This window comes from Amphibalanus amphitrite, unplaced genomic scaffold (genome assembly GCF_019059575.1).
Source record: "Amphibalanus amphitrite isolate SeventyFive unplaced genomic scaffold, NRLGWU_Aamphi_draft 000294F_arrow, whole genome shotgun sequence".
Taxonomy (NCBI): Eukaryota; Metazoa; Arthropoda; class Thecostraca; order Balanomorpha; family Balanidae; genus Amphibalanus; species Amphibalanus amphitrite.
Window position 1 is genome coordinate 134,999 of NW_024881789.1, and position 108,112 is coordinate 243,110.

The following is a 108,112-nucleotide window of genomic DNA, read 5'->3' on the forward strand; positions in this document are numbered from 1 at the left end:
AACACAAACAGTGAAGAGACGTTTGACAATGTGTTGTACCTGTTAACACGTTCAGAATTACAGTTTTTATGTAACGAGAAATAGTTAGCTACATTCCATAGCGTAAATGTAACCTCCATAATGTTCGTTTAGAAACAACCTCATCACCATATCATAAGATGCTCCGCATCTTTCGACGCCGGTAGGCGCCCCAGACACCAGTGGATTTACTGCCGCCTTAACCCTCGCCCTGGCAGGGGGGGTCGATGCGACCCCCCCCCCCCTAAGGTTTTTCGAAGATAGCGTAAAAACGGCGGCGCGCAGCGCCGCCAAATTTGGCACAGCCTATGGGGCAGCCTTTTTACATATGACCTGAAAATTTCAGGTCCGGGTGACCTTGGGTCAGGTCACCAGGTCAGAAAAACCGGTACAAGGTCATGGTCAAATTTCAATTTTCTTTTTGCACCTGTCCAACTCACAGTTTTGGACTGATTTCCTTCAAACTTTCAGGATGTGCTAGGTTCACCGAGTTGTATAACATACAGGGTGTCCCATAAGTTCGTTCTCACCTTTTGTTTGCATGTAAAACATAGTACATTGCGTTTTGATATGTTTATAACCCCTCAATGTGCTCCCCATTTCATGAGCAAACACATGAATACATGCTGCGACATGCCAACCGGCATGTTTGGCAGCATAGCAGGCTTGAAGTTAGCCCAGACTGACTTGGCATGCGCCGTGAGCTCCTCAATGCTGGAACACCGCTTCGCTTCGACGAGCCTCGATTTCAATATTCCCAACACATTTTTATGAAATTTGGATCCGATGAGTTGCCTGGGATGTGATCTTGCCACACACGCCTATCACAGTCTCCTGGCACTGCTTTTATGCTTTGCTTGACCCCTGCACTGATGCACTGTCTTGCTTGAAGATGGGCCTACGACCTCCCGGATGCCATTTTCTACTAAAAAAAATGTGGTCATAGTGTCATACTTGCGGTTCAAGTTAAGCTAGAAAGCTGAAACTCCTCCTAGATCTTCTTGGAGAAGCATTCTGCGTCCCAAGACTGTTTCTAGAGCATCATTCGCAACGTGATCAGTGTCTGGAGTCTGGACGCATATTACCCCACATTACCGTGACCCTGGCCTTTTGCATAGGAATAAAGCTGGATGACACAAAGGCCTTTTCCGTCGCCCATATGGGACCGTTTTGGGGTTCGGACGGGTGTTTTATCTCGAGCACGGACTAGGTAGTCCAGATGACCACATTGATGTCATAGATCCTCCAGTTTTTTAGCCTCAGGCATAACGAAACACATGTTTGGCCATTTTAAGACGTTTTTGACTGTTTTGAGCCCTCCGGTAAGTAGAGCTTAAGTCACCTTGAGTTAGGTACCCCGAAATGATACTCTTAGACAGCTGGTAATACATCCTGAAAAGCCTGTTTACCAACTTTCTAACGCTAAGACCTTTTTGACGGCCATTTTGGCGCCACACAGTTTTGGCCACATGGCTCACTCGTGAAAGCTGACAAAAAAAGAGCATAAACTTGCAGCGATTGACTCCCGACAAATCATCGGCGTCACTTGTTGACTGTGCGTCCAGTTAGCGACAGACATTGGCTACATACTGGATGGCCTCAATCACCCTCAACCGTCGTAAATGGCCCAGTGCGGTCTAAATACCGAGACGTTCCCGTATCAGAGACCTCTATGTTGCGGCGTAAGCCGTCTCCAAAGGAAGTGAACTCTCTGGCAAAAAATATTTTGTCTAGACGAATTAGTTACCGTGGAGCACATTCACAGTTGCCATGGCAAACCCAAAAGCTCAGTTACAAAATAAATTAAGCGTGGCTTTAAATAAGAGAGCCTCTTAAAGAAAAATTTAGGTGAGAAGGAACTTATGGGACACCCTGTATAGTTCGGGTTTTTTGAGGTCACTGACCTGAGGTCAGTTAGAGGTCATTACGTCGTAATGTTAAGCCTATGGGAAAATACTAAATTCGGAAAATACTGGAGATGTCCGCTTCGTTCTATCACTTTTGTGCTTTGAAACCATAGTACTTAACAGCAGGTCACTTGGTGCTTCTTTGTTTGGCGTACTTATCCATGGGTCAGGTCAAATGAGGTCAACTGAGGTCAAATGACGTTTTTGCCAATAACTTGGCACATAATGACGCTAGAGCTTAAAAAATGGTATCATTGTGTTCCTGGTGAACCGCCGAATCGAATGATATGCAATATGATGCAATTTGGTTAACTTGAACTTAATTTATTAATTTAAGTTGACTTAAGAAAAACTTTAAGTACACTTAAGCAAGCTTAAAAGTATATCATTCGATGCGCCTTGACGTGCTGAGTTCACCGGTGCTTTTCGTTTTGCTCTATCTTAATTAGATCAAAAGTTATAAGTGAAAAACTGTTGACCTGTTTTAGCGAAATTTTTACATTTATACCCCCCAAAACCCCCCCTACATATTGACCTAGAGCAACCAAACTTACACAGGGGCGAGAACTCCAAGGGGCCCAACTACCTACCAAATTTGGTGTTTCTAGGTGCCATAGGAGCCAATCGCGAGGGGGGTCGCATCGACCCCCCCCCCCCCCTGCCAGGCCGTGTTATGAAAAATGCCCTGCCAGGGCGAGGGTTAAACACCGATAGGTACCTCAGTGAACCGAATGCCGGCCTATACCACCGATAAGCGCCCCGGATGAATAAATACCACCCGTCAACGCCGATAGGCGCCTCAGTGAAATTAATGCCGCCCCAATCTCCGATAGGCGCCCCAGGTGATACATGTCGCCCATCAACACCAACGGGCGCCCCATTGAAATGAATACCGCCCTTCAACACTGGCAGACGCCCCAGTGGAATGAATGCCGCCCCACAATGCCGATGGCCGTCCCTGCACTGGAAAATCAGTTTCGCCCCTATACAGGCGCCCATAGAAGTTTGCAGAGTGCTATTCCTGGTCATAATCATCTCCCTAGTAAAAAAAAAAAAAAATAGCAAAATACGCCCTAGCACTAGGGGTGTAACCGCCCATACGGACAGTGCAATTTTACAGGCCCCAATCTCGGACCTCCCTTAACATTCATATGTTGTAAACGGCAAACCGCCCCCGATAAATGTTACACAAACTAATTTCCTCTCGCATATCGGCCATCAGGCGCTCCTTTTTGTCGCATGGAGCCTGCAACGCTATAAGCCCTCATATGTTCGTGTTGGTGTTCGGAGGCTATCGCCTTCAAAGACGTCTCCATAAATGTTTCTTTTTCGTCCCACACACAGGCGCCCCTCTTTCGCATGCAGGCGCCCCTCTTCCGCATGGCGCGCTTCTCGAGTGGTTGCGCCCTCCTAGCCTTTATCGCCTGGCAAGATTATATTCGACAGGGTCGGCAACATCTGCTTTTGTTTCAGATAAGGATGCCCTCCACTCTTCAGCATATCAAAAGATACTTTTCCCACGTCATTGCCACCCTCTTCGTGTCACAAGTGCCTTTATCAGTTGCGGTGTCGCACTGCTCAGCTTTATGGCTGCCGCACCTCTTAACTTCCTGCCTCCTCTACAGATTTTCGAGGCGCCCCTTTCCATAGCTTTAGGGTGCAGCTGCCCCCCTTGCCCCCCTGCTTCCGCCGCCACTGGTTGTGGGGGCCTTCAACCATTGGTTTAGGGGGTCATCACAGGCGTGTGTGGAACCCTTAGAGCTGCTGGTCCCTGATAGGCCGGTAAGGGCCCTCAGAGGCCGGCAAGTAGCCCTCAGAGGTCGCCAATGGGCCCTGAGAGGCCGGCAAGGGGCCCTCAAATGCCGACAAGGAACAATAAAAAGCCGGTGTGTGGCTCTTATGGAGAGAAGTGTGGCTATTCGGAGCACATAAGGTATTCTTTAGAGCCCTGTGGGGCCCTTCTGAGTCGAAAATGCCAGCGTGGACCCTCAGCCGCCAATTGGCGTCGCATGCGACGCCAAGGGGCCCTGCAGGGCCCCTCGGGCCCGAGAGGCCCCCTGATCCGATGGGGGCACGTGCCCCCTGCCCCCCCTCCGGGTACAGATAGAGAATGCAATCGGCGGTGCGGGACACAACAATTGCCAATCGTTCCTTCTCCCGTCGCGAGGTCGCCCATCCGACCCATATCCCAAGATTGTCAACCGTGGGGCTCGGGTCGGCAATGTATCGGCAAGGAAATCAGCTTTAGGTGGGTAAAAAAGTTATTAAGGGTCATAAGTTGTCGTTACGTTCAGTAATAACAACGATGAAGTGCCAAATGTACCCGACGTACGGCTTGGAGCCGGGCGCCGCGCGGTCTCCACCAGTGACGTCACGCTAATGCTTAGCGACCGGTCCATTGGAAATTGCGGGATGATTCTACCTCTCTTATACGGCCTTGGATGGATCAAGACTTTTGATTATTGTATGAAATCACGACGCCTGTCAATTCAGCAGCAAGGAATATCAGCCTCACAGCAGCATATTTCGGGGTGTTTCATTTTGGCTCAAAATTGCTATATAGGGCCTTCTCGATGCGCTGATTCCGAAAATGTACCTCTTTGGTGTGATATTTTGCACTGCTAACGAGTTAACGGCCAATCAACATTTTAACGGGAAACGGCGGGTCTTTCGATTTGGCTGAAAATCGGTATACAGGGCCTCCTCGATGCGATGATTCCGAAAATGTACCACTTTGGGGTGGTATTTTGCACCTTTAACGAGTTAACGCCTAACGGCCAATTAACATTTTAACGGGAAACGGCGGGGTCTTTCGATTTGGCTGAAAATCGGTAAACAAGGCCTCCTCGATGCGCTGATTCCGAAAATGTACCTCTTTGGGGTGGTATTTTGCACCTTTAACGAGTTAACGCCTAACGGCCAATTAACATTTCAACGGGAAACGGCGGGGTCTTTCGATTTGGCTGAAAATCGGTTAACAAGGCCTCCTCGATGCGCTGATTCCGAAAATGTACCTCTTTGGGGTGATATTTTGCACCGTTAACGAGTTAACGCCCAATTAACATTTTAACGGAAAACGGCGGGGTCTTTCGATTTGGCTGAAAATCGGTATTCAGGGCCTCCTCGATGCGCTGATTCCGAAAATGTACCTCTTTGGGGTGGTATTTTGCACCGTTAACGAGTTAACGGCCAATTAACATTTTAACGGGAAACGGCGGGGTCTTTCGATTTGGCTGAAAAACGATATACAGGGCCTCCTCGATGCGCTGATTCCGAAAATGTACCACTTTGGGGTGGTATTTTGCACCTTTGTTAACGCCTAACGGCTAATTAACATTTTAACGGGAAACGGCGGGGTCTTTCGATTTGGCTGAAAATCGGTAAACAAGGCCTCCTCGATGCGCTGATTTTGAAAATGTACCTCTTTGGGGTGGTATTTTGCACCTTTAACGAGTTAACGCCTAACGGCCAATTAACATTTTAACGGGAAACGGCTTACGGCGGGGTCTTTCGATTTGGCTGAAAATCGGTTAACAAGGCCTCCTCGATGCGCTGATTCCGAAAATGTACCTCTTTGGGGTGGTATTTTGCACCGTTAACGAGTTAACGGCCAATTAACATTTTAACGTAAAACGGCGGGGTCTTTCGATTTGGCTGAAAATCGGTATTCAGGGCCTCCTTGATGCGCTGATTCCGAAAATGTGCCTCTTTGGGGTGGTATTTTGCACCGTTAACGAGTTAACGGCTAATTACCATTTTAACGGGAAACGGCGGGGTCTTTCGATTTAGCTCAAAATCGGTGTACAGGGCCTGCTCGATGCGCTAATTCCGAAAATGCACCTCTTTGGGGTTGTATTTTGCACCGTTAACAACTAATAAACATTTTAACGGAAAACGGCGGAGTCTTTTGATTTAGCTGAAAATCGGTGTACAGGGCCTGCTCGATGCGCTGATTGACCCCGCTCGACCCCGCATCGGTATCCAGTGCCTCCTCAATGCGCTCATTCCGAAAATGTACCTCTTTGGGGTGGTATTTTGCACCATTAACGAGTTAACGGCCAATTAACAATTTAACGGGAAACGGCGGGGTCTTTCGATTTGGCTGAAAATCGGTATACAGTGCCTCCTTGATGCGCTGATTCCGAAAATGTACCTCTTTGCGGTTGTATTTTGCACCGTTAACGAGTTAACAACTAATAAACATTTTGACGGGAAACGGCGGAGTCTTTTGATTTAGCTGAAAATCGGTGTACAAGGCCTGCTCGATGCGCTGATTGACCCCGCTCGACCCCGCTCGATGCGGGGTCTTTCGATTTGACTGAAAATCGGAAAATCGAAAATCCCGTTAAAATGTTTATTGGTCGTTAACTCGTTAACGGTGCAAAACGCCACCCCAAAGAGGTACATTTTCGGAATCAGCGCATTGAGGAGGCCCTGTATACCGGTTTTCAACCAAACCGAAAGACCTCGCCGTTTCCCGTTAAAATGTTAATTGGTCGTTAACTCGTTAACGGTGCAAAATACCATCCCAAAGAGGTACATTTTCGGAATCAGCGCATCGAGAGGGGCTTGTACACCGATTTTAAGCCAAATCGAAAGACCCCAAAAATTTGCTGCTGAAATCGATATATGCTGCTGAAATGTTAACGGATCGTTAACTCGTTAACGGAGCAAAATACCACCCCAAAACGGTACCTTTTCGGAATCAGCGCATGGTGGAAGCCCTGTATACCAATTTTCAGCCAAATCGAAAGACCCCGCCGTATCCCGCTAAAATGTTAATTGGTCGTTAACTCGTTAACGGTGCAAAATACCACCCCAAAGAGGTACATTTTCGGAATCAGCGCATCAAGCAGGCCCTGTACACCGATTTTCAGCCAAATCGAAAGACCCAAAAAATTTGCTGCTGAAATCGATATATGCTGCTGAAATTTTAACGGATCGTTAACTCGTTAACGATGCAAAATACCACCCCATAGCGGTACCTTTTCGGAATCAGCGCATTGGTGAAGCCCTGTATACCGATTTTCAGCCAAATCGAAAGACCCCGCCGTTTCCCGTTAAAATGTTAATTGGTCGTTAACTCGTTAACGGTGCAAAATACCACCCCAAAGAAGTACATTTTCGGAATCAGTGCATCAAGGAGGCCCTGTATACTGATTTTCAGCCAAATCGAAAGACCCCGCCGTTTCCCGTTAAGATGTTAATTGGCCGTTAACTCGTTAGCGGTGCAAAATACCAAATCGAAAGACTCCGCCGTTTCCCGTTAAGATGTTAATTGGCCGTTAACTCGTTAGCGGTGCAAAATACCACCTCAAAGAGGTACATTTTCGGAATCAGCGCATCGAGGAGGCCCGCATCCTTGCCCGCATCGAGGTTTCCCATGGATATCCGTAAAGCAGCATTCGCCTCAAGGCTATAGAACTCCCTCAGCATTCGCCATTCTGAGTTATCTGTAAGAATCTTGATTCTGAGTAATCTGCGTGGGGAATTTTGCTTCATACTTTGATCCAGCTTTGATCTAAGGCCCTTTGATCGTCTCAGTTGCAGTCTTCGGCTCAGTCCGCGTGCTGGAAAGGACAGGAGCTTAGAACATCTGGGACTTGGGAGCGGCCTCCTCAGTCCTCAAAGCCTTCAGCGCATACTTCAGCGGACCTGCAGGCTATACGAATACGGGCCGGGGACAGCTATACAGGTGGAGTGGCCAATACTTCGGAACGACGAATGATGGTTCGGGGCTCGGACCAAGGCAGTATATTCGGACCGTTCGGACTGCCTTGGTTCGGACACTTCGTGACCGGGGTGACTTTCGGCTGGGGGTTTGCTCTGAGTGAGTGGTCGGAATAATGTCTTGATTGTCTTGCCTTATAGCTTCCGACGTTCGCCATCATGAGTCGATGGGCTGTGGCTTTTCTCATAGTGCTCATGAATTCATGCAATCGCTACTGTTGTGCCTATAATTAGCTCATCTCATGATTTATGCGCTGCATATTGCATGGATGCCTAAATGTCAAAGATTTGTAAAGATTTGTCAAAGTTTTTTTTTTTTTACCAGGCAACATCGTTTAGGTAGGTATTTATTTATGTTTGTGTTTGCACTTCCCTTCATTATTTGCAGAGGCATGTTGAATCAGGCGTTTAGACTCCATTGCAATCAATCGCAAATCGCAATACACGCAGCTCATGTGTCAGTTTCAATTTGCACAATACAGAGTTCCACCAGGACATGGCCGCACATTCTTCTTAGCTACAGGACTGAGAAGTAGCCTTGAGTTTGGTATATGCATTGCAAACTTAACACCCCCACGATGCACGCGTATTTTTCATTAATTTTTTTTTCTGGCTTCGCACCTAAGCGTCCAGGAGCCAAGACCGTTGGCCTAGGCGCTTGAGAAAGGACATTAAAGGGACCCTCCCACCTTAACATTAGATTTGAGTTGAGATAGCCAAAATGGGGTCCCTGGCTCACAATTACCGGTTTCGGCACTCACAACATGATCGAGAAATGCCTTAAATCGGAAATATTGAATTTCAAAATTGCAGCATTTTGATTCAGAGGGGCTAATGCTTAGGAATACCCCTCTGAATGTGTGACGTCAGCGCAGATATCTAACGATTTTTAAATGTTTGACTAAAACGTTTTGTAGCACGCGGTGGTATATGCTATTTGCGCGCAACATCTGCCGCAAACGCCGCACTTCTAAAATAAAGTCGCTAGAAACATCGGAGATCCCAAAAAAGTAAACAAAAGTAAAAGTCTAATACCTTGAAAACCGGTGAATATTTTTCGGTGAAATTTGGTAGATATTTGTTTTCGCTCTTTCTGAACCGAGCGACATCACTTTCATGCCAATTCATAAACTTTTTTGAATGTGGGAGGGTCCCTTTAAAGCTCCTTGCGTTGATCTGACGAGCCTCGTGACGCCAGGAGGCTCTCGTTTGACCTCGACCTTGTTTGTGACCCTGCGCCAGCGCCGCAGCAGGAGCGCGATGGTGGCGGCTCATCATCCGGGTCTGTAAGGTGCACGGAGCTGTCGACGCCAGGCGGACCTGCTCGCGACAGCACGACCCGCAGCAGGTACCTGCGGCCGCGGGACAGGGGCGTCTAAGGTCTGGAAGGGTTGAAGGGAAGTCTTCCACTACTATCACACGGTAAATAGGACTACAAGTCACAGTGATGCGATGAGTTAGCCATTCGTCATGGTTCTCACCCGATGGCTTCAGTCACCATGAAGTTGTACTTGGCCGAGACCTCGATCCAAGTGAGGAAATCGGCCTGTTTGACCACGTCCTCCACCTCCCACTGGGTGACGTCACGGCCTCCAGTGACGTCACACTGGAAGAAACAGTCGTGAAGGTGCTATCATAAAGACTGTCGTTATGTATGATAATCATGAACAATGCGCAATACTCATGAGCAGGCATCAGCATATGATCACGACACGCTCTAGTCACCTTGTTAGCGAGCAAGAGGCTCGGGAAACGTTGCTCGTCCGGCAGGCTGCACAGACGGTCGATGTGACGCTTCCAGCGGAGAGCGCCGCGCAGCGAGCGTCGCTGCCCCAGGTCAAACACCACCACACAGCCGTGAGCATCCTTGTAAAACGCATCCGCCAGCCCCTGGAACGATCTCTCGGCTAAAGGGAGCCGGGGCCGGGAGTTTGGGAAAACGGTCAGCCGCATGTAACATGAGTCGCCCAGTCTCGCTGAGTTGCTACTTGCTACCAGAACGGTGTCCCGACAGTTAGTCATGCGACTTGGTAGCTTCGATGCTATATGCCCGTTTTTCATGCAGCCGATAATATCACCCTTCATTGCCAGCTACATTTTCGGGACGCCTATTCGCTAGTTTTCGTCTGCTAACGTCTAATTCGTTAGTTTAAAACGTTAGCAGTTAGTTTTAATTGACGATGTGCACTATCACACTTGCACCTTTGAACGAATCTCTCCTCACCCCACCTAACCGTTTTCGCTCACCGCTAAGCTCTGTGATCTGGACATTGAAGGCACCTTCCTCCAGCTGCACCCCGGTCTTGGTCGATGTTCGCACTCCGACCGTGGCCTCGCGGTCCGGCTGGTATTTGTCAGCAACGTACCGGGTCACGATAGCAGACTTTCCCACGCCCGCGTCCCCCAGCACGAGCAGTTTGTACGGGGCGCTGCTCAGTCCTCTCGGACGGGGATATTCACCTGCAGAACCACAGTACGGCACGTTACTGGTGCAATGCAGCATCCCTCCCCTTAGTAACAATGGATGCAATGCAATTAGTGGTTACCGTTACTGGTTGGTACTGTTTCTTATAGAATGACTGAATGGGAATCTGATGCAAAAAATGTCGTTCTTCGAAACATGGAAATAGGTTCTATGTTAAATTCCCCGATGACCTGCGCTTGAACGGTTGCTTAATACAATACTAAGCTCATCACGCTCCTCCCAATTCTCCTTTACCGTTCTTATAGCTTTCCAAGTCACGATCAGGCCCTGTTCTTACCTGAACCATTCCAGGGTGCCGTGGTCTCCTTGGGCGTGGTGGGTGTGGCGGGCTCCAGCGACCCGGAGAGCTCCTCTCTCCAGCCGGCGCTGAGGTGGCGCTCCTGGGGACTAGCCGTAGCACGTTCGCCGGCACCATCGCGAGCCACGGACGGCAAAAACACCAGTCGCAATCGTGTCCGCTCTCCCATCCTGGAGCAAGCGACTTCTGGAAGATACCGTCTGGCTTTCTCCGGTGCTGATGGACCCGCTTGAGCTGTGCTCCGACGCCGGTCCCTGACCCGTGCACTGCCCGCCGGTGCGGAGCTGATCTGTTGTGACAGCCCGGCGCGTCGGTCGGCCTCCTATGGCTTCTTCGGTGACCGGCGCCTGGGACGTGGGTGTGCGGTTCTGCGGTCGCCCGCTGCCTCAGGCAGGTATGGTTATCAAACATTGCCCCTCCCCCACTCCAGGCTGCTCACATTGTGCCCGGATGATGTGCAGCCGGCTATACAGCAGCGAACAGTTTATTGTCTTGTGTGTGTGTCTGTGCGTCTGTCAACCCAGGTGATTAGGGTTGTCAATCCTATTCCTATAGTTCGGTCGGGTAGGTTCCTTGCTTTTATAATCAAACGATCAGTGTCATCGATTACTGGACAATGTACGTGGCCTTGTATCGGATAAGAACTCCGGCTGTCTTCTAGTCCAAAGCGGAATTGTTTTTAGGGGTAAAAGATGTGAAAATGGCTAACATGAAGATAGGTGATAAGCATGAGTCATGACCCAAAATATAATCAGGTGTGTAAAAAATATGGTGTATAATTATGCAGTGCCCAGTAAATATATCGACGAATGCATGTTGTTTTGCGTTAAAGTAATGGTTATTTGGAAGCGATTGGCAACATCCAGATGGAGACGTCGGGGATTCGCATTGACGTCGTCCCCAAGGGTGGACCTTTTCGTTAATAATGTCCAGGGGCGCCGCCACGGATTTTTGACTGGGGGGGACGGACTGACCGACTGAAAACCCAAAAGTAGGCATTCTTACCGTGGCTTTTTCGGCCCGATGCATTCAAAGTTTAAAGCAAATATGCCACTTTTAACATTGGGTTTTGAACTGAAGTAACAGTTTTGTAGCCTGAGCTGAGACAAGAACAAATCAGGAGCTTTTATGGCCCAACGATCACCCTAGCCAAAGATATCGGTATCGATTTTAGGTTTAAAGACTTAGGTTTTGAAGACCCTTGCCGAGGAATCCATTCCCTTACGGAAAAATACCAGCCAATCAGCATTTAGCTGGTTTGAACTACGTTATATGATTGGCCAACGCGTAATCAGCTTCCGCTGCAATATCAGGCCTCTGCGGAAGACGGTAATTGGTTCCTAACTTCTTATGTAAGAATAAAAATAAAATCCTTTTGCAAATATTCATTATGTTATTTCCTGACCATTTTAAGCATAAAGACTCATAAACCTGTGGCAAAACAACTGGTTTGAGGAAAGTAGTTTAGGTATTTCCTTTAATAGACCCGAGACCGAATTCCCACCGAGTACCTACCTATATAGTATATACACATCTGATGTCCGATTCAATTTTGACACGGCAAAGCCTCTAGTGTTCTATCAGGGTATAATTGCTGATGTATGCCACTAATCTGATCGGTAATGCATATTGCATAGGATGCATACCCGCGTGGGGGAGGAGGCGTTGTATAGTTACAATCTCTCTTTCTGGCTTGTGCATGAATCGGCGCGAAGCGCCGCGAAAATTGGCAAAAAAACATCAGGCAAAACTGCTCCAAAATACGAATTTTGCGGCCCGTTTAACAAGTTTGATACCAGAAAACTTTAGGTCAGGTCACCAAGTCAAGTAGTCAAGTCGCCTCAAAGTTTTGTGGTCCTGTCAACGGTAGGTATAGCTTATTTCTTAGAAGCTGAAAATTTAGTGTAGTGTGACTGCAGAACTGTGGGGTCGGAGCCGGAATTAGTCGGAGTGAAAGTTTTGGCCAGAGTCGGAGTTGAAGTCTTCGAAATTGTTCGGATTTTGACTCCGAGGTCGGATTGGTTTAAAATCATGCTCTTGGCTAGTTAGACGAAATATATTATGCCCGTTTTCTGCCAGTCGTGTTATGCGACACACGTTGATCACGATATCAAAAAACGGCAGTTCCGCGATGACGGGTCGGATAAGAGCTGGAGATTTTGTTGGCCGAGGTGGCAGGGGTCAGACCAATGCATGTCGGCCCATACCCCATATACTGAGTATCTAAACCTCCTGGACCCTCTCAGATTCGGCAACGTTCCATCTCTTCCATCCTCAGGACAGTCAAATCCTTCTCCTCCACGCCGCGATCCCCTGCTCCGGGCTGGACGGGCAACTTTATCCCATGCGGGAATGGCTCCACTGGAGCTATAGTCCTTTGTCGGGTGCAGTGAGTGCCAGTGGGCTGGGCTGCCTGTTCAATTGGTCGGGTTCAGCCCAAGTGGCTCACTGGCGTGGCTGCCCAGACCAATGTCTCCCACTGATTCTTTCATCCTCCCGCTCTGAAATGGTCTCATTGGACCGAAGGGCCTAATCAAATTTCGAGTAGGAAAACAACCAGTAAAACGCCTTTTGGGGCGACCAACGGAGCGAGCGAGGGGTGGGCCTTGCACGTACGAAATTGCGAGGGGGTACCTCCAACCAACTTGTGCACTGCACCCTACTAACCGGTCCCTACTCCCTAACCATGTGTCAACTTTCAGCATAATCGGTTCAGCCGTTCTCGAGATCGGGAATCGACCCCTGCATGTGCGCACGTGCAGCAGCAACCCCCAACTGTGGCACATGGTCAAGGATTGCATTGCCTAGTGGGTGCCTACCTACATGCCAACTTTCAGCGCAATCGGCCCAGTATGTTACCGAGATATTATAATTGTTACAAAACTGACCTCTTCGTTTTTCACGTGGCAGGTGCATAATGGGTCACCCACATGCATCGAGAATAGTTCAATGCTTGTTAGAAGGAATGAAGCTACCCTACAAAAATTACCGCATGTAAATCAGTCAAGTGGTTCCTGAGATATAAGTCTCGCAAAAGCATGACCACGGCCGGCCGCTCATACTCAGAATTCAGAAATTTCCCGAAAGACTACGCTCGCTTCGCTCGCTCCGTAATGAGTTTGGGGGGGACGTCCCCCTTCCATTCTGAGAGTGGGGGGGGGACGCGTCCCCCCCGTCCCCCCCGGTGGCGGCGCCCATGATAATGTCTGCAAATTAACGGCACAAATAAGTAATCCTTGAAATGGCGCTGAATGCTGCGTACTTGGCGCACCACCGGTTCTGTAATTTCTGTTCAAAAGCCGAAGCAGTGGTATCTCTTGCCCAGTCGCCAGGCAATCGAGAACTTTTATTGACTTTTCAGAGGACGTTGCCAGGCAACTTGCTCTTCTCAGCGTTCGTTTGTCACATATTGAACAGTGGGACAGAAACGTTCTTTACCTTCGTGGCTCGTGTGTGTACACGCGTGGTGGAGGCTGGATGCTGAATAGTTTTTATTAATTGCGCCTGATAAGGATATAACAAAATGGCTGTAAGTATGATAAACTTTTTCTCTCTTCTATAGTCATGGTGTATTTGAAATTAAGATGTTTGGATCTTTAATTTATGCATTGAACCTGTCTGTTTGAAGTTTGATGTGGACTCCAGCTCTCCGGCCTGCGTCTGTGGCATAATTTTCATTGGCTGATGATAGGGCGTGTGCTTGGCATCCGCAAAACGTTACCCTTTAGATATTAATCATTCAGAAAATTATTCATGTCAACCTTAGTTTGGTATGTCTGGTTCAGGTGAGAATCCTCCATGTGTTATTATCCCTCATTTCAGCGTTAGGCATCACAGATGCTATCCCTGGACAGTCACAGTAATTTGACTTACCGTAAACCGGGGTGACTTTTTATCACTTTTGACCAGTTTGGTACAATATCTTGTATATCACTTGAGATTTCACTCTGGAAACTGTTTCATCATACCAATTGGACAATTCTCTATCTAACTGAGTACAATAAATGCCTTGAAATTATCATAAATATTTTATTTTTTTACCAAAAAATTGATCATTCTCACCCAGACGTCAGGGTGACTGATCACTACATTAAAATCACCTTATGTGTGCCATAGGAGCCTTCAGAAGGGGCTTGTGTGATAAAATTACATGTTTTGAATAAAATCAAAGGCTTTGCTTGACAAAAACTCACACATTTTACAGTAAAACTATGAATCATTGAGGTATTAAAATTAAGTTGCATGCTCTGGGTCTAAACTGACATTACAGAGCTATAAGCAGCAAAATTAGCTACTTTAACCTCTGACTTCAAGATTAAGTAACAGTCACAGATGTCCTAAGCCACAGGCTACCTGTTCTACATCACACTTTGTCTGCTGGTGACTGTGGGACCACTTGCCACACTGTTCATGCCCCTCCCAGCTGATTGTCTTTTTCACTTCCCATTGACGCTCCAATTACCACTGAGATAGAGCAGCTCAATGCTCATCCTCCATCATCAGTATCTAAGCCTTTCCTTTCTCTTTCTTTATCTGGGTCTTTCTCATCTTTACCATTATTTTTGCTGGAGATGCTAGCGAATTTATACTTCATGCCAATGACAACAAAAAAACAAGCTGTGACATGAACATGATTATTCTAACTGGGACCCAAAGTGTCTGATATAATGCTTCATTGCTTTATTTAACTATTGGCATAGAAAATACAGTTCACAGCAGCTAATTGCTCATTTGAGGCCCAAAATTGGTCTATGATCAAAGTCACCCCGGGTATCATTGTCACCCCGGTTTACGGTACTTTTGATTTTCTAGCTTGCAAACACTAAGTTACTTATGACATTACATCACACACAATATGTCATCACATCTCACAGTTTATCTTTAAAAAATCAAAAGTAAAAACCATTTAATCACCACTATCAAAAATACCTCCCACCCCTAACGCGGAAAACATCCGACCACCCGAGGTCCGCAGATTCTCCCCTGCAGGGAATTAGTATCAGGGATAATTTTACGCACACTACCTACATGTTTTTTTTTCTCTGGTTCTATTGCTTATATTTTCATTTACTTTGTAGTTTGTAGCTTATTATGCATTATAATTGAATCATCTGAGAAAATAAATGCAGCAATGGTCTTTTCATGCCTAGTGATATTCTAGATTCAACATTGGTTGGTAGGTAATAAGTGATTGAATGGCAAACAATTTACTGCTTGGTACCTAACATTTGTATAACAGTTCTTAGAGTGCATAACTTTAAAAAGGTAATTGTTGCATCAAATTTCTCAATCTGTCCAATTTCACCAGCACATCAATTCATCTGGTAACTTGTACGAGTCACCTGCCTCCTGATATGCTGAAGCTTTTTCATAAGCTGCCTGATCCATAGAATATTATTTTTCTAAACTAAACTTTTCTGTATTTTTCTGATTTGTATAGACATTGATTTGAATATTGTTCCATTTCAGGCCCCTATGCCTATCAACCCCAAGCCTTTTTTGAACAACCTTACTGGCAAGTCTGTGTTGGTGAAGCTGAAGTGGGGACAGGAGTACAAGGGATTCCTGGTGTCAGTGGATGGTTACATGAACCTGCAGGTTAGTATCACTTCAAGCGAAACTTTAAATGTAACAAACAGATAGAAAGTTATTTGGTATTAATTTATTCCAATTTTTACTTTTGAAAAACTTTATGGCTCAGTATGCTTCTTTTATGTAACTCTTATCAGCAAAACTTTGGTACCTACCTAGCATAAAAGTATTTAATAGCTGTTAAAGATTCATGCCTAGTATTGTAGTGCCCTGTATAATCAGGTCATGTACAATATCATGGTGCTAGCACCTTGTTGTATTGCTCTTGTATTTTGCTTTCTATGGTCACTTCACCATATCCAGCATAGTACCATTTTATATTTTCAATAGATTGTAATCACCCCATTTATCTGAGACACATCAGCATCATGAACATCATATGACATCAGCTTGTAAAATACACCTTTCTGCTAACAGTACTATGCACACTAGGTATGTTTACTGATAATTTTGTGTTCTTTCTGTTTTAGCTGGCCAACACCGAGGAGTTCATTGATGGCAACTGCACGGGCAGCCTGGGTGAGGTTCTGATCCGCTGTAACAACGTACTATACGTCAAAGGCGGCGAGGACGACGACGAAGATGGCGAGATGCGAGAGTGATCTCACGGGACCATTATTTGTCCACACATACATTTTCACATTGTATCATCATACTCTGTCCCACTCTCATGTGAATACAGTATAACATTGTAATGAAGTCTGAGAAATGTAACGTTTCAGGTTTTCCGAAATTTTTCTCACTAACGGGTCTTGTGTCGCTGACACTTCGATTATTGGTGGAGTTGCGGTACTAAGCGAGGTGAGGGACTGAATCGCTACTATTCTGAACAAGTAACTCTGGTCAGCCATTGCGGTTCAACTGCCTTAACGCAACGATTGATTATGCGATCGAAGAATGGGTTGGATACTGTTACAGTCTTCGGGAGCATTTCTTACACAAGCCATAGCGATATTTTACAGACATGTATTTCGCACGATTTCACGCACGCTCGCCAAAAGTTGACGCAGCGTACCACTAACAGCACACAGCTGGTGGTGATGGTCGCTCGACGTCCTCTAAACATGGAATGTTGTGTATGGACGGATGCACGCAATGTACGTAACACTTTGCCTCAAAGTACGGGTACAGTGGGATAAAGAGTACAAAATATTTGTCGGCTGATTATCACATTTGCGTTATGAATCGCTTACGGGTCCCGAAAATGCAGTTGAAAATACCAATAGCAGTTCAATAGGCGTTTACTGTAAACGTTCGCATAAGAACAATCGCTTTTTGTGAGAGCTGAAAGCCATTTTTACTTTATCCCGCTTGACAATACAGCAATACACTCATCCTTATCAACTACACTAAACTATGCGTTTCATGTGCAACTCGCGGACGGAACGTTCAGCAAAATGCTGGGAATGGAAGCCTGTACACTCCTGATCGGACCATGGAACCATTCGTCCATGCCACTGGGACGGGCAGTATAGCATCAAAGATTCATCGTTCAAAGCTACAGAGTAATAGCTGGCTACAGTCTGTTCCACTGATGGTGTACACAGTCTCTCGTGTTAAGTGGTCAGATCTTCAAACGGTACACAGATCGAAGGAGATTCTAATTTTCAATGCGGCGCACGTTGGCTATGTTGGCTCAGCTGACCATTGTGGTCTCTACTTCGAGCTTCACTCTGTGCTCACCAATGAGCGTTACACTCGCCGGCCTACTCCTCCCGCCTCAGACGGCGGCCTCCACCGAGCCGGTGGCGTACTGCGGAGTCGGCTCGATAATGTCCAGGTCGCTGGCCGGGTAGCGGGTGTCAATGATGCGCCGCGGCTCGTCATCATACTGACCCAGCATCTCGCGCGAGCCGTACGTGACTGGCACCAGGCCGCCGGCGTCCAGCGGCTGCTTGGACTGGGTCGGCTGCTGCAGCGACGTGTCCAGCACCTCCATCTGGTACTGGTAGCGCGACGGGCGCCGCTCCCACTCCTGGGGCAGCGTCGTCACGCGCGAGCCGAAACACTTGTGGCCGAACTTGAGGATGAGAATGATGACCACGACGACGAACAGGGTTAGACAGGCCAGCGGCGGCCACGCGGGGAACACCATGGCTGGGGCTCGTCAGAGGCGGCCTCTGTGTCCGTTGATAGTACGCTACTTTGAGCTTGTTACCAAGTTTGGGTTACCACTGCGGCACCGAACGTTCCTCCTGACACTACACCGACACTCCTCTACAAGTTCCCTCACTCGAGGTCCTCTCTAAACGTCTGTGCTAGTCTCTGACCACACCACTCGGCGATCAGCTCAGTAGTCCAGCGGCTGGGCGTGCTTCGGCGACATTATAAATAACGGTAATGCCCAGCGGTTCCCGGTTCTCGGATCGCGAATGTACTCCTTGTACCTGGCGAAACGCACAGACAAGCGTGTCAGCATAAACAAACAAATATAAAACAAGACGACTTGGGGAATTTAAACAATCGGAAACAATTAAGACAACGAAAATACGTCAGGACTAACACAAATTACGCGACATATTCTTAATTCTTGTCATTCGGTTGCCAAGCGTAATTCCATACCACCTCCCCTCTTGATTGACCCCATGCGTCCCGTGTCCCTCTCACTCCTCTGTTCCCTTCCTTTCGCCCAGACCCGGCCGCGCAGCCTACCTGGGGCAGCAGCAGCAGCAGACGAAGTTTGTGAAGGCGAGCAGCAGCAGCAGCGACAGGCTGATGCCCAGGCCGATGTAGAAGCCGCTGAAGTCGTCCCAGGCCGGCGGCGAGTAGGCGGGGTGGCCCGGCGGGTAGATGGTGATGTTGTTCGTCTGGACGCTCATCCTGACATCACGTCAGACGGCCGGCCAGATCACCACCGGCCACCTGCCCGGCAGACATCGCAACGTGGGTAATCGTCTGGGTCATATCACTGGAGCCTGGGTAGTGCGTGCTGTCTCGTTACAAACGATTGACTTTTGCACAATAGCTAGGTTTAATACCACTGCAGAATAATAATCGTTTTAATATTCATCAAAATTTTAAGTTTTAGTTGCGTTTGATGCCAGAGAGCTTATGTAATTGCCCGAGTAATACGAAAAGCGTATTTAAGCACATTAAAAGGCGTATTTACACATTTACAAACACATAAATTAAGCGAATGCATGAGAGCCAGTGGAGTAGGTGGATTTTACATCCTCATACCCCCCCCCCCCCCCACACACACACACATACAACGCTCACATCCTAGTAGAATGTGTAACGAACTTTGACTTTTTATGTAGGTATATCGATATGCATTTTGAAAACTAGGCGACTTTTGTGAGAATCACAAGAACTTCGCCAACTTTGATACATTCTCCAAAGCATGAAAGTTGAATTTGCTTGGCATTTGCAGGCAGTAAGCATTTGAATCTGAACGTTAACGGGTGACGTGTTTGTATGAATGTCCGGGGCAACGCCCTTTCCTTGCAAACGATTGCCCGCCTTTCCTTCCTATGTGTGCGGATCACGGTACGACACCTATCGATTCCCAGCAGTCCCCCACAATGAGATATCACCAATAAGTCCATCATATCTCTTACCTTTCTTACAGGAGCAGCAGCGACCCGGTAGTCGTTCGTGGCGCACAATGACTCCTCACTCCCCACCGTGCCGCCGCCCGCCGTCGCACGCGCGCTCACCTGAGGCCAGTCGCGGCGGACGTGTGACGTCACGCCGGGCAGGTATGGCGGACGGCCGTACACTGGGTGCGCCTCGCCCGACCGACAGGTGAGCGCCGCACACTGGGTGCGCCTTGTCCGGCCGGCAGGTGAGCGCCGTACACCGGGTTCGCCGTCTCCGACCGGTAGGGGAGCGCTCGGAGACACCGAGAGGGGACATAAACGAGCGCACGTCTGCACTAAATTATCTGCACTATATGCAATTGTGCAGGATAGTGGCGACTGGCGGCAGCGAGAACAATGGTGTAGCCAGTAATTGCCACCACCCATACCAATGCTACTTGTGCTTCCTGTCAGTTGCTTTGTTTTCCGATAGTCAATAAGGAAAAGTGGAAGATTGCTCTCGCGAACGCTCAAGTGCAAGGTGAACGCTCAACACAAAACCTTGAACCCGAGAGTGAATTAACCTGCGATAGCGACAATGCCTCATTTCGTTCGCCACGGCAACGGTCAAGTCTGTGGGTGCAATACGCCCATAGCCCCAGGATCAAACTTTCAAGAATGTTACCTAATGAACCTGAAGAGGGCCATCGTCTTCCACACGAGTCACATACCGGTGACGAAAGAAGGTCCCAAAAATTAAAATGCGCACATCTATTATGCACATTCCACAGCATGCGTACAAGCACGTGTAAACCTTTTCGAACCAAACAAATTGTAAGCAGGCATATCGTCTCGCAGCTACCAACAGCACGTCTATTTTGCGATTAAGATGCAGCACAACTCTGGATTAACTACTATCAAGTAGGTATATTTATCGTTTTTCTATATCAAATACATGATTGAGGCGTACTATTGCATCTGAACTGGCTTCATCTACAGCACAAACAAACGATATGATAGATTCAGTCCGCGCCACAAGTCGATACACCACCAGCCACCACGGCTCGTCACACTCACAACCGGCAACGAAAACCTGAACAGACGAACAAGCGTCGTACCACGAGCACATACGACAACTAAATAATGTAGGTAACTGAGTGAACGCTGATACGTTATTATGCTACAGCAGGCAAAAGAAACAAGTTACAGCAGGCAAAAGAAACAGTGAAACCAAACTGGCGCAAGGGAATCAACGGCACCGGCTTTTGCCCGCCCGTTGTCAAGGCAACTTCCCATCGGGCTGGCTACAGAACAGGCTCCTCGCCGATCTGATGTTTCCTCCAGCCGTGCCGTTTCAGATGTTTCTTTTCCTTGAAGGTGGCGCCGCACGCCTCGCAGATAAACTTACGCTCATTGGAATGTACTGTTTGCTCGTGGACTCGCTTGGAGCTCGACGCAGCGAAACCCTTTTGGCAAAACTGGCAGCGGAAGGGGCGTGCACCGCTGTGGCCCCGTTTGTGTACCTTCAGGTGGCTCTGGTACATGAACATCTTACCGCACTCGTCACACTGGAACGGCCGCTCCCCGGTGTGAATGCGCGCGTGCACCACCAGGTTACCCTGGATGCTGAACCGCTTGCCGCACTCGTCGCACTGATAGGGTTTCTCTCCGGTGTGCGTGCGGTAGTGCATCTCCAGACTGGCGTACGAGAGCATCGCCTTGCTGCAGACGGGACAGACGTGGTCTCGGCGGCGGCCGCGCGCGTCCAGCTGCGGCGGCGGCGCGTGGCGGCCGCGCGGGGGCGGCACGGGCAGCGCCGGCCGGCTCTCCAGCACCGCCTCCACCTCCACCTCTGCAGCGGCCGACGACATGGTCGGCGACGGGGCGCTGCCCTCCGTCGGCGGCCCGCCGTCCGCGCGCAGCTTGCACTGGTGCATGCCGAGCCGCCACGTGTTGACGAAGGTGATGCAGCACGTGTCGCAGCGGTACGGCCGCTCCTTGAAGTGGCCGGCCTCGTGTTTGCGCATGTTGCCGCTGTCGTTGCAGGTTTTGTCGCAGAAGCGGCACAGGTACGGTCGGACGCCGGCGTGCAGCCGCCGGTGGCGCTGCCAGCCGGAGACGGAGCGCAGCTGGCGGCCGCACACGTCACAGTCCACAGGTACCACCGGCGCCTGGCCAGAGTTGGCGTTCGGCTCGCGCTTCGGTGACGGCTCGCGGGGCGGCCGTGCCGCCGCCAGCTCAGCGGCGGCAGCCAGTGCTGGCAGGCCCGATCCGCTCAGCTCCATCGGAACATTTTCACTGTCCAGTATCATCGTCTCCTTGGACTCATCAGGAATCTCAGTGCTCGTGCTCTGCCCGGCCTCAGTCATGTCCATACTATCGCCAGCCTCGTCCGAGTTCTCCTGGGACCGCGCCAGTTTACAGCGGTGCGCGCGCTGTCGAATCGCCGTCCAAAAGGTGATGGTGCACGTGTCACAGCGGAACGGCCGCTCCTTGAAGTGCAGCTGCTCGTGCTTGCGCAGATTGCCGAGGTCGTTGCAGCGTTTCGGGCAGTAGGTGCAGATGTGCGGCCGCTCGCCGGAGTGCATCCTCTGGTGGACGGCCAGTTTGGTGGCGCTGGAGAGCACCTTCCCGCACAGGTCGCACTTGAGTGACGTCGCCCCGGACGTGGAGGGGCCGCGGCTCGGGCGGGTGCGCCGCGCTCCCTCCGCCATGTCCTCCACGTCCATCACCGGGTATTCCTCGGGAGAGTCCTCATCCTCCGTCGCCGCCGTCGTGACGAACCGGGTCCGCCGGCGGCGGCGCCGGCCGACGGTGACCTCGGCCGGCGGCGGCGGACTCGCCCGGGGCTCCGGAGGCGGTCCGTGCTCCCGCCCGTGGTGGGAGCGCAGCCGACCGGCCGAGGTGAACGCCTCCGAGCACACGGCGCAGGCGAACACCAGCCGCTCGCCCGAGACCAGCACGGTGCCGATGGCCAGCAGCTCCGACTCAGATCCGTCCGGCGGCGGGACGGTGACGGCGCCCTCTCCGCCGCTCCGAGCTGCGCCCGCTGAAACGAGCACAAAGGGCTGATCAGACGGGAACTCAACGACATCCGGTGAATGACCATAAGAACCGCTTTGCAATATTAAATGGTATCCAAAACACAATGAATCAGCGTACGAGAACAAGTCAAAAACGAACAAAAGTAAATGGACAATAACATAAAGTGTAAACTTGAAGTCAAAAACAAGACGTGAAGTTCGTTGATCAGAAATTAAAACGGGCACCCAAAAACGGAAAAAACAAACAAAAACAACACATTGGTGTCAGGATTCTGCAGCATATTTCAAAGCTAAGAACAAAGAGAACATAAACGAAAAACACCACAACTGTGCCTTAGAGTGAGTCGATTTCAACGGGTCGTCACGCTTGACGCTGGTTTCATCAATTGAATAATGTGGGTTATGTCCAGCGGCCACATCCACAAACACGCCATTTCCTTACCACTGTTGGCTGAAGGTGCAGCGCCGTTCCCCTCTGCCGATGGCGTGTCCGTGCCGGGAGCGGCTGCGGAGCTGAGGCTGCACGCTGCCGGGTCACAGGTGACAGTCAGGCCCTCCGACCCCTCGCTAATCTCTGCCGCCGACTGCCCGGTCCCTCTCAGGTCCTCCGAGCCCTCCGTTCTCTCTGCCGAAGATTGTCCGATCGCTCTCAGGCCTTCCGATTCCTCGGTCCTCTCTGCCACGGGTTGTCCGGTCCCTCCCGGAGCGACTGTGACGCCCACTGTCGCCGATGGATCGGACGGGGGTCCGACCGCGGATGGGGAGCGCTCTTTGACCGGATCGGATGCTGCCGCGCGTCCACAACTACCGTCAGCGCTAGTCAGCCCGGGTCCCGCGCAGGACGGAGCGGCATCCGACTGCTCCCTGGCAGTTGAGACAGCCAAAGGAGCCGAATCGGCCTCAGGGGCCGTTGGCTGCTGTTCAGCATCCACAGGCTGTGTCAGTGTGGCCACCGTAGTCGGGGAGGGACCAGCTTCAGTCGGCGGACCGCCATCTTCCGCCATCTTCAGTTTAGCAGGAACCCAAGCTGTCTGTGCCACAACATCAGAGACAGCTGCCTCCTTCACTGATGACTTGTTGCCATGCTCAGTTGTCACTGCTAAAGCTAAAGTCCCTGAGTGATTAGAACCTTCCACCAGCCCTTCTACAATTGCTACATCAGAGCCATTATTGCGCATCTTGAGTTGTTGCTGCACTCCCACAGGATGAAACTGAGCACACAGTCCATTTTCCAACACTTCTGAGGCAGTGATACTGGTAGCATCCATGCATTCTTGACCATCCACCATCTTCAGTGTAGGTGGGTCTGGACCTTCTACTCCCAGTGCACATGTTGTTACAGAGGAGACAGTTGAGTCTCCTGGTGAAAATGGTGCTGGATCACCACTTGACATGGCAGTTTTCACACTGAAATAAAGTAAAAGGGGAGGACTTTCAACACGAAGTTGCTACAATCGATAAGTTACTCCTCGTTCCATAAGTCACACTTCAACCAACAGCATCAATAGGTACACAATGATGCTGTTGGCAATTGGCATCAATACACATCAATCACATTGCAACAAGATGGTTTACTGACTATCTTGGATGATACAAAAATAGCCTAGACTTAGTGTTAAAACTCAAAAACGTCATTTTTGGACATGAAATCCACCCTTTTTACTAGTGCTAGGTAACCGAATTTTTATTTTTTGGTAGAAAGGTATTCTCACTCTCAGCACAGCTCACTGGCACTAGCCAGACCTCACTGCTGGCATATCCCGGTCCTGTAACTGAGGATCAGATCTGAATAAGATTACATTAGGATCTGCACAGCACAGCTGCTGCCTAGCACCAGTATCCTAAGATTTTTGGAGTGATTTGCTAACATAGCAGTAGAAATTTAAAAGGAGTGATTTACTGAGTTTACACAAGGAATGCAGTGACACTATGTTTTGGATGACTTTCTAGTAACTACCATTGGTAAATAACTGGGGCTCTTTTTAGATAAGCAACAAAATTCAGGAATCTGGCAGTGCCTTAAAAGTAAAATACCAAGCTCATTTTGTTATTTCAGAATTCAGCCTTTCTAATTATTCAAAAATATATTTGTGCTTTCTTATAAATCAACTTGTTACCAGCTTTATATGCAATAATCCAACACATTTGCTTAGTATACTCCCTTGACCGCTGCTGTGACAAAATGATGGGTCCTTTTTGCCACACTGTAATATCCTCAAAATGTAGGATCCTAATCTGGATAAAATGTCCATGCCAAAAAGCTCTGACTGTAGACTGTAGTCAAGACTTTAGCAGTGAATGAACGGCAACTCTTTGTGCAATGTCTGCATTATTGATGCCATAGTCTGTACCTATTTAATCAAAGTAGTGGAGTCTGTATACTAACATTTAACACACTGCTACAAAAATAATTAAATTTCTGAGTTCAACTCTAGAGACTGAAGGCCCTCCAGCAGTGATCAGCTTCTCTAAACTATCATTACATATCATTCATCAAACTATCATATCATTACAAGTACCTCAGAGCTATGGGCTATGGCCTCTGGCACTGATCCACTTAGCTTAGCTCCAGGGTTGGCTGATTTCAGCCAGGGCCTGGTTTAAACCATGGTTCAAACTGGCTGGCATAAATTAATTCATACCACACTGGTTATCACCACTTTTCCATGCAATAAAAATGTAATAAAGGCCACTTACGGCCTTTAGTTGTTAAGTGATTTAGAAAGCTGTCACAGGATGTTTACTTTTTACCATGTAGAGAGAATTTTGCATTAATTTTCTTGAAAATTCATCAGACTAAAAACTGACTGAATGTTTTGCTTTGCATGGGAAAAATAAAATACACCATGACAATGCAGAATGGCCGGTAGGATGACAGTTTTACCAGTCATATTTTTTAGAACAAACTTTGCATTTAGCATAGCACTGCGCAAATCCACAAAAGACTATACATTCAAATTGAGTGAGAATCATTCAACCAAACATGTAGGGTGGAGGACTTACGTCACCAACTTGTATTTATATCGACAAACGTTAGTTTCTGCCTTCTGGCAGCTTGTTATTCGGAAACAAGAGGGCTCTTTTTATATTAAAAAGTAACGCCATGATGCTTGGCAAGCATTTCCTAAGCTCGTAAGTTTTTTTTTACTACTGATGTTGGTTACACATTTGGCTTTTATAAATTTCTACTGGTTTTAACTGGCTAAAATCAGTTGGGCAAACTAGACCTTTGGAATCAAAATATGGAGGCATCAAAAGATTGATTCCTTTTGGGCATAAATGCAGACCATTTCTAACTTACCAATCACATAAAAATAAGAGAGTGTTTCAAGAAGGAGCATGCCTGATCTTGAACAGAAATGCTTGAACTATCTCCTAAGCAAAATAATATTGCTCTTATCATAACAATTTAAATTCTATAGGTAGTGAAAGGCAATCAAGGAATTGATTCACTTTTAACAGATAATCATAATATTGATTCCCCATCAGCTGGCTAATCATTATTTTGATTCACAGGTAATGTTAACAGATAGGCAACAATGACTTGCAAGAATACAGCATTTATCTTGCTATTATTCTCATTTAGTGGTATCCTCAGCACCACAACTGATACCTATAGCATTGTTGTACTTTACCTTCACTACATTTGATAACAACTCAAAATTTTTAAATGTCAAGAATACAAAAACTGAAGCAACAGGTAAAAACCATATAAGTAATATAAAAGCACTACAACAATGATAATTAGGGGTTTAAAAATTTCATTTTGCCATTTTACACAAATACTGATTGGTTAGTAAGTGATTCATGATACAGAAATAACACGACCTCTTCTGGGTGTGCGAAACATGCAGAATGAAATTCAAGGTCTCGGTTTCACTGCAACAAGTGATCTCTAGAGTAGAGCAGGTAGAAAAGAATGTCATAGAAGCAATTGGCAAAGACAAGGATGAGAAAACTGTAGAGAAAGGGATCGAGAAAAAAATAAATGAAATGGAGAAGAAAGTAGTAGAAAAACTAAGCGAACAGAAAAAGGTTATCCTACAGAGCTCGGACACGATAAAGAAAGCTGTTCAAACGAGCAACGAGAAAAGGGACATGAACCTGATCATTCACAACCTGCCAGAGTCAGAGTCAAGCGAGACAGAGGTAAGGAAGGAATATGACAAGGAAAGGATCCAAGAGATGTCTAGGGCCCTGCGAGGCAACGACACTCATATAGATTTGCTAGACGTGGTCCGTCTTGGCAGAAGAGACACTTCATCCGACAAACCGAGATTGCTTTTGGTGAAACTTAAAGACAAAGAGCAACTAGAGGACCTGTACAAAAAGAGGTTCAGACTAACAGATGTAGGGTTCAAGAACAGGTACATCACCAAGGATCTGTCGCCAGAAGAAAGATCAAAGCAAAAAGAACTGAGGGACGAACTCAAAAGAAAAGGCAAGGAGACACACAGGATCTTTCAGAACAAGGTGGTCCCAAGAGAACAGTAGTGTGACTCTCAACAAAGTTTTGTCATGCTTCTACTCTAATGTCAATAGCTTAGGAAACAAGATGGAAGAGTTTGTGAACAGGGTGGACATTCATAAGCCAGACATTATAGGACTGACAGAAGTGTGGCAGAAGGATGAGATTCACATTCAAGGCTATCAAGTAGCAGCCAGTAAGTCCCGACCTGATGGTTGTAAAGGTGGAGGTGTTCTACTTCTTGTGGCAGATCATTTAAGGGTCAGCGAGTGTGATATTTTGAACAATTCAAACTTTGAAGAAGCAGCATGGTGTAGAATTCACACAAGGCCTGGGAACACAATAGTGGTGGGCATCTGCTACAGACCACCAAACAGTGATCGGGAAAATAATCAAGAACTGCTGAAGTTGCTAGAGAAAATGAAAACAATTAGTGCTACAGACTACCTGGTTATGGGAGACTTTAATTACAGAGAAATTGATTGGGACACTGGTGCAATTTCAGGACCACCAAACTCTGATGCCACTCAGTTTTACAACATAGTACAAGACTGTTACTTAACCCAGCATGTGAAATCCAGCACCAGGCACAGAGCAGGTACAGCCCCCTCTACCCTGGACCTCATCCTCACTAATCAGGAAAACAATGTTGAGGAAGTCAAATATGAAGCTCCAATAGGAAAAAGTGATCACTGTGTGATAATATGGGACTATAGAATACACTCTGAAAACAGGGAGGCCAAGGAACAACTCAGATACAATTACAGAGCTGGTAACTATGATTCTATCCGTCATGAGCTAGCACAGGTGCAGTGGGATGTGATAGAAAACATGGATGTTGAAGCAGCATGGACATTCTTTGTTGATAAGTTACACGATTGCAGAAAGAAGTATGTTCCTCTATTCAAAGGCAGAAGAAAAACAAAACTGTCACCACCGTGGTGGAATAAAGCACTAGATAAGCAAGTGAAGCGTAAATATAAAGCCTACAAGCAGTACAGAAAAGAACAAACAGCAGAGAATCTGAAGAAGTTTACCAGGATCAGAAACGAGACCACGAGTCACATCCGGCAGACAAGAAGGTTGTATGAGGAAGAGCTGGCAAGGTCAGCTAAGATAATGCCAAAGAAGATAGCCAAATATGTAAGACTGCAAAGCAAAACAAGAGACAAAGTGATGGAACTAGTCAAACCTGATGGCACTGTGATAGCAACAAAGAAAGAGATTGCAGATGAACTACAAACATTCTTTTGCTCAGTTTTTGTAAAAGAACAAGGCGGTGTTTTGCCAGCTTTTGAAAGTCAGGTGGAAGAAGGAGAATCACTCGAGGATATTAACATTACTTTTCAGGAAGTACTCCATGAACTTCAAACGTTGACTGAAGACAAGGCATCAGGACCGGATGATGTTTCCCCCTTTCTCTTGAAAAACTGTGCACCTGAGCTAGCATACCCACTCATGCAGATATTCCAAAAGTCCATGACAAGCGGACAGCTACCAACAGCTTGGAAGAGAGCAGCAGTGGTACCACTCTTCAAGGGAGGCTCCAAAAAACTGGCAAGTAACTACAGGCCTGTGAGTCTGACTAGTCATGCATGTAAGGTCATGGAAAGAATTATCAAAAGGCACCTGCTCAACCATCTATTAGAGAAAGATCTCATCTGCAAAGAACAGCATGGCTTTGTACCCAGAAAATCATGTTTGACCAATCTTCTAGAGGCTCTGGAGGATTGGACACACATACTGGACAGCAGCAGTGGACTGGACATCATCTATTGTGACTTTAAAAAGGCCTTTGATTCTGTGCCCCACCGAAGACTTGTTAAGAAGCTGGCTGCCTATGGTGTCAAAGCAGGAGTGCTTCAATGGATCACAAACTTTCTTCAGGACAGGACTCAGAAGGTAGTAGTTCATGACCAAGAATCTAGAGAAGAGGCTGTGACCAGCGGAGTTCCGCAGGGCTCAGTATTGGGACCCATCCTGTTTGTGATATATGTCAACGAATTGCCCACATTGGTCCAGTGCGACGCAAAACTGTTTGCAGATGACATGAAGATTTATCGCAAGGTCAGAAATTCAGAGGACTCAGAACAACTTCAGGCAGACCTAGATAGACTCTCGCAATGGACTGAACAATGGCTTCTTGAATTCAACCCCCAAAAGTGTAAAGTGATGCACTGTGGACCACATAACCCAAAAAGATCTTACAGTATTAGAGGAGTCAAACTAGAAGTCACAGATAAGGAGCGAGACCTGGGGGTGACTATAACAAACGACCTTCGACCTACTAGTCACTGTCAAAGAGCTGCGAGCAAAGCAATGGTAGCTCTCCGAATGATAAAGAGGTCCTTTGACCAAATCACAGCAACAAACTTCACCAGCCTCTTCAACTCATATGTGAGACCACACCTGGACTACTGTATACAAGCTGTGGGTCCCCAAGCTGTTCAAGATATCAGTCTCCTCGAAAACATCCAGCGCAGAGCTACAAGATTGGTGAGGGGGTTAAAGCACAGGCCATACCAAGAAAGACTAAAAGTCCTGAAGACCGTATCTATTAAAGACAGGATAAAAAGAGGCGACTTGATTGAGACGTATAAAATCATGTCAGGGAAGCTCAATGTGAGGAGAGAGAAGTTTTTCAAACTGAGGACGACAAACACAAGAGGTCACCATATGAAATTACACAAGGAGCAGTCAGTCCATCAAGCCAGACAAAGGTTCTTCTCACAGAGGGTGGCTAATGACTGGAACAAGCTACCAGATGATGTTGTGTCTGCTGACACCACTGCTACATTTAAAGCTAAGCTAGATAAGCACCTCCAGCTCAAAGCCAACTGTGACCTGTGACCTCCAACCTCAATGAGTACCCTGACATGTTTCCTTGCCAACAATGACATGGACAACAAATAGCATACTGCTACCCCAAGTCCATTATCTATATACCTATACCTATACCTAACATACAGTGTGATTTCCTCAAAACAGCTTTTACGTGATGGACAGTGGCTCTGTCTTTTTCCCATTCACAAGGCCAAGGGGACAATTTCTTAGCTTTGAGGTAACACTTTTTGCAAACCTACCACATTTTTCTACCTTTTAAAAGAAAAATCTCACCGTCATGGGCCTTTTTTCAACCGTAACGATTCATTTGAAGTCAAAAGTGTACCCAAATGAATCAAAAAATTGATTCCATGCCCATATTTGGTCATGGCTCCTCCCACCATAATCAAATTATTGATGCCTCCATATTTTGATTCCAAAAGTCTAGTTTGCCCAACTGAAAATCAACAAGAAAATCAATAGAAGTCACTGACTGGCATAAATTCAATTTCAGCCGGCTGAAACCCAACCCTGCTTAGCTCACACTGTCATAGCTTCAGCCCTACCAGCCGCTTATTGTAATAATCAGGTTATGGTAATTACGTTTTATCATCTCTTTCAATTAAAATAGTTATCTAACCATAACTACCGGGCCCGAAATGAATTTTTGGCTGCTTACCTTCGGACAACTTCGGCGAGTTTTGGCGCACTAATTTTGTCGACAAGTTTGTTATCTGCCAGCAAGGTTTAGTAATTATTTCACTCAGTAACATTTTGTCAAAAATTTTACGTCATAGCATCCATTATGTTTTTTTTATTTATTTATGTTTTAGGCGCGTCTGCTCAGTGGTCTGCTCAAAACAAGAATATAAATGAGATGCATTCACAATATTTACGATTTATTGGATAACAGGCGTTTCATCGTATGAAAAGATACGAAGCAAATGCAAGAACAGTCCAAGTCCAAGAATTACCTTTAGGCTTTAACATCAAATGTAGAATGAAGTCGGAAGTCCGGACTGGCGAATACAGTTTACATACCTACCTACCTACCTACCTACCTACATGGTGACCTCAGACCTCAGGTGATTTCGGTGACCTCGGAAGGTCACTTTAACCCGGCAGGCGGTGGGCCTACCAGCCACCTTCCGCGCGGTGGGGGGGGGGGCACTTTTTTGCCCCCCCCGTAATATCTCCGAAACTACTGGACGGATCCGGAAAATTCAAACGGCGTTCGATAGCCCTGTCAAATTTGTCAAGGGAAACCAAATTTCATTGACCTCGGGGTCACCGATGACGTCACAGGTCAGGTCAAAGATAAAATGTTTCACCGTTCACGGGGCTTCTAGGGAAAGCGCTATAACACCGAGTAAAACGCATTTTGTCGAAAATCAGCGATAAGACGTCAGTTGTCTAGTACATATGTTGCTATTAGAGGTCACTGGTCATACCAGGTCAGGTCACAGGTCAGGTCACCAAAGGTCACCAAGGGTCACCACATGAGCCCAACTTTACCAAGGTTATGCGATGCATGTTTTATGGCCAGTTTTTCATTTCCAACTCAATGGTGTTGGTTATAAGACCATCAGATACGGTTTAGGTCACTTTCTGGTGGAGGTCAGGTCAAGGTCAGGTCAAAAAAGGTCAAATTTCAAAGTTGATATTTTTGCATAAAATGGGTATCGATTCGATGCAGCTCGTCACGGGGTCTAATGGTGGTCTTTGTTTTGCGCTACGAGGTCTAGAATTGCTAACAATTGAGTTTGAAAATTTGACGTCATCAATTTTGAACAGTTTTTTTCGCTATAACTTGGCCAAAAAAAGAGGTATCGATCTCAAATTTGGTATGTAGGTAGAAGGTGGTAGGGGCTATCACATATATTCCGGTTTTTTCGAAATTCAAAAAACTTTTTGGATTTTTTGGCTATTATATCCAAAAAATCTATTTTTTATTTTTGGGGGTCCAAATCCAAAAAATTCGAAAAACCGAAATAGCAGTTTTATAGCCCTTTTAATTCCACACCTTTTATGTCTGAAACATTTTTCTGTATCTCTAAAGCTGTAGGCCTGACAGCTCTTCCCGCGAAAACTTTTTTTGGGTCGAAAATGGCAAAAATGACGTCACTCTGACGTCATTAGCGGCCAACCTATCAAAGCCTTTGGAAAAATTTTTGGTCACCATGTGCGCTAGCTGCTCCCGGGAGGTACCGAAAGTTTGGTGACGATCCGCGCAGCGGTTCTCGAGATATATCGAAAAAACTAAAGGGGGGGGGGCAAAAAATGCCCCCCCCACCGCCTGGAAGGTTAACGTTTTTGACTACGGTAGCTATCTGTTACTCAGCTGGACTTATCACGACAAAAATGACACTACTTTAATCGCAATTGAATAATAGTTTATCAGCAGTTTCGAATATGGTGACCCCTCGAGTGACCTTGTTGACCTTCAGAGGTCAGTTAACATTTTTGCCAATGGCAGCCATCTTATAGCTTAGCAACTACCGGACCAGACCACCAGTCGATTCGCCGTATGGGAACTCCACGGCCGTTTTGAACTTATTGACCTCAAGTGAGCTTGATGACCTCGAAGGGTCAGCTATAATACCTACCCATGTTGATGTTTCGCGGGATAGCTGCAGTAGGCGAAAACACTGACTTCTACGGTCACCAAGGTCACCTAAGGTCACCATATTCAAAATGGCTGATAAGATCGCCTGCGAACGGGAGAGTCGACTTGTGACATTTCCGTCTCGATCGGCTGGGTAGCTGAGTTATTGGATGGCTGCCTGCATAGGCAAAAACGGCCACCGAATGGTCAACAGACATCCTCACCGTAGACCTCCCAAGGTCGCCGAGGTCATATGAGGTCTCAGGTTACCGTATTTGAAAAGGTAATGAAATTGTATGCAGGACGTCGACGTCGAGTGCGGGATATCTATCTGGCGGATCGGGCGGGGGGGGGGGGGGGGGGGGGGCGGCAACCGGGCCAAAGTCAGGACTAGGGGTGGCAAAATTGTGAGAGCTGCCCTTTCAAACCGAACTTTTCCCCTTAAAATCTCCTCTGGACCGCACTTCACAATAGATGACATGACAGACATGCATCTGAAATAAAAATTACACTTCATTCCTAAAAACCAACCACTCGAAGAAGGTATGTACAAAATTCGAAAAAGTCGACCTTTGATGACCTTTCAGAGACCACCCCGAAGAACGTATTTTTATCATGACTTTTCCCCCTTCGAACGCCTCTTACCGCGTGTCACTATAGGTCCAGATGCGAATTTAGAGGGGGAGAGAGTCGCCCTGGCGTGGATTTAGCTTACGACGGGGGGTTCTTTTCAGAGGAGATGCTCGATGTCGATACAGCTCGGAAACCATTATGGGGGGCCAAAGAAGTGGCCGGTTTGGGCCCCCTGATTACCCTGCTTATATGGCCTTGGACTACCCCAGGATAGTCCCATAGAGATAGTCCCTCCCTCTTCCCCTCCCCTGAGCCTCACCCCCGCAGCAATAATCGTTTCTGCTTCTTGACGGGAGACGTTTCCAGGCAACCCGAGGACATGAATGTAACTAAGGTTGGATTTAAAGGAAACGAACTACTGAAGGTTGATAGCAGTGCTACGATGGCAATATTTAAATAGCTTGTTTATCCTAGCATAAAATTATTTCATTGCGATGCACGGTTCATCTCTTCCTCGCCAAAGGCTGTCGCCCTAGCGGTAAATTTATGAACTAAGCATCAGTGGACTGTGGGCGGGAAATATGGCCCCCGAGATGTCAGGGGCAAGTCAGGGAATGTTCCGTGCGGTAGGTCGCTGTCCGGTCGAGTCATGTTAAACTGAACTGGTGAATTTCTACGGGTGGTGATTTCGGCGATGTGTTTTTGTGAGTTGAAGTGAATTGTGATTAGTGCGGACTGCGGTGTTGGTGCCAAGAGGCTCGCGACAGTGCAGTGGACACTGGACAGGGACGTAGCCAAGGGGGGGGGGGGACACGGGGGCCGCCCATGACCCCCGCCCCCTCCTGAAGGCGAAGAATAAAATAAGATTTAATGAAAAATAAAAATAAATAACGATAGCTGCACCACACCCCGAAAAATAGTGGGCCAAATCCGAGTAATTTTCTTTTTTGAGGGGGTACGACACTTGGCCGCGACCTGTGGCCCCTCCCTGAGCAAAACCCTGGCTACGTGCCTGACACTGGACGTGATAAGCCAAAGTGACCTTTTTGAAGTGAACTTTTGCGAACCTGAAACGTGCGAACCTGAAGATCGCGATCGTTGAGCTAGTTCGACTGACCGGGTGAGTAAGGTACTGAGCTATTTGTGAGTGAGATGAGTGGAGTGAGCTTTATAACTTGTAAGTCTTTGCACGGTTCGTCGGAAGGTCATCTCAGGCTCAAAAGAAACGGTATATACCATTCGAAAGCTGACGGTGAGCTGAATCCAAAAATGTAATTTTTATCAAAATCGATCGATGGCCTTTTTTGAAAATTGCGTTTTTGTGAAACCTTTATAATCTTTTATTCAACGGGCTGTCCCGGACATTCTTGAAAACATAAACATGTATTTTTTAGTTCCAATGAAAGCTGAACGCCAAAAGAACAATATTTAGCGAAGCAATATTTCCAAACATTAATATGCGTCTCCCACAGCCGACAATAAGGCGTAATCACACAGCCCAGTGTCACGATGGACCAAAGTCAGCCACACAGAAGCGTGAAATGACCCTTATCGACTCGCAGACCCGGCGCTCTCGGCCCGCCTGACCAGCCACGGAAAGAACGTTCGGCTCTCGTTCTACTAACCAAATGTCGTATTTGTCAGTTTAACTGTCCACATCGCTAGTAAAGTTATTCAGGATACCTGTAAAGAAAATTCATTGTTCTGTCATCTTCACATCATACATTAATTTGCATTTGTTCGTGTCTACTTTGCTCAATTGAGCTTGGTATCATGCCCATATAAGGAAAATTGGCCGCGCTGAAATGTCAGAGGTTGCACCGGCCTCAGTTCGGGTGGAGTGGGGGTAGCGCACGGTGGGGCAGGGTAACCTTTGACCGGTCGCACGGCCGAGCAGCCGTCACCAGTACAGCCTCTGACAGTGAAACCCCGCTCACTTCCCCTGCGCGGGCACTGAGCGTAGCTGGATGGAACAAAACATGTAAAAGAAATATGTAAATTAAAGCATGTTGTAAACCAGGCAGAACAATGAATTTTCTTCACATGTATCCTGAATAACTTTAATAGCGATATGGACAGTTAAACTGACAAATATGACATTTGTTTAGTAGAACGAGAGCCAAACGTTCTTTCCGTGGCCGGTCAGGCGGGCCGAGAGCGCCGGGTCTGCGAGTCGATAAGTGTCATTTCAAGCTTCTGTGTGGCTGACTTTGGTCCATCGTGACACTGGGCTGTGTGATTATGCCTTATTGTCGGCTGTGGGAGACGCATATTAATGTTTGGAAATATTGCTTCGCTAAATACTGTTCTTTTGGTGTTCAGCTTTCATTGGAACTATAAAATAAATGTTTATGTTTTCAAGAATGTCCGGGACAGCCCGTTGAATAAAAGATTATAAAGGTTTCACAAAAACGCAATTTTCAAAAAAGGCCATCGATCGATTTTGATAAAAATTACATTTTTGGATTCAGCTCACCGTCAGCTTTCGAATGGTATATACCGTTTCTTTTGAGCCTGAGATGACCTTCCGACGAACCGTGTTTGGTGAGGATCATCCGCTGGGAGGGATAAACTTTAAAAGACACCACTGCTTCTCGTTTCAGAATCTTCTACGAGGGAGCTGGAGCGCTTCGGATCCCGAATGGTCAGTCAGTCCGTTCCGCCCATGTCGTTAGCTCTATTTTTGTGCATGTGTTTAAAGGCAGATCAGATGACAGATGGACATTGTTCAGTGTTTCGAACTTGATAAAGCTTATAAATTGAGCAGGACAAGCCTTCGTCGCAGACCTTTATTCAATGGATTTTAAGTTGTTTTAGGTATTTGATAGACTGGATTAGATGACCCAGCTATTAGATATTTTTGGTAATGCCCAAGATTCTTACAGAGTAAAGTAATGCCTTTTGCTCTGCTATGTGTAGTGTAAAGTAAATTGTTGATTGCCTACCTCCTAGGGTCGGCTAAAGGTTTATGGTTTTCCCTATTTCTATTACATTCTTTCTAATGTTAAATTAGAGTTAATGAAACCTGACCAATGATCTGAGCCACCTGGATCCGCCTCTTATTTGTCTGTGCTGTTGTAGCCGTGTTCTGTTTATCATGGCGAGGCATTTACCATTCTGAACGGCTGCCAAGCCGTGCTCCCGGCTCCCGGCGCCGACTGACCGCTGCCGGCGTCACTCCCCCGAGTCGGGTCAGCCAGCTGACCGCTGACCGGGCCGGCAGAGGTCAACGAAACGTCAGCGAACTGCGCACACATGCTTTCAGTGGTACAAAATGTTTATGGAATGGGCAAAAACTTGTCTTAGGGATGCATTTATGGAATTATTTCTTATGGGCAGAAAGTTGGATACTGACTGAATAGCTGTAAATGTAGGTATTCTTACTAGATTATTGCTTTGGATAGGTATGAATCTTCTCGTTTTCATGCCTTTGATCACTGATATACGAGTAAGATAGTACCGATATAAAGGTATTTTGATGAATAGGAAGTGACATTATAGGGCGCAAAATGACCATTTAGTCGACGCGCCCTAAAGCCCCAATAAATAATCAAAGTGGTAGGTTATTGGCTGAGTGCTCTCATCATTTTTCGATATAGCATGATAAGGATTTGTTTCACCGCTAAATACTTTTATGCTGCCATCTGAGATGACAGTAGTCGATCGTACTTTCGAAGCTCGGATTGTAATCGGTTTTTTATAAACAAACATATTCGGCGTGCATTCCGAGCTCCGCCATCGGGACTCATAACCACAACAATACAAGCCAACTGATAAAAGCAAATTGAGCCGGGAAGTGGGACAACCGGGCGACTCTGATGTGCGGACCTGTGGCCGTACAGCAATCTTGGCCGAATACCATATAGGATCGGAAGATTATAGACTTGGGTATGATTGCTTGTTCCTTCACTCGATACGAGTTTTATAATGCGTTATAAACGAAGGGCAGGTCGAATTCGGTAAATCGCGCTCGTCCATATCGAATGAATGCCTCAATGTATTGATTCGATAACGGACGGACAACTGAGCTGCGTAGCAGACGACACGCCGTCCGCCCAGCACCAAGGTCACCAATGGCGAGCTATCGTGTCTCACGCGCCGTCCGTCTTGTTGCCAAGGTCACCCATGGCAAGCTGTCGTGTCTCACACCGTCCGTCTCAGCACCGAGGTCACCCATAGCGAGTGGGGGCTGTGCGCGCTGCCACTCACTAGGGCTGTTAAGTGATGACGTCACGGTTCCAACAGCTGACTGCGCTAATGTTGTAGAGATAGGCCAAACGATTCATAACTAAAATGCAAGAATTTGGGGACGTTTACCGATGTTATGTCATGTTTCAATAATGGAAATGGTATTAAGCTGTCATTTTGGTCGACTTAAATGCATTTATATTCATTGATTTGCACAAAAAACATGATTTTTTTTGCACGGCTGCTAAATTAAAAAAACTTGTGCGATTTTGGCGCAGAATAGACATTGCGCCATTACCTTTATAACACGGGCACCAATGGGCAAATGTACTAGCTGTGAATAGGTAGTGAATTGGAGTGGGTTATTAATTAGATATACTGTGTTTCTCAGACCTCAGGTCAGCTATCACAAGACGCACGCTTGTTTTAAGCTTTGAACATCGAGATGGTGAATTGCTGTGTCCCAGGCTGTACGAACCGGTCAGGGGACAAAAACAAATATGCGTTCTACAGGTTTCCCAGCAACAAACTGATCCGTCAACGCTACATTCGTGCGATAAGGTTAGTAAGAATTTTGAGAATCAGCATATTTTACACGTCAAGCTTTCATAAATCCCATCATAAATCTTTTCCATAAATCATGCAAGGGAAATATGGCATCTTACCTTTTAATAAAAACATCAAATTATTGTTAGCTATTTCTATAAAAGCTATAAAAGTGTATATAATATCAGATAATAATAAATATTTATTTTTGGGCATCATTACGGAATGATTCACAAGGTTAACTCGGAGCCTTGATCGTCAATCACTTGTGCATGGTGCATAGGTACTCAATAAATAGCAGTAACAGTAGTCATAGCACAAATATATTTACCAAGTCTGTTGTATGTTTTGGATATGAACATTGAAATTTGAAACATTTACATTTTGTAACATTCAAATTGAAAATTATTAATAAACTGACAAGCTTCATTTCAGAAACAATCGCACGAACCTGTTTTTGTGGATATTTTCTACTTGAAGGGCTTGTAACTTGCGTCATCCTAATCATGCATGCCTAATCTAAATCATCATGTAATCCCTTTTTTCTGTTGCAGGAGGGAGAACTTCACCCCTACTGAACACACAAGGATCTGTTCGTGGCACTTCCCTAATGGCAAAAAAGCAGGTCCAGTGAGGTTTCCATGGAATGAAGGGAAGCGGATCAACTTGCCTGATGATACCAGACCCCATCACTCTTCTCCTGGAAACAGAAGACAAGATGCAGCTGTGGAAATGGAAGATGCTGTCCTTGGACCACCTGTGCATAGTGAGGCCATGTTGTCTGCCGAGAACGACCTTCTCAAACAGCATATCAAACGACTTGAAACTGCAGCAGCTTATCAGCAGCAGAGGTTCTGCTACAACCAGATTAGCCATAGCGAACAGCTAGTAACTTACTATACTAGTTTGAGCAGAGCAATGTTTGAAACCCTAGTCACATATGTGAGCATGTGTGATTTTACATACCACACCTTCAAGGTCACAACGATGACATTAGAGGACCAAATTCTCCTGGTGTTGATGAAACTGCGACACAACTTTGGGCACACAGATCTAAGCGTGAGATTTAACAAGAGTGTAGCCACCGTTACAAATGTCTTCAGGACATTTGTGTCCATCTTCGCTGAGGCTCTGTTCAAGCCTATTTTTGGGAAGGGTATGCCTAGTAGAGAAAAGAATTCTCAATCTATGCCAGCATCGTTCAGGAAGTTCAGGCACTGCAGGACGACACTTGATTGCACAGAAATTAGGATTCAGCGACCTGATAGCTGTGAGGGCCGCTCAAGCACCTACAGTGCTTACAAAGCTGCCAACACCTTCAAGGTCATGGTTGGGGTGGCACCCAATGGCACTGTGAACTTTGTCAGTGACGTTTACGGCGGCAATGCCTCTGACAAGCACATCGTGGAGACTAGCGGCCTGTTGGAGCAGCTAACCACAGGCGACCTCATCCTGGCTGACAAAGGTTTTCCTATCAAGGACATTGTACCTGATGGCGTCACCGTCAACACACATGCGTATCTATTTCAGCCTCAGTTCACCAAGCAAGAGGTGATGCACAACAGGGAAGTTGCCGAAGCCCGCGTGCACGTTGAGCGCGCGATTCAGCGGCTGAAGTATTACACCATTTTAGATGGCATACCCCACCAGTATAGGAATATGATAGACAATATAGTTCGTGTCTGTGCCTTCCTCACCACCGCCCAGAGCCCTATCATAAGCCACGAGAAACTTAGCAACATGTCCTCTTAAGCCGGGTAGCAAACTGCGCGTTATTAGTGGTGTCACCCTGTTAGATGCAACGTTTGCGTAGTTATCAATTGAAGTAAGTCAATAGCATTGTCTGTGTTTTTCTCACCAACGTCCGGAGTACTATCGCGGGAAACTGTGCATTTTGTCCTAAACTGGTTTGCGAACTGTTTGATATGTTAATGTCTTCACTGTCTGATGAAACACTTCTTGAGTTATAGCTGTCATGGAAGTATGATAATCTGGAAATTGTTTCAGCTGTGCGCTGTGGTACGCGACATTTACTTGTCAATAAAACTGTCCACAAACATGTATGTTTATTATTTGCATTATTTACACACAGTTTGACGTTTGAAAGTGAAACACGACAACCAGCCTGGCGCGCACCTGTACAGTGACACACATTTACTTACGCACCTGAACATTACACACAGTTTGACGTTTGAAAGTGAAACACGACAACCAGCCTGGTGCGCACCTGTACAGTGACACACATTACATCACAGTGGCAAATCTCATATCGCCCAGCAGGCATGAGCCCTGCAGGTTAAGCGGACCCGATGATGCTCGGCACCATGTGGACCCTATAGAACTGTTTTAGGAGTTCTAGGTTTACAGTCCATGAATCGCTTCTGGCGATGGTAACGATGTGTAAGTCACGAGTCGTCCAGACAACAAAGTCACACTTGGTGAAGCCACTTAACCACATCTGGCCCTGTACCTGGTGGAAGTAATCGTGATCTTCTTTAAGATTCAGGTTTTCGTCCAAGAAAAACTTTCCATCTGCTTGCACAGCTTCCTGGATCGTTCGACACCTGTGTGTCCACGGACACTTCACCTCTAGGAGTGTATCCCCCACTACACCATCTGGAGAGGCCCCAAGCATACCATCTTCAGAGAGAAAAATCCCATTCTCTTCCACCTTTTTTCCAGTGCGATTTTCATACGCTCGCTTTGCAGCTGCTTCGTGGGTTCGTCCCCATTTTACAGCTGCACTGCCGGATGGGTCATAGCCACCAAGGAGCCTTTTGAATAGTGACTTTGGGTATCTTCCTCTGGCAATTGCCTTCAAGACGAGGCCGAAGTTGCTCGATGTCAGCCTTCCCTTTCTAGCAACAAACCACTTGGGGTTTTTGACCTGACCACTGGTCACCCTCTGCACCTCTGCAATCTCTTCCTTTGAAAGAGACAGCATTGCTAAAAGGAAGTGGGACTTGTCAGCTGATGCATGAAACTCAGCACTAGTTAGGATGCTGTCGATGTTTGGTACCTTCTCTTCTGGGGAAGGCTGAGACTCTGGAGCCAACAGCCATGCCAGCCCACATGGCTGCTCCCTCACCTGGTCATACAGCCATGCCAGTTGGTCCTCTTTGACAGAGCTCACCAGCAAAGAACTGTCTTCCTGGGGGAACATCTCCTTTGCTTTCAACATTGTCGCGTTGCTGGATCCTCGGTTCCATTGACACTGCCGATCAGTCTGCGACCAGTTCTTCTGTGCATACAGAAGGATGGCAGCCATGTGGGAGCACCGATGCTGACCATTTGGGCATGTGCAGCTTCCATCCACTGGCTTCTTGTTCTCGACAGTGACCTGAAACACAGATTAACAACAATTTACACCTTTGCAGCAGGTAATCAGCAAGCCTTATTCAGATTTTTATTAAATAACTGCATGATATTTTTCTAACACATTAGTTCAAACCATATTCAATTAATATCAAAGTGGACGTTTCACTCAAGTGAAATGTTGATCATGAAAATAAGTTCACAAAAATGAGCACAATTGATTGCAGCTGTTTATATTCATAGAGCCTCATAGAATGCTTTGATAAAAGTAAACACAAATAACTGAAATTTGAAAGCAAATTTCTTTGAGTGATCTTGAATGAAGTGAGACTGAAGATTAGATACATCGCCTAAACCAAATTGCCATTTCCATTTCAACTTATAAAACCCTCCTATCCATTTAATTCCACTAAATGTACATGGTTGCACAGGATGCCACACAAGTCTGCCGCACACTTGCTAAGTAGATCAATTGATCTATCATTTTACTATACACTTAAATTTAAAACCAAGCTAACATCAACTACACTCCGGGCTGGAGGAGGTCAGGTCCTCCACAAACTGAAGGTGGTAGGTTCAAGGTTGTGGGTTGTAGGAAGTAGATTGTAGGTCAACTTACGTATCTTTGGTTAGGTGTTTTGATTTGGTTAGCAAAATGCATTCTGGGGCATATGGCAGCTCGTGCTACGTCTGCTACCGTGGCATCTCAATTTTCCTATTCAGCTTTTGCTAAGGTAAGATAATGCAAGATGCCTGTCACATGGGGATAATATAAAGAACTATGGAGTATGTAGACTCGAATGAAAATATATAATGAAATGTTTCTGTAATTATTACCTCTGGTCATGTTCACTCGGTACTTTTGCCACATTCACCTCATTCTCAATTGCAATTGCAATTTTGTTCCCACATTCATGCCACGATTTCATGAAGGCAGATTTCATAAAGTACCTACTTGAAATGCCTATCACAAGCATGAAGAAATACTCACTTGAACATCATAGGTCCTTTTCTTCATGCTGGCCTCAACAGAAGCCACAATGTATTTGCCATCCTGCAGGGCAATGGATCGGATTTTGCCACCATCCAATGCTCTTTCACCCTTCTCAATCACACTGGACATAGTTTGAAAAAAATCACCTATGGCTGCAACACTAACGAAGGCCATGATAGCTCATACCATGCCCAAACACGTCAAACACAGCCTGCAGCCCAGAAACGTGCAAATGTCCGTAACGTAATATTGTTTTCACGTGGTTTTCACCAAATGTCACATATGCGCCACAAATGCTGACACCATTGTGAATTTAGTAGCCTCACACTTCTTTGGGCTTTTTCAGCCAAATTTCGATGAAACTTGAAGCAAATCAATTTCAGAAATGTTACTCATCCATCTAAGTTTCCAAAGAAATTCCAAATCAGGGTCGGACAATTTTTGAATCGCCACAATACACCTTTCTAGATAATCCCCTATCTCTACAGCATTAGCGCAGTCAGCTGTTGGAACCGTGACGTCACACTTAACAGCCCAAGACACTTGATGTCAACGACACGCCCGGCCCCGCCCCCAGCTAGGAGAGCGGAGGAGGGGGGGGGGGAGTGCTGACTCGGCAACTCTGATCAGTGGTGACGCAGCGGCGCCGCCGGTCGCCGCAGCCGAGCGGGTCGCTGCGGGTGGGTTGTACTGGTAACATTCGGTGTGTGAGTATCCGTGGAGCGATGTCGGTGTCGCTGCTCGGATGGCTGTGGTGGCCGGTGGCCGTGCTGGTCACCGTCCTCGGCGGAGCGGCGGCGCTCCTCTACTGGTGGATGACGCGCAACTACGACTTCTGGTCCTCCCGCGGCGTGTCCGGTCCGCCGCCCAAGTTCCCCAATGGACACGGGATCCCGAACCCACGCGACTTTCACTCTGTCGAGCGTGCCCTCTACGAGGATTACGGCGGAAAGCGCTACTGCGGCCTGTTTGAGTTTCGCCAGCCGGCGCTCTACGTCGGAGACCCCGAGCTGATTTGCGCAATCACCATCAAGGACTTTGAGCACTTCACTGATCGGCGAGACCTGGTGCTCAGCAAGTGCATGGAGGAGATGCTAGTTTCTTTGAGTGGGCGCCGCTGGAAAGCGCTGCGTGTTGCCATGTCACCTGCCTTCTCATCCAGCAAACTGCGAGCGATGCATCAGCTCTGCCTGGAGACGGCCAACAATCTCAGCGACTATGTGCGCGAAACAATGGCCCAGGATGGAAAGGTAGAATTGAAGGACGCATTTGGCCGCTTCACCATGGACAACATCGCTGCCTGTGGCTTCGGAGTCGACTGCAACTCGTTTGGTGACCCGAACAGCGAGTTCACCAGGTACGCGTCGCAGTTCTTCAAACCGCTGAGCGGCTACGACATGTTCCGGCTGCTGGTGCTCTCCATTTTTCCGCGTCGTATCGGGAACCTGTTGCCGGACCGGGCCGAGCCGGCGGGCGCCTTCTTCCAGCGCGTGGTGATGCGCACAATCGCGCACCGGGCGGAGCACGGCTCCGGCCGGCGCGACTACCTCCAGTTGCTGCTCGAGATCAAGAGCGGCACGGGCGAGCGGGCTATCAGCGACTCGCTGATTGCTACCCAGGCGGTCATGTTTCTGGTCGGCGGCTACGACACCACCGCCAGTCTGCTGACCTGCGCCGGCTACGCGCTGGCCACTAACGCCGAGGTGCAGCAGCGCGCACAGCACGAGATCGACCAGGTGCTGGCTCGTCACGGCGGCCACCTCACGTTCGACGCGCTCTCTGAGATGCATTACATGGACCAGGTGGTCAGCGAGACGCTGCGTCTGTACCCGCCCTTTATGCGGATTGAGCGGCAGTGCGTGCGTGAGTATACGTTGCCGGGCACTGAGCTGACCATTCCGCCTGGCACGCTGGTCATCATGCCGGTGCTTTCGCTGCACCGCGATCCGGAGTACTACCCGGAGCCGCTGCGGTTCGACCCGGACCGCTTTCTGCCGGAGGAGAGGGAGCGCCGCCGTGCCGGCGTCTACCTGCCGTTCGGCAGCGGGCCGCGCGGCTGTCTGGCGCAGCGGTTCGCGCTGTTCGAGGCCAAGCTGGCGCTGGTGGCCGTTCTGCGCGGCAGCACGCTGACGCCGGCCGCCGGCACGCCGCCGCCGCCGCTGCCGCTCGACCCCGGCGCCGTGGTCGCCACGCCCAGAGAGCCCACCTTTGTACAGGTGCTGCCACGTCACAGCGGGTGAACGGGTCGGACTATCGGACCGTGGCACCCAGCGATACGGTCCGAAAGTGCGAGATTATATTGGTGCATTGACGCTATTCTTAGCAATCGTACAACGTGATGCAGAGCGCGATTCGGTCGTGCATGCGATCACAACACGGCCGTGCATGCTGCCCCGCGGCTTTTGTTTCTCCATCGACTATGCATCCAGATTGGTTCTAGACTTCCCGGTGCCTGCAGTCGCACATACACTGATGAATTACTTACCTGTGTGCTCCCCCGTCAAGTTTCCTGAACTAAAATGTAGTTTTTCTTGGACATGATATACATGTCAGAGCAATATTTTGATATCGGTTGAATATAAGTTTGTATACGCTGCTAAGTTTGGCGCGCATAATAGCTTTTTAACATTTCCCAATCACGGCTCACACTGCCCAAGTAAAACGATGGGGACGCGAGACCTAACCCGCGCCCCGCTGGGCTATTCAGTATTCAGCCATACGCGCTCTGCTGGGGATGGGGGCAGATTCTGCACCCCCCCCCCGTCTAACTTCCGAACCGATGGTCGTAGAAAGACGAGGAAAACGGCAATCGAAAGCTCTCAACAAGGCGGATCTTAAGAGCCCAAATTGTTTTGCTTAAGTAGGTCAGAGGTCAGGTTAAGGTCAGGTCAAGGGTACAAAATGCAAGTTTCTACAGTATCGGCCTTGCACCGTAGTTTCCGAAGAATGTATTGAGACTGATTGCCCAAAACGTGTTCTAAGGCTGCCAAGACAATATTCGTTGCATACAATATCATGCGAAGTCAAGGTCAAGGTCAGGTCAGGTCACCAAAAAACGAAATATAGAAAAGGGCATGTGCGACACATGCTTTATGGGTCATTTCATTCATAGAATTCAATAGGCACACGCAATAAGTGATATGGACCACATCTGGATGAATTTCAGGTAGAGGTCAGGTCAAGGTCAGGTCAAATAAGGTCAAATTTTGAAGTTGGTTGTTAAGGCCTAAAAAGGTGTCAATCTGATGCAGTTTTTCAAGGCGAATCGAATGGTGCTATTTTTGGTTCCGTACGATGTCTAGAACTTCCAAAAAAAAACATTTTTCAAAAATAGTGTGTGTCTTGACGTCATAAAATTTTGAATAACTCCCACATTTTTTTTAACCGATTCTTCTAAAAATTGGTATGTAGGTGCACATAGACGACTTCTCTAACAAATATTACGTTTTTTTTTCGATACACTCAAAATTTTGGATTTTATAATTATTTTCCCCAAAAAGTCAGTTAAAAAAAATTGGGCCAAAATCCAAAATTGTCAAAAAAAAACAGAGATAGCCATCTGATAGATAAAGTAGCATCACGTATAACCTTTTTTGTTACGTCTTGATTCCTTTAAAAATGAAGATGTTAGCGGCGTTTGAAATTTTGCCGTTTTTTAGGCGAAAATGGCGGACATGACGTCACTAAAGCGTCATTTTCTCATTTTTCCGACGGATTTCGCTCGAATTTTTAGGAAATGTCTTAAATTGATGTATGATGAGGTACTGAAAATTTGACGTCGCTGGCGTAACGCGTTTAGTCGTTATTGGCGAAAAACAGGGGGGGGGGTGCAGATTCTACCCCCCCCCCCAGCGGGCGCGGGATAACACATGCCTATCTACATTCAGTAGGTATACCAATTGCATAGTGCACACTGCACACAAATGGTACCTATACATAAACAGACCCATATACCTATGTATGTCACACGTAAATACTCTCATGAATCTCTTCAGCATGTGCTGTCAAAATTTCAGACCCAGGTCGCTCAAGGTCAGGTCATCAGGTCACATCAAGTAACCTCACCTCAGAAAAAAGTTCGTATTCCCGCAATGGCTACACCGACTGAACGATCGTCTTGAAACTTTCAGCAGTTGATAAGAGTAGCAGTAGGTATGCATAACTATGTGCCCCTATATCTCGGAATTAAGTCGATGGGAGAAAATCAAAAGACGCCTCTTTTTTACGAACGTCATGCTCCAAACACTCGCAAACATCAGGGTACATGTTAACATGACACACTGCCCTGAATCGGAAAATAGCCCCCGTGACCCGTTATGTCCCCCTCAGCTCATTTCAGGTCATGAAAGGTCTTCAGCAGTTCTTCGGCAATAACTTTTGATAGAGACACGATAGAGTGATGAAATCACCTTCGATATGTTCAGGTCGACGCTACAGATCGGCTGATATGCAACATGACCTTTTCCGGTCAGCTCATGACATTGACCTGGAATCAAATTTTCTAAATAACCTTATATGTACATGGGTAACACCTAATTCATTTTATCTATGCCTTTTAATGTAGAATTCTTGTCCATTCAACGCGGCTCGACGATAGGAACATACCTACTGCTAGTAAAATAAATGTCGTGACTCTCTTGAGTCAAAAGTCTTCACTGAAAAACATCTTTCGTAAAATTGTCATTAAAAAAATGTCGATCTTAGGTCAAATCCGGGAGCTTATCGCAGAATGAGCGTTAAAAGAGCTATCGAAGGCACCATTCCGCGGCGCTGTAGCTCTATTGGCTCCCGAGTAATGCGCCAGTTTCTCTAAAAATGTTGAACTAAACAAAACTTGACCTTTGATGAGCTCTGGTGACCTGACCTTTGTCCTAAATTTAAAAATGACTGAATCATTTTTGTCATGCTTTTTGATGCTCTTTCTAATACCACTTATTGCGTGCCCCTATACATACATGGCCCAGGAGTCAATTAAGAGGGAGGATTTTTACACCCCCAGGCACGGCGCGGGTGGCGCCGAGCACCGGCCCGGTGCGGGTTAAGGTCAGCTGTAGGGCAGTTTATTTATGACAGCAAACGACTACGAACTGCTGTGTTTATCTGAACGGGGGATGGATGGTAAATCTTCAACCCATCCCGGGGCCGGCATATATGGTACATATATGTTTAGTTGTATATCGAGTTTTTCTAGGAGCCGAAACGCGCTACTTATGCTTTGATGGACAGAAACGGCTTACATATATGCAACGTGCATGCATGCATTTATTCATTTTGCATGTAAAACGTTAATCGGTCTGTGTGTGTGATAAGTATGTAGTTTGTTATGCATCTATGCATTTTCGCGTTCATTTATGTAGGTAGGTACTACTGGCGGAACTAGTCATACGCTTTCGTTGGTGTAGGGAGGCTAGGGAGCGGTAACGCACAACCAATAACTGTTGACCGGTAGCAGGAAATATTGAGCACGGGATGGAGGGAGGGGCAATCGGATAGTCTGCCGACAGTTAATTGCTGATCTGAGGATGGGGTGACAACGTTGGACATAATACAGTATAAAGTTGGCGGGTAGAGGTCGAGGTGGAATAAACACGCCAGTCCAGACTCCAGACTTCGGGGAGGGGAACGGGGGGGGGGGGGTCAACTCATGGCCATCAATGGTCTATGGATTGATCAGAATATCTATGTAGAATAAATTCATTTCTTTAGTTGTATTAACAAATTCTGCATCAGTGATCAAACCATTCAGATGACACAGCAAAGCATGCACGTCATTATATTGCATGAAATCTAGTTGACCTTTGAAATTTCAACGAAAGTCATGTATATTATAGGTACTTTTATTTATGCGGAGTCAAAAATTGGTTTTCAGCGTTTTACGATGTAAACGTGAGCTTCTTCATCATCAAAGGCTAAGGCCTTGGTAACGAATGTACTGCATGCTCATTGCTCATGGAGTACCTACCGTACCACCACCAAAGGCCCACGTTCCGAAGATCACTTGTCATCAGCTGAAGTAAACTAACGTTTAGACGCCTCAAGTGTCTTACAAAAAGTGTGGCTTCGCATGGCTGACGGCACAGGCCAGGCAGTGACACCAAGGGCGTTGGTAACCGGCGCGTCTGTCTCTTTGAGACGGACATTGGCCGCTCCGACCGGACAGTGAACACGGGCGGAGGGTGGGCGTTTTTGTGCTCCAGTGTGCGGCGTTGTATACCTACACAGCGGTGGATATAAGCCGGTTGGTCGTCACCCGGTTGTGTGTGTTTGACCGACGGTCCGGTCATGAAGGCCACTGCCGCCCTGCTGCTGCTCGCTGGTAAGTGACGCTGTTTCTACCTCTGTTTCTTCTACTCCTCTCTCTCTCTCTCTCTCTCTCTCTCTCTCTCTCTCTCTCTCTCTCTCTCTCTCTCTCTCTCTCTCTCTCTCTCTCTCTCTCTCTCTCTCTCTCTCTCTCTCTCTCTCTCTCTCTCTCTCTCTCTCTCTCTCTCTCTCTCTCTCTCTCTCTTTCTCTCTTTCTTTCTCTCTCTCTTTCTCTCTTTCTCTCTTTCTCTCTCTATCTCTTTCTTTCTGTCTGTCTTTCTTTCTTTCTTTCTTCTTTCTTTTTTCTTTCTTTCTTTCTTTCTTTCTTTCTTTCTTTCTTTCTTTCTTTCTTTCTTTCTAATTCTTTCTTTCTTTCTTTCTTTCTTTCTTTCTTTCTTTCTTTCTTTCTTTCTTTCTCTCTCCCTCTGTCTCTCCCCCTTGTTCCTTGTTTCCTTGCGGGAAACTTCCTTGTTTGTGGGAAGTTTTCCTAAATATCTGTACCTTATTTCATGTGTTTCTGTTGAATTTGGGTAGTTCACCTATAAGTGTCAATGTTTTATAACAGTTGATGTTTTATTGAATTCGTTGGATATTCATGGACATCGAGTAAAACAAATCATTATTCCTGATCACTGAATCTGATGTTCCTAGTGATTGAATCAACAGCAATATTGTAGGCCGTTTATTTTCAGTCATTGCGTACTTGTCAACCATTCGCACATTAAGATTCCCGTAATGAAGAAAAATGTTTCTATATTTCGATGAATGTTGCTTGCAATTACTGTCTGCCTTTTCATTTATGACTTTCCCATTATGATATTCAACGTTATCGGTGTAAAATCATTGTCTTTCGCTTCATTTTTGTGAATGGCTTATTTGAAAAGGCTTTTATCATCTTTTATACCTATTTTGTATGTGAATATGCTATGTTAGTATAGGCGAAATAATTATTATTATTACGCTTTGTTGTGAACTCATGTTGAATAATTCAGCGAAGCTTATCTGAAAGGGTGACGACCCATGACCTTTCTTTTTCCACAGCGGCGGCAGCCTCGGCCAACAACTATGGCTTCAAGCCGGGCACCCAGTACCAGTACCGGTTCGTGGCGAAGGTGCTGACGGGCATCCCGGAGATCTCCGCACAGTACTCGGCCATGGGCCTGCGCGGCTCGCTGCTCGTGCAGGCGACCACCCCGAACGAGCTGCAGTTCAAGCTGCAGGACACCGACGTGGGCGAGCTGCGAAACAAACAGGTGGAGCTGCCCTGGCACCAGACCATCCCGCTCAGCTGGCAGCCGGTCACCGAGCTGAGGCAGCTCCTGGAGCTGCCCTTCATCGTCCAAATCGAGAAAGGTATGATCACTGAGCTGGTTGTAAGTGGCGAAGAGCCGGAGAACATTGTTAACATGAAGAAGGCGATCGTGCAGCGCTGGCAGATGAACATGAACAAAGAGGTCATCGCAGAGTTTCCGTCTGGCAAATTCTTTGAGGACACCAAGCAGCCGCTGTACTTCGAGGCCGAGGAGCAGTCGATCGGCGGCCTCTGCCTCACTGGCTACACGGTGACGCCCATCCTGGAGCCGCAGATCCAGCTGGAGACCATCAAAACATTTGATGTCAGCGTGTACGGCGATTGGCTCTGGACGGAGCAGAGCGTCCCAAAAGAGCTAAAGAAGCCGCGCTTTGTCATCACCAAGAACGTCTTCCATGACAAGTGCAAGCGTCGCCCCATCTTCCAGCACATGAGCCCGGCACCTGCCTCCTGCCGCGAGAACGTCACCGACTGCTTCAACACTCAGGCCAATACCACCACGACGGTCCGCTACCTGGTTCGCGGCGACCGCAAGGCGTTCGAGATTGAGGCAGTAGATGCATCCGGCATTCATATGGTGTATCCGTTCCAGTGGGTGGCCGAGCAGTTGATGGCCAACACCTATCAGAAGATGCTCCTAGAAGACAGCAGGCCAATTACATCGCCGTTCCCCGAGCCTCCGCAGCCGCGCAGCCTGAAACTTATCAGCTGGAGTGTGACGACTCGCGAGAGCACCACACCAGAAAGCCAGTTCATGGCCAAGCCGACTTTGACCGATGCCCCGGCGTTCAACATGGCCAGGCCGATCGTGCCTCTGCATGAGATTCTGAAGAAGATGCCTGCTGAAGATCTGAAGCAACAAGTGCTGGAGGTTTTGGTCGCCCTTGACTCCAGCTTTGATAAGGTCCCGGATCCGAACGTGCGAGACATGCCTGGTATGTTGAATGCTCTGACGTCGCTCCTAAACGTCATGTCACTGTCAGACATGGAGGAGATCTATGGACAAATTTCGACCATTCAGAACCGTAACATCGATGTGATGAAGAAGCTGTTTCGTGAGGCAGTTGCCATGACAGGCACTAATCCCAGCATAATGATGGTGAAGAAATGGGTTGAAAGCAAAGAAGTGGTTGGTGCTGAAGCTGCAACTCTCGTAATGTTCGTTCCAATGCACATTAAGACGCCTACGGTTGAAATCGTACAAGAGCTGTTCAATATGCTTCAAAACGGCATCTCAGAAAACGACGAACATCTTCGACAGAACACCATGCTGGCGCTCGCCACTGTCATTAATGTCGCCTGCATTCGACCATCCACCGCTAGCAACGCCTTCCCCGTCACCATGTTCAAAGAGTTCTGCAACCCTGAGACGCCGCAACTTGTGCAGAAATGGATTCCGTTTTTTACTAGTCGTCTGGAACAAGATGTAGGTGTTCGAGAGAAGATGGTCGCACTAAAAGCCTTGTCAATTTTACAGCATCCCACTGTACTGATGACATTGGCGGAGGTCGCTAGCAAGACGGCTGAGGACGTTCACGTGCGCGATGCTGCCATATACGCTATGATGAAGTTCCGTGAGATCAATCCTGTCCTTGTAGAGGACGTTGTCAAGCCGATCGTGTTCAGTCGCAACGACTTCCATGAGGTCCGCATTGCAGCTACTACCGTTTTGATGGCACTCAATGCGCCACTGGCTACTTATCAGACCTTGGCCATGCACACCTGGGTGGAAAGTGATAAGCAGATCTCCAACTTTATCTCAAGTTTCTTGGAGGAGGCTGCTAACATGACTGACCTCAACGTTCCCTGGCTGTTCGAGATTCGCGAAAAGGCCCGGGTGGTGTATCGTCTGACTCGGCCGATGATTCTCAGTGACTTCTACAGTCGTAACACGTTTGTTCGCAGCCAAATTGATCTGATGATGACTACCGCCGAGCTGTTCACTGTTGTCAACAGCTCTCCTTTTGAAATTTCGTCCTTCACGTATCGCGGTACCGTGAGAAGCTACAACAGCATGATTTTCTACCCGCTCCAGATGAGCACCGAATTTATCGGACTTCAAAACGTAATCGACTTCTTAATGAATCCTGATAGCCAAACGAGCATCACTCGTTTCAACAAAGGATCTGAACCTTTGCAGGCTGCCCTCAGCGAAGTGGCAGACATAAAGAAACTGTTGAAGCTTGTAAAGCGGGAAAGCGAATCATTGCTTGTTTGGCTCCATGCGAATGTTATGGGATCTTTGGAACGAGTCCTGACTTTTGACCAAGGAGCTATACAACATCATCTCAAGAAGCTACGTGACGATGAAACTCTCACCAAATACGAGTTTAGAAACTTTCAAAAGATCATGAATCTGTTGGATCACGTGATTGGGCTTCCTACTGATATCGGAGTGCCGATGATGATCATGCGAAGTGCGCCAGCCGTTCTGTCCATTCGTGGTGATATTGACTTGGAGACCATGAAGTTCGCCGACGGTAATCGATTGTTTACTCTCAACGCCAAACAGCTGCAGCCATTCATCAACGTGAAAATGATGTCACTGGTTGGAGCTTTGAATCCCTTCTCGATGAGAATGATGTCTGCTGGTGTCAGCCACAACATCATGATGAGCTTCCCGATCACCGCGAGCACTCGATGGGAGTCCCAAAGCAAACGTGTTGAGATATTGGGAACGCTGATCAACGCTCCTAACGATATCAATCTCGTCCGGATGGAGACCAAACCGTTCACATCCGCTTGGGCTCTGACTCAGACGACTGATACCATGCTCCAGCACCCCGACACGAAGCCGATGCATGCCCGCACGCCGACGACCCTGGAAAGTCGGTTCGGAAAGGAGCTGTTTGGCATCGACATGGCTGTAACGTACAAGAGCGAAGACGACTTCAGCAGTATGTACGACCTGTTCCGCAAGATAAGCGCCACCAGCAAGCTAGGAAACATGTTCACGCTTCTGCCAACGATTCGTTACAACCTAATCAGCTTACATCTAAACACAGCCGAAGCTTCTACCCAGCAAATGATCATCTCATTTGCCAAGGATACCTTTGGTCGTCACCACACCCTGAAGACGATAAATGACCCAGATGCCGAGCCAGAAGAGCGCATCGAGTGGCTGGGGGACAAGATGCAGTACCGCGGTCAGGAGCACGCCGCTGCTGAGAAGGAGGCTCGCCGTGAGGTGATGGAGCGCTCGCGGCGTGTGCTGCGAGACATTCAAACGGGAGACGCTGTTGGCTATACTGCTGTTATCAGTACGATGGGTCTCAAGGAACGTCGTATGATCATGAAGTTGCTAATGGTTGAAGACGCTAGTCGCTTGAACAAGAAGATGGACGCCCGGCTGATCATGACCCCAACCTCAGAGATGCCCACGAGTCTTGAGCTGATTGTTAACGGACACGTTGCTTGGCCGCGTGTGCACCAGAATCTCAATGAAATGTTGGCTTCCAATATGCACGCTCCTTTCGAGCTAACAGCAAGCATCGGTGTCAATGACACAAAGACTCGCCTTGCTACGATTGAAGGGTTCCTGCGCCAGTCGGATATCTACAAGACCTGGGCTACCACAAATCGTGTCATTCGCGAGTGCACGGACATGCGAAACAAGGGATTCGAGAATGCTCCAATCTGTGAGATGGCCAAGATCAAGGCATCTCGCCTTAATCGAGTTCGTGTGAATCTTGACATGAACACAAACATAGACAAGCTGCAGTCTTCCACTGCCCTTCTCGGTGGTCAGGCTGTTAAAAAGATCAATGACTTGAAGAATGGTATCTCGTCATGGGCTGATGCTCTCTCCGGTTTCCTGATGAACTCGATCCGGCTGTCTCATCTCTCCAGTGCGACGAAGCCATCGAAGCTGAGTAACAACAACCAGCGGCGAGTAGAACTCGAATTCGAGCCGTACAGTAAGAGCTGGGCGTTGCTTGTTGATACTTCTGACAAGGAGTTCCTTGTCAAGGGAATTCGTCCCAAGGAAACGTTGAACTGGAAAACCAATGGTGTTTACAACAACCGCAATAACTTTGGACTTTCTCTCCCATTGATGTCGTTCCTGAATATCCACGAAGGCATCAATGCATACGAAGACAGCTGGCAGACTCGCAATCGTAAAATGATGGGCAACAATATGCACAAGTGCGTGGTTGACGAGCGTTTCATCAAGACATTTGACAACGTTGTCCTACCAGTCAAGATGAGCAGCTCATGCTGGCATCTTACATGTCTGATCGTTCGCTGCCGGTGTTGCCGCCAGCACGGCACCAGTCGCCGTGTTTTTATGGAGCTGAGGCTGAGGTATGCCGCGACGGATGTTCGCTGTTATGACGTGGCATGTGCTCACTGTGCACATCGCATGATATCGGCTGCACGGTGAGCGCCGGAGCTCGTGGTTAGCCGGCTTATCCTCACCAGCAGCGGGTACCGGGCTTGTTTGGCTGTCCATTTTTATCACCATTATTCCACCATGTGCATTTGGCGGTGATAGACGTCCGATACAAGTCAGCAGATTGTGTTTGACGTGTCGTTATTTGTTTATCGTTTTCTCTCCCGCTGACGTCACGTTTGCCGGTGGGTGGGCTGTGCTGTCGGCTGCCGCGTGAGCCGCTGGATGCCTTGTGCTCTGCCGTCTCCTCTCGCAGGCTCCACAAGTCGGCTCCCTCCTAGCCGCGGCCCGTGTCCTTGAGCGCGTTCCACCGCTCCGCTCAGGTGTCATGCGTCTCCTACATATATGCTCGCAGCGCGCCGCGGGCGAGTCGCGTGTGTGAGGGTGACTGAGGCGGTACAGGTGGACGGACACCCGCGACAGTAGGTGATGACGCACGCATCACAGCTGTGATGGAACGGGCGTCACAGGGCCACCGTACGTCGCATCTCACCACAAAATGCAGAGAATCACGAAGGACTCTCTGGGTGCCTCTTCCTGCACTGCATTGTACACTGTTATCACACGGTGCATCCTATGAATGCTTCCTGTGAGAATGACGGCTTCCTCCTCCTGTCTCCTTCTTTCATCGCCATCTCTTTTTCCACCGCGTGCCGCCGTCCCGTGTTTCCCCATTGCGCGTTCCGCCGCCCGCGTGTTGGTGCACCAGCTCTTCCGTCGTTTATTTCTTCCGCCAACCGACCGTCGCCGTCCGCCCGGCTGCCTATTTATAGCTTCCTGTGCCGGTACACGCGAGGCTCCCTCGCTGCTCCCTCCTCTCCGTGGCGTCGGTAACGGCTCACTGTCTCGGCTCGTCGGCACGGCCCTGGAAATCCGCACGCCGCGTATCGTCGAGATGCAGACCGCTGCGAACAGGATATACTCACCTGAATCACTGGGTGGTGACAATAACAACGGCGGTAACAGCGACGGTAACGGTGGTGCCGCGGGAGAACTGGGATACAGATGGTGCGGATAGTGACACCGACCGATCACCGTTATTGATATGTGCAACTCGCGGTCGCCCTGTGAATTTTGTCGCCACGTAGCCCAAGTTGTGGTCAGTCACGACTCTGTCATGCCAGTCAGGAGGCTGGAACGGTTTGTCGCAGGCTGTCAGCCGCTCGCGTTGTGAGCTGGCGTTTCTGGGTGGAACAGTCATGATCTCATGCCTGTTACCCGGATGACGATGGTAAGGTTCGCTGTGACAGGGTTCCATCCGTCACTCAATCAGCTATTCGGGGTGGTTTGGTCCGAACGGCGACGTTAGGTCACCGCTCCTGAGCAATATCATGCATCGATCGGTGGGTTTAAATGCTGTGCGGCTGCTGTCCGCGGCATCTACATAGTGCAGCATTCATGCGTGCACGCGGCATCTGCACATTCTGCAGGATTCATGCGTGCAACCACGTGGCCCCGTTGCGTCTGGCCTGAGCGGGGAAGTTGATGCTTCATGGAGCTCTCAGTTGTAGTGTCTGCGACTGGTGTTCATATTCAGACATTGGCGACACCCGACCTGCTGTGCCTCAAAGCAAGCTGTGGGTTCTTGTCGGAAACCACCGAGTCGCGGTGCCAACTCATGTGCCACTGCCGCCCCTCTCCGTGCCAGCCACGTGTGCCTGTGGGATGCCCTGTGGCCGCCCGAGGCCAGGTCGGGTTGACGAGGAGGGGTATTTCCGCCCCACCCTGCATCTCCCGTCTGTCGCTCACATCGGCCGCCGGCCGGCGGGGTATGCAGCACAAACGGCCGACGGTTCTTGGCAGCCGGCGTGGCGCGCAGGCTGGAGCCAGACGGGTCGGAGCTCGCCGCCCTCTGAGCGGCGCGGCGCCACCGGTCTCGGCGTGCCCACGTCAGATCGGAGGGAGACAGTATCGCCGGCATCGCAGACCTGTTATGCCTAATACGGGACCGGACTCACTTCCTTATCCCCAGAGCAGTTTGGTGGGGCATTCCGACCGGACCGGCTGGCTGCTATCCGGTGGGTATTTCGTCTGGTTGTGTGATGGTGGCTGGGGGAACATACTGTCGAGTGTCGATGTAGGTAATTGGGATGGTGATTTCCACTGACTTGATCGAATAGTTTAATCTGCATCTGCGACCTTTGTGGATCGACCTGCTTACGAGCATGTAGTATTTTATTGCCGTGTCCATAGGACTTAACTACTCTAAATATCGGCGCTCATCGCGCTCCTCTGAAGCACTGCCACTCACTACTCATTAAGCGTGAACTAGGGGCGCTGAATTATTTAGTCACGTGCACCTTGTATTGAGCGGCCCTGCACGCCGGTGCATGCCAGTTACGTTGTCACGCCGTGCGCGGCCTGAAGGTCGTGTGTCGCAAACGTTTGTAACCGGCCCCGCCGCCTGCGGTGACCACACGTGACCCGAATAGGTAACCCCACCCGGCACCGGCGCGGCGCGAATAATGACATCGCACGGCACAACACGGCAACGACTGGGGGTCCAGGAACGCGCCACACCGCGGCAGTGCAGTCAATCGTTGGTCCAAACCAAAACACCTTTCCTGAACAGTGAGAACTTATTGTGCAGAACCGAGCGGCGCTGTATATTGTTAAAGTTACGGAGCTCACCTCTCAGCGCCGATTGCACGCTGGTCGTTTACAACCGGATAACTTCAGGCGCGCCCCGGACCCCGTCCCGAACCGGGCCGTGACGTCACGTGCCACGATGCACTTTAGTGACGTCACGGGCGATCGATAGCTCGCCACCCTTCCATACCTGGCGCCGGTGGGCCGGCGTGCCGTGCTGCCGCCGCTCAATGAACACCCGGTTCGTGCCGAGGGGACCAGGAAAGACGGCGGGCAAACTGTCAATATGAAACGGCGGCCGCGACTTTCTGGAAGGAAAAAAGTCGCGAGGTTATTCCGATAGTTTTGTGGCATTTCGTTCATAAAGTCTGGTGGAGGTTTGCTGCGGAGCTGGCTGGGTGTTTACAGCCGTGCCGGCGGCAGCGGGCGAGTCGGCCGGTCTGCGAATCAACAAACCGCTGCTCTGACGACTACCAACCGTTTCGGGCGGACAGTGGCCCCCGGGCGTCTGCCGGGCCTCAAAGGGGCGCCCGGCCGAGCCCGCTGGCGCTGACGTTATGTCTCGTCATCATCAGGCGATACTCCGACTGGTCTTAGGAATGACGTAATGGATTTGTAAGTTTCGGTCGTCTGGCGACCCCGCTGTCTCGGTCTCTGACTCTGGACTCAACCTGTCACCTTTCCTTGACCTCGAGAGTGACCTGTTGTTTTTTCGGGAGGTCAGTCTTCATCCTCTATTATCTCCTGGCGACTGATGCTGTCTCTCCCCCACCGTCACCATGATATAAACCCACTGTCTGTTGCCAATAACTCTAACCTGTTGACCTCAAACGAGCCGGTGCTGTCGCGTGCGGGACCGCTCAGAGCCGGTGGGTGACACATGGCGGCCATCACTGACCGTCTGCCGTGACGGGACGACCCGCCCTGGCCCGGACGGTCGCTGGACCCGCCCAGCTTGCCGACCTCTCGACCTCCCGACCGCCGACCGCCGACCGTCCGACCGCCGACCTTCCGACCGCCTAACCACCGCTAGCCGGCCGGCCGCAGGCGCTCTGGCGGGTCGCCCGAGCGTTTGTTTGCCTGTCTGGGTCCCGACGGCCGGTGGCGTTGCCCCACAGGGCAGGGAGGGGCGCTGGGGGCTGTCGGCACACCTCTCCGGGCGCCCGGGGCTGTCGGGCGTCGGCACACCTCTGCCGGGCGCCCCAGAGACGCGGCTGTCGGCGGCTGTCGGTGTTGACGCGATGCGCACTGGGCGTGTGGTGACATGCGGCGCTTGTATGTTGATGTCTGCAGGCATAATGAAGGGATGTGTGTGCTGGACGAACTGGTGCGTCATCCTGCTCTTTTGGCGACGTCGACGAGGCAAAGGCCTGGGCTCTTGTTCTACTATGGTCTTCGTTCCAGTGCCTTGCAGAGACGCATCAGTGATGCTCGTTTGGTGGTTTACAGCCGCCCATCATTCGCGGGATGTTGGGCATGCTGTTTGCGTGCAGCAGTTATGCCGATGAGATGCTGCTCAGCACATGCTGCGCCCAGCGATGACTCACGTGGACCACTCAGACGATATCCGCCCGCCCCCTCTGTCGTGATGTATCCTCTTCCCATATCGCTCCCCTGCTCTTCCATCGCCACTCCCGCGGTGACCCAACCCCCTCCCGCCGCTCCCGTGATGATGTGTGTCTCAGAGGGCGGTGGATGACGTCATTCTCAGCTCCCATCCTCTCTCTGCTCCCGCCTCTCCTCTGTGAGACCCGGACGTTCCATCATCTGTGTGTGCCGAGGCGCCGAGGAGGCGGCGGGCGCAGGGAAGCCGCATGAGGCGCGAGGCGCTCATTCAATCACGTCTCTGAGAGGTGCATCGCGCCGGGCCGGCCCGGGAGGTAGACCGTCTGCTGCTCGATGCTCGCACAGACGGGAGAGGTGGGGGAGTGGGAAGGTGACACAACGATGTGAAATGCTGACAAAATGTTCAGCTGTTGCTGATAAGATGCATACGTCTCTTGAGTTTCGTTCATTGTTAGACTAGTCGGCCTGACAGACCGTGGGTGATTTGAGGGCTTTTAGTTGAAATGTTGAAGAAGCCCGACCCCTTTGACTCCAGGCGAATTCGAACGCATTTTTAGCGATCTAACAGCACCTATCGAGACAGGACTGAATCATCAGTGCACTTATCTCATTGGCAAAACGATGTGTTGTATACCACTGTACTACGTGCCTTTTCTCTCGGGAAAGTGGCGTAGTGGTGGAGGCTAGACTGGCTGGATATCCATTTACGTCTCAACCCTTCCATTTACACCTCACCTGGCTTGGATTAGAATATCACCCGTCATAGATAGCCGTAAACCCCTGTTGCCACCCGTTTCTATTGCGCATTGCCGCGACACTGGCTGAGATACTCACCTCCCCGAAACCTATATCCCTCGATATCCCTGATGTGGTGCTCCATGATACTCTGCACCATGATACATGATCCGCATTGACCAGCTGCTGGTATTTGTATGGCCTGTTCTCGTCTGACGGTGCGTTGTTGTTTTGTTTCAGCACCACATCCCAGCAGCAGTCGGGCTTCCCCGGATCGAGTCTGGCGCCGCGCTCCGACCCGTCCACCTGGCTGGACAACCTGAACTCGCCCCTCATACAGGACGTACGTATTACAACCTGAACTTGCCCCGCATAGCAACCTGAACTCGCCCCTCATACAGGACGTACGTATCACAACCTGAACTTGCCCCGCATAGCAACCTGAACTCGCCCCTCATACAGGACGTACGTATTGTTATTGTAACCTGAACTTGCCCCTCATACAGCACGTACGCATCACGCAACCTGAACTCGCCCCTCATACAGGAAGTACGTATTGTAACCTGAACTTGCTCCACATACAGGACGTACGTATCACAACCTGAACTCGCCCCTCATACAGGACGTACGTATTGTAACCTGAACTCGCCCGACATACAGGACGTACGTAATACAGTCTGGACTCATCCTTGTAGCGGCCTGAACTCGCCCCTTGTAACAACCTGAACTCGCCCCTCATACAGGACGTACGCATTACAACCTGAGCTTGTCCTTCAGCCCCTCATACAGGACGTATGTACAGGTCTCGCGGGTTTTAACGGTAGGTTTTGCACCTAGAAAATTTAGTGTACTTCAGGCTACATCTTCGTCGTCTTAAGCTTTTAAGACGCCGTCTTAAGTGTTGAAGATGCGATCGGCTTGTTGGCTCACAAGCCGGCCATGATCGTGTAAAATGGCTTCATCGTAGATCGATTAGTTTCTGAGATATAACCGGACATGTAAAAGTGCAAAACCTACCGCTTAATCTCTCGAGAGCCGTACGCATGTATTACAGCCTAAACTCGCCATCAACTTCTCAGATGACGGACCTACGTCCTATCGTATTTACCTATGTCAGTTCGCGAGTGTGAAACTACGTGATCTCACGCCATGCTATCGGCTCGTGATTTATTTGATTTATTGAGACATCGGCTCATTAAGGCCCGATATTCAAATGTCATTTTAGTGATAAACCGTAAATTAATGCCTGGCCCCTGGTGGTGATCACTGAATGTTAATTAATCCCCCAAATGGCCCCTGGAGGGGATCCATTAATCAGTTTTGTCGGGAGATGGTGATCGCTCAGATCACTCACAGGTTGTTCTCGACGCTAGCTAAGAATGAGGAGAATGGGCCTCTGGGCTCTTGTAGTTTTCCCGAGCATTGCTAGCCTCTGCTCCCTGTTCCTGACCCATCAAATGGAAACAAATGTCAAAAAAAAATTCGAAAACCTCTGCAGCAATTCCCTTCTAGCTAGCGCGGCGTGAGCCGATGACCGATGTCTAATGTCCATTGACTCCCCGCTCTTTCCACCGATCTGAGAGCCGAAATTCAGTGACCCAACCTGCCCTAGGTATCGACTGCGCCGCAGTTGGCTCTGTGAGCACACCAAAGGAAGGTCGCGTACTGTATTGAAGCCGGCGAGGTGCCTCTGATTAGGCCCGTAATCGTTCCATCTTCTTCAGACCTGGGAAGATTCACCAATATGCATATCCACTCAGTCACTGATGCAAATTTCTAAGGTGTTCACTGCTCAGTCTCCGCGCGGCATTGTTTCGCGTGCTCGTTTTTGTGACGTTCCCGCATCGTCGTTTCAGGAGGGCGATCAGAAGCAGCTGAAACTGCGTTTCGATGTTAGCCAGTACAAGCCCGAGGAGATTGTCGTCAAAACCGTCGACAACAAGCTCCTGGTGAGTATTCCGGTCTAGCGAGACAATCGCTATTGTATGATACACGAGCGCGCTTTTGTAACTTCTCTCCTGTCACCATTTCTTTGTTTTCATTTGGTTCTTCGATACGGCCGAACTCGGATCTGGGAGCTCGAATTTTTTTTCGCGATGATAAGATATTTTACTGATAGATTCCAGATAACCTACCTAACTATTTACCAAGCTTCGACGTGTAGGTACTGGTATTGAAGTTCGCAGCACACGGCAGCTCTAGTGCCATACAGGGCAGCGTGCTCCGTCCTCTATTCTGTCGCCTCAGCTCTATTCCTCCTCTATTCTGCCGTCTCCTGCCTGTCGCCTCACCTTCGTGCTGCTGCGGTTTCCTGCACACCCTGCTCTCGTATTCAGCCTGCCCGGCGTCGACCAGCGTCAGTCCCGTGCACCTGCCTGCCGGTCGCGGGCCTCGAGCCGGGCGCCACCGAATGATCTCAATACCTTTGTCCGAGGCGGCTCCATTGTTCGCTCCAGCCACAGCGGCGATGGGGAGGGGGGGGGGGGGGAGAGACGACTCGGATCCTGTGACACACGCCGGTGAGCTTCTCTGTCCCTCTCCCCTCCCCGGCCTGTCTATCCATCCCATCCGCCAGACACCTCGCCCCTTTCTCTGCCGCCCCTCCCATTGCAGCGTCTTGACACCGGCTGGCACATAGGCTGGCAGCTCGGGCATTCCTGTCACAGGGCTGGCAGCCGCTCAGACCGGGCCGGCTTCGTTTGACGCCGGGCTGTCGGTGTAACTCGTTGGCTGTAGTATGTGGGCTCAGGGTGGACGAGTGAACACCCGCCGCCGTTTTCAAAGGAGCTCCACACACTACATGGTCCATTTAGCCGTAGATGAGGTGGTTTTGCTCCGGCTTCGTGGTACTGGCACGGTATCATATTTAGTCCGACTTCCTGTTCCTTCCTCATTGACTCGGGCCACTAACCAAGACGCCGGTCCCCCCATGGCTGCCGGACGCTGCAGCTGAACTGTGACAAGTCTGGTCTGACTGAGCGCTGGCCGCCGCCACATCTGTCCCGTTCTGTGCGTGGGCACTTCTCGCCTCTGGTGGCGGCGCCTTCTGCCGTTATTATTCATTGGACCGGCGCCGCGCCGCGCTGAGCGAATGCTGACTGATGGCGGCAGGGGAGGGCCGGTCGAACTCCCGCCGCCACGGGTCGCAGGGACGTGACCCCGCGACCTGTGACCCCGTCTGTCGACAGGACAGCGGCGCGGCACCCTATAACAGGACTGATCGCGCGCACCCCCTGTGCCGCACCCGGCTACCACGAGTTTGGTGGCTCATAGAAGGACACGTCCTCCGCATGTTTTACATCAAAGATCAACAGTGTCTAAGATGCTAGTAAAATTTCACAGGTCTTTTTGGAGATTTTTTCTTTTTTCTTTTTGCTGTAATTCGTTCTGAATATTCTATGACCGTTGCAGCCAGACCAACTTAGTAAATATGCGTCGTTAATCTATTCGAATGTCAGTCACATGGCTGTATCGGGTTTCTCTGATTGTCTCCAGTAGATGTATAGGATAATGACTCATAACTACGGTGACTATCGACTGGGCATCAAATGTTGGTTACGTTACGTAACCAAATGGATGCCTTCATTCGCTCAGTGATTAGTTGAGGCATTAATGGACTACCAATGGTTGCATGTGGTGGCCTAATTCATATCCATGCTGGCTGCAGCATGTCTTAGGTGTGAGAAGGGACGGTCTCGGTCTCCGCATGCGTCCTCTCGCTTTCTCCGGGTTTAAAATCTCCGGACACCTACTTACTCGCTTCGTGGTGGCTCGACGAAGAATCGGACGGGACAGGGAGAGTGTGTGTGGGTGGTGGACCGGTGTGGAGAGAGAGAGAGAGAGAGAGAGAGAGAGAGAGAGAGAGAGAGAGAGAGAGAGAGAGAGAGAGAGAGAGAGAGAGAGAGAGAGAGGGAGAGAGCGACCGGCGCTGGCCCGCCCTCTACCATTTTCCACCGGCCGCAGGTTTACGGGCGGGCCTCGGCTCTCTCCCCTGAACCAACACTCACAAACGGACGCGATGGACAGAGAAAAAGCGCCGTGTCGGCCGGCTGATGGGTGTCGATCTCTCGCGTGAGAGCCACGCCCGGTGTCGGTGACGGCGCCGCGGGTCACTCTACTCTGTCGCTAATGGTTCGCTCCGGTGACAGGGCGGGGTCGCCCCGGCGTATCGAGTAACGGCCAAGGTCGTCACAGCAGACCGGACCGGCAGGCGTCGGGCCGCTGTGTGTGTGTGTGGGGGGGGGGGGGGAGTCGCGTGCGCGCACCAGTGGGACCGTTGCGGCTGAATGATGACTCATCCTGACTGGATCGGTGTGGGCTGTCAGCGTGGTGTCACAGCTCGCTGTCGACAGGGATGGGCTGGGAAAGGTGACCGCGATACCGCCCTCCTGTGGTCGTCTCCAGTGGTCTCGCCCCACTCCCCAACGCTGGATTCCTGCCCCACCCTACCCCGTTCGTGCTCCTCCCTGCTGAGCTGAACTCGCTGAGTTAGACGAGTTTGTCACGAACGAGCGCGGCGACTGAGAACAGCTCGTTTTCAGCCGCTGATATGGTGGATAATGGAGATGGGTGCCCTGCTCCCGGATGTCACCATCGCTCCTCTCTCCTCTCCCCTCCTCTCTCCCCATCGCTTCATCCATATGACTTCAGCGAGGAGGGGCCGAGCGATACCTATGTGAACTGACGTAAACCCGGCACATTTTATGGCTATCGAATGTGAGGGAAGATAAGGAATAGATGCGGCTCCTTTATTGACTTGAAGGGCGTGGAACATTCTTGTCATCGATTTTTTGTTGGTAGACGTTTCGAGGAAATAATGGCCAGGATGCGGACCAGCCCACCGCATGACTCTTCGTCATATTCGGCCACGTCACAGACACTGGAAACGTGGCAAAAAGTGCCGGTCCAGACATCGAACAGCCGATCAGCGTGACGTCATTCTCGAAGGGCGGTCTGTGGTTAGACTGAGGCAGACAAGTTGCAATCCCGCCCCTTTTCCCAGTGAGAATGCCGTCCCTGACGGCATACCTTCGGTCTGATGGTCACGTCCTCCAGTATTACGTGAATGACTCTCGGTGCTAATCGTACGGCAAATAACATGCGCCGCTGGCTAACCGCCTGTTTATTAAGTCAGGATTTAACTGTCGTAACTCGTATCTAAACCAGCAGCCAGTCTGTTGGCTTAGTCGCAGTTCGATGCAATCAAATAGAACGGAATGCTATTTGTTTAGCCGATTTTTGGCGATATTGTGTTTCCCGGGCCAACCTGCCAGCTCGGCTGTCCAAGATCAAGAGAAAACTGGCATGAAGCCCACACCGGAACTCCAGCCAGGTCGGATAGGACAGGGAGATGAAAACAAACTACAGTTGTTGTTTTCGTTAGTGCTGTGCTGAATAATGCCCCTGTCACAGTGTCATCGAGGCTTTCTGTAGTCAACAATGGACAATTTTCACAAGAAAACGCGGAAAGGTCTACTAGGTTATCAGTATTGTATTTTATCAGCGCTAAGCCCTCACCTTTCTTTGATTAAAAGGCGATAGTGAGCGGTGCCGATCACCAGTAGCCGACGCCACTCCCCTGCCCCACCCAGCGTATCCTCTGACCCTCGACCTGCCGGAGCGCTCCCCTCCCTTCTCGACACCGGTCTGTCGGTGCCCTGTTCTCATCGGTATTCGGTGCCGACCTGTCACCGACAGCCGATTCGGAGCCGCCACGCCCTGAGGTTTGCACAATGCCGCTGACCCGGCGCTGAGTCACACTGCTGGGCCCGTCAGCCGCCGTGATGTCATCTATCTCAGCGGGGCGAGCCGGGGAGCAGTCAGTCTCTCGTCACACGGGGTGACGTCATCCTTCCTGACGCTACATGACGTCATAGTCGCGGTCATTGATTTCAACTGGGAGCGGTCGATTGCCTTGAACCGATTGTCTTGTAACTGTATAAGTTGGACTGGGTCAGACTCCAGAGCAGCGTGATGATTTGGGAGTTTCTCTGTATGTGGGGGGATGGCTAGACGACGTTCACAGATTCCATGTTGGTGCATCATATCACGGAACATTTTCCGGTACTGAATCGTCGAACCAGGCCCCGTAAATTCCATCAATGGGGCTTGAATAAGATCCAATAAGCGCGCATCGAGTCAAGTCCAGTCTGTTTTTGCTTGAGGAAAGTTCATAAACAGTTGAAATTCAGCAGCAACGATGCAATCAGGTCACACCTGGCTCGTGTATCCGCTGTTACGTAGTTGATTGTACTCCGGTAAAAACTTGCTGTACCTACTCAAATCAGCAAATGCTCAGAAATGTCGACGTGTGTTGCGGTTTTGTAGAATTCGCTTGCTATTGGTGGATGAAAAATCGTGGTTCTATGTGGAACGACGAACTTATTCCTGCTATGTTGAGTGCTTACCTATGTCAAATGCTAATGACGTGGTGCTGATCCAGTTCAGTTTTGTCGCGTTTTTTACTCACGCTGTGAGCCTGTGCAGGATTCCCTCGTCCTCTCCATCCACTCATTCAGCTGATGTTCCTGTCTCGCCATTTATTGAGCTGGGCTCCGTCCTGCCCATCCTTCGAGCTGTCGGCGTCATCTTGTCAGCGCCTTCAGCTGTCCGTGTTCTGACCCGTCCTCCTCCTGTGTGTCCTGTCCACAGGCGCACGTCTGTCTCGCTCAGCTCTCCGCTCGGCACTCCAAGTCCATCAACTGATCTCTCCCCTGTGTGTCCGTTCGCAGGTGCACGCCAAGGCTCCGTCTGTCTCCCTCAGCTCTGCCCATTACTCGAAGTCCATCGACTGACCTCTCCCCCTGTGTCCGTTCCCAGGTGCACGCCAAGCACGAGGAGAAGTCAGACAGTCGCAGCGTCTACCGCGAGTACAACCGCGAGTTCCTGCTGCCGCAGGGCTCCAACCCGGAGATGATCAAGTCGTCGCTCTCCAAGGACGGCATCCTGACGGTGGAGGCGCCGCTGCCGGCGCTCGAGGGCGGCAGCGGCCACATCCCCATCACTCACCAGTAGCTGCCCCGCCGCCGCCGCCGCCGCCGCAGTGCTGCCGCCTACCGGCGCCGTGTCGAATCTCGTGCGGCTGCTGCGCCCCGCCCACCTCAGGTGCCATATACCGGCCGCGCCGGGCGGCCGGGCGCCGCGCGCTGCAGCCCGCCGCAAGCGAGACAGACCCCTGCACCCCCGCCGCGCGTCTCCCGGCTTCAAACGGACTTAAATCCGAATTTCATTGTAGCACAATGTGATAGTGAAATGTGTACGTTTAATAATTTATTAAAACACAAAATGTCGTTTTATCGTTCACGCGGAGTGGGCCCGGCTCCTTGTCGCTGATGTATGTGAATACGAATACGAACGTCGACAGTCTGGCCTTTGTCACACCGAGAGGAATCCTATTCTGATACAAATAGCACTGACAACGTCGTCCAGGTTGTCGGAGGCAATTGTTCTGCCCGCAATTGCTTTCGATGCTGTGATCCCCGATTGAAGTAGCGAGATGTAGGAGTAACCCACTGTCCACTGGGAGATGCAGCGTCAATGAGACACTCGACTAACTGCGAAACATTCGATTAATCGAGGCGTTCAACAGAGAAGCAGGTCGTCGTTCGGCAATATCAAACGCAAATGCCTTCCGAAGTAGATTTCCAGACACATTCAAGCTCCATCACCCATGTATTACACGTGACGCTGTGTTACACGTGACGTGACACGTGGTTACAACCACCCCAGTCAGCTGAGAGAAGACATTGACCCATACGAGTAACGGAGCACGGCACTGTTCTCCGGGTACCAATCTTACGGTTAGCTCATAAACCCGGTGGCATGTCACTGGTATCGACGCGGGTTTGTCGTTTCACGTACCGAGTGACACACTCTCGCTCGATAGCTACATGAAACTGTGAGATCAGGCCGATGTGCTAAACCTTTCATGAAAACGTCTGCTACAGAGTTTGGTCACGGTTTATGTGGCATCACTCGTTTCCTCAGAAGCTGCTAGCGTTGTTAGTCCCCATAGCAACTAAGCCTGGACCATCCCGTAAACATCATAAATGATACTTGACGTCATCTAGAACAACAATCAGACGTCGTTTGCGTCTAGAATCTCCCACACCACACTTCCAAGATACCGCATTGCCTCCGGCCAAGAAGTGGGCTATCATTTATACAGTGGAATGGGGCGGTCCCCCGGCTATCCCTGTGAGTTCCACCGTCTGTTGCCAGCCGGGCCTCTCGGAGCCGTGACGTACCGGACAGCGCCGGACAGCTGGCGGGATCAGCTGGTGGAATCAGCTGGTGGCTGGCGATGCCAGCTCTGGCGCTGGCTGCGACGCTGCTTCAATGTCACGCTATAAATACTCGGGTTAGAGCCAGCGAGAGGCTAGCTTCCTGATCAATTGCTCAGAACAGAGTACGCTGTTAGAGAAAGGAGGGCGCCACCCGGCTAGGTGGACAAAGTCACTGGCGATTGGTCCAGACAACTTGCGCACGAGGGAGCTTGCAGGTTGATAAGAAAAAGAAATGGAGAGGCAATGACAGGACCAGCGGGTTAATTGTCCGGGTGACCGGACGGGAAACCGACCGCAAAATCCAGTAGGACGTCTCATAATACATAGAGTTGTTAAAAAGAAAACAGCCCATAATTCGATATGAGACGAATAAATGCCGACGACGAACTAGATACAGACTCATGGGTCATCTGAGTAATGCATCAACTCGAGTTCAAATCACCGAAGCTCCTCGTGCTGAATCGAACTTTCGTTACAGCTCTGTCGCGGCTGACTTGGCGTCCAGCGAGAAGACGACCGGTCTTTGATCTATCGACAGGACGAACGGATTCCTGTAAACGTTACTGGGTTACAGAATAGCGGCTCCCCTATCTGGGCACGTGGTTGACAAAAAGACGGCGAGTTCCTGATTTGCAATAAAGGCGTCGATGACCGTGCTAATTGTATCCCTACTCGCTCGGTCACCTGTTGCTTTGAATAAGACAAAGGTCGCTCTTGAAAGTCGTGTATGACATGGTTCGGTAATTTGTATTACGTATTTTACCAAAGGCTTTCCACGGGTCACTAAAACATGCGATGCTCAATCCAACGTGAACCTCTGCGTTACCATACGTTACTCACAGTTACCATAAAAGGCACATGTCATGGTAAATATTACAACACCTAAATGGGGAATGTTGCAGTAAGTTCACGTCCCGCATAAAACATTGACTAGTGCCAAGCCGATGGTTCAAATGTCTCCACACCACAGAATATTGCCCACATTGAAACATCGTCACAAAATGAAGCGCATTCACGATTTTCGAGTAAATACCAGTTCAAGCACATAACTAGTCACAGTATCGAAAACTTTATGAAATCGGCATCCAAACAAAGTCGTGACAAGGTATCAATCTCACCGGTTGTCGCCGGCACCATGGGAAAAAGCAACATGTTTGCATTGAACACACATTACACCGTCAAAATGAAACCCACGGTCCAGCTACGTGTCACGCTAACGCAACGCCGACACTAGGGCTAAGCGTGTCACACAGCAAATGACTGGGAGTAAAAACGTTGGCCTCATATTATCACAGTTCCCCGAGGGTATCCAGGGAATCGATGGGGTTGATGGGGACACAAGACTTGAGCCGATCGCAAATCCACCAGCGTTTTCAACAACAGGTTGTGATGGTAAATGATGAGTACAATATCCCTATATTAATGCCTGATGTCACAATATCTACCCGTTATCACTAGATATTAACAAAAACCCATGACAAGTTATCCCCCGGGCTTGCACTTGACTATCTTCCCTTTCCCAATGCATCACAATTAAGAACATGGGTGCTGGCACACACTGATCAAGACACCGACTGCATGACATGCGTCAACACAGTAAAACCGTCGTTTATCCTAAACACCTGGGTCATTTGACGTATCACAAAGCGAATCTCAGCAAACGTTACCCAGAAGCCGAGCGCGGTGCTTGAACTGGTAAGACTGACTATCAATGTGAACGAGTACGAAATATGTCACTGGTTCCGATACTTACGAGTTACGGTAAAGTGGTTATGTATATTATGATTATGGCAACTTTGAGAGTGGATTTCATATTGATATTTAAATTGATAAACTAGAAAATATCCCCGATCGGTTGTTAACACGTCAACGACTTGCAGGGTACAATGACAAAACAATGCACCGTCTTCAATGGACTGAGACCACATCGTAGCAAAATTCACTCACTGGCCACTTGTTTGTTTGTTTTGTTGGGTTAGGCCCTTTCGGTCCAATGAGACCATTTCAGAGCCGGGAGGATGATAGGATATAGGGGGAGACATTGGTCTGGGCAGGCACCCTAGTGAGTCGCCGGGGCTGAGCCCGTCCAGAGGACAGACCATCCAGCCCCAAGGCACTCACTGCACCCGGCTACGGGGTGCGCTCTCTCGGGAGCAGCGGTGCCGCTCCAAGGGAGCAGCCCGCATGAGATAAAGTTGCCTGTCCAGCCCGCAGGGGGTTTGCGGCGTGGAGGAGAAGGATTTCAGTATCCTGTGGATAGAAGCACGGACCGGGTGACTGGCCACGTCATGGTAACGTCTATAAAAGTTTGAAAGTTTGATCACCGTCTACGCTGAGCTACGCATTATTCCCACCCCTACCATCACGTCATCTTTTCCCCAAACAATATACGCACCTCTTGTTTCAAAAACCACATAACACCCTTCAATCCCTAAGACTCAGATCACATCACGCCTTACCATCCTCGCCATGGAAGAACTTACGTACGATGACGTTGATGAACTCGTTGCGGACTCGCCGTTTGAAGTCCTCATACCAGGCGAGCAGGCGGCGGCGACGGGCGGCGCGCTGGCGCGCAGTCAGCGCCGCCTCTCGCCGCAGCAGCTCAGGCAGATGACGCCAGTCTCGGAGCCAGAGGAACGGGGCGCCGTGGCGGCGCAGCAGGCCCGGGCCGGGACGACAGCGGCCCACTGGCGGCTCGTCCGCGACCATCACCGGCACCGAACCGAGCGCCGCCGCCTCGTACTGCCGGTAACACTCCGGGTTGATGCCGGCCGGACTGAGGGTGAGGTCTGACTGCAGCAGGGCGTCCACGTACTCGGAGGCGGACTGGTGCGTCTCAGACTCTGTCCACCTGAGGACGGCAGGGAAGGGAAATAATATTACAGGCTACAGTCGCAAAACGAACGTTTTTCACTAACGATGCTTTACGTTGCCTTACGCACAAAAATAGCGGAGGCGCATCCCACACATGTGTTGACCAGCTCACAGCCTCATCCATCGTAAATTCTCAATTTCACATAACACAACCGCTACCAGAGCTCGGTCCAAAATCCAAACGACCGGGTGGTCGATCAGTGCTACCCTTCCCGCGTGTGCACCGGCCAGGATCGTCCGACACAAACATATGCCTAATGCATTGTTTGTCGGCATCAGCAGCGCTGCAGGTACGGCTGGATGTATAACACGACATATGCCACATCTGTTCTCGCTCACTCACTGCTGTCGCGTCTTGAGCAGGCAGCTGTGGTCGGGAACGGACAGCAAGCTCTTCAGCAGCGTCTCCCGTGACGAGTTGGCGTACACGGTGCCCAAGAAGTTGCAGCTGTGCGGCCGCGGAGACTTGAAGTCTATCGTGTACGGGCCCTGAGGGAAACCTCGGTACCTGCGGAGGGCGGGGAGCGCTTAGGATCGATAACAGTGTCCAAGAGGCTTGTGCTTCTGCTACATATGCTGCAGTGAGGTGAATGGTGATACACTTTCAGTCATTATAAGGTTTCCAGCAGGCAGCAATGCGAGTCAAGAGGGGAACACAAATTTTTAGCTAACGCTAACGTAGCTTTTAACTTCCTAAGCTGTATTTTTACATACAGACCTCAAAATACACGATCAATTAGGAAAAAATGGCTAAAAAGGATCCTGCAAGCCCGTCTGAGGCTCAGAGACGCAAACACCGGCGACACTCAGCCACTGACCACTCTGTGAGTGGCCGTCACCGCACCGTCACCGTCTCCCCATCACCGTGCGCACCGCCTTTCCGTGACTCACGTGGCAACACCGAGCGGCCACTGGAAGATGTCCTCGCCATTCACGTCCGGGTCATCATACACGACGAACAGCGCGTCGACGCGGCCGCCGTGGGCGCGCAGGTACGGCCGGATCCAGGTGTTGTTACAGAACTCGCTGCCGTGCAGCACGACGGCCGTGTGCTGCAGGAGCACCAGGCGGGGCAGCAGGTCCAGCCACTGGCGCGCCACCCGAACCTGGTGCAGCGGTGGAGGAGGGAGTCGAGTGAGACCGGCTGAGCCAGGTATAATGCAGGGTATAATGTTAAAGCCGGGTATAATGCAGGGGCCGTGATCAGTGCGAATGGGTTACGATGACGAACAAGCAAAAAAATAACGAGCATGAATAGGTATGTAACGATATGCAGACGTCATCGTAATATATAATGATGTATATTGTATATTTGTACATGAATAATAAATGTAACAACTAATAGGCAACGACGCGTATCACTCGCGTAATATCTTGTAGCACATCCAATGAAGCAACACGATTCCCTATAATTCTGGCCATCGTGAGGCACATAACCCAGTGTTTGTGACTTTGGCGATTTCGGCGCTGACCTTTTCATCGGTGCGTCCGTTGAGTATGAGCACCAGGTACCGGACATCGGCCGGCACTGTGTTGGGCACCACGCCGGGACCATGCCGGAATGTGAAGGTGTACTTGTAGAAACGGCGCGAGCCCACGCTCCACGGCTCGCCGGGTTTCTCCTGGCGACGGCACAACGTTTTATTATGACATCGTCCAACACACTTTGCCACTTTGCCTTACAGCTGCCTCCAACACTCTAACCAACAGAGAAAGCCAGTAGTTTCTTTAACCCTATTCCTGGCGGGGGGGGGGCCTCAGGAGCCCCCCCTGAGGTTTTTTGGTTATTTCTCCCAAACGCGTTGAGCTAGGAAGCTCAAATTTTCTGACTTTTCCTAAAAGGCTTCTACGCAACATGTCTGAAAATTTTGAGTTGATCTGACCTCAGGTCAGGTCACCAGAGGCGGTTTGGTGACCCTACCTCAGAAAAGTTTGCAATCACGCCAGAGCTAGAGTTTTTGACCGATCAATTTCTTCTCTTCAGGGTTTAGTTAGGGTACCAGTATGTGCAATTTGTATATCTCGGAATTTTGATATCGGTGACCTAAGGTCAGGTCAATTTCGCGACCTCCCCATTATAAGTCAATGGGGGAAAAATCAACTCCCTGTTTTTACCACTAAAACGGGTCGGAATGGCCCCATATACCATACATGACTTCGTATACGATCAACCTTCACTACCTTGAGGTCTGTTTTGCTGTTGGGCAGCTGTGAGGTCATGTGACGTCATCAAAGGTCACCAAAGGTTTTTGGCCAATAACTCCGTACAGGAACAAGATACAGACGCGTGGATGGTCTCATTGTGTTCAGCTCGTCAAGACGCATCGAATGATATACATGATGACCTCGAGGTCACGTGACCTGAGGTCAACCTTTGACCTTGACCTTTCGAGGTCAACATATATATCATTCGATGCGGATTGACGAGAGGATCACGATGATGCCCTTAGTTTGTTCCTATCTTGACTAATTCGAAAGTTATTCGAGAAAAACTCTCTCCATATCTAGCGCCGCCATTTTGACTTTTTCGACCCCTGTGACGTCATCTTTGACCTGACCTGAAAATGACCTTAGTAAAAATTGTAGATCTTGGCCGTGCGTATCCGATGCCGTTTACCGCTTGTCGCTATCTTGCTTCGTTCTCGAGATCTCAGGGGGGTCCGAATCGGCCCCCCCCCCCCGCCAGTTTCTTGTCCCGGCGGAGCCCGCCAGGAATAGGGTTAAATGATTTTAGCATAACAATTTATCTACACTTTTCAATTATACCATACTTATGCACAAAGTTAATGGTCAATGATCCTTAACCCTCGCCAGGCGAGGGCCTTTTCAATAACACGAACGGAGGGGGGGGGGGGGGTTGGTACGCCCCACCAAAGCGATTGGCCTCTATGGCACTAAGAAACGCCAAATTTACAGGGTAGGTGGGCCCATAGGAGGTCTCGTCCTCGTGAAAATTTTGTGACTTTAGGTCAATATTTAGGGGGGGTTTGGGGGTATACGTGCAAAAATGTCGCTAAAATATGTCAAAAGTTTTTTTTTTCGCTTTTAACTTTTCATCTAGTAAAGAGAGAGTAAAAATAAAGGCACCAATGAACTCAGCACGTTCGTGCGCATCGATTGATATACTCTGTCACCAATTTAAGTGACCTCTAAATTTTCTTAAAAGTTAAGTGAACTTAAATAAATTAATCAAAAGCAAATCAAAATGCATCATTTTCTTAAAAGTTAAGTGAACTTAAATAAATTAATCAAGTTAAAGCAAATCAAAATGCATCATACTGCATATCATTCGAATCGCCTGAGCACAAGGAACACAATGACACAATTTTACAAGCTCTAGTCTCATTATGTGCCAAGTTATTAGCAAAAATGTAGTTTGACCTTAGTCGACCTCATTTGACCCGACCTAAGCGTTCTTGCAGCTTGCAAACACCAACTAGATGTAAATCAAGGAAGTACGATACAAAAACGTTACAATAGAGCACAAATCTCTCATCTTGACACATTCGGGCAAATTTCCTTAACCCTCGCCGGCACAGGCCATTTTGCGTCCTTCAACGGCACCCTCGTTGGTTCGACCCCCCCCCCCCTCGCGTTTGTCCCCTGATCAAGCTGGAGCTTCGCGGAAAAAATGAGCGTGTTGCCCGTCACGAGAGGAAGCCGATGATACCCAACTTTAAGGTCCTAGGTCATCGGTTGACCTTTCAGGTCAGGTCAATGACCCAAAAATCGGGCAAAATCGGGAGCTGTTAGAAAGTTGTAACATGTGGCTGCTAGTGCTATGGAGGTTTTCGGTGTGCTGATCACGATATATCGTGTTAGTTTTGATCACAGATGATGTCTTTAAGCATTTCGACCAGGTCGGGTCAGGTCAGGTCAAGTCAACCGGTAGGGGTCGTGACGGGTATTCGTAGTACGTGTCAACCGCCTCTGACAGCTTCGTAACATGTTACGAAGGCAGCAAAACTACTTCGTAAATGTTCAAATGGTTGCTAAATTCAAATTCAGCTAAAAAAAAACTAACCAAGAAACTTGTAAAACTCGAAAAAGTGAACCGAGGTCACCAAAGGTCAATGACCTGACCTGACCTTCAGGTGACCTTGACATCCACTCTAATGCATGGGAACAACATCAAATCACATGTTTGAACGTTGGAAACCACGAAAAGCTTGCAAACGCGCGACTAATGCGAGCCGACATGCGCCGAATCGCGATTCCGGCCAAACATGGTCTCGGAAAGTAGGTCACAGGTCAAAGGTCATTTGGGTCAGGGTCATGCAATTTTCAGGGTAGGTGTAAAATTGATCAATGCGAAGGTACTGAGTTTCGTCGCGATCGGCCGCTTTTTACGCGAGTTATTCGCGAAAAACCTTACGGCATCAACACCCCGTGCCGGCAAGGGTTAAAATTTGTGATGACCTCTAGATGACCTCAGGTCAACGGAATTTGAAAAAAACTGGGGTGCATAATATGATGGTACTCGGTGAGCTAAGCATATCCTGCAAGTTTGAATCAAATCGATGAAGAACTCTACTTTTTGTGAACAAAATAGTGCAATTTTAGTGCCATTTTGGCAATATACCGGTCTTTGTGACCATATGACCTGATATCAGGTCACTGGAACGTTAAACTCCCAGGTCAAGTGATTAATAGATGTTCCAAGTCCTGTCTCAAACTTGGTAGCGCTACGTGCCATAGTACCCACGCTATCAACGAAGAACCCTGGCATTCAGTCGCCGCTAAACTAGTCCAATTTTCCCCTGACCTTGTACCGGTTTTGTGTCCTGGTGACCTGCGCTGAGAAGACTAGGACCTGAAACCTGAAATTTTCAGGATAGGTGCGAAAAGGTTGCCTCAGATGGTATACCACATTTGGCGGCGCTGCGCGCCGCCGTTTGCAGTGCCCTCCCTCACTGGGCGAGGGTTAAGATGAATTCCAAGTTACCAGATGTATTATTGGAGTAGTAACCTGTTGACTGTTGGTAGCATTGTGAGGTCCAACATTGTACCTATGTTACAGGACCTATTATTGTTTCTGTAAAAACCTTCATGTGGTCAGTGCAAAACCCAAGTAGCTGAAAATTGCTTGACCAATAATTGACTAAATCACCTGCAGTCTGGCATTGAATATGCTATTCCAGAAGTACCACCCAATGGCTGCCTTGCTCCATATCTCAATGTGCTTGCTCTCATCTTCTGGTGGATTGTAACCAGCTTCTGAGGGTTGGACCACTGATGTTGATAACACCTCTTCAGCTGTGGAAAGAAATCCAGATCTAAAATGGCTTACATTGATACAAGGGCAAATAAGAAATTAACCTTAAAACTAGATATACACAGCATAATTGTTAAAATTTGCAAAAAAAAAGATGGCAAATGATGAGTATTAATCACCTGCTCATTCAAATAATAATTTCTCATCTGATCAGGGAGATGCTTATTTCACTCTTCAATATTTAGCTTTAGAATATGCACAAACACCAGTTCCATATAGGTTTCTAGACATAACTAGCTTTACTAAAAAATAGGCACTAACATAATTTAACACATTTTATTGCTTACCTTTTTGTTTTCCCAGATCCGGGGTGCAGCTTGAAGGTGAAGACTGTCCACAAATATCCTTTTTTGCTTCAGACACTAAATATTTGCTAGCCATTAACATTGTAAGCAGAAGATATAAAACAAAAAATATGACAGACAGTACTGATAGTGATATTCTTACCTTCATCTCAAAGTTATTCTATTTTCATTCAGGACAAATAAAAATCTGAAAATGTTGCATTGTTAACTTAAAGCAAAATATCTTTACAAATAGAATCAGCTTCATCATAGATGAAAGAAATTATCTTGATAACAATATTCAACTCAAAATGAAGCATGATAAGGCATAAGCTAATTGCTTATTTTTATTTCATATTGTCCTCGGATATGCCTTTAAAAGTTCAAAGGAAAACAGATTTGACTTTGTTTGCTTGTATTTAAGAACAATATTTCTTACTTGCATTGCAATAACTCAGATAAGAAATTCTGGGTGACATCCAACCATTAATCCCATAACTGACAAGAAACAGTAACTATTCAATGTGAATAGTGGGCCAAGAGCTAAAGGGAGCTCTCACTGCCTTAAATTCTTAAATCTTCTGAGAGGATTGAACAAATGACAGCCTTTGGGCTTGGATCTCTCAATGTCTCTATGGTAAATAAGATAGGTATTAATGACAGTTCATGTGGGCGGACGCTCTATGGCCTTGTTGCTGGTGCGCCCTAATAAAACACCAAATCATCATCATCAAATACAGTACCTGCATAGTTTCTAGCTTGTATGTATAACTGGACATTTTAGTTAAAGATACATTTTTTCAGTTACTACCCCAAAGTCCCATGTAATTTTATTATACCATCACAATCAGGCTTCAACCATGCTGATTCGTCTTTTGTGGATATGCTAATACAATAAAACATCAACTGATATCATAAGCTGTTAATGAAGAAAATAACGCCGATTCATAGAGGCAAAATATCGGTATTCGTAAAACAAAACCGACATAATTCTCACGTTTTCAATTTTGATTTGGATAGGTACTCGACAAATTTGTTTATCATAGTTCGTGGCAGTCGCGCTATATATGTAGATGGATCAAGACTTTTGATTATTGTATGAAATCACGTGACAAAAGCTTTTGTATGCACTTGGTTTCCCCGTAGTGGTCTGGTACATCACGTGACTACCTTGTTTTTTTCGCCCTGGGCCTCAGTCGTTTTTCAGTCGTTTTCTCGGTTTCCCTTGGGTTTCCGTGGGTTTCCGTAAAGCAGCATTTGCCTCAAGGCTATAGAACTCCCTCAGCATTCGCCATTCTGAGTAATCTGCGTGGGGAATTTTGCTTTGATCCAAGGCCCTTCGGATCGGCTCAGTTGCAGTTTTGGGCAAGATTCTTACACATCAAGATAGTCTTGGGCTCAGTCCGCGTGCTGGAAAGGACGGGAGCTAGATATGTAGAACATCTGGGACTTGGGAGCAGCTTGGGAGCGGCGTTTAGAATCTTGGGGAGCGGCCTCCTCAAAGCTTTCAGCGCATACTTCAGCGGACCAGGCTATACGAATACGGGCCGGGGACATCTATACGGGTGGAGTGGCCAACACTTCGAAACGACGAATGATGGTTCGGACTCTGGGGGTTTGCTCTGAGTGAGTGGTCGGAATAATGATGTCGTGATTGTCTTGCCTTATAACTTCCGACGTTCGCCATCATGAGTCGATGGGCTGTGGCTTTTCTCATAGTGCTCATGAATTCATTGCAATCGCTACCTACTGTTGTGCCTATGATTAGGTCATCTCATGATTTATGCGCTGCATATTGCATGGATACCTAAATGTCAAAGATTTGTAAAGCTTTGTCAAAGTTTTGTACCAGGCAACATCGTTTAGGTAGGTATTTATTTATGTTTGTGTTTGCACTTCCCTTCATTATTTGCAGAGGCATGTTGAATCAGGCGTTTAGACTCCTTTGCAATTAATTGTTGCGAATCACGCAGCAGATGTGCTATTCGGGTGTCTGTCACGTGAGACAGCTCGCCCTGTTTAAAATGGTCTTGCAGAGCATGTCGGGCTAAAAAAGAGAGAATACAGATGGACTTGAATCACAGAAACGTTCTTTCGTTAGTTTATGATTAATCGATGATTACTTTAATTCTGAATAAAGTAAACAGACAGAATCAGAATATTGAAGAATGACAACAATTAATCGCAAATCGCAATACACACAGCTCATGTGACAGTTTCAATTTGCACAATACTGAGTTCCACCATGACAATTGACATGGCCGCACATTCCTCTTAGCTACAGGACAGAGGTAGCCTTGAGTTTGGTAATGCATTGCACCCTCACGATGCACGCGTATTTTTCGTAACTTTTTTTCTGGCTTCGCTCCTGAGCGTCCAGGAGCCAAGACCGTCGGCCTAGGCGCTTGAGAAAGGACATTAAAGCTCCTTGCGTTGATCTGACGAGTCTCGTGACGCCTGCAGGCTCTCGTTTGACCTCGACCTTGTTTGTGACCCTGCGCCAGCCCCGCAGCAGGAGCGCGATGGTGGCGGCTCATCATCCGGGTCTGTAAGGTGCACGGAGCTGTCGACGCCAGGCGGACCTGCTCGCGACAGCACGACCCGCAGCAGGTACCTGCGGCCGCGGGACAGGGGCGTCTAAGGTCTGGAAGGGTTGAAGGGAAGTCTTCCACTACTATCACACGGTAAATAGGATTACAAGTCACAGTGATGCGATGAGTTAGCCGTTCGTCATCGTTCTCACCCGATGGCTTCATTCACCATGAAGTTGTACTTGGCCGAGACCTCGATCCAGGTGAGGAAATCGGCCTGTTTGACCACGTCCTCCACCTCCCACTGGGTGACGTCACGGCCTCCAGTGACGTCACACTGGAAGCAACAGCCGTGAATGTTATATGATGAAGACTGTCGTTAGCATGATAATCACATGAACAATGCGCAATAGGTACTCATGAGCAAGCATCAGCATATGAGCACCCACCACAGGTTGAAAGGGACACGCTTCAGTCACCTTGTTAGCGAGCAAGAGGCTCGGGAAACGCTGCTCGTCCGGCAGGCTGCACAGACGGTCGATGTGACGCTTCCAGCGGAGAGCGCCGCGCAGCGAGCGTCGCTGCCCCAGGTCAAACACCACCACACAGCCGTGAGCATCCTTGTAAAACGCATCCGCCAGCCCCTGGAACGATCTCTCGGCTAAAAGCCGGGGCCCGAGAGTTTGGGGAAATGGTCAGCCGCATGTAGTCATGCGACTTGGTAGTTTTGATGCTATTGTGCCCGTTTTTCATGCAGCCGATGATATCACCCTTCATTGCCAACTATACATTTTAGATGTGGCTACATTTTGGATTAGAGGTGGCAAAAGATGAAAATTTTGGGAACCAGACTCGAACCAGACCCGGCTGGACATTTCTGGAACCAGTCGGACCCGGTCTTAGTTGGAATCGGAACCAGTTGGACCCGTTCCCCAAAAGTCAAATAATACAAACTACCGGGTGATCATTTGGGAATGAGATAAAGTAAGTGGCACGTGCAGATGTGTATTCAATAGCACACCAGACAAAAGACACGTCATTAGACTCGTCATCGTGGGACATTTTGTACTGCACACTATTATACACCTGCAAGCCACTGTTCATCTACAGCAGGTGCTCAAAGTGGCCACCCCCTTCTGAGCGGCACAGCATCAGCCCGACGGCGTGTGTGACGCGCCATCTTTCGCAGCTGCTCTTCGTCCATGTTGCGGGCGAAGTCCTCAACCAGTTCCTTCAGCTGTTCCAGCGTTTGGGGCTCGCTGCGCACGATCTGAGCCGTCACCAATGACCAGAAACAAAAGTCCAGACAAGACAGGTCGGGACTGTACGGCGGCCATCGGTGTTCACTGTTCCGGGAGATGACGCGGCCGCCGAACTTCGAGTGGAGGAAGTCCATCACGGGAGCAGTGACGTGCGGCGGCTTGCCGTCCTGCTGGAACCAGTAGGTACTGGTGGCGCGTCGCCCGAGCCTTCACCGCAGGCCACACCACCGTCTGCAGCATCTCCAGGTAGGCGTCGCTGTTGACGGAGCCAGTTAACCAGTGAACTGGCAGGCACTTCCCATCCACCACGCCCACCCACGCCATCACCTTCTACCCCTGGGCCTTCTTGCATGGCACGAGCTTGTTCGGATTCTCTGGCGACCAGCACACGGTGTTCTTCTTGTTTGGAGACGGATGCAGAACAAACCACTTTTCGTCACTCCAGAGTACACGCTCAAACCACTCCTCATCATGGGTTAGCCAGAATTCACAGGAGTCCATCCTGGCCATCCGCGTCATCTCCCGGAACAGTGAACACCGATGGCCGCCGTACAGTCCCGACCTGTCTTGTCTGGACTTTTGTTTCTGGTCATTGGTGACGGCTCAGATCGTGCGCAGCGAGCCCCAAACGCTGGAACAGCTGAAGGAACTGGTTGAGGACTTCGCCCGCAACATGGACGAAGAGCAGCTGCGAAAGATGGCGCGTCACACACGCCGTCGGGCTGATGCTGTGCCGCTCAGAAGGGGGTGGCCACTTTGAGCACCTGCTGTAGATGAACAGTGGCTTGCAGGTGTATAATAGTGTGCAGTACAAAATGTCCCACGATGACGAGTCTAATGACGTGTCTTTTGTCTGGTGTGCTATTTGAATACACATCTGCACGTGCCACTTACTTTATCTCATTCCCAAATGATCACCCGGTACTTGTAGGTATCATTAATTGCATCATGTAAAACAGCCTATTTCTCACTGGGAATACTCATGAGATACTGTGTGCAAACTAAAGAAACATTCACTTCATATTTTGCGGTAATGTGTAGTGTGCAAGATGTATAGTTAATGGTAGGACCCGGTTGGACCCGTCAGAAAAGTTCCAGGAACCGGTCTGGACCCATATGGGTCCGGACTGGTTCTTTGGACCGGGTCCTCGGGTCCACATTTTGCCACCTCTATTTTGGATGTAGGATGCCTACACGCTAGTATTCGTCTGCTAACGTCTAAATTCGTCAGTTTGAATTGTTGATGCGCACTATCACAATTGCACCTTAGAACGAACATCTCCTCACCGCCAGCTAACCGTTTTCGCTCACCGCTAAGCTCTGTGATCTGGACGTTGAAGACGCCTTCCTCCAGCTGCACCCCGGTCTTGGTCGATGTTCGTACTCCGACCGTGGCCTCGCGGTCCGGCTGGTATTTGTCAGCAACGTACCGGGTCACGATAGCAGACTTTCCCACGCCCGCGTCCCCCAGCACGAGCAGTTTGTACGGGGCGCTGCTCAGTCCTCTCGGACGGGGATATTCACCTGCAGAACCACAGTACGGCACGTTACTGGTGCAATGCAGCATCCCTCCCCCGTTGTAGAACAATGGATGCAATTAGTGGTTACCGTTACTGGTTGGTACTTGGTGCTGTTTCTTAGGATGACCGTGAATGAGAATCTGATGCAAAAATGTCATTCTTCGAAACACTATAATATGTTAAAATTCCCCGAAAATGACGTGCGCTTGAACGGTTGCTAAGCTCATCAGGCCCCCCCCCCCATTTCTCCTTAACCGTTCTTATAGCTTTCCAAGTCACGATCAGGCCCTATTCTTACCTGAACCATTCCAGGGTGCCGTGGTCTCCTTGGGCGTGGTGGGCGTGGCGGGCTCCAGCGACCCGGAGAGCTCCTCTCTCCAGCCGGCGCTGAGGTGGCGCTCCTGGGGACTAGCCGTAGCACGCTCGCCGGCACCATCGCGGGCCACGGACGGCAAAAACACCAGTCGCAGTCGTGTCCGCTCTCCCATCCTGGAGCAAGCGATTTCTGGAAGACACCGTCTGGCTTTCTACGGTGCTGATGGACCCGCTTGAGCTGTGCTCCGACGCCGGTCCCTGACCCGTGCGCTGTCCGCCGGTGCGGAGCTGATCTGTTGTGACAGCCCGGCGCGTCGGTCGGCCTCCTATGGCTTCTTCGGTGACCGGCGCCTGGGGTGGGTGTGCGGTTCTGCGGTCGCCCGCTGCCTCAGGCAGGTATGGTTATCAAACATTGCCCCTCCCCCACTCCAGGCTGCTCACATTGTGCCCGGATGATTTGCAGCCGGCTATACAGCAGCGAACAGTTTATTGTCTTGTGTGTGTGTCTGTGCGTCTGTCAACCCAGGGGATTAGGGTTGTCAATCCTATTCCTATAGTTCGGTCGGGTAGGTTCCTTGCTTTTATAATCAAACGATCAGTGTGATCGATTACTGGACAATGTACGTGGCCTTGTATCGGATAAGAACTCCGGCTGTCTTCTAGTCCAAATCGGAATTGTTTTTAGGGGTAAAAGATGTGAAAATGGCTAACATGAAGATAGGTGATAAGCATGACCCAGGCCAAAATATAATCAGGTGTGTAAAAAATATGGTGTATAATTATGCAGTGCCCGGTAAATATATCGACGAATGCATGTTGTTTTGCGTTAAAGTAATGGTTATTTGGAAGCGATTGGCAACATCCAGATGGAGACGTCGGGGATTCGCATTGACGTCGTCCCCAAGGGTCAGGCATCGGTAAAATCCTTTTTGAAAGGATTGCATTCCCAATCCACATTCCTAGTGCCGAGGTGGATTGCATTCCTACCCGCAATCTCCTTTTTTCACTTGGATTGTGATCAAATCCGCAATCTTTTTTTGCAATCCTGTTGTATTATTATTATGTGCGCTAGTGGATCTGGGGGAGGGAGGGGGGCATAGGGCCGTGCCTCCATCCCCAAATCACCCATTTCTTGTACCTAGTCTTGCGAGTTATTCCTATCTAAGGCACAGGTATTTTATGGGAAATATTTTTTGCCTCAAACACCCCCACATTTAAACCTCTACCCAACCAGTGTTTTGTATTCTTAAAACTCGCCCTCAAATACGTAATTTTGCCCTTCCTATGTAGTTCATCAGCGTATATTATTTTGAGCGTTTAAATTAAAAGCGTTTAAATTATTTCAAGTTTCGATGTAAAGCCCTTGATAGCAAAGTACATTAAGCCGATGAAGCCGATCTCATAATTTTCAATCGCAACAAACCATTTCAAAGCACTAATCAAACACAATCCGGATTGGATTGCAAAAATTGGAAGTATGATGCAATCCAATCCGCAATCAAATCCTGTTTTTAATGGATTTCAAATCCAGGTGCAATCCACCAAAAAGGAATGCAATCAGGATTTTGCAATCCTGCAATCACAATCCTACCGATGCCTGCCAAGGGTGGACCTTTTCGTTAATAATATCTGCAAATTAACGGCACAAATAAGTAATCCTTGAAATAGCGCTGAATGCTGCGTACTTGGCGCACCACCGGTTCTGTAATTTCTGTTCAAAAGCCGAAGCAGTGGTATCTCTTGCCCAGTCGCCAGGCAATCGAGAACTTTTATTGACTTTTCAGAGGACGTTGCCAGGCAACTTGCTCTTCTCAGCGTTCGTTTGTCACATATTGAACAGTGGGACAGAAACGTTCATTACCTTCGTGGCTCGTGTGTGTACGCGTGGTGGAGGCTGGATGCTGAAGAGTTTTTATTAATTGCGCCTGATAAGGATATAACAAAATGGCTGTAAGTATGATAAACTTTTTCTCTCTTCTATAGTCATGGTGTATTTGAAATTAAGATGTTTGGATCTTTAATTTATGCATTGAACCTGTCTGTTTGAAGTTTGATGTGGACTCCAGCTCTCCGGCCTGCGTCTGTGGCATAATTTTCATTGGCTGATGATAGGGCGTGCGCTTGGCATCCGCAAAACGTTACCCTTTGGATATTAATCATTCAGAAAATTATTCATGTCAACCTTAGTTTGGTATGTCTGGTTCAGGTGAGAATCCTCCATGTGATATTATCCCTCATTTCAGCATTAGGCATCACAGATGCTATCCCTGGACAGTCACAGTAATTTGACTTACTTTTGATTTTCTAGCTTGCAAACACTAAGTTACTTATGACATTACATCACACACAATATGTCATCACATCTCACAGTTTATCTTTAAAAAATCAAAAGTAAAAACCATTTAATCACCACTATCAAAAATACCTCCCACCCCTAACGCGGAAAACATCCGACCACCCCAGGTCCGCAGATTTTCCCCTGCAGGGAATTAGTATCAGGGATAATTTTACGCACGCTACCTACATGTTTTTTTTCTCTGGTTCTATTGCTTATATTTTCATTTACTTTGTAGTTTGTAGCTTATTATGCATTATAATTGAATCATCTGAGAAAAGAAATGCAGCAATGGTCTTTTCATGCCTAGTGATATTCTAGATTCAACATTGGTTGGTAGGTAATAAGTGATTGAATGGCAAACAATTTACTGCTTGGTACCTAACATTTGTATAACATTTCTTAGAGTGCATAACTTTAAAAGGTAATTGTTGCATCAAATTTCTCAATCTGTCCAATTTCACCAGCACATCAATTCATCTGGTAACTTGTACGAGTCATCTGCCTCCTGATATGCTGAAGCTTTTTCATAAGCTGCCTGATCCTTAGAATATTATTTTTCTAAACTAAACTATTCTGTATTTTTCTGATTTGTATAGACATTGATTTGAATATTGTTCCATTTCAGGCCCCTATGCCCATCAACCCCAAGCCTTTTTTGAACAACCTTACTGGCAAGTCTGTGTTGGTGAAGCTGAAGTGGGGACAGGAGTACAAGGGATTCCTGGTGTCAGTGGATGGTTACATGAACCTGCAGGTTAGTATCACTTCAAGCGACACTTTAAATGTAACAAACAGATAGAAAGTTATTTGGTATTAATTTATTCAAATTTTTACTTTTGAAAAACTTTATGGCTCAGTATGCTTCTTTTATGTAACTCTTATCAGCAAAACTTTGGTACCTACCTAGCATAAAAGTATTTAATAGCTGTTAAAGATTCAGGCCTAGTATTGTAGTGCCCTGTATAATCAGGTCATGTACAATATCATGGTGCTAGCACCTTGTTGTATTACTCTTGTATTTTGCTTTCTATGGTCACTTCACCATATCCAGCATAGTACCATTTTATATTTTCAATAGATTGTAATCACCCCATTTATCTGAGACACATCAGCATCATGAACATCATATGACATCAGCTTGTAAAATACACCTTTCTGCTAACAGTACCATGGATGAAGGAGAACCTGGATTGGAAACTAACAGCTGATTGCGTTCCCTTCGGTAAGTGCCCGAGGGCACGCGCGGCGGCAGCGGGAGCCGCGTCTGCCGCGCATTCACTGGCGCCGCGTAAGCGTTCACCGGCGCCGCGTAAGAGAAAAACACTAGAAATGGCCCTCTTTTTCAAGGTGTTGTTGTTGTTGTTGTTGTTTCCCCACGCAGCGGTCGCTACGTAGCCTCTCGGCTCTGGAGGTACCTGGCGGCGGCCCCCAGGGCCGCCACCACGCCGCTGCCTCGGACCTCCTCCTCGCTCGGGTGTATGTTGCCTAGATGTCGTAGGCGTAGTCGCATCAGTGCCGGGCAGCGTAGCAGGATGTGTGCCGGCGTGTCTGCCTCCTCTTCGCCACAGCAGCGGCAGCCGGCCGCCCGGCACGTCAGCGAGTTGCACTGCGCGCAGTCCCGGCCGGGGTTCCTGCCGATCCGATGCAGGTACTGCGCAGATCCCGACCAGTGACCAGCGCGCAGTTGGTGCACATCAACCGCCACCTCTCGTGGAGTAGTGCTGGGCAGCGGTGCGGGTAGGTGGCCGTCCCATCAGCCGCCTATACCAGCCGTCCGGCCAGTTGCTGATCGCCTCCTTTCTGGCCGTCCGGGACGCCGCACGGTACACTGTGCGGACGTCAACCGGGACTCCCTGCTGTGGGAGGGCGGCGGCTTCCTTGGCGATAGCGTCCACCCGCTCATTTCCCTCCAGCTCACAGTGGGACGGCACCCATTGGAGGTGGACCCTACGGTCCCCGCCAGCCACCAGCGCCGCCATGTGCTCCCAGATGGCGGCACCTAGAGGGGACGTCTGGGCCGCTGGTCCTCCTCTCAGCGTCGCAAGTGACGCCTGTGAGTCGGAGCATATGATGATATCCTGTTCGAGGGGTGGGTGCTCCAGGAGATGTCGCACTGCCGTCTTCAGCGCCACCATCTCAGCCCGGTAGCTAGAGCATATTTTTCCCGCCGCCTCTCGCAGAGCTTCCGTCGTTCCGTCTGGGTGTTCGATTAGGACCCCGGCACCGCCATTCGTCACTCCGCCGGTCGCCGACCCGTCGGTCCAGGCCCACGTCGCACACTGGGGGAGCGCTCCCAGGCACGTCTCCGCAGCGCTTCGCCTCATCGACGCGGTCGCTCCGATCGGGAGCGGGCCGATGTCCAGGCGGATCGTCACGTTTTCCGTCGCTGTCCACGGGGGCGGCCTCGTGGCTAGGCGAGCCTCGACGGGTAGCTCCACGCCGGCGCGGTCCCACACCGCTCTCCCTCGGTCTCTCCATCCGGTCACGGACTTGAGGCGCGGCACGGGGGCGGCCTCCGCCACGGCGTGCAGCGGGTCCTCCGGCGGGAGAGAGTGCGCTTTCGCCAGCAGGCGTGCTGCCAGCGCATCCCTCCTCGCCGCCATCGGCACGACGCCCGCCTCTGCTCTCACGGCGTGCCTCGGGGTGGAGATCGGACAGCCAGTGATGGTGCGTGCCGCCGCCAACATCTCCACTTCCAAGACGCCGAGATGCGTTGTCGCAGCCGCAGGCAGCCACGCCGCCGCCGCGTGTTCTATGGCGCCGCGGATGTATCCGTTTGCCACCGTCCGGAGGAGTCTCTCGCCGAGCCCCCACGACCTTCCGGTGAGCTGTCTGAGTTGGTTGAGAGGGGCGCGAGCGGACCCCGAGATGATGGCGCGCAGATCGACCTGGGAAGTTGGACAAGACCTCGGCAGCGATCACCTACCGATGAAGATCACCATCACCATTTTTTCAAGGTCGCCTGTATTCGGCCCTTGTGTACGACTTTTGTGCGGAACGGACAATAATAGTTTTGGTCTCATTCGATAGCCTGATCAATTTTGTCTGTGGCAAGTAGCTTCTAAACCTAAAAATAAATCCGCATTGCGGTCTAATACCCGTTTCAAAACATGCCGCCCCGCGTCCCCCATAGGCCGTAATGCTTAACGGCGGGAGTTTCCAGTCCCGATACTTACCGAACGCTAGGTGGCAGGTCGATCGCCCGGAACGCTGCCCGTAATGTTGAAGGAATAGGAGTTTCCTATCCAGGTTCTTTCATCCATGACAGTACTATGCACACTAGGTATGTTTACTGACCATTTTGTGTTCTTTCTTTTTTAGCTGGCCAACACCGAGGAGTTCATTGATGGCAACTGCACGGGCAGCCTGGGTGAGGTTCTGATCCGCTGTAACAACGTACTATACGTCAAAGGCGGCGAGGACGACGACGAAGATGGCGAGATGCGAGAGTGATCTCACGGGACCATTATTTGTCCACACATACATTCTCACATTGTGTCATCATACTCTGTCCCACTCTCATGTGAATACAGTATAACATTGTAATGAAGTCTGAGAAATGTAACGTTTCAGGTTTTCCGAAATTTTGCTCACCGACGGGTCGGGTCTTGTGTCGTTGACACTTCGATTATTGGTGGAGTCGCGGTACTAAGCGAGGTGAGGGACTGAATCGCTACTATTTTGAACAAGTAACTCTGGTCAGCCATTGCGGTTCAACTGCCTTCGCAACGATTGATTATGCGATCGAAGAATGGGTTGGATACTGTTACAGTCTTTGGGAGCATTTATCACACAAGCCATAGCGATATTTTACAAACATGTATTTCGCACGCTCGCAAAAAGCTGACGCAGCGTACCACTAGCAGCACACAGCTGGTGGTGATGGTCGCTCGGCGTCCTCTAAAAATGGAATGTTGTGTATGGACGGATGCACGCAATGCACGTAACACTGACTTTGTCACAAAGCACGGGTACAGTGGGATAAAGAGCTCAAAATATTTGTCGGCTGATTATCACATTTGCGTTATGAATCACTTACGGGTCCCGAAAGTGCAGTTGAAAATACCAATAGTAGTTCAATAGGCGTTTACTGTAAACGCTCGCATAAGAACAATCGCTTTTTTGTCGGAGCTGAAAGCTATTTTTACTTTATCCCGCTTGTCAATACAGCAATACACTCATCCTTATCAACTACACTAAACTATGCGTTTCATGTGCCACTCGCGGACGGAACGTTCAGCAAAATTCTCGGAATGGAAGCCTGTACACTCCTGATCGGACCATGGAACCATTCGTCCATGCCACTGGGACGGGCAGTATAGCATCAAAGATTCATCGTTCAAAGCTACAGAGTAATAGCTGGCCACAGTCTGTTCCACTGATGGTGTACACAGTCTCTTGTTTCAAGTGGTCAGATCTTCAAACGGTACACAGATCGAAGGAGATTCTCATTTTCAATGCGGCGGACGTTGGCTATGTCGGCTCAGCTTACAAGTGTGGTCTCTACTTCGAGCTTCACTCTGTGCTCACCAATGAGCGTTACACTCGCCGGCCCACTCCTCCCGCCTCAGACGGCGGCCTCCACCGAGCCGGTGGCGTACTGCGGAGTCGGCTCGATAATGTCCAGGTCGCCGGCCGGGTAGCGGGTGTCGATGATGCGCCGCGGCTCGTCATCATACTGGCCCAGCATCTCGCGCGAGCCGTACGTGACGGGCACCAGGCCGCCGGCGTCCAGCGGCTGCTTGGACTGGGTCGGCTGCTGCAGCGACGTGTCCAGCACCTCCATCTGGTACTGGTAGCGCGACGGGCGCCGCTCCCACTCCTGGGGCAGCGTCGTCACGCGCGAGCCGAAACACTTGTGGCCGAACTTGAGGATGAGGATGATGACCACGACGACGAACAGGGTTAGACAGGCCAGCGGCGGCCACGCGGGGAACACCATGACTGAGGCTCGTCAGAGGTGGCCTCTGTGTCCGTTGCTAATACGCTACTTTGAGCTTGTTACCAAGTTTGGGTTACCACTGCGGCACCGAGCGTTCCTCCTGACACTACACCGACACTCCTCTACAAGTTCCCTCACTCGAGGTCCTCTCTAAACGTCTGTGCTAGTCTCTGACCACACCACCCGGCGATCAGCTCAATAGTCCAGCGGCTGGGCGTGCTTCGGCGACATTATAAATAACGGCAATGCCCAGCGGTTCCCGGTCCTTGGATCGCGAATGTACTCCTTGTACCTGACGATACACAGAAACAAGCGTGTCAGCATAAACAAACAAATATCAAACAAGACGACTCGGGGAATTTAAACAATCGGGAGCAATAAAGCCACTGAAAATACGTCAGGACTAACACAAATTACGCGACATATTCTTGCCATTCGGTTGTCAAGCGTAATTCCAAACCACCTCCCCTCTTGATTGACCTCATGCGTCCCTTGTCCCTCTCACTCCCCCGTTCCCTTCCTTTCACCCAGGCCCGGCCGCGCGGCCTACCTGGGGCAGCAGCAGCAGCAGACGAAGTTTGTGAAGGCGAGCAGCAGCAGCAGCGACAGGCTGATGCCCAGGCCGATGTAGAAGCCGCTGAAGTCGTCCCAGGCCGGCGGCGAGTAGGCGGGGTGGCCCGGCGGGTAGATGGTGATGTTGTTCGTCTGGACGCCCATCCTGACATCACGTCAGACGGCCGGCCAGATCACCACCGGCCACCTGCCCGGCAGGTATCGCAACGTGGGTAATCGTCTGGGCCATGTCACTGGGGCCTGGGTAGTGTGAGCTGTCTCGTTACAAACGATTGACTTTTGCGCAATAGCGAGGTTGGATACCACTGCAGGATAATAATCGTTTTAATATCAATCATAATTTTAAGCTTTAGTTGCATTTGATGCCAGGGAGCTTATGTAATTGCCCCGAGTAATACGAAGAGCGTATTTAAGCACATTAAAAGGCGTAATTACACATTTACAAACACATAAATTAAAGGGACCCTCCCACCTTCAAAAAAGTTAATGAATTGGCACGAAAGTGATGTCGCTCGGTTCAGAAAGAGCGAAAACGAATATCTACCAAATTTCATCGAAAAATATTCACCGGTTTTCAAGATATTAGAATTTTACTTTTGTTTACTTTTTGGGATCTCCGCTGTTCCTAGCGACTTTATTTGAAAGTGCGGCATTTGTTGTGCGCAAAGCAGCATATACCACCGCGTGCTACCAAACGTTTTAGTAAAAGATTTAAAAATCGTTAGATCTCCGCTGACGTCACAAATTCTAAGGGGGCATACCAATGCACTAGCCCCTTAGAATCCGAAAACTGCAAGTTTGAAATTCCATATCTCCGAATTAAAGCATTTGTCGATGTTGTGAGTGCCCAAACCGGTATTTGCAGGACATGGCCACCAATTTGGCTATCTCAACTCAAAACTAATGTTAAGGTGGGAGTGTCCCTTTAAGCGAATACATGAGAGCCAGCGGAGTAGGTGGATTTTACATCCTGATACCCCCCCCCCCCCCACACACACACATACAACGCTCACATCCTAGTAGAAAGTGGAACGAACTTTGACTTTTTATGTAGGTATATCGATATGCATTTTGAAAAGGCGACTTTTGTGAGAATCACAAGAACCTCGCCAACTTTGATACAGTCTCAAAAGCATGAAAGTTGAATTCGCTTAGCATTTGCAGGCAGTAAGCATTTGAATCTGAACGTTAACGGGTGACGTGTTTGTATGAATGTCCAGGGCAACGCCCTTTCCTTGCAAACGATTGCTCGCCTTACCTTCCTATGTGTGCGGATCACGGTACCTACGACACCTATCGATTCCCAGCAGTCCCCCACAATGAGATATCACTAATTAGTCCATTTTATCTCTTACCGTTCTTACAGGAGCAGCAGCGACCCGGTAGTCGTTCGTGGCGCACAATGGCTCCTCACCCCACCGTGCCGCCGCCCGCCGTCGCACGCGCGCTCACCTGAGGCCAGTCGCGGCGGACGTGTGACGTCACGCCGGGCAGGTATGGCGGACGGCCGTACACTGGGTGCGCCTCGCCCGACCGACAGGTGAGCGCCGCACACTGGGTGCGCCTTGTCCGGCCGGCAGGTGAGCGCCGTACACCGGGTTCGCCGTCTCCGACCGGTAGGGGAGCGCTCGGAGACACCGAGAGGGGACATAAACGAGCGCACGTCTGCACTAAATTATCTGCACTATATGCAATTGTGCAGGATAGTGGCGACTGGCGGCAGCGAGAACAATGGTGTAGCCAGTTGCCACCACCTATACCAATGCTACTTGTGCTTCCTGTCAGTTACTTTGTTTTCCGATAGTCAATAAGGAAAAGTGGAAGATTGCTCTCGCGAACGCTCAAGTGCAAGGTGAACGCTCAACACAAAACCTTGGACCCGAGAGTGAATTACCTTGCGATAGCGATAATGCCTCATTTCGTTCTCCACGGCACGGTCAGGCATCTGTGGTTGCAATACGCCCATAGCCCCAGGATCAAACTTTCAAGAATGTTACCTAATGAACCTGAGGAGGACCATCGTCCTCAACACGAGTCACATACAGGTGACGAAAGAAGGTTTCAAAAATTAAAATGCGCACAATGCACATCTATTATGCACATTCCACAGCATGCGTACAAGCACGTGTAAACCTTTTCGAACCAAACGAATTGTAAGCAGGCATATCGTCTCGCAGCTACCAACAGCACGTCTATTTTGCGATTAAGATGCAGCACAACTCTGGATTAACTACTATCAAGTAGGTATATTGTTCGGTTTTCTATATCAAATACATGATTGGGGCGTACTATTGCATCTGAACTGGCTTCATCTACAGCACAAACAAACGATATGATAGATTCAGTCCGCACCACACGTCGATACACCACCAGCCACCACGGCTCGTCACACTCACAACCGGCAACGAAAACCTGAACAGACGAACAAGCGTCGTACCACGAGCACATACGACAACTAAATAATGTAGGTAACTGAGTGAACGCTGACACGTTATTATGCTACAGCAGGCAAAAGAAACAAGTTACAGCAGGCAAAAGAAACAGTGAAACCAAACTGGCGCAAGGGGATCAACGGCACCGGCTTTTGCCCGCCCGTTGTCAAGGCAACTTCCCATCGGGCTGGCTACAGAACAGGCTCCTCGCCAATCTGATGTTTCCTCCATCCGTGCCGTTTCAAATGTTTCTTTTCCTTGAAGGTGGCACCGCATGCCTCGCAGATAAACTTACGCTCATTGGAATGTACTGTTTGCTCGTGAACTCGCTTGGAGCTTGACGCAGCGAATCCCTTTTGGCAAAACTGGCAGCGAAAGGGGCGTGCACCGCTGTGGCCCCGTTTGTGTACCTTCAGGTGGCTCTGGTACATGAACATCTTACCGCACTCGTCACACTGGAACGGCCGCTCTCCGGTGTGAATGCGCGCGTGCACCACCAGGTTGCCCTGGATGCTGAACCGCTTGCCGCACTCGTCGCACTGATAGGGTTTCTCTCCAGTGTGCGTGCGGTAGTGCATCTCCAGACTGGCGTACGAGAGCATCGCCTTGCTGCAGACGGGACAGACGTGGTCTCGGCGGCGGCCGCGCGCGTCCAGCTGCGGGGGAGGCGCGTGGCGGCCGCGCGGCGGCGGCACCGGCAGCGCCGGCCGGCTCTCCAGTACTGCCTCCACCTCCACCTCCGCAGCGGCCGACGACATGGTCGGCGACGGGGCGCTGCCCTCCGTCGGCGGCCCGCCGTCCGCGCGCAGCTTGCACTGGTGCATGCCGAGCCGCCACGTGTTGACGAAGGTGATGCAGCACGTGTCGCAGCGGTACGGCCGCTCCTTGAAGTGGCCGGCCTCGTGTTTGCGCATGTTGCCACTGTCGTTGCAGGTTTTGTCGCAGAAGCGGCACAGGTACGGCCGGACGCCGGCGTGCAGCCGCCGGTGGCGCTGCCAGCCGGAGACGGAGCGCAGCTGGCGGCCGCACACGTCACAGTCCACAGGTACCACCGGAGCCTGGCCAGAGTTGGCGTTCGGCTCGCGCTTCGGTGACGGCTCGCGGGGCGGCCGTGCCGCCGCCAGCTCAGCGGCGGCAGCCAGTGCTGGCAGGCCCGACCCGCTCAGCTCCATCGGAACATTTTCACTGTCCAGTATCATCGTCTCCTTGGACTCAGCAGGAATCTCAGTACTCGTGCTCTGCCCGGCCTCAGTCATGTCCATACTATCGCCAGCCTCGTCCGAGTTGTCCTGGGACCGTGCCAGTTTACAGCGGTGCGCGCGCTGTCGAATCGCCGTCCAGAAGGTGATGGTGCACGTGTCACAACGGAACGGCCGCTCCTTGAAGTGCAACTGCTCGTGCTTGCGCAGATTGCCGAGGTCGTTGCAGCGTTTCGGGCAGTAGGTGCAGATGTGGGGCCGCTCGCCGGAGTGCATCCTCTGGTGGACGGCCAGTTTGGTGGCGCTGGAGAGCACCTTCCCGCACAGGTCGCACTTGAGCGACGCCACCCCGGACGTGGAGGGACCGCGGCTCGGGCGGGTGCGCCGCGCTCCCTCCGCCATGTCCTCCACGTCCATCACTGGGTATTCCTCGGGAGAGTCCTCATCCTCCGTCGCCGCCGTCGTGACGAACCGGGTCCGCCGGCGGCGGCGCCGGCCGACGGTGACCTCGGCCGGCGGCGGCGGACTGGCCCGGGGCTCCGGCGGCGGTCCGTGCTGCCGACCGTGGTGGGAGCGCAGCCGACCGGCCGAGGTGAACGCCTCCGAGCACACGGCGCAGGCGAACACCAGCCGCTCGCCCGAGACCAGCACGGTGCCGATGGCCAGCAGCTCCGACTCAGATCCGTCCGGCGGCGGGACGGTGACGGCGCCCTCTCCGCCGCTCCGAGCTGCGCCCGCTGAAACGAGCACAATCAGCTGATCAGACGGGAACTCAACGACATCCGGTGAATGACCATAAGAACTGCTTCGCAATAATACCCAAAACACAATGAATCAGCGTACGAGAACAATTAACGACTGGTAGTCGAAAACGAAAGAAGTAAATGGACAATAACATAAAGTGTAAACTTGAAGTCAAATACAAGAAATTAAGTTCGTTGATCAGCAACCAAAACGGGCACCCAAAAACGGAAAAACAAACAAAAACCACACATTGGTGTTAAGGATTCTGCAGCATATTTCAAAGCTAAGAACAAAGAGAACATAAACGAAAAACACAACTGTGCCTTAGAGTGAGTCGATTTCAACGGATCGTCACGCTGGTTTCATCAATTGAATAATGTGGGTTGTGTTCAGCGGCCACACCCACTAAAGAAAACGCTGTCTCCTTACCACCGTCGGCTGAAGGTGCAGCGCCGTTCCCCTCTGCCGATGGCGCGTCCGTGCCGGGAGCGGCTGCGGAGCTGAGGCTGCACGCTGCCGGGTCACAGGTGACAGTCAGGCCCTCCGACCCCTCGCTACTCTCTGCCGCTGACTGCCCGGCCCCTCTCAGGTCCTCCGAGCCCTCCGTCGTCTCTGCCACGGTTTGTCCGGTCCCTCCCGGAGCGGCTGTGGCGCCTACTGTCGCCGATGGATCGGACGGGGGTCCGACCGCGGATGGGGAGCGCTCTTTGACCGGATCTGACGCTGCCGCGCGTCCACAACTACCGTCAGCGCTAGTCAGCCGGGTCCCCCGCAGGACGGAGCGGCATCGGACTGCTCCCTGGCAGTTAACACCGCAGCTGAGACAGCCAAAGGAGCCGAATCAGCCTCTGGGGCCGTCGGCTGCTGTTCAGTATCCACATGCTGTGTCAGTGTGGCCACTGTAGTCGGGGAGGGACCAGCCTCAGTCAGCGGACCGCCATCTTCCGCCATCTTCAGTTTAGCAGGAACCCAAGCTGTTTGTGCCACAACATCAGAGACAGCTGGCTCCTTCACTGATGACTTGTTGCCATGCTCAGTTGTCCACTGCTAAAGCTAAAGTCCCTGAGTGATTAGAACCTTCCACCAGCCCTTCTACAATTGCTACATCAGAGCCATTATTGCGCATCTTGACTTGTTGCTGCACTCCCACAGGATGAAACTGAGCACACAGTCCATTTTCCAACACTTCTGAGGCAGTGATACTGGTAGCATCCATGCATTCTTGACCATCCACCATCTTCAGTGTAGGTGGGTCTGGACCTTCTACTCCCAGTGCACATGTTGTTACAGAGGAGACAGTTGAGTCTCCTGGTGAAAATGGTGCTGGATCACCACTTGACATGGCAGTTTTCACACTGAAATAAAGTAAAAGGGGAGGACTTTCAACACGAAGTTGCTACAATCGATAAGTTACTCCTCCTTCCATAAGTCACACTTCAACCAACAGCATAAATAGGTACACATTGATGCTGTTGGCAATTGGCATCAATACACATCAATCACATTGCAACAAGATGGTTTACTGACTATCTTGGGTGATACAAAAATAGCCTAGACTTAGTGTTAAAAACTCAAAAACGTCATTTTTTGGACAGGAAATCCACCCTTTTTACTAGTGCTAGATAATTGAATTTTTATTTTTTGGTAGAAAGGTATCCTCACTCTCAGCACAGCTCACTGGCACTAGCCAGACCTCACTGCTGGCATATCCCAGTCCTCTAACTGAGCATCTGATCTGAATAAGATTACATTAGGATCTGCACAGCACAAGTTACTGCCTAGCACCAGTATCCTAAGATTTTTTGGAGTGATTTACTAACATAGCAGTAGGAATTTAAAAGGAGTGATTTACTGAGTTTACACAAGGAAGGCAGTGACACTGTTTTGGATGACCTGCTTTCTAGTAACTACCATTGGTAAAAACTGGGGCTCTTTTTACTATTTTAGATAAGCAACAAATTCAGGAATCTGGCAGTGCCTTTAAAGTAAAATACCAAGCTCATTATGTTATTTCAGAATTCAGCCTTTCTAATTATTCAAAAATATATTTGTGTCCTCTTATGAATCAACTTGTTACCAGCTTTATGTGCAATAATCCAACACATTTGCTTAGTATACTCCCTTGACTGCTGCTGTGACAAAATGATGGGTCCTTTTTGCCACTCTGTAATATCCTCAAAATGTAGGATCCTGATCTGATGATAAAATGTCCATGCCAAAAAGCTCTGACTGTAGACTGTACTGTAGTCAAGACTTCAGCAGTGAATGAGCGGCAATTCTTTGTGCATGTCTGCATTATTGATGCCATAGTCTGTAGGTACCTATTTAATCAAAGTAGTGGAGTCTGTATACTAACATTTAACACACTGCTACAGAAATAATTAAATTTATGGGTTCAACTCTAGAGACTGAAGGCCCTCCAGCAGTGATCAGCTTCACTAAACTATCATTACATATCATTCATCAAACTAATCATATCATTACAAGTACCTCAGAGCTATGGGCTATGGCTTCTGGCACTGATCCACTTAGCTCCAGGGTTGGCTGATTTCAGCCAGGGCCTGGTTTAAACCAGGGTTTAAACTGGCTGGCATAAATTAATTCATACCACACTGGTTATCACCACTTTTCCATGTAATAAAATGTAATAAAAGCCACTTACGGCCTTTAGTTGTTAAGTGATTTAGAAAGCTGTCACATAATGTTTACTTTTTACCAAGAAGAGAGAATTTTGCATTAATTTTCTTGTAAATTCATCAGACTAAAAACTGACTGAATGTTTTGCTTTGCATGGGAAAAATAAAATACACCATGACAATGCAGAATGGTCGGTAGGATGACAGTTTTATCAGTCATATTTTTCAGAACAAACTTTGCGTTTAGCATAGCACTGCTCAAATCCACAAAAGATTATACATTCAAATTGAGTGAGAATCATTCAACCAAACATGTAGGGTGGAGGACTTATGTCACCAACTTGTATTATCGACAAACGTTAGTTGTTGGCAGCTTGTTATTCAGAAAAAAGATGGCTCTTTTTATATTAAAAAGTAACGCCATGATGCTTGGCAAGCATTTCCTAAGCTCGTAAGTTTTTTACTACTGATGTTGGTTACTCATTTGGCTTTTATAAATTTCTACTGGTTTTAACTGGCTAAAATCAATAGAAGTCACTGACTGGCATAAATTCAATTTCAGCCGGCTGAAACCCAACCCTGCTTATCTCACACTGTCATAGCTTCAGGCCTACCAGCCGCTTATATATAGTAATAATCAGGTTATGGTAATTACGTTTTATCATCTCTTTCAATTAAAATAGTTATCTAACCATAACTACCGGGCCCGAAACGAATTTTTGGCTGTTTACCTTCGGACAACTTCGGCGAGTTTTGGCGCACTAATTTTGTCGACAAGTTTGTTATCTGCCAGCAAGGTTTAGTAATTATTTCACTCAGTAACATTTTGTCAAAAATTTTACGTCATAGCATCCATTATGTCTTTTTATTTAGAGCGAAGGCGCGTCTGCTCAAACAAGAATATAAATGAGATGCATTCACAATATTTACGATTTATTGGATAACAGGCGTTTCATCGTATGAAAAGATACGAAGCAAAAACAGTCCAAGTCCAAGAATTACCTATAGGCGTGCCGTTAGCATCAAATGTAGAATGCAGTCCGGACTGGCGAATACAGTTTATATACCTACCTACCTACCTACCTACCTACATGGTGACCTCAGACCTCAGGTGATTTCGGTGACCTCGGAAGGTCACTTAAACGTTTTTGACTACGGTAGCTATCTGTTACTCAGCTGGACTTATCACAACAAAAATGACACTACTTTAATCGCAATTGAATAATAGTTTATCAGCAGTTTCGAATATGGTGACCCCTCGAGTGACCTTGTTGACCTTCAGAGGTCAGCTAACATTTTTGCCAATGGCAGCCATCTTATAGCTCAGCAACTACCGGGCCAGACCACCAGTCGATTCGCCGTATGGGAACTCCACAGCCGTTTTGAACTTATTGACCTCAAGTGAGCTTGATGACCTCGAAGGGTCAGCTATACCTACCCATGTTGATGTTTCGCGTGATAGCTGCAGTAGGCGAAAACACTGACTTTTACGGTCACCAAGGTCACCTAAGGTCACCTTATTCAAAATGGCGGATAAGATCGCCTGCGAACGGGAGAGTCGACTTGTGGCATTTCCGTCTCGATCGGCTGGGTAGTTGAGTTATTGGATGGCTGCCTGCATAGGCAAAAACGGTCACCGAATGGTCAACAGACATCCTCACCGTAGACCTCCCAAGGTCGCCGAGGTCATATGAGGTCTCAGGTTACCGTATTTGAAAAGGTAATAAAATTGTATGCAGGACGTCGACGTCGAGTGCGGCATATCTATCTGGCGGATCGGGGGGGGGGGGGGCGGCAACCGGGCCAAAGTCAGGACTAGGGGTGGCAAAATTGTGAGAGCTGCCCTTTCAAACCGAACTTTTCCCCTTAAAATCTCCTCTGGACCGCACTTCACAATAGATGACATGACAGACATGCATCTGAAATAAAAAATTACACTTCATTCCTAAAAACCAACTACTCGAAGAAGGTATGTACAAAATTCGAAAAAGTCGACCTTTGATGACCTTTCAGAGACCTCCCCGAAGAACGTTTTTATCATGACTTTTCCCCCTTCGAACGCCTCTTACCGCGTGTCACTATAGGTCCAGATGCGAATTTAGAGGGGGAGAGAGTCGCCCTGGCGTGGATTTAGCTTACGACGGGGTTCTTTTCAGAGGAGATGCTCGATGTCGATACAGCTGGGGCATTCCACGATAGATCGTACCAGGCCCGTCACCCTCATCTCTCAGATTTTAATGAAAATCGGTCCTAGGGGTAATCATAGGCCCCAAAGACGCCTGGCAAAATATCAGACTTCTCAGATCAAAACTTTTTGAGTTATATTGCATTACTTTTTTTAACTTCGGTATGTAACGGTGAGTTTGATGGCCTATAACTCAAGAACGGGTTAAGCAACCAACAAAAAGTAAACGACACTAAGCTTGCGATGAATCAAAAATTAATATTACTATTTAAAAATTCCAAAGAAAAAATTTCATTGTTGAGCAAAAACCTTAATCTTTTTTCATTTGCCTCTAATGACTTTTGGGACCAAAATTTTTCACATTTTTATTTTTTCAAAATAATCTTCATGTCATTGTAAATCGACATGCAAAAAATTAGATAGGTGTTCTTTCTATAAGTTCCTCATTTTCCCGCAAACAAAATGGGTTTCGGAGGGGTTGATACGACCCCAGCACGCCGTTTCGCTTCTAATAGAGCTAGAGCCTCGCGGAAAAAACGAGCGTGTGTGCCGTTACAAGTCGCAGCGATTGGTACCCGATTTTAAGGTCTCAGGTTAACCGGTAGCGTCTGAGGTCAGGTCACGTGACTGAAGTTACGGGTTCGGTTTTTAGTAAATAACTTCGCAAAAAATGGCCGCAGAGCCGCGATTTTCGCATCATTGTGTTCGCCTAGCTCAGGTGCATCGAATGGTATACTTTTTGCTAGGGTGAGGTCAACTTAAGTAGTTGACCTCGGGTCAAGGTCAGGTCAGAGCCCCTCAGGTCACGAAGCTTGGCAAAGGGTATCATATGGCATATCATTCGATTCGGAAGGTCTTCGCGAGTCCATTGGTGGCTTTCCCGACTCTCTAGCTCCATTTGATCGGGAGGTATTGACGAAAAACTCGTACGACCCTAGTGACGTCATAAATGACGTCACGCAAGGTTAACAATGCAAAAGTAAAGCATTGGACTTTGCAAGGAGTGCATGAAATCACGATACCATGTACGTGGGATAGTTTTAGATCATTCTCGGCGCCAAAATAACAGTTTTTATATTTCCCCATTGATTTATAACAGTGATGTCACGTGACCGACCTGACCTCATGTAACCTTGAAAAAATCCCAGATATACAAGGTGTGAGACCTCTGGAAGACACCATGTATGCGTCCTGTACCTTTCATCTCGGACAGCTATGGTCATTGGCGTCCAAAACAATGTCAGAACCAAGCAGCCTTTTTCACCCTCGCGCTTATAGGAAAGAGGGTTGAATGAACCCTCTTTTCACTTTTTCAGATGACTCAGCCTTGAATTGAAATTTCAGCAACCCGTGATGTCACTAGGCAGCTTTACCACGCCATTTGTAAGCTCCCCTCCCGAAATCACTATTCGAAACCGTTATCGTGACGTAAAATAAATACATTTATAGAAAGAACACCTTCCTAATTTTTTGCATACTTCTTAACAATGAGCCAAATATTTTTTTAAAGAAATAAAAATTCAAAAAAATTTGGTCCCAAAGTCCAAAAAATACAAATGAAAGAAAACTCGATATGTCATATATCAAAAATAGCGTATTTTTCGAAATTTCAAAAATACATATTAATCTCTGTTTCATTGCAAGTTCAATGTTATAAACATTTGGCATTTGAATAATCGTCTTAGAGTTACAGCCCGCCAAACTTAGCGCTGCAAAGCAAGATCCAAAAAATGTTATACACCATAACTCAAAAATACTTATCTGATAAGCCTGAAATTGTTACAGGAGGATTCAGAGCCCCTGATTACCCCTGAGACCAATTCTCGTCAAATTCCGAGAGATGAGGGTGTCAAATTGGAAAAAGGTGGTACGATCTATCGTGGAATGCCCCAGCTCGGAAACCATTATGGGGGGCCAAAGAAGTGGCCGGTTTGGGCCCCTGTCTTTGAAGACATCTGGGCCTGATTACCCTACTTATATTAATATGGCCTTTTGGACTACCCCAGGATAGTCCCTCCCTCTTCCCCTCCCCTGAGCCTCACCCCCGCAGCAATAAACGTTTCTGCTTCTTGACGGGAGACGTTTCCAGGCAACCCGAGGACATGAATGTAACTAAGGTTGGATTTAAAGGAAACGAAGTACTGAAGATTGATAGCAGTGCTACGATGGCAATATTTAAATAGCTTGTTTATTCTAGCATAAAATTATTTCATTGCGATGCACGGTTCATCTCTTCCTCGCCAAAGGCTGTCGCCCTAGCGGTAAATTTATGAACTAAGCATCAATGGACTGTGGGCGGGAAATATGGCCCCCGAGATGTCAGGGACCAAGTCAGGGAATGTTCGGTGCGGTAGGTCGCTGTCCGGTCGAGTCATGTTAAACTCGTGAATTTCTACGGGTGGTGATTTCGGCGATGTGTTTTGTGAGTTGAAGTGAATTGTGATTAGTGCGGACTGCGGTGTTGGTGCCAAGAGGCTCGCGACAGTGCAGTGGACACTGGACAGGGACGTAGCCAAGGGGGGGAACACGGGGCCGCCCATGACCCCCGCTCCCTCCTGAAGGCGAAAAATAAAATAAGATTTAATGAAAATAAAAATAAATAACGAAAGCTGCACCACACCCCGAAAAATAGTGGGCCAAATCCGAGTAATTTTCTTTTTTTGAGGGGGTACGACACTTGGCCGCCGCGACCTGTGGCCCTCCCTGAGCAAAATCCTGGCTACGTGCCTGAGACTGGACGTGATAAGTCAAATTGAACTTTTTGAAGTGAACTTTTTTGTGGAACTGAAAGACCGCGATCGTTGAGCTAGTTCGACTGACCGGGTGAGTTAGGTACTGAGCTATTTGTGAGTGAGATGAGTGAGCTTGCCTTTATAACTTCAGTAAGTGAGAGTCTTTGGTGAGGATCATCCGCTGGGAAGGAGAAACTTTAAAAGACACCACTGCTTCTCGTTTCAGAATCTCAATCTTCTACGAGGGAGCTGGAGCGCTTCGGATCCGGGATCCCAAATGGTCAGTCAGTCCGTTCCGCTATATCGTTAGCTCTATTTTTGCGCATGTGTTTAAAGGCAGATCCAGATGACAGATGGACATTGTTCAGTGTTTCGAACTTGATAAAGCTTGTAAATTGAGCAGGACCAGCCTTCGTTGCAGACCTTTATTCAATGGATTTTAACTTGTTTAGGTATTTGATAGACTGGATTAGATGACCAGCAATTAGGTAATTTTGGTAATGCCCAAGATTCTTACAGAGTAATGCCTTTTGCTCCACTATGTGTAGTGTAAAGTAAATTGTTGATTGCCTACCTCCTACGTCGGCTAAAGGTTTATGGTTTTCCCTATTTCTATTACATTCTTTCTAATGTTAAATTAGAGTTAATGAAACCTGACCGATTATCTGAGCCACCTGGATCCGCCTGTTATTTGCCTGTGCTGTTGTAGCCATGTACTGTTTATCATGGCGAGGCATTTACCATTCTGAACGGCTGCCAAGCCGTGCTCCCGGCTCCCGGCGCCGACTGACCGCTGCCGGCGTCACTCCCCCGAGTCGGGTCAGCCAGCTGACCGTTGACCGGGCCGGCAGAGCTCAACGAAACGTCAGCGAACTGCGCACACATGCTCTCAATGGTACAAAATGCTAATGGAATGGGCAAAAACTTGTCTTAGGGATGCATTTATGGAATTATTTCTTATAGGCAGAAAGTTGGATACTGACTGAATAGCTGTAAATGTAGGTATTCTTACTAGATTATTGCTTTGGATAGGTATGAATCTTCTCGTTTTCATGCCCTTGATCACTGATATACGAGTAAGATAGTACCGATATAACGGTATTTTGATGAATAGGAAGTGACATTATAGGGCGCAAAATGACCATTTAGTCGACGCGCCCTAAAGCCCCAATAAATAATCAAAGTGGTAGGTTATTGGCTCAGTGCTCTCATCGTTTTTAGATATAGCATGATTAGGATTTGTTTTACCGCTAAATACTTATATGCTGCCATCTGAGATGACAGTAGTCGATCGTACTTTCGAACCTCGGATTGTAATCGGTTTTTTATAAACAAACATATTCGGCGTGCATTCCGAGCTCCGCCATCGGAACTCATAACCTCAACAATACAAACCAACTGATAAAAGCAAATTGAGCCGGCCAGTGGGACAAACGGGCCACTCTGATGTGCGGACCCGTGGCCGTACACCAATCTTGGCCGATTGCCATGGGACCGGAAAAATATAGACTTGTGTATGATTGCTTGGTCATTCATTCGGTACGAGTTTTATAATGCGTTATAAACGAAGGGCAGGTCAAATTCGGTAAATCTCATTCGTGCATATCGAATGAATGCCTCAATGTATTGATTCGATAACGGACGGACAACTGAGCTGCGTAGCAGAAGACACGCCGTCCGTCCCAGCACCAAGGTCACCAATGGCGAGCTATCGTGTCTCTCACACCGTCCGTCTCAGCTCCAAGGTCATCTATGGCGAGCTGTCGTCCGTAGCGCCGAGTTCACCCATGGCGAGTGGGGGCTGTGCCCGCTGCCACTCACTGTTGAGCGAGTTTAGCCGCCGAGACACTTGATGTCAACGACGCCCGGCCCCGCCCCCAGCTAGGAGAGCGGAGGAGGCGGGGGTGGGGGGGGGGAGTGCTGACTCGGCAACTCTGATCAGTGGCGACGCAGCGGCGCCGCCGGTCGCCGCGGCCGAGCGGGTCACTGCGGGTGGGCTGTGGTGACATTCGGTGTGTGAGTGAGTATCCGTGGAGTGATGTCGGTGTCGCTGCTCGGATGGCTGTGGTGGCCGGCGGCCGTGCTGGTCACCGTCCTCGGCGGAGCGGCGGCGCTCCTCTACTGGTGGATGACGCGCAACTACGACTTCTGGTCCTCCCGCGGCGTGTCCGGTCCGCCGCCCAAGTTCCCCAATGGACACGGGATCCCGAACCCACGCGACTTTCACTCCGTCGAGCGTGCGCTCTACGAGGATTTCGGTGGAAAGCGCTACTGCGGCCTGTTTGAGTTTCGCCAGCCGGCGCTCTACGTCGGAGACCCCGAGCTGATTTGCGCAATCACCATCAAGGACTTTGAACACTTCACTGATCGGCGAGACCTGGTGCTCAGCAAGTGCATGGAGGAAATGCTAGTTTCTTTGAGTGGGCGTCGATGGAAAGCGCTACGTGTAGCCATGTCACCCGCCTTCTCATCCAGCAAACTGCGAGCCATGCATCAGCTCTGCCTGGAGACGGCCAACAATCTCAGTGACTATGTGCGCGAAACAATGGCCCGGGACGGAAAGGTAGAATTGAAGGACGCATTTGGCCGTTTCACCATGGACAACATCGCTGCCTGTGGCTTCGGAGTCGACTGCAACTCGTTCGGTGACCCGAACAGCGAGTTCACCAGGTACGCGTCGCAGTTCTTCAAACCGCTGAGCGGCTACGACATGTTCCGGCTGCTGGTGCTCTCCATTTTTCCGCGTCGTATCGGGAACCTGTTGCCGGACCGGGCCGAGCCGGCGGGCGCCTTTTTCCAGCGCGTGGTGATGCGCACAATCGCGCACCGGGCGGAGCACGGCTCCGGCCGGCGCGACTACCTCCAGTTGCTGCTCGAGATCAAGAGCGGCACGGGCGAGCGGGCTATCAGCGACTCGCTGATTGCTACCCAGGCGGTCATGTTTCTGGTCGGCGGCTACGACACCACCGCCAGTCTGCTGACCTGCGCCGGCTACGCGCTGGCCACCAACGCCGAGGTGCAGCAGCGCGCACAGCACGAGATCGACCAGGTGCTGGCTCGTCACGGCGGCCACCTCACGTTCGACGCGCTCTCTGAGATGCATTACATGGACCTGGTGGTCAGCGAGACGCTGCGTCTGTACCCGCCCTTTATGCGGATTGAGCGGCAGTGCGTGCGTGAGTATACGCTGCCGGGCACTGAGCTGACCATTCCACCCGGCACGCTGGTCATCATGCCGGTGCTTTCGCTGCACCGCGACCCGGAGTACTACCCGGAGCCGCTGCGGTTTGACCCGGACCGCTTCCTGCCGGAGGAGAAGGAGCGGCGCCGTGCCGGCGTCTACCTGCCGTTCGGCAGCGGGCCGCGCGGCTGTCTGGCGCAGCGGTTCGCGCTGTTCGAGGCTAAACTGGCGCTGGTGGCCGTTCTGCGCGGCAGCACGCTGACGCCGGCCGCCGGCACGCCGCCACCGCCGCTACCGCTCGACCCCGGCGCCGTGGTCGCCACGCCCAGAGAGCCCACCTTTGTCCAGGTGCTGCCACGTCACAGCGGGTGAACGGGTCGGACTATCGGACCGTGGCACCCAGCGATACGGTCCCAAAGTGCGAGATTATATTGGTGCATTGACGCTATTCTTAGCAATCGTACAACGTGATGCAGAGCGCGATTCGGTCGTGCATGCGATCACAACACGGCCGTGCATGCTGCCCCGCGGATTTTGTTTCTCCATCGACTATGCATCCAGATTGGTTCTAGACTTCCCGGTGCCTGCAGTCGCACATACACTGATGAATTACTTACCTGTGTGCTCCCCCGTCAAGTTTCCTGAACTAAAATGTAGTTTTTCTTGGACATGATATACATGTCAGAGCAATATTTTGATATTGGTTGAATATAAGTTTGGCGCGCATAATAGCTTTTTAACATTTACCATTCACGGCTCACACTGCCCAAGTAAAACGATGGGGACGCGAGACATAACCCGCGCCCCGCAGGGCTATTCAGCCATACGCGCTCTGCTGGGGATGGGGGCAGATTCTGCCCCCCCCCTGTCTAGCTTCCGAACCGATGGTCATAGAAAGACGGGGAAAACGGCAATCGAAAGCTCTCAACAAGGCGGATCTTAAGAGCCAAAATTGTTTTGCTTAAGTAGGTCAGAGGTCAGGTCAAGGTCAGGTCAAGGGTACAAAATGCAAGTTTCTACAGTATCGGCCTTGCACCGTAGTTTCCGAAGAATATATTGACACTGATTGCCCAAAACGTGTTCTAAGGCTGCCAAGACAATATTCGTTGCTTACAATATCATGCAAAGGTCAAGATCAAGGTCAGGTCAGGTCACCAAAAACGAAATATAGAAAAGGGCATGTGCGACACATATTTTATGGGTCATTTCATTCATAGAATTGAATAGGCACACGCAATAAGTGATATGGACCACATCTGGTTGAATTTCAGGTACAGGTCAAGGTCAGGTCAAATAAGGTCAAATTTTGAATTTGGCTGTTAAGGCCTAAAAAGGTGTCACTCTGATGCAGTTTTTCACGGAAAATCGAATGGTGCTATTTTTGTTTCCGTACGAGGTCTAGAACTTCCAAAAAATCATTTTTCAAAAATTGTGTGTCTTGACGTCATAAAATTTTGAATAACTCCCACATTTTTGAACCAATTCTTCTAAAAATTGGTATGTGGGTGCAAATACATGACTTCTCTAACACATATTCCGTTGTTTTTCGATACACTCAAAATTTTGGATTTTATAATTATTTTCCCCAAAAAGTCAGTTTAAAAAAATTGAGCCAAAATCCAAAATTGTCAAAAAACAGAGATAGCCATTTGATAGATAAAGTAGAATCACGTATAACCTTTTTTTGTTACGTCTTGATTCCCTTAAAAATGAAGATGTTAGCGGCGTTTGAAATTTTGCCGTTTTTAGGCGAAAATGGCGGACATGACGTCACTAAAACGTCATTTTCTCATTTTTCCGACGGATTTCGCTCAAATTTTTAGGAAATGTCTTAAATTGATGTATGATGAGGTACTGAAAATTTGACGTCGCTGGCGTAACGCGTTTAGACGTTATTGGCGAAAAACAGGAGGGGGGGGGGGGTGCAGATTCTCCCCCCCCCCCAGCGGGCGCGGGATAACACATGCCTATCTACATTCAGTAGGTATACCAATTGCATAGTGCACACTGCACACAAGTGGTACCTATACATAAACAGACCCATATACCGTCACACATTGGCGTCGCCAGAGATTTTCGGTTGGGGGGGGGGGGGCAAAATAAACTTTTGTGGTAAATCTTGCCTATCCCATGTCGGTACTCACTCGTTTTACATATCATTTGACGCGCAATGGTGCGAGGAATCCAATGGTGACAAAGTTTTCTTTCTAGCTATGACATGTAATTTTTTTTTACAGAAAAATTCGAAAGTTTGAAATTTCTGAACAAAAACGACCGGTAGAATAACAGTAGCTGCCATTGCCGACGCACTGCAGAGGGCCCCTGTGCAGACGCACGTCGCTCGTAATCATCACCCAGAAAAAAAGGTGAAAAACGCTCCATTTAATCGGATCACCCTGCTTAAACCTCCATTCACGCATGCACACAGAGGTTTTACATGAAATGCATAGGGCTTAACCCAGCCGCCGATAGTAGCTAAGTTGGGCATTCGGCGGAGCGTGAATGTCGAAAGTGTGAATCGGAACTGATTCATCTTTGCTCCAGTGAGAGGAAGTGTTTTGTTCACTCGAGAGTGAACAAAAAGTTTCTCGTTTTTCGTGTGAAAGGAAGCGCTGCAAACGCGAACAAAAAAAGTTTAACGGCATAGCGGCATAGCGGCAAGGGATCACTTTAAAGATAGGCTTGGGACTTCCAAGCCATTTTAGGCCACTCGGTCAATGTGGACTCTCAGAAGCCTGATTAGGATCCCGGAGATCGGCTTGGGTCACCCCAAATATTTACGTGTATGTGGATTGTGGTGCTTTAGGGCTTTCTGATCCCAAGTTGGGGCCCTCAGAAGCCAGTGTGGGTGGCGGGCGCTAAAAGACTAGGCCCCGGGGTGAGCCTGGAGCCCTCGGATAACAGTGTGAGCCATCGGGGTCTGTGTCGAATCCCTTAAGACCCTACGTAGGGACATAAGAAACATGTGTTGCGGCCCTCAGGACACGTGAGTTGTGACCCCTCAGATGCCGGCTTGGGGTTAGCAAAGTCTGTCGCCTCAAAACTTCGGCTGAACTATCAAGAAGCCAGTTAAGGTTCTCAGAAATTTTCGAAGGCATCCTAAAAGATTCGTGTGGCCCTTCAGAGGTCTACGTATGTATAAGGTCCTCATAGATCCCTGTATGGGCCCTTAGAGAATATGGACACCAGTGAGGCCCTCAGAGGCCGGTTTGGGCCGTCTGAAAGCTTCTTAGAGCTCAGTGGAGCTCCTTAGGAGCCTGTGTGAGAAGCAAGCTGATGAGCCCTGCGGCACTTGAACGGTACTTGAACCTGTCGCAGACATTTGACGAGAATTGAGAAAGACCGAGAAGATTTCGTGTCACGCTTTGAACGAAAATTATGTGTCAGCACTCCAAAACTTATGAAATTCAGCTATAAAATGTGATAAAAAACCAACTAGGAACACGGAATGAATCACAGCATTGGTATTTCCGAGTCTGGAGTCGGAGTCTTGAAGATTTTGGCGACTGCGACTCCGACTCTGGTTTGAACATGCACGCTCCTACCGAGTGTGACCTCACAGGCATTCTCCAAAAGGTACCCCCATTTTTTCCCGACTCCAAAATCTCATCGGATCTGCATCGATCTCAGGGGGTGCCCGGTCCGAGGTTGGGGGGGCAAGCTGCCCCGCTTGCCCCCCGTGGCGACGCTAATGCCGTCACACGTAAATAATCTCATGAATCTCTTCAGCATGTGCTGTCAAAATTTCAGACCCAGGTCGCTCAAGGTCAGGTCATCAGGTCACATCAAGTAACCTCAC

General features: G+C 49.1%; 14 protein-coding genes across 23 annotated transcripts; 6 read left to right on the top strand and 8 right to left on the bottom strand.

Annotated features, from left to right (window-relative positions):
- Positions 1–8,811: 8,811 nt before the first annotated feature.
- On the bottom strand, positions 8,812–10,771 carry LOC122387682 (ras-related protein Rab-7L1-like). Its single transcript, XM_043378087.1, has 5 exons — positions 10,418–10,771; positions 9,903–10,115; positions 9,381–9,646; positions 9,137–9,261; positions 8,812–9,007 (listed from the first exon to the last, which is right to left on the bottom strand). Exons 1-5 carry the CDS (start codon positions 10,605–10,607, stop codon positions 8,812–8,814), a joined length of 990 nt encoding a protein of 329 aa, XP_043234022.1. The 5' UTR covers positions 10,608–10,771.
- A 3,076-nt stretch (positions 10,772–13,847) lies between these two features.
- Positions 13,848–16,725, top strand: LOC122387675 (small nuclear ribonucleoprotein F). The gene is made up of 3 exons (XM_043378064.1): positions 13,848–13,967; positions 15,908–16,036; positions 16,501–16,725. The coding sequence occupies exons 1-3, from the start codon at positions 13,962–13,964 to the stop codon at positions 16,630–16,632; spliced, it is 267 nt and encodes an 88-aa protein (XP_043233999.1). The 5' UTR covers positions 13,848–13,961; the 3' UTR covers positions 16,633–16,725.
- Positions 16,726–16,976: 251 nt separating this feature from the next.
- Positions 16,977–19,711, bottom strand: LOC122387673. The gene is made up of 3 exons (XM_043378062.1): positions 19,591–19,711; positions 18,683–18,892; positions 16,977–18,417 (listed from the first exon to the last, which is right to left on the bottom strand). Exon 3 carries the CDS (start codon positions 18,123–18,125, stop codon positions 17,751–17,753), a length of 375 nt encoding a protein of 124 aa, XP_043233997.1. The 5' UTR covers positions 18,126–18,417; positions 18,683–18,892; positions 19,591–19,711; the 3' UTR covers positions 16,977–17,750.
- LOC122387683 (heat shock protein beta-1-like) lies at positions 19,167–66,364 on the top strand. The gene is made up of 6 exons (XM_043378088.1): positions 19,167–19,185; positions 19,695–19,777; positions 35,668–35,708; positions 59,243–59,345; positions 60,859–60,951; positions 65,822–66,364. Exons 1-6 carry the CDS (start codon positions 19,167–19,169, stop codon positions 66,014–66,016), a joined length of 534 nt encoding a protein of 177 aa, XP_043234023.1. The 3' UTR covers positions 66,017–66,364.
- LOC122387663 (zinc finger protein 316-like) lies at positions 20,308–30,638 on the bottom strand. 5 transcript variants are annotated; one of them, XM_043378040.1, is made up of 3 exons: positions 30,566–30,638; positions 23,038–24,002; positions 20,308–22,600 (listed from the first exon to the last, which is right to left on the bottom strand). In XM_043378040.1, exons 2-3 carry the CDS (start codon positions 23,987–23,989, stop codon positions 20,856–20,858), a joined length of 2,697 nt encoding a protein of 898 aa, XP_043233975.1. In that variant the 5' UTR covers positions 23,990–24,002; positions 30,566–30,638; the 3' UTR covers positions 20,308–20,855. The 5 variants fall into 5 exon arrangements, with proteins under 5 accessions (XP_043233975.1, XP_043233976.1, XP_043233978.1 ...); XM_043378041.1 differs by having other exon boundaries at positions 30,527–30,573; XM_043378043.1 differs by lacking the exon at positions 30,566–30,638 and adding an exon at positions 30,536–30,550.
- Positions 37,629–39,834, top strand: LOC122387667. The gene is made up of 2 exons (XM_043378051.1): positions 37,629–37,813; positions 38,353–39,834. The coding sequence occupies exons 1-2, from the start codon at positions 37,698–37,700 to the stop codon at positions 39,548–39,550; spliced, it is 1,314 nt and encodes a 437-aa protein (XP_043233986.1). The 5' UTR covers positions 37,629–37,697; the 3' UTR covers positions 39,551–39,834.
- LOC122387669 lies at positions 39,850–42,343 on the bottom strand. Its single transcript, XM_043378056.1, has 2 exons — positions 42,105–42,343; positions 39,850–41,138 (listed from the first exon to the last, which is right to left on the bottom strand). Exons 1-2 carry the CDS (start codon positions 42,279–42,281, stop codon positions 40,095–40,097), a joined length of 1,221 nt encoding a protein of 406 aa, XP_043233991.1. The 5' UTR covers positions 42,282–42,343; the 3' UTR covers positions 39,850–40,094.
- Positions 42,728–44,605, top strand: LOC122387665 (probable cytochrome P450 6a13). Its single transcript, XM_043378047.1, has one exon. The coding sequence runs from the start codon at positions 42,833–42,835 to the stop codon at positions 44,345–44,347; it is 1,515 nt and encodes a 504-aa protein (XP_043233982.1). The 5' UTR covers positions 42,728–42,832; the 3' UTR covers positions 44,348–44,605.
- A 1,651-nt stretch (positions 66,365–68,015) lies between the features above and the next one.
- LOC122387668 (ribitol-5-phosphate xylosyltransferase 1-like) lies at positions 68,016–76,757 on the bottom strand. 3 transcript variants are annotated; one of them, XM_043378055.1, is made up of 7 exons: positions 76,721–76,757; positions 75,727–75,931; positions 75,275–75,420; positions 71,637–71,786; positions 71,056–71,270; positions 70,508–70,672; positions 68,016–70,141 (listed from the first exon to the last, which is right to left on the bottom strand). In XM_043378055.1, the coding sequence occupies exons 2-7, from the start codon at positions 75,890–75,892 to the stop codon at positions 69,736–69,738; spliced, it is 1,248 nt and encodes a 415-aa protein (XP_043233990.1). In that variant the 5' UTR covers positions 75,893–75,931; positions 76,721–76,757; the 3' UTR covers positions 68,016–69,735. The 3 variants fall into 3 exon arrangements, with proteins under 3 accessions (XP_043233990.1, XP_043233987.1, XP_043233989.1); XM_043378052.1 differs by lacking the exon at positions 76,721–76,757 and adding an exon at positions 76,563–76,708; XM_043378054.1 differs by lacking the exon at positions 76,721–76,757 and adding an exon at positions 76,663–76,683.
- Positions 76,758–77,580: 823 nt separating this feature from the next.
- On the bottom strand, positions 77,581–82,938 carry LOC122387670 (ras-related protein Rab-7L1-like). 2 transcript variants are annotated; one of them, XM_043378058.1, is made up of 6 exons: positions 82,894–82,938; positions 81,335–81,734; positions 80,828–81,040; positions 78,734–78,915; positions 78,467–78,591; positions 77,581–78,337 (listed from the first exon to the last, which is right to left on the bottom strand). In XM_043378058.1, exons 2-6 carry the CDS (start codon positions 81,522–81,524, stop codon positions 78,142–78,144), a joined length of 906 nt encoding a protein of 301 aa, XP_043233993.1. In that variant the 5' UTR covers positions 81,525–81,734; positions 82,894–82,938; the 3' UTR covers positions 77,581–78,141. The 2 variants fall into 2 exon arrangements, with proteins under 2 accessions (XP_043233993.1, XP_043233992.1); XM_043378057.1 differs by lacking the exon at positions 82,894–82,938 and having other exon boundaries at positions 81,335–82,044.
- A 177-nt stretch (positions 82,939–83,115) lies between these two features.
- On the top strand, positions 83,116–87,235 carry LOC122387674 (small nuclear ribonucleoprotein F). Its single transcript, XM_043378063.1, has 3 exons — positions 83,116–83,301; positions 84,315–84,443; positions 87,011–87,235. The coding sequence occupies exons 1-3, from the start codon at positions 83,296–83,298 to the stop codon at positions 87,140–87,142; spliced, it is 267 nt and encodes an 88-aa protein (XP_043233998.1). The 5' UTR covers positions 83,116–83,295; the 3' UTR covers positions 87,143–87,235.
- Positions 87,236–87,493: 258 nt separating this feature from the next.
- On the bottom strand, positions 87,494–90,696 carry LOC122387672. Its single transcript, XM_043378060.1, has 3 exons — positions 90,560–90,696; positions 89,182–89,391; positions 87,494–88,923 (listed from the first exon to the last, which is right to left on the bottom strand). Exon 3 carries the CDS (start codon positions 88,629–88,631, stop codon positions 88,257–88,259), a length of 375 nt encoding a protein of 124 aa, XP_043233995.1. The 5' UTR covers positions 88,632–88,923; positions 89,182–89,391; positions 90,560–90,696; the 3' UTR covers positions 87,494–88,256.
- Positions 90,697–91,430: 734 nt separating this feature from the next.
- On the bottom strand, positions 91,431–97,013 carry LOC122387666 (zinc finger protein 665-like). Of its 3 annotated transcripts, none has more exons than XM_043378048.1 (3): positions 96,947–97,013; positions 94,009–94,934; positions 91,431–93,572 (listed from the first exon to the last, which is right to left on the bottom strand). In XM_043378048.1, the coding sequence occupies exon 3, from the start codon at positions 93,250–93,252 to the stop codon at positions 91,828–91,830; it is 1,425 nt and encodes a 474-aa protein (XP_043233983.1). In that variant the 5' UTR covers positions 93,253–93,572; positions 94,009–94,934; positions 96,947–97,013; the 3' UTR covers positions 91,431–91,827. The 3 variants fall into 3 exon arrangements, with proteins under 3 accessions (XP_043233983.1, XP_043233984.1, XP_043233985.1); XM_043378049.1 differs by having other exon boundaries at positions 96,871–96,954; XM_043378050.1 differs by lacking the exon at positions 96,947–97,013 and adding an exon at positions 96,908–96,940.
- Positions 97,014–103,060: 6,047 nt separating this feature from the next.
- On the top strand, positions 103,061–105,044 carry LOC122387664 (cytochrome P450 9e2-like). Its single transcript, XM_043378046.1, has one exon. The coding sequence runs from the start codon at positions 103,171–103,173 to the stop codon at positions 104,683–104,685; it is 1,515 nt and encodes a 504-aa protein (XP_043233981.1). The 5' UTR covers positions 103,061–103,170; the 3' UTR covers positions 104,686–105,044.
- Positions 105,045–108,112: the final 3,068 nt, after the last annotated feature.

Coding starts and splice junctions, on each gene's coding strand:
- LOC122387682 (XM_043378087.1), bottom strand. CDS start 10,607: ATGGGAGAGCGGACACGATTGCGACTGGTGTTTTTGCCGTCCGTGGCT. Junction 9,647..9,902: donor CCAGATCACAGAGCTTAGCG/GTGAGCGAAAAC, acceptor CCGTTCTGGTAG/CAAGTAGCAACTCAGCGAGA. Junction 9,008..9,136: donor ATGGTGACTGAAGCCATCGG/GTGAGAACCATG, acceptor CCGCGGCCGCAG/GTACCTGCTGCGGGTCGTGC.
- LOC122387675 (XM_043378064.1), top strand. Junction 16,037..16,500: donor ATGGTTACATGAACCTGCAG/GTTAGTATCACT, acceptor TTTCTGTTTTAG/CTGGCCAACACCGAGGAGTT.
- LOC122387673 (XM_043378062.1), bottom strand. CDS start 18,125: ATGGTGTTCCCCGCGTGGCCGCCGCTGGCCTGTCTAACCCTGTTCGTC.
- LOC122387683 (XM_043378088.1), top strand. Junction 59,346..60,858: donor ACTCGCCCCTCATACAGGAC/GTACGTATTACA, acceptor TCGTCGTTTCAG/GAGGGCGATCAGAAGCAGCT. Junction 60,952..65,821: donor CCGTCGACAACAAGCTCCTG/GTGAGTATTCCG, acceptor GTCCGTTCCCAG/GTGCACGCCAAGCACGAGGA.
- LOC122387663 (XM_043378040.1), bottom strand. CDS start 23,989: ATGTCAAGTGGTGATCCAGCACCATTTTCACCAGGAGACTCAACTGTC. Junction 22,601..23,037: donor TGCACCTTCAGCCAACAGTG/GTAAGGAAATGG, acceptor TGCTCGTTTCAG/CGGGCGCAGCTCGGAGCGGC.
- LOC122387667 (XM_043378051.1), top strand. CDS start 37,698: ATGGTGAATTGCTGTGTCCCAGGCTGTACGAACCGGTCAGGGGACAAA. Junction 37,814..38,352: donor CGCTACATTCGTGCGATAAG/GTTAGTAAGAAT, acceptor TTTCTGTTGCAG/GAGGGAGAACTTCACCCCTA.
- LOC122387669 (XM_043378056.1), bottom strand. CDS start 42,281: ATGGCCTTCGTTAGTGTTGCAGCCATAGGTGATTTTTTTCAAACTATG. Junction 41,139..42,104: donor AAAGGACCTATGATGTTCAA/GTGAGTATTTCT, acceptor TCTGTGTTTCAG/GTCACTGTCGAGAACAAGAA.
- LOC122387665 (XM_043378047.1), top strand. CDS start 42,833: ATGTCGGTGTCGCTGCTCGGATGGCTGTGGTGGCCGGTGGCCGTGCTG.
- LOC122387668 (XM_043378055.1), bottom strand. CDS start 75,892: ATGAAGGTAAGAATATCACTATCAGTACTGTCTGTCATATTTTTTGTT. Junction 75,421..75,726: donor GGATCTGGGAAAACAAAAAG/GTAAGCAATAAA, acceptor TTCTTTCCACAG/CTGAAGAGGTGTTATCAACA. Junction 71,787..75,274: donor TATTCAATGCCAGACTGCAG/GTGATTTAGTCA, acceptor TGCCGTCGCCAG/GAGAAACCCGGCGAGCCGTG.
- LOC122387670 (XM_043378058.1), bottom strand. CDS start 81,524: ATGGGAGAGCGGACACGACTGCGACTGGTGTTTTTGCCGTCCGTGGCC. Junction 78,916..80,827: donor CCAGATCACAGAGCTTAGCG/GTGAGCGAAAAC, acceptor CCCGGCTTTTAG/CCGAGAGATCGTTCCAGGGG. Junction 78,592..78,733: donor GCCTCTTGCTCGCTAACAAG/GTGACTGAAGCG, acceptor TGTTGCTTCCAG/TGTGACGTCACTGGAGGCCG.
- LOC122387674 (XM_043378063.1), top strand. Junction 84,444..87,010: donor ATGGTTACATGAACCTGCAG/GTTAGTATCACT, acceptor TTTCTTTTTTAG/CTGGCCAACACCGAGGAGTT.
- LOC122387672 (XM_043378060.1), bottom strand. CDS start 88,631: ATGGTGTTCCCCGCGTGGCCGCCGCTGGCCTGTCTAACCCTGTTCGTC.
- LOC122387666 (XM_043378048.1), bottom strand. CDS start 93,252: ATGGACGTGGAGGACATGGCGGAGGGAGCGCGGCGCACCCGCCCGAGC.
- LOC122387664 (XM_043378046.1), top strand. CDS start 103,171: ATGTCGGTGTCGCTGCTCGGATGGCTGTGGTGGCCGGCGGCCGTGCTG.